This window comes from Vombatus ursinus, unplaced genomic scaffold, assembly GCF_900497805.2.
Source record: "Vombatus ursinus unplaced genomic scaffold, bare-nosed wombat genome assembly UNPS02014832.1, whole genome shotgun sequence".
NCBI classification, from domain to species: Eukaryota; Metazoa; Chordata; class Mammalia; order Diprotodontia; family Vombatidae; genus Vombatus; species Vombatus ursinus.
Window position 1 is genome coordinate 66493084 of NW_020954610.1, and position 144179 is coordinate 66637262.

The following is a 144179-nucleotide window of genomic DNA, read 5'->3' on the forward strand; positions in this document are numbered from 1 at the left end:
ATAGCATTTTCTGATCCATATCCCACTATAGAAAAGAGAATACAGACTTTAGTTTAGGCACTCTATAAGGAAGGCAATAATGTTAAGCCTATTAGGTGAAACTAGAGGTCGGTGAGTGCTCTAGCTATCAGGTATTTTTCTTTCCACAGTAGCAGAGAGTGGAAATCTTTTTCTCTGTTGGACAGTGAGATTGTGGTGAGGCCCACCAATAGAACCTTTTCACTTGAAATTCAGTAGTTCCTATTGTGTTTTGTCTCTAGGAGGAACATCTTCTCTTCCAGCTTGAAGAAGGGATCGAAGCACTGGAAGCTGCAATTGATTACAAGAATGACGATGTCCAGAGTCGTCAGCATTCGTTTAGAGCCTCACTCCAAATCCTGACGCAGAGTGAGGCACATGTTAGGGAAAAACTGATCTGCCTGACTCCTGCTGAAGTCAGAGCTGTTCTTTACAAATACTTCAACAAGGTTTGTATTTTAAGTGGCTGAACATTAACTGCAATTAATTTTTAATTGCATAGTTTATCCAAAGAAACATCAACTAATTATTCAGTTTGAAATTTTTTTTCAAAAAGGTTAAAGTCTAGATTTTATCAAAAGCCTAATAGTCCTTACCTTGGCTGCAGATTTAAGCATTGCTTCACAGTAAAATCATTATTTTTCCCCTCTTAGTCCTGATAAAGCTGTTAGTACTTTGGGGTTAAGTGACTTGCCCAGGGTCACACAGCTAGTAAGTGCAAAGTATTTGGTCTGAGGTCGGATTTGAACTCAGGTCCTCCTGACTTCAGGGCTGATGCTCTATCCACTGCACCACCTAGATGCCCCTTAAGTGCTTTATCAATCTAAACATCCTAAATTTGTAAGATCTTATACCCTTGGTATTTTTAGACAAACTGATATTAAGGTGATATTGGGGGCTTTTTGGAAATACGTATCAAAGGATGCATGCTATAACCTTTGGCCAATATTGTATATTTATTGGCTCTTTCTAGTAAAATAAAATCCCACAGATTTGGACTTTAAGTCTGAATTAATAACAAATAGGGCACTTCACCAGATTCTGGTTCTTTCTTCCCCCTAGTAAGAAGACATTAGGATGAAATTTCAGAGTTGTATGTATTACAGGAACAGTAATAATATATTTCAACTTTATTTGAATATATATAATAATCTTATTGCTATTTTATATTATTGTATAATGTGAACATTTTAGCAAATCCAAAAAAGAGTTTTCCACCTCCCTCCCACTTAACACAAACTTGTGAGGTTTTATAATATTTTTTAAATCTCCCATTTTATTTATTCTTTTCTTATAAGGGTGAATGAATTAATATTAAGTTTAGAATAAAGCCAATTAATATGCAAAAATATTTCTCTTAACAAATGTAATGATGAAAGTTTAGAACATTTAGTGTTTTAAATGTTATTATAGAAAAGGACTTTATTAAAAAAAAGATTCTAATAATGGATAACAGCCTAGAAAAGCCTAGTAGCAAATGAGTATCAATTGATCTTGTATTTTGCTATAAATCCTTAGTAAAAGGTACATTAGAGAGTTAACAACTTCCTATCCAACCATAGGTATTAATACTTCTTAAACAACTACCCATAAATCCAAAAGGAGTTTATGAAAGGAAGAAACACTTTTTTTATTGGGAAAAAATGTTATTCTTTAATTACTAGAGAATAAGGGAGGCTTTCACTAAAGTTATTCTATGATGCCTCATGAAAGCATGATAGTGGCACCATAGTGTTGCCCAATGACAATTTGGATGACAGGTTTGCTGTATTTAGGATGAGATAAGTTCAGCAAGCCAACAAGTTGGCTACCAGATGATTAATATTTTTGGCCACAGCAATAGCCAATGGTGGGGAATGTACCCATGATGATGAGTTATGAATATTTGAAATACTGAAGAGAAGTGGGGAGAGCCTTTAATTTTTGTTAGGGGTCAGAATTTCAATTTATGGAATTGCTTCTAGTTGGCTACTGCTCCCCAATTTCTAACTTTGCATTTTCCCCAGTTAGACAAAACTGCAAAGGTATGTAATTTTTAGAAAATAAGCCTCTAGAGGAAACCCCATGTATGTATGGTGTATGTTATAACTTAGTATAGTGCATGGTGCTATATATATTATGACCTTATGTTGTATACAACACTTATTTGTATCTCCAATGTTTTACACATACTAGGTGCCTGATAAAGGTTTGTTGAATGCATAAATATAACTTTTGCAAAGACTGACTTTTAAAAGGAAAAGGGAGGGAACTCATGATTGTATATAATTTAAATCAGTACACATGGGATATATAAGGCAAGATTCAGAGAAGACTACCAAAATTGGAAAAGAACCTCTGAAGCCATCTAAGCCTGATCAAGATCCCTTCTACAACATAATTAAGAAATGGTCATTCAGGCTTTGTTTTAAGACTTCGAATGAGGGGAAACCAACCAGCTCCCAAAGCAGTCCATTCCAATTCTGAATGGCTGATTGTGAGGAAATTTTCCTTTTAAAACTAAAGTTTACTTTTCTTTAACTTCTACCTACTGTCCCCTGGTTATGCCCTCTAACCAGGCAGAACAAATCTAATCCTTTTTCCACAGGATAATCTTTCACATACCTGAAGATAGCTATCACAAGTTCCCTGAATCTGCTTTTTTTCCATGCTAGACATCTCTATTTCCTTCAACTTTTCCTCATTTGGCCCTTCACTGTTGGAGAGCATCACTCCATCTTATTCAGTGTCCTTCATAAAATATAATACTCAGAACTGCACAAAGAATCCCAAATGTGGTCTTAACCAGGGGGAGAGTACAGTAAGACTATCCCTTCTCTAGTTACAGCCATTATGCTTCATTTAATGTAGCCCATTTGCTTTTTTGGCTGCCATGTTATAATTTTAATTCATACTGAGCTTATGGTGTAATAAAACAATCAGATCCTTCTCGGATACTCTGTTGTTCTGCCACACCTCCATGATATAATTGTGAAGTTACTATTTTTTTCTTCTGGCAATTGGGGTTAAGTGACTTGCCTAGGGTCACACAGCTAGTAAGTGTCAAGTGTTTTGACATTTGAACTCATGTCCTCCTGACTTCAGGGCCAGTGCTCTATCTGTGCCACCTAGCTGCCCCAAGTTACTTTTTTAAATCCAAGTATAAAGACTTTATATTTATTCCTATTAGGTTTCATCAGCCCCAACATTCTTGGCTGTAGAGATTTTTATGGATCTTGACTCTCATCAAATATATAATTATCCCCACTTATTTTTGTGTCGTTTGCACATTTGATGGGCATGATTAATGCCTTTATTTAAGTCATTTGTAAAAAAAAATGTTAAATAGCACAGTTCTTAGATGTTTTTACTATAAACCTTAGAATAGCTATTTTGTGTTATGCTTAAAGCAGTTACATTATATGTCTATGCACAGACAGAATCTACTAGAGAATTGAAATTAAATGGCATTCAACTTAAACACCTATTTTCTAGGCTTAAGCTGGGAGATAGTAGTGTTAGGTGGTTTTAAAAGACTTAGCTTCTTAATTTTCTTTTAAGAGCAATAGTGCTAAAAACAAAAAAGTACAAAATACAAATGAAACCATCATGCTAGAGAAATTCTTTGCAAGGGAGGAGACAATTCTTGATATAATATTTAAATGACCATTTCTTGTTTTCCTTCTCTGATTATTTATTCCCCTACCCCCGGAACTCATTGGTTAGAGGTAGGCATTGCCCAAGGATTTGTCCTTGATAATTTTCTGTTTACAGCCTAAACCTCTTCCTTGGCAATCCCAAATATTCACATGGCTTCAGTAAATACTTTTATGTGGATAACTCCCAAATCTATCATCTCTTTCCTTGGCCTCTCCTCAGAGTCCCATCTTTCTGTCTGCTGGATATCTTGTTTTCTCCTACTCCTGAAACCTCCCTCTTCTCCTAACTTCCCTATCTTTGTTGAAAGTACCACCATTCTCTTAATAGCCTATATTTAAAATTTTGGATTTTTCATTTTCATCTTCCCTCACCCCAGCTTATTTAAAATCCTATTTATTCTATCATCCTATTTATTCTATCACAATCTACTTTTTCATTCCTACTACTCTGATTAAAGGCCCTTGCACCTTCTAGGCTTTCTCTACTGCAGTCCATGCTTCATACCACCATGTGTATGCATGAGCATCCTGATGCACAGAACTGAGCACATCACTTTCCATACTCACAAACTGTAAGTGACTCCCAGTTATCTACAAGTAGATTACAAATTCTTTAAGCCTGGCATTCAAGGTCCTCCAGAGTCTGGTTCCAACCTACCTTTACACCTGTCTTTAACAACATTCCTTTTATACAACTTGCTTTCTAGCCAAATTGGACTGCTTAACATCCACCCTCTTCTCATCATATCATCTTTAGTTTCCACATTAGTTTCCACACCTTTTGCTTATGTCAAATCTCAAACCTTGAATGAATTCCTCTCCTTTCTCTTCCTTCAAGGCCTAATACAGACATGATACTGCATCCTTAAAACCTTCCATTCCAATTCCTCCCCACCCCAAATCTAAAAGTAATCTCTCTTTAATTTCTCCATACTACTTTATATAGATCTCTCTCTTTGTACTTACCATCTAATTTGTATTATAGTTAGTTACAAGTGCTATTTTTCTATTAAGTTATAAGCTCCTTTAATGATGGGGACCGTGTTTGATTCTGAATCTGTATCACCAGTGCCCAGCACAGTGCATGACAGTTATTCAATAAGCATTTTATTAAGCACCTGCTATGTGCTAGGCACTGTTCTAAGCACTGCACAAAGTAGACACTTAATATTTCTTGAATTGAATGAAATTCAATACCAATTCAAATTTCTAACAAATGCTGCTAAATGCCAAATTCTTTTATACTCATGTTAGGTAAATCTTACAAGAACCCAAATACCTTGGTTTCTCCATTGATGCTACATTAACTCCAGAAAGTCATTTTTATGCTGACTAAGGAAAACTGGTTAATCAGGTAACCTGAAACATAAGAAGTTAAAATATTATATATTTGGTAGGTGGTTAATTTGCGAGAAGCTGAGCGTAAACTAAAGTTAGAAAATGAAGAAATTAAAATGAAGGTTCAGGAACAAGACAACATGATTCGTGAACTGGAGTCTGCATTCGAGCACCTCACGCTGCAGAGTGACAGACAGCTAACTCTTCAACGCAAGGAGCACGAGCAAAAGATGCAGTTACTCTTGCAGTATTTCAAAGGTAATTTCTCTGTTTGGTGAAATGTATGAATGCTGGGGTATGTATAGGCAATATGCTTCATGTGGGGGAGCTGTAAGAGTACAAGAGACAAAGTAATGCACAAGCATTAAATGTACAGTTTTAAAATTATTATCCTTTTATAGTAGTCATTACTTTTTTGCTTGGCCCAGACAGAGGGTATTCATTTTCAGCAGAAGGCAAATAATTTCCTACCTATGACAGGAGACATCAGAGTTATTAGAACCTTTAGCTAGATTGCTCTTAAAATTCTTCAGCATATATGCAGTTGATTAGAAATGCTATAATCCATTTATAGTCAGTATACATTGGTGTCCCATCAGTCAGCTGTGATGGAATTTTTCTTCAGCAGGTGGTCATTGTATTACCTGATCACAGGGCCAGCACAGTAAAGAAAAGAGTTGCACTAGTGACAAATCCTCTGCCAGAAACCTCTTGGTTCCCCTTGACTGTTTAGTCCTGATTCCCCCGAGTCTGAAGCTGTGAATGAGTTACTAGGAGGGTCCCAAAAGAAGTAATGTGCATACAAAGTCAGTCAAGAAGGATATGATGATTTGGAATGTTAAGTAACTGAAGCAATCTGTTGCTTCCGAGATTTTTGTCAGGGTCATTTAATTTACTACATTCAAACATACCCATATTGGGATCTCATTAAGTTAATTAATTTGTGTCTTATATTAAATGTTTAGAAAGTGGTATTTTAAATGTTTTAAATTATTACTGCTTTTAAGCACTATCTATGCAAGCTAAATATGATTTTTACATTATTTATGTAGTTATATTGTGTACTGGCCGCACGCGGACCTTCTGCCAGCCGTGCGCCAGTACCCACTCCTTCTATAAGGAGTACACTACCAGAGTCTTACCCACTATTGTGAGGGACTGTCTGATGTTGGCAGCTACCAGGTTGGGCGCTGTGGCAAGGGTAGGGTAGGATCTGGGTATTTTGGAAGTCGAGGCAGGGGCTGTGGTAGGCAGAGTCGTGTGTACTGGGATGGGCTGGATCGGAGAAGCCCTGAGACAATTGGGCAGTGCTATGAGATAAGCTGGGTGCAAGGAAGTAGCCGAGCTTGAGCTCCTGAGGCAAGGGGCGGTGCCACGTGGGAGTGGGATGGCAGAGGACTGAGTTCCCTCTGCTTAGTCCCCTCCCTATATGCAACGTCATCCCCAGATGCCTCTTGTGACCTTCCTGACTTCCTGGGTCCCTTTGTGCAGCACTGACCCAGACCCCTCCTCCCAGTGTCTGAGCCTGACTTCCTAGGTCACGTACTCTTGTCTATGCGTCAATCCCAGATGCCTCCTTCCTGTATCCAATCCTAGCCTCCTACGTCACTCCCTCCCCCTTGGTGTGCTAAACTCAGACAGCCCCTTCCGGTATCTGACCCTACAATCATTGGCTAGTAGCGAGCTGGGGAGGAGGGGCTAGGTAGGTACTTAGGAACAAGCGTGGTCAGATCACACGTGCGCTCTCTCCTGGCTCCTGCCCTGTTGCTCTGGCCTTGCTGCTTGGGCTTACTATGATGGCTTGCTGTGTTGGCCTCTGAATAAAGCTCTGGTGTTGGCGCCTCCCGATGGCTCGTCTCTGTGTGGTGATCCGGCTGAGTACCGAAGACCTGGGTGTGGGTAAGACTCTGGTAGTATACTCCTTATAGAAGGAGTGGGTACTGGCGCACGGCTGGCAGAAGGTCGGAGTGCGGCCAGTACAATATTGTAGTTATATATTTTCAAGAATTTTACTTGAAAAATTTAAAAATTATTAAAGCTCTGCCAATACACATCCATTTCAATCATGCATGTAGGAGAGATACATTAACAAAAAATTGGGTGTGGTTTACGTCATTGAACTAAAGGGATACAAAAAGGAGTCTTATTAGAGACCGTTTAGAAACTAGTTTCTTTCCGATAATGAACTTAAATTTTTTATATAAAAAAGGTAGCATGGTATAAAAAGCGAGCTGGCCTCGAATTAGGAAGACCTGGTTCAAGTCCTACCTCTGCCTGTTACTAACTGTAATTGGTCCCAGGGCCTAAGCAAACTCTCTAAGACTATATAAATTACAGAGAAGGTCCCAATCTACTTTGGTAGAGAAATTCCTTGCCAGGTACTCCCTATACAGATAAAGAAGCTAATTATAGCACAGTGGGTAGAATGCTGGACCTAGAATCAGGAAGGCCTGATTTCAAATCCAGCCTTAGATACTTACTAGCTGTGTAACCCTGGGCAAGTTACTTAATCTCTGTCTGCCTCAGTTTCCACATCTGTAGAATGGGGTTAACAATAGCAGGTTCTTAGGGCTTTTCTGAGGATAAAATGAGATAACATTTGTAAAGCACTTTGCAAGCCTTAAAGCATTAAATAAATGCTATTAATATTATTTTATTATAAAGTCTGATTTAAAAAATACAAAATTAGTATATCTCCTCTAAAATCCTGTTTTAACATCTCATATCCCAGCATGGAGATGACTTTGGATTTTCCAAGGCTATACCAGTTGAATACAATCTCTGGTTGATCCTAAGAAGTTGGAAACGTCTTCAACAGTATTTCCTGTTAAGCCTAACAAGACAGACTATATATCTAGTCATGTAAGGACCAGTCTTGCTGAGTGCTGAGAGGCTTATCACTAGAAGGCTAGACACAGAGTGATTTGGGGGTTGGAGCATATAGAAATCCACTCAAGTGAAGAAAGGTCATGATCTAATTTGGTTGAAGAAAAACCTACCTTTACAGACAATAGCCCCTGAAAGTATTGTGATATAAGAAAATAAATATAATTAATATGTTTTCAAACTATCAGTAACTTTAATAATTGATATATTTTAAACTATCAATAACTTTAAAACAAATAAATTAACCAACTGAACAGTTTTGTAGATATTGAGAGTTATAAACAACGTCAGCCAGTACTGCTTTTCTGAAGGTCACCATACTAGTCTTTAGTGAGTCAAGAACATTACTCAGGAGATAGAACATTATAAACTATAATAATCAGTAGAGACCATAATTTTGAGATCAGAATTCAAACTGCACCAGAAGCAAATTCATTCAGTTTACAGAGACGTATCAGCTATGGAATTACATACTCTGAGAGACTTGTACATCTCAAATACTAGGTATTCCAAAAGTCTTAGTGAAGTTTTAAGTTTTAATAGCTCAAAACTATTAAGTCTAAGTGTGTAGTCTGGCTGCTACATGTGATTTAACTTGATATTCAAATTTTTGTTTTATAGAGCAAAATGGAGAAGGTATTGTGGAAATTTCAAAGGCCTATGAGGATAAAGTTCAGCTGCTAGAAAAAGATCTTTATTTCTATAAGAAAACTAGCAGAGAACTAAAGAAGAAGCTTAAGGAGTTAGTAGAAGAAGTACCTCGACAGCAACCAACTAGACGTAAGATTTTTATTATTATTATTATTAGTGTTTTCCAGTATGTTAACATTGCTGTTGTAATTCTAAGTCCTAGAAACCTGACCTACCATTTGGCCAGGCCTATATTCCTATATGTAATGAGAACAATGGGAAAATCAACAAGATAACATATGTTTCACAGAATAAAGATGTGTGTATATGTGTGTGTGTATGAAATGATGCATTTATAAAAATTGTTATGTACTTTCTTCAGATCAATGTCGCTTTTTCATTGTGATACCTTGGACATTAAATAATACATTAAAATAATTTATTATTGAATTAAGCATCTCCTTTTTATGTGACGGTCATCCAGAAGTACCATATTAAATTAGGGTAATAATGTCAAAGAACTTTGAAAAATTGCCATAAAAATACAAAATCATATGATACAATGCACCCAGTTTTAAATATAATACATAAAAATCTTGTTTTACAAAACAGATAAAGTGATCTTCACATTTTTAAAGAATTAGCCCTAGCATTCCTTTAAATTGAATTCTTAACTTTTAACTTTATTTTGTTAATAAAAACAACTTGTTTCTCAATAACACATCTATTTAAAATTTAATAAAAGAACATTTAGTTGATAATAGCTATATAAACCTTCAAAGTGAGGGTTATACCAGTAGACCTAATCATGTTCTTAAGCTTACCTGATGATTATATGTGGAGTTTTAAAGTAGTGATACACACATACGCACATATATTATGCACATATAATTACTTCACCTATATATTGATAAGAGGAATTTTTATACCACTGAATCTTTGAAACTCAAGAATATCTTAAAAAATAAAAAAAGTTAAGTCTTATGTCATACTGGTGGAGACAATAACACATCCTGTCAAAATAGACATTACAATATGCATTTCTAATATAGTTGACCTACTTGGCAGAAAAACTAAGGAAAATAAGAAGGAAAAACACGTATAATCTATAAAGCACATATAAAAACTGACAAATATCTAAATAAAGCCATTTTATCACAACAGTAAAGTCATGGTTAAGAGCACTAATAGTTTTAAGTGGCCATAGAAGTTGACAAAGTTGAAGAAAAATACCAATAAAACATCTTTTAGAAAAAAGAAGTGTGATATGCTGGAAAGACCACTGGACCAGGAGTCAGAAGACCCAAGTTCTAATTCTGGCTCTGTCATACTTTATGTGACCTGGTAGCAAATCCTATAGCTTCTCTGGACCTCAGTTTGGGTATCATAATAACTATCTCATCTGCCTCACAGGGTTGTTGAAAAGAAGGATCAAAATAGACAGTGAAAAGCATTTTGAAAAATGTTAAATGCTGTATGCATGCAAAGTATCATTATTGTAGAAACAGGGATCAGTAATTTCTTGGGAATAATTTTGAAGGTAGTATTTTTATATTGGGCAGTTTTTATCTTAATGGATTATTATAATGTAATGAAGTTATACCATGATGAGTTATAAAATTTAACAATTAAAATATATTTAATTCTGAATTACTACACTAGTTGTTGAGATTATTGGTTTTAATTTAACACCTGAATCTGTTTCAGCTCTTTCTACCAGTCCTAGTCATTTATCTTCCCTCTATGTATTTGTATGCTATTCAGACAGCAGAACAGTTGTTTTACTGACTAGAATTTGTTGGTCTATATTTTCATGGTTCTGATATACTGCATCTTGTAATACCTTTTACAATGCATTAGTAATTTCATACTTAAAAGTGTACTAATTTATTATAGTTAGGCACAAATTATTTGATATATTATGATTTTAGTAACACTAATGAGCATATTTGGGGGGGAAGTGTTCTGTGATTTATGGGCATATATCACCTACCTGGCAAAGTGAGTTACTATTAAATTCCCACCTGTTAGCCAGTTCTCTTTTCACCCTTCATCACTTATCATAAGTGAACTTAGTTGGAAAGTGTTGGTTCTGGCCTGTAATTAAAAAATAATTAATAGATCAACAAGATGTAAAGACAGCAAATAGATGAAAGATAAAACTTCTGTTTGTATATCTAGAACTATTTCTTTTCATCATCAGTGAAAGAGTCCACATGTGGTAGGGGGGAGGATGTTCTAACTTGTCAGTCCTCAAGGAAGGAAGTTAAAATGTCATTTAATAAGATGAAATTGGAAAATGTGGCTGGACCAGACAAAGCATACACCAAGAAAATATATGTTGCAGACAGCACAAAGCATTGAGAGATTACTTTATAAGATCCCAGGGAAAGATATATAAAGAATGTTCTAATTGCATTAAGCCCCAGAACACTCTAGGACTTCCTTGATGAGAGAATATAATTACACAAGACATTAACCTTAATAATTCATGCAGAAAGATTGAATGGATGAAAAGATAACTTATTGTTCAAAGTATTATATGCAGCTAGATGGTCTTTTCACCAAGTTTGAGATCAGGACTCTAATCTCTTTGACAGCACTATAAATATATAAAAAGTTGAGTACAGAGCTGAATAAGAGCTGGATTTCATTTGGAAAAATTATTCAGTGTTTTCAACAATTTTAAGCTACTTCCATTTTTTAATGCTGATGTTCTGTGATGCTATATGATAGATATGTGGTGGGTAAAAACAGGCTGACACATGCCTAACAATGACATACATCTATGAAATGCTATAAGAATATCATTAAGTACCGTACAGTCAGACAAAAAGTTGGACTTGGCATGTAGTGAGAATGAGGGACAGTGGGTAGACATCCTAAGTGATACACTTGTACCCATAAAATGTAAAGAGACCTCAAGTTTCCTAAAACATTTGGACAATAATTGGCAAGGAGAAGGCATCGGGTAGACTGCAGTCTGTACCAGTGGAGGAAATATCTATCATAATGAAATCATGAAGCCATTGCAGTATTGTAGTTATTAAGTGAGATGACAAAATCTCCTTCTCTTGTGAGTTTTATGTAAGAATGTGTGTCTGTTTGCAAGTAAAGAGTGCTTCAGGTAAGTAGGAAGTTCTTTAGGGGCAGATCCATCGAGAGAAGGGATCTAACAAGACTGCCAAAGCTACCAGAAATGCTTACCTTGGCCCTTGTAGTCCCAGGAGGTAAACCTTCCCTCTCTAGTAACAATAAGGATTCTCTATAGCTGTTTGTGTGTGTGTAGGTGTGTGTGTTGGGGTGGCCTCCTACCATGAACAAAGCAAATTTGAGGCTCCAGAGTTAAACTTTCATGAGTTCCTTGTATATTATTTCTCCTTGCAAAGAACCCTAATGATTTTTTATTTTGAGAGTAACTATCTCTCATTGCTCTTTATCTTATAGATAAGTCTGACGATAACATAAATCTTCCTCATGTAAACTTAGGTAGATACTCAAAACTATCCCGTTTTATTTTATACCACCTTCTCAGCTTTTTTCTTCTGTGTTATTTTTCTAGATTTTTTGGTCTATTATAGTTATTATGATTTATATATTTTATAGTCAGTATAATTGCTGTTTTGGTTCTTTTTTCACTCTATCACTTCGTATAAATTTTGCAATATTTCTCTGTATTCATATTTGTCATTTCTAGTGACATTTACTTGCTATGTTACCATGAGCAAGTCACTTGACATCTCTATGGCCAGACACCGAAGTTCCATTATTTTCATATAGGACAGACCAGTAGTTCTCATAGTATGGTAGTTCACAAGACTTTCAGAAGGTCCACAGGCCAAAACTGTTTTGAATGATAATACTAATGTGGTAAATCTCAGTAGATATAGCCTACATAAACAAAAACTCTTTGGGGACCTCAACAATTTTTAAGAGTGTAAAGGGGTCCTGAGACCAAAAAATTTGAGAACCATTGCCATAGACTGTGAGCCAGTCCTCAATTGTTAGACACGTTTTTGTTTTTGTTTTTTGGGAAGGAAAGTTGCTATTGTGAATAATGGGTCCATGGACTGTTTTTTGTATACATAGGTCTCTCACTAAAACTTTATGATAAAGTTCTAGTTGTGGAATCTTTTAAGTGAAGGGCACAGTTTTATATCTCTCATTACAGAAATGCTCTATTGCGTTCACAAAAGATGACACCTTTATGCAGTTCTGCCAGTAGTTTAATAGTGTAATAGCCCTACCAGCATTTAAATTGACCATCTAACCATTTTGCCAATATAATGAGTGTAAGGTGGCATCTGAATTGTTTTCAGTTTCTTTTCTACGATTATCACTTACAGGGACTTTTAAGCATTTTTTGTCTGAGAACTTTTAGATGATTAGGTAACTTAGGGAAGCAGGCACCTCAGTCACTCAGACACTGAGAATGTAATGAAGGTTTCTTTCAGCTGAACATATATACCTTTGACCCCATTTCAGAGAATGGAGTTGCAGAAGAATCCTCATTACTTCCCCTCACCAAAGAACATTAGTATTATGGGGAGCTTAGGAGAATCCTCATGTAGTTCTGGTAACCCTACATTTCCACTTATATAATGCAAGCCTCAGAAATGGGATATAGAGAAAAACTTGAGATTCCTCAGAAGAGGAGGGATAAGGTATACTACATACATTCCTGTTAACTGCCCTAAAGTGGGGATTTCACTGAAACTCTGAGGTCGAGAAGTTTGGTACTGTATCAGGTATACTCTTGACACTCCTAAGTTCAAGAGAGTTCTAGGTCCGCTAGAAGTCATTTCCTGCCCCCACCATGTACCCTTGCTATTAGAAGTCCCAATTATTTTTTTAAAAGAGATAAAACCATTCTGTCTTCAAATTTTCTCCACACATAATTTGAGAAAAATCTTTGTAAAAGAGTGACACACATACCTAGTACATTGGAAAAAGCACTGGCTCCTCAGTAGATCTGGGTTCAAATTCCACTTCTAATGCTTACTATCTGCATTATACTGGACAAGTCTGATCAGCTTCGTTTGACCTCAGTTTCCTCATCTGTAAAATAAGGGGGCCAAGAGATTTGAATAGCCTCTGAGGTCCTATCCAGCTATAAATCTATTTCTTATAAGTATAGGACAAACTCCAACAGTAATTATTTCTTCCTTTATGTGGCTACCTATAAAAAAATCCGTATTCAGTAACTTATTCTACATTTTTGAACCATTAGAGCCTGTTTTGTAAAAAGTAACCAAGTTACCTATAAGTAGAATTACTGAAGCATAATTCACTCTTACACTTCCATTTTATGATTTTAAAAAAAAAGGCAAGGGCAGCTAGGTGGCACAGTGAATAGAGCACCAGCCCTGACGTCAGGAGGACCTGAGTTCAAATCCGGCCTCAGACCAAACACTTGACACTTACTAGCAGTGTGACCCTGGGCAAGTCACTTAACCCCAATTGCCTTAAAAGAAAAAAAGCAAAACACCTAACAGTTCACAGAACTACTGAGTTAGAAGATGCTTTGTAGGCTATCTAGTCTTAACTCATGTCTAACCAAGAATCCTTTCTACAATATCCCAAACAACTGGTCACCTAGTCTCTACCTGAGGACAAATTAACTACCTAAAACAACCCATTCCACTTGTGAACAACTGTTAGGATTTTTTCTTTACTTCAAGCCAAAATCTGCCTCACTGTGACCAGATCATTTTCGGAACCCTGTTTTGTAGAAACAGAGTGATCCAGAGTTTCTTAGCACCATATGAATGCCATGAGTATATCTGTTACAGCTCAAAACTTCTCCAGTTCAGAGTTCCAGGGAATTCCCCATGTTGGTGAAACTAACAATGAATAATTAACTTTTGTATTTCTTCTTGTTCAGGATGTTAACGTAATAATGTCTTGAAACTTTTAATAGTTAGGGTACTATAAAATAAATATACTTTTATAACAACCCTTCTGATTTGGAAATATAACTTAACTCTTTTCTTCCTGGGTTGTTTCCCGTTAGATAATGATGCTGGAGATGGAGTCCCGTCTCAAGAGGAAGCAAGTGTCTTTCCAGAAGAATCCAAGTGGGCATCCAGGACTGAAAATATCAAACCCCTTGGAAAAGTAAAAGAAACAGAAAGCCCAGCAAGTAGCTTAAGAACACAACCAAATCCACATAAGTTTTGGGAAGATGTTTCTGAAGTGTCTCAGACATCAGGCTCTTTGGCACCAACTGGGCATTTGTTAAGCAATGAAGATAAAACAGAAACCAATGAAAATCAGTTAACAAAATCTCACACTCAACTGTTATCTCAACCTCAGACAAATGTGACACAGCTACCAGGGGTGACCCCTGTAAAATTATGTCGTCGAGAGTTACGTCAGATTTCTGCTTCAGAATTGTCATTACGACGGTCCAATCTTGGAGTTGGGGTTGGGTCAATGGTTGCTGATTCCCTTGAAGTTTCCAGGAAATCCACTGACTTAAAGACTTAGACATTTTTATTTAGCATAAGTAATACTTTCTATTTTTAATAGATGTCTAAATGTCTTCCCTTTTTCTATAATATTTTAAAAACAATTAGGGAGGGGGAAAACACATAGATTCTTTTACATATCTCTATATCTTTTTGTCCTCTGTTTGGAGGCTCAGAATTCACATTTTCATAGTAATTTCACAAAGCACAGGTTTTTGTTTTTTACTGTTTTAACATGTAAACATAAAAGTCTTTTCGTCTAAGGATATTGATTTCTTTTTCAGAAACTAACCCACTAAAAGCTAGCCAAAGTGTAATATAGTTTAAAAGGTGTTCAGAAGGTATTTCAATTAAATTATTATTGTCTGTTAGGCATAAAGCAAATATATATAATCTAGAAGAAATTCAATTTGGCCTTGCCATTTGCAAAAGACCTAAAGCAACCTTAGACAATGGAGGCACTCCAAACTTAATCCAGACTTTAATTATTTTAGGGTACTCGGGGTGGATTTCAATTTGTGGCATCCTAGTCTTCATGTTTTAACCATGTCTTGTTTTCTTTTCCTTAAATTGTTTTATTCTCATTATGTTTATACTAAGTGTGTTCCATGCCTTGTTTCTTCCTGTATATTTCTTACTTATGTCAGTAGGGCTAGGAGAGAAAGATACACAGAGAGCAGTACAAGATGTAAAAATATATTCCGTGTAGCCATAAAATAATAGCAATATAATACTATGTAACAGTTGAAGGAAAAGGGAACTCGGTAGTAGAATATGGTTAAATTGCTTACAGCAGTGCTACAGTTGTTAGCTAGCAAAAGACCATTAACAAATCTCAGTCCATCCTCCATAATCCTAGAATTAAGATCTTTTTTTTTTCCTGAATCCATCCCTTATTTGTAAATAGGCAGGTTAGATTGAATTTGGGCACAGATGTACATCTGGACTGTAATATGTGAAAGAGTGGAATTTTTACTTCACATTGTTAGAAGATTTAAAAAATTTTATTCAAGGAATTGTATATAATGTACGCTTCAAGTTTAGAATTAAGACCCAAACACAGATTTGCCCATCACACAGACTTGGTACTTTCTCAGGGCATTTTATGTTTCTCCATATTAAGTCATAGGTCACACCCCAGTAAAGTAAATGTCAAAGGGATGGTGCTTAAATTACTTAATTATAGTGAATTTTCAGTGTACTGAATATTATGGTATACATACAAAATGTTGACATACTGAGCTTTATTTTTAACTGATATTTTTGTTACAATGGTATTAATTGTAGTGGGATTTGACCTGTACTTTCATTTAGGGATGGTGAACAAAACTTACTTTCAGCATGTCCTCTCCTCTTTGCAGTATCAAGTTCTTATTTTATTGCTTTTAAAAAGATTTCAACTTTTCAACATTGATAGTTTCACTGGTTGTTGGTTTTCTATGAATTACATTCACATAATTTAAAGACACGCATATTTGTGACACACTGAATTAGTAAAACAAAATAAGAGCAAATATAAGTGAGTCAATACATGGAATTTTGCATTATTATTACAACAATCTTATTTGGAAAGTACCCAGCAATTTATAAATACTACCTTGCTTACAAACAACACCTCCAGCCAGGGACTCACCTGTTTCACATTTACCCAAATGTAGTAATTACTTTCCTTTCTCACCATCCTGGCCTCTGAGAGATCTGCCACTTTTCTAGCTATTGCTGCTACTAATTAATTTCTCTATCTTCTCTTTTCCTTTCACTGTCTCTAACCTAGTCCTGTTGCCCCTACCCAGCCAGAGCCCACTAACCAGAATTGAAACTCTTTCCTACCCTACTGTTGGCCTAGACTAACTCCATGCAGCATTAAGAGTCCGGGGGGGGGGGGGGGGGGGGGGGGGGGGGGAAGTGTTTGTTCCAGCTCTTACGCCAATAGGTATAGAAGAGGTGAAAAGGGATCCTTGCTCAATATTAGATGTAAAAGGAACTGTAAGATGGAATAAGTTTTCCTGTCAACACAACATTCCAAAAGTACTCTTAGCACAGTACCACATACCTAGTTCAGCTAAGCAATAGGTTTAGGAATCTAAACACTCTATAACATAGTTTTTATGAGAAAGTGTGGTTGGTCAAAGTTTCCTATAAATAGTACCCAAATAATGAATTTTTGGAACAAAACTTATTTGTAAATTGGATTGATTTCAGATATCTAAGTTTTTAGTTAATCATTCTCTTCAACCTTTGTTTAGGACAAAAGACTGATGTTTTTAACAAGGGGTCAACATTTAATAATGCCATTGATCAAGACCTTTGCAGTTCAATTAGGAATGAGAATTATTTGCAAGATTAAATAATTCCTTAACTGTGTATTTAAGCAAATTATGGCTGGGTTGGCTGTTCATAATAAGTATATATGTAAGCTGAGAGCCTCCTGTACCTTTTCAACCCTTTCACTCAGAGTTTATAAAGGTAGATTAACGCTACTTTCAAAGTGAAAGATTTTCACAGCAGTGGTGGTTTAATATTCTATATACTTACTACTGTAAGACACTATCAGTACTTTAGAGTATCCATTATTACTAATTCTGTTGTACTGATAACTAATAACACCAAGTTGGCTTACTGCAAAGCAATAGTGATTAGAGTTCATAATAGAAATATTAAGAACACCCTAAAAAGAATAATTTCTCCCTGTTACTATATGCTAAACTTACTATACCCTTGATAGAACTAATTACATATGGAGACATTCTCCTTGAAGAGATGTCACCGAAAAGGCAAATGTAAAATAAATTGCCTTTATTCCTTATATTTAGGAGACTAATAAAACAATCTCTTGTACACAGAGCCATATAAATGTTGTTATTAGCATATTTTTAAAATTAACACTGGACATTTTGATGTATTTCTGACTCCAATATACAATACAAAGAATAAGGTGCCTCCAAACAAGCCAGGTAAAATTTTCTTTAAAGCTATTCAGATGAAACTCGACTTTAAAAAATGTTTCCCTTAGGGTCGAGTCTGTGTGTAGCTGTGCTACCATTTCTCATATGTGTAAATTCAATTCAATTTAACAAGCATTTTAACTCTCTACTAAATGCTAGGCAGGATCCCAAGGAAATAAAAATGCAAAAGAAAGACCCTGACTATGGGGTACAGAGATAAGTAAATACAAAAAGTATACAAAGGAAATTAATTCTGATGGGGTGAGTGGAGTTCAAAGGACTGCAACCTAACAACAGGAAAGGTCAAGATCTTGTAGGAAATGGCACCAGAGCAAAGCTTAAAAGAAGCTTGTGATTCCAAGAGGTGAAAGTGAGGAGAGTGGTCTAGGCCTGGGGAAAGGAGATGGCATGTCAGGTATGGCCAGTTTATATGGAATACAGAGCATGTGAAGGGGAGTAAAAATTCTGTATGTGTTTGTGCTTTTAAGGTCCAAAAGTTCCTTCTAAGCTTTTGGCTCCAAATAATGAGATAAGTAGAGATGAGAAGGTGGCAGCCAAGAGGTTTGCTGCTGCAGAGTGCTAGATTCTTCCCTGGTCCCTGGGATCATTAGATTATGAAGAAGAAAACACCAGCAAATGACTAAAATGTAGCAGAAGGCAATTCTATTCTGAAATAGCTCTACAGAGTTCTCATATTGTAATTTTTCTCATCCCTATTCTCCAATCTAGTAATCTCAGGGTTCAAGAAAAAAATCATACCACCCAATAAAATGGCATCTTTGCACCCACTGCCCATTATTCCTGTCTTGATCTACATGAGCCAGTAAACTGATTGATGTAAGAGGGCTCTTATGTTAGAAAAAGGTAAGGACTTCAACTAAGTTGTAGAAAAGGAATGAGTGAGCTCTTCTGGGAGACACTGAAGTTATCATCAATAGTGAACCTAGATCATGAGGCAGAAGCCCACACAATATATGTATGTGTGAAATGATTTATAAACAGAAGATTTTTATCAGGTCCCACTCAGTAAAAACAAAATAAACTATCTCACAACAAAGGATCATGTGTATACTAACATGTTAGTGTGTACAGAGGTCTGGTTTTAGAATCAAGAGGAACTGAACTCAAGTCCTTCTTCTGATGAATAGTAGCTATGTGACCAAAGGCAAGTGACTTGAAAATCTCTAAAACTATAAATTAGAAATGAACTGTCCTTCTTCCTTCATAGAGGGAGTTTTCACATTAGTTCTACTCCTCCCATCCTCTGCACAAAGCAAAATAGATAGTATATAGATAGCTACATCTGTATATATCTTAGTCTCAGGATACCCTTGGCTTTAACCTCCCTTGCTTTAGACAACTAAGGATGTTCCACCTGGGAAACACCAAAGGCAGAGTCATTTTCACCCCCTATTAGATCTTTGGGGCTGGTTTAATCTGTAAACATTCCTATGTGTACTCCCTACAAATACTTCCCTGTTCTATGTTCCCTCCAGTTCTTCCAGTCTCTGTGATCAGAGCCATTGTTTGCCTTTTCTTTAGCTATACCTCTTCTTCCCACTCTTTCATCCTGATCCAGCTCTAATCCCTATACTCCTGTCCTATCCCTTTCTACCACTATGCAACCTGCTTCCCCTCTCCCTGTATATTAACAAACATCCCTTCCTTCTAACTCTGATCCTCCCCATCATCCTTTACTCCCAAGGAATAAGTGCACTTTTTGATCTGTCCCCTATTCCCCACTAACACCCCTTCCAGACCTCCTCTGACCATTTAGCAAACTTTTCCTCATTTGAAGTCCATGCCACCTGACTATATCTGATGACATCACCCTTTTCTGGCTCCTTGCTGCTGTGTCCCCTCTGATTCTCCTTCCTCAATGAATTCCACTGTCTGATCATAGTCTTCTCCAGTCCACAAAACCTGCTGGCTGGCTTCCTCAGTATCCACGCTGATCACCAAACAACATGGCCGAACTCTGCCACGTCCATGAGCTTGAATGCGGAAATTCATGTTCCATCATTTTTCCACATCTCTTAACTGCTGTTCTTCACCACCACCTCTAGTTCGTCTACAAAACCCTTCCTGTACTGAATCCATTTCGTTCTGGCCTCGCTTTCCTCCCTTCGTTGTTTTGTCCTATTTAACCAAGTTCAATAAGGCGCTGTCTTAACCCTTGAATTTCTTGTCTCTGTACCTTACTAATCCTCTATGCTGTGTATTATTCACCAACTCTGTCCCTATTTACAAGTGACTAAATATTGGTGGGGCAAGTAATAAAACTGTACAGACTGGAACTACTAAAAACTCATGTTTTAACCTCAGCTGAATCCTCACTGCTGCTCAGAAAACCTTGTATCAATCTCTACTAGATGCATTATCACACTCCCACAGTGGCAACTGAATCTCAAGTTGGAAGGAACCTCAGAGACTTTTCTAGTATGACACAGACCTGAATAAGAATTTTCTCTACAACATTGCTAACAAGGACACTAAATTTACCCCTCTTCCCAGCCTTTCCTTTTCCATTTGGTGGTACCAAAAATGCCCAGTCACTTAGGTACAAAATGTGGGTGTTATCTATGGTTCTTCACTTTCACCCCTTATTGTCAAGTCTTGTGGATTCTCTACCCATGATTCCATTTGCATCTATCTACTTCTCTTCACTCCAATTCAGGGTCTCATCATATTTTGCCTGGATGAGTGTAATACCCTTTTTTCTTTTTTTTGGTGAGGCAATCAGGGTTAAGTGACTTGCTCTGCCCAGGATCACACAGCTAAGTAAGTATCAAGTGTCTGAGGCCACATTTGAACTCTAGTCCTCCTGAGCCATGAGCCAGAGCTCTATCCACTGCGCCACCTAGCTGCCCCTTGTAATACCCTTCTAATTGTTCTCTGACTTTGTCCTCTCTAATCCTTCAGCCAGCTGACAAAAAAAACTTGCTAAAGCATAGGTCTGACCATCTTTATTCTGATCACAATCCTTCAGTAGTTCCCTAGTGCTTCGAATAAAAAATAAACTCTTCAGTCCAAAGCTTAAAATTCTCCCCAATCTGCCTTCAACTTATTTTTCCAGCCTGCCTTTCTTTTTTTCCTTTTTACCTTGCCCTCTTTTTATGCACTCTGTGTTCCAGTCACACAGGACAACTGGTTTGTTCTCCAAATTTGACATCTCGTCACCTTCAGCCTGTGGTTTATCCGGGCTGTCTCTTGTGCATGGACCATGTTCCCTCCTCATCTCTCTCTGCCTCTCAGAGTCCTTCAAGGCTTTAGTTCGGGTACCACCTCTGAAATTTCCCCTCATTCGCTCCATGTGAAAATGATCCCTTCCTCCTCTCAGCACTGTTTACATCTTTCTTTTGTCTGTATCACATCTGACCTCATACTAGCACGTGTTGTATCTCGCCCCAGCTTGATATAAGAAAGGAATGGGGTATTATAAACAATCTTTATTTATTTATATATTTTTTTTTGGTGAGGCAATCGGGGTTAAGTGACTTGCCCAGGGTCACACAACTAGTAAGTGTCAAGTGTCTAAGGCCATTTGAACTCAGGTCCTCCTGACTCCAAGGTCAGAACTCTATCCACTGCACGACCTAGCCACCCCCTTAAACAATCTTTCTATCCCTACTAACACTTTAGCTTGCAAACAGTGGGAGCTTAATGTCTGTTGAATTATGTCCTGTTTTGTTATCTTAAGTTAATTCCTTAAGAACTTATGATTTATCTTGAATGAAGTTTTAAGTAATTTTCTATAAAACACAGTTAACCTGAGTTTAAAAATTCTATATATTACTATATACACAATTCTTTCAATTCATATTAATTTTTTTCTCTTATATTCAGTACTAACAAACTCAATCACATTTGAAGCAATATTAAAGTACAGAATTTCCTTGATAGCCTTAATAACATGCAGGCATTCTCTCTGAACAAATACTGAGAATTTCATTTATTATATTTATATCTGACATAGTAGGTGCCTAAATCCTTGATTGATTGAGAAGCAAATGTAAGAGAAATGACAACGACAATATTATCAATTTGTAGAAAAAAATCTGAATGGTTTATTCGTGAAATATATATTCATGATCTTTGAGGACCAAATACTGAAATAGTAGGGTATTTTTTTTTAATTGCTGTCCTGTCTTGATCCCAATGTGGAAGGTTGTATGGAGGCAGGCAGAGTAATGTTGGATTATACAAAAAGAATCTATAGTGAAATAAAAGCATATCTAGAATTCCTACTTTCTATCATACTTTTGCTATTACTGACCTTTATATGAAAGATCCACATACATACATGTAGGAATTTCCATGATTAAAACAAATGTAACTATTTAAAATGCTGGCAATTTATTATGCCCAAATAATGATTAAATTAAGCTTGGGCATTATATTTTACTTTGTATCTCTGGTATAGTAAAGTCCAATATGACTGACAGAGTATAATGGATGGAGGGAAGGCCTTGAAATCAGGAAGACCTGAATTCAAATCCTACCTCTGACCAATATTAGCATGTGATCATAGGCAAGCCCTACTAATCTCTCAGTGCCCTAAGCAATTCTCTTTATAAATGACAGTTGTAGATCTGCATTAGTGGAGGAAGTTTCTATACCAAGAGTTTCATACGTTAATGAAATCACAAGACTACATTTTTTAAAAGTCAAATATAGTAAAAACCTTGTTTAGAACATTAATGTTGAGATTTATAAGACTAATCTGTTCCATATGCAGTTTCCTTGTTATAATCAAGATACTACCAAATAAGCGTAAAGGACGTAGAGCATAACCAAATCTTTAGAATAGCGAGGCAATTTATTATGGGATTTCATTGTATATATAACTCTTAGACATGTTAAAATTTTGATATTTGGTATTTGATGGTTGTATAAATTAATTAAATGGTACATGAGATATTTTTCAAGGGCCTTTTTCTCATAAAGAATTACTATTCATCACTTTAAAATTGGTTAGTTACATAAAACAAGATGTGATTTTTTATGTCCAAACTGGTAATGTTTTGTTAGTAATGAGTTTTGTGTACTTAATTTTTTTTTTTCTCCTAGAACTATTTGTATATGTAAATATTAAAACACTGTGTAGGAACAGACCTTTCAGTTAAAGATGTTATTCAAATGCTATAGCTATAAAATTTGGAAAAAGGATTATTTGTTTATACCCAACAGAGACAGTTTTCTAAACTAATTCCTATAGAACCTAAACTATTTGGTTTCTCAGGCAAAATAATTCAAACATATTCCTATATTTAGCTATCCCAAATCCTATGTAGATAGACATAGATGTGTATATAAGTATATATACATTATATACTCACATTCTGATTGGAAGGAATATATATGTATGGGTATGTGTGTGTGTATATATACATATATACACATACTCTCTCTCTCTCTATATATATATGTTTGTGTACTGTATATGGTACTATTCAGTACTACTATGTATATACATACACTGATACATATGTCTTTGTGTATGTGTATGTGTATATGTTTACAATATATATAAGTACCACTCAGGGCAGCTAGGTAGTGAAGTAGATAGAGTGCCAGGCCTGAAAGTCAGGAAGACTCATCTTTCTGAGTTCATATCTGGCCTCAAATACATATTAACTGTATGACCCTGGGTAAGTCAGTTAACCCTGTTTGCCTTAGTTCCTCATTTGTAAAATGAATTGGAGAAGGAAAAGACAAACCACTCCAGTATCTCTGCCCAGAAAACCCCAAATAGGGTCATCTACATATATACATACATGTACACAAATATAGTATATATACACATACATACACACATATATTCTTTCCAATTAGAATCAGACTTTATTTTATTTGGAGATATGACAATATGACATCAAATTTTAAGATAATTCTATTCAGCATGATTAGAATGATTTATTATGGGAAATTGAAGGCTTTAAGAAAAGACCACAGTCATTTAACTAAGAAATAATGATTTTGGATGGATTCAAAATGAAGAAAAGTTAGGATACAGTGATTTAATGAAATGAGAACAGGAATGATATAACCACAAATGACTAAATAACCATTTAAGATAAAACTGACAGGTCTGATCTACAAAACAGATCCAAAACTATCCGAACCATTTTGTTAAGTCAGCTTTTCTTTGTCTAAAACATTCCTGAATTTTCTTTTTACTAAAAAGAATTAGATTGAGGATAGTTACTCACAAAGCAAATTATATGTTTGTGTCACTGGTTTGATGTTATTGATTTGTAATGCTAATATTCCATATAAGAGCAAACAGATAAAACATAATTAGCATTGTTTTTAATATTCCTAGTTTAACTGATAGGTAGTTTAAAAAATGAAAACTAGAGTATTCCTGTTAATTCTTAATGCAAATTTTTCCCTCACGGGAAATGTGGCAAGAAAAGATTTTTTTTTACATTGAGGAGTCAAATGTGGCTTTGATTTTTTTATCTAATGGGAGTTAGATGAAGTTGATATTAACAATCAGGGTTTTGGACAATGAGTATTATGAATGAGGCACATACATATGTATCTATATACATATATATATACACTTACATATATATCACATATATTTTAGCTAAAAAGCCATGGATTAGGATATATTTTCTGAATCAAGCAGCAAAATTAGAGCTAAAAATGATATTATGGGCTTCCTACATTTAAAATTAATCATGTTTCTAATCAAAATATTGTATTTGTTATCAAATAAAGGAACATTTTGGTAATAACTGTTCATCGCTAGTTAAAGAGAATAATACTACTACAAATATGTTTTCCATGACGCTGACTGTCAGCATGGGATGAAATTTGGAATAACATTTTGGGGTAGCCGAGCATGATATATTTTTTATAGAAAATCCATTTTATTTGGTTTGTTCAGCAACAATGGAAAGAACTGTTTTCCTGTTTCCTGGGAAGTTGCTGATGAATTCTGGGAGGAACATAAAAACAACAAAAAAACTTACTCTAAAGATCTTATGAAGGAATTTTTTTTTTTTTTGCACTTCTTTACATGGATTAGGAGAGAAGGGATCATCTGGTCTTCCTTCATCATGATTCTGACCGCTAGCCTCTGGCTATGGCATGGCCTCTTTATTCAACCAAGTGAAGGTAATTAAAGTTGTTGGTTACAGATGAACAATATCTAGGATAATCATTGTTTAGGCTGAGAATAAAAGTAGCTCTATAGGGCAATCAGGAAAAGCGTTTTAAATTTGTATCATTTAATTTTCTATTACCATTAATTTTTAGAGACAGCTTGGGTATCTTAGCATTTATCATTGTGCCTCACACATATCAGGCACAATATTAGTTTACTGAATTGAATCTTACCTGTACTTCTTCTATTTATTCAACAGGACTTTAAATTTAGGTGATTCGGTTACCTAAGAGCTGTTGAAGAACTGCCTAAAATTGAAGATTTGTATGCTAAAAACTGAGTAAAATAATAAGTAATTTTTTTCAGGTTTGTGCTAGCAAAAGTCAATTATTATTAGAGACATAGGTTTCCTGAGGTACATACCACATAAAAACAAAGTATTAAAATTAATTTTGATGTTATTCTAATGGCTTCTTCTTTATAAACATACAGTATGAAGAATGTTTCCATTAATAGATGCAAACAGTTACCAATAGTAAGAAATACCTTGCCTTAAGTTCATCATTGCCACAGAAAAAATATCAGTATCCATAACAGCCAAGAAACAGCAAGTCAAGATGTTAAGGGTAATGGAACACACTTTCAGAAGTATTCTAATGTATTGTGAGCAAATAGGTCATTGTGGGAGAATACCACCATCATGATTCAAAAGGGAGCTACCAAGTAGTTCTTGTTCAGTCATTCAGTCCTGTCAGAGTCTTTGTGATCCACGGACCATATTGTCTGTGGGGCTTTCTTGGCAAAGATACTGAAGTGGTTTGCCATTTCCTTCTCCACTGGATTAAGGCAAACAGAGGTTAGCCGACTTGCCAAGGATCATACAGCTAGTAAGTGTCTGAGGCACATTTGAACTCAGGTCTTCCTGACTATAGGCCCAGCATTCTATCCACTGAGCCATCTAGCTGCCCCTACTAGTAGCCCTAAATATGCTGTTTCCAAATTTATTACAAACCTAATTGGCATCCCCCCAAGACCATCTAAAACAGGCTAAAGTACATGGCACAACTGGAATGGGGGGAAATTGCAGCAGGGAGACCAACTAGCAGGTTACTAAAATAGTCCAGGCGTGAGGTCATGAGAGTCTGCCCCAGAGTGGTGGCCGTGTGAGTAGTGAAAAGAGAAGGTACAAACAAAATTTAGCTACAGATTGGATATAAGGAGTGAGAGGGGAGAATCTGAGGAGAAAGATAATGACTTTTCTTTTGGACATGTTAAACTGAGATGTCCTTTCAAGTTCAAAATGTCCAAGAGGCAGTTGGTGAGGTGAGACAAGATCAGGAAACAGATTAGAGCTGGGTATACGAAGCTCTGAAAATCATCTTCATAAAAATAACAGCTGAATCCATGGGAGCTAATGAGATCACTTAAAGAGAGAATATAGAGGCAGGAGAAGAGGGAAGAGGAGAAGAAAGAGAAGAGAAGAGAAGAAGAAGGAAGGAGGGGGAGGAAAGAGGAGAAAAGAGAGGATTCTAGGATAAAGGAAGGCAGAATAAGAAGGAATAGTCAGACAGGCAGGGAGAACCAGAAGGTAGCAATATCATAAAAAAAAACAGGAGAGGGGCAGCTAGGTGGTGCAGTGGATAGAGCACAGGCCCTGAAGTCAGGAGGACCTGAGTTCAAATCCAGCCTCAGACCAAACACTTGACACGTACTAACTGTGTGACCTTGGGCAAGTCACTTAACCCCAATTGCCTCACTTTAAAGAAAAAACAAAAACAAAACAGGAGAGATTAGCCAGGAGCAAAGGGATCGATAGCATTGACAGATGTCATGAAGGACAAGGAGTGAGAAAAGGCCTTTAGATATAGATCGTTGGTAGTTTTGGAGAGATAAATTTCAATCAAATGATGAGGTTGGAAGTAGACTGAAGAAGATTTAGACTCAAGTGAGCAGAATACATAGAAGCACCAATTGCAAAGGGTTTTCTCAAGGAGTTGAGCCAAAAAGGAGACTGACAGCCACAGGTATGGTATAATCAAGTGGATTTTCCTTTTATTAAGAATAAGGGAGGTGCAGTGGATACAGCACCGGCCCTGAAGTCAGGAGGACCTGAGTTCAAATCCAGTCTCAGACTAAACACTTGATACTTACTAGCTGTGTGACCCCGGGCAAGTCACTTAACCCCAATTGCCTTTAAAAAAAAAAAAAAGCATAAGGGAGATCCGCTTTGTAGGAAGCTGGGATATAACCAGTAGGTCAGAGAGGGGGAATGATAGAAAGGGGTCAATCTGCTGAAGATGTGAAGAGATGAGATCAAGGGAATATGTTGAACTGTGATAATGGGGACATTCTCTCAACTGATGATCATCAGTTGAGAACTTGTCTATCAAATGAGATCATATTTGTAAAGAGTTTAGCACAGTGCCTGGAACATAGCAGGCACTTAAGAAATGCTTATTTCCAGGGCAGTGAGGTGGATACTTACTAGCTGTGTGACCCTGGGCAAGTCAGTTAACCCCAATCGCTTCACTCCCCCCCCCCAAAAAAAGAAAAATGCTTATTTCTCTCCCTCTCCACTTCTATATCATGACAAGGCATGGGAGTAAGACTTCAGTGTAAAATTATTACTAATACATTTAATATAATTAATAGTAAAACATGTTGGCTGTATAAAGATGGAGCCTTTCCATGTAACACAAGATTGCTAGAAATCTTAATAACATTGTAGTGTAGTTCACCTCAAAACTGATGTGCTGTAAATATACTCAAACAATGTGGGGTCTTGCCTATACCAAAACTGAAACAGATTTTATAGGCCTGTGAAGTATGCCTAGTCACTACTTGTGCACATACAAAGACCTATAAAAACTCAACAGCTAACATATAGCACTCTAAGATTTGGAAAGCTCTTTACCCTTATTATCTCATTTGTTTCTCATAACAACCTATTATTATCCCCATTTTTACAGATCAGGAAACTGAGACTTGGAGAGGTTAAATGACTGTGCCTAGGGTCACTAAACTAATAAATGTTTGAAGCAGGATTTGGCCTCAGTTATCCTGACTCCGAAGTCCAATGTTCTATCCACTGTACCATTTAACTAGCAAACTCTTTCCACTAAGCTTCAAGTTCCAAGAGGACACGGATAGGATAATTCCTACACTTTTCCTTTTTTCTGGAGCTTAGCACAGTGCTCAGAGACACAGACTAGGTGTTTACTCTTTTTAAAAAACTGATTAGTTGGGGGCAGCTAGGTGGCGCAGTGGATAGAGCACAGGCCCTGAAATCAGGAGGACCCGAGTTGAAATCTAGCCTCAGACTAAACACTTGACACTTACTAGCTGTGTGACCTTGGGCAAGTCACTTAGCCCCAATTGCCTAAAAAACAAACAAAACTGATTAGTGAAATGGATGAATATTTACAAAAATATACATTGCCTAGATTAACAGAAGAGGAAATAAAATTTTTAAATAACCCCATCTCAGAAAAAGAAATTGAACAAATCATCAATGAACTCCCTAGGAAAAAATCTCTAGGGTCAGATGGATTTACAAGTGAATTCTATCAAACATTTAAAGAACAATTAATTCCAATACTATATAGACTATTTGGGAAAACAGGCAAAGAAGGAGTCTTACCAAATTCTTTTTCTGATACAAATATGGTGCTGATACGTAAACCTAGAATCAAAACAGAGGAAGAAAATTATAAACCAATTTCTCTAATAAATATAGATGCAAAATTTTTAAATAAAATATTAGCAAAAAGATTACAGCAACTTATCATGAGAATAATACACTATGACCAAGTAGGATTTATACCAGGAATGCAGGGCTAGTTCAATATTAGGAAAACTATCAGTATAATTGATCATATCAACAAAACTAACAGAAACCACATGATCATCTCAATAGATGCAGAAAAAGCTTTCGACAAAATACAACACCCATTCCTATTAAAAACACTAGAGAGCACAGGAATAAATGGAGTCTTCCTTGATAAGTAGCATCTACCTAAAACCTTCAGCAAGCATAATATGTAAAGGGGACAAGCTAGTAGTATTTCCAATAAGATCAGGGGTGAAACAAGGATGTCCATTATCACCACTGTTGTTCAATATGGTACTAGAAACATTAGCTTTAGCAATAAGAGAAGAAAAAGAAATTGAAGGTATTAGAATAGGCAAAGAAGAAACAAAGCTATCACTCTTTGATATGATGATATACTTAAAGAATCCTAGAGAATCAAGTAAAAAACTGCTTGAAATAATAAACAGCTATAAAATAAACCCACATAAATCACTGACATTTCTATGTATTACCAACAAAGCCTAACAGCAAGAGATAGAAAGAGAAATTCCATTTAAAACTACTATAGACATTATAAAATATTTAGGAGTCTACCTATCGAAACAAATCCAGGAACTATATGAACACAATTACAAAACACTTTTCACACAAATAAAGTCAAATCTAAATAATTGGAAAAACACTAGTTGCTCATGGGTAGGCCAAGGTAATATAATAAAAAATGACAATTCTACCTAAGCTAATTTACTTATTCAGTGCCATACCAATGAAACCACCAAAAATTATTTTATAGAGCTAGAAAAAAATAACAAGATTCATTTGGAATAACAAAAGGTCTAGAATATCAAGGGAACTAATGAAAAGAAATGCTAGGGAAGGTGGTCTAGCCATACCAGATCTTAAATTGCATTATAAAGCAGCAATCATCAAAACTACTTGGTACTGGCTAAGAAAGAGAGTGGTGGATCAGTGGAATAGGTTAGGTACACAAGACACAGTAGTCAATGGCTATAGTAATCTACTGTTTGATAAACCCACAGACCCCAGCTTCTGGGATAAGAACTCATTATTTGACAAAAACTGCTGGGAAAACTGGAAAAGAGTATGGCAGAAACTAGGCATAGACCAAAATCTTACACTATATACAAAATAAAATCAAAAGTGGATACACGATTTAGATATAAAGGCTGATACTATAAGTAAACTGGGAGAGCAAGGAATAGTTTACTTTAAGATTTATGGAGAATAGAAAAATTTATAACCAAAAAAGAGTTAGAAAACATTATGAAATGCAAAATGGATAATTTTGATTACATTAAATTGAATAGTTTTTGCACAAAGCCAATGCAACCAAGATTAGGAGGGAAGCAGAAAACTGAAAAGAATTTTTACAACCAGTGTCTCTGATAAGGGCCTCATTTCTAAAATATATAGAGAACTAAGTCAAATTTATAAGAATATAAGTCATTCCCCAATTGATAAATGGTCAAAGGATATGAACAGGCAGTTTTCAAATGATGAAATTAAAACTATCTCTAGTCATATGAAAAAATGCTCTAAATCATTACTAATTAGAGAAACGCAAATAAAAACAACTCTGAGGTACCACATCACGCCTATCAGATTGGCTAACATGACAAAACAGGAAAATGATAATTGTTAGAGAAGATGTGGGAAAATTGGAACATTAATGTGTTATTGGTAGAGCTGTGAACTGATCCAACCATTTTGGAGAGCAATTTGGAACTATGCCCAAAGGGCTATAAAAATGTGCATACCCTTTGACCCAGCAATAGCACTTCTAAGGCTATAGCCCAAAGAGATCATACAAATGGGAAAAGGACCCATATGTACAAAAATATTTATAATAGCTTTTTCTATGGTGGCAAAGAATTGGAAATTGAGAGGATGCCCATCAATTGCGGAATGGCTGAACAAGTTGTGGTATATGAATGTAATGGAATACTATTGTGCTATAAGAAATGATGAAAAGGTGGACTTCAGAAAAACCTGGCAAGACTTGTATGGACTGATGCTGAGTGAAGTGAACAGAACCAGGAAAATGCTGTGCACAGTAGTAGCCATGTTGTGAGATGACTAACTTTGATAGACAGCTCTTTTCAGCAATGCAAGGGTCTAAGACATCTCCAAAAGTCTCATGATGGAAAATGCTATCCACATCCAGAGGAAGAACTATGGAGTTTGAAAGCAGATCGAAACATACTATTTGCTATTTTTTTTTCTTCTGTTTTGTTTTGTTTCTTCTTTCTGGTGGTTCCCCTTATGGGTTCTAAATCTTCTTTACAACATGACTAATGTGAAAGTATGTTTAATAGGAACGTACATGTAGAGCTTATATCAGATTTCACGCTGTCTTGGGGAGGGAGGCGGGGGGGGGAGACAATTTAAAACTCAAAAGCTTTTAGAAGTGATTGTTGAAAACTAAAAATAAATAAATTTTTAAAAAGTTGAACTGAATTTTTAAATGGGCTTTTTGTTTAGGACAGCACATATACACATAAAAGTTACATAACACATACTCTCACAGCACTGAAATCATGTCTCATCAATCTTTGCCTATTGGGCAGAGTAGTGATTAATGTTCTTCTTACCTGGGCTACCACAGATGGAGGTGTGTTTTAAAACTGGTGCTTTGAATCATCCACTTGCTTCTCAGGCTGTTTCCCCTAAGAATGGACCCTGTAATAGGAACTTCTTTAATTGACATAAAGTCAGACTCCTCCCTTCTTGTAGAAGATATTCCAATAGCTTCCTAATTGGTGTCTCTGCCTTCTTCACTTTCCACTTCATTCTCCACTTAGTTGCTTAATTGATCTTAAAGCATACTTCACTCCTCCACTCGAAAAGTTCCATGGGTTTCCTCTTTAGGATAAAATATAAAATCCTCCATTTGGCATTTAAAGCCCTTCATAAGCTAGCTCCAGCCTACCTATGCAGGATTATTGCACATTCCTCTCCCCACAGTGTGTTCCAGGTGCTGTGGCTCACTTTCAGCTCTCATATATGACATTCTACCTCCTGCCTCTGAACCTTTGCAGTTTGTTTTCTCTGCCTGTCATACATTTCTTATTCACCTCCGTATTTTAGAATCTCTATCTAGCTTCTTTCTAGATTCAGCTCAAGTGCCAACTCCTACACAAGATCTCTGCTGATTACTCCAGTTGCTAGTGGTCTCTTCTCCCCCCTCCCCCACTCCATTACTCTGTATTTATCTGTACTTATGTGCGTGTGTTCCCCATAACAGAACGTAAACTCATTCCACATGCCTGTTAACATCTACTTATGTACTCCTTTTAACTAATATTCTTTTAAAAATTTTCCTGTTTTATATGTTTAATTTTATAAACATTTTTAGAAGAAACAAGATGTAAATCCTAAATAAACAGAAGAAATAAAACATTGAAACAGCTGCCCAGAAGGCTTATAACCAAATGAGTCATTTGAAGACTAAGTCTTCTAGAACATATTGAACAGCAATTATCTATGTATACATACATATTCTCCATTAAAGTCATATAATGCGAAAACAAATAGTCTCTCAAAAGGTTATGCCACCAGAATACATGACAGATTTTACACCAAGTTCGATAAACATTAGTGGACTAGGAGTCATTTGTCCAGGGATCAACCTAAGTTCAGATGGGTTCATCATCAAATGATCAAAATTTTTGACCACAACAATTCATAAAAACAACCCTTTAAATATTACTTAAGTATATTATGAAATTCAAGAAATAATCATTGGAGGCAGGATAACACTGATGCCTATATATTTTCAAGCTTTAAGTTTTCCTAGAAGAATGTGTAATAAAGATTTTTGGTTTGATGATCTAAGGAGGGAAAAAACTTATAATGTAGAAAATACCTAAACTTGGTTTCAAACTAAAATATGCTTCATTTGCATTCATTCTGACTGAAGTTTAACAAGTTATCTAAAACTGCTAAGTCCTTAACTGAAGACAAAAGTTTGATTGTTGTCAATCTGCTAAATTTTAAAATGTTAGAATTATTCATTATTCAAAAGGAACTTCAAATTCCACAGCTCAATTTTAGAGTTGTTTGGTCCAAAGCATTTTCCTAACACCACTGCTGGAAATATTTCAGCTTTTTGCCTTTATATCCCCTGTGCCTAGCACAGTAAATGGCACACAGTAGGCCCTTAAATGCTTGCTGAATGAAGTTCTCTGTCAAGGCACTTAAGCTGTGTCTATATACAAAGTGGTGTGAATAAATTGAACATAACAACTGATATTTTAGTTATGTGCTACAAAAATCAGTAGCTTCAGGGAAGTTTTCACTTTTTTGTTGGTCTTTCACGGGGTAGTTGTTAGAAAAGCATATTGTAAACTGTAAAACAGTATATAAATACGAGCTATTATTAGTTATCATTTTTAGACTCAATTCCCAGATCTCTCAAATACTACCTTTCTCATTTAACTTAAAAATATATAGAAAAAGTCTTCCATGCCTCAATTTTTCTGTTCACAAAATGAGGTTTATTTAGTGTTTATTACAAAGTCAGAGAATTATTCTACACAAATCAACTAAAGATTTATTTGCAAGAATGAAGATATAGTAAAGCCACATTAAAGAACATTCTTGACAATTTAACTGCCAGTGTCTTGGTACAGGGACTTTTTCACAGGGGAACTCCTTATACCCATTATCCCAAGTGCAGTCTCTATCCCCATGCCTATAATGCAAATGGGAGTTGGGCTGGTTTGTCCTGTTTAGCAAACTCTTCAGAAGTAGTATAAATTATTATTGTAAAAAAATATTTCTGGAGAATTATTTAAAACATTCAAGGGATACAAACTTTTCAACCACCTTCCATCACCTAAATGTCCTTTACATACAAACAGCATAAATACTAATTATTCAGTCCTTGTTCCTATTTATTAATTAGCAGGGAGTCTTACGTGACACTTCATTAGCCCATATGAGATTACACTATGCATTTTTAAAAATGTTTTTCTAAGTCACTTAAAAGTAATAAAACTTCATTTAAAAAATATTAAGCCAGGCATGGAGGAAAAAGCTTGCAAGGCTGGCTGATGGAGATTCCTTGAGCTCCAAGAAGGATAAAGTGGATGAGGAGTGGGGCTGGGGGTTCTGCACTAAATTTGGGGGTATGATGGGGACCCTTGGAAAGAGGGAGCACACCAGTCTAGGTCCAACAAGAAGGTGAAGGCTTTCCACTGATCTCCAGTGGCAACAGCAGCAACATCCATCCTGGGTGAGACAGGAAGACCCTGACTCCATCCCTCTCCCCAATTAAATTCATAATTCAAAAACGGATTCTTTATAGTCCAGATAAATAATATGTGTATAAAAATACTGTGTGTGCCTACTAAGAAGAGGCAAGAATTTGGAACGGTAGGTAAGCATTATAAATATTAATATTTTAGCAGTGGTCAGTGATGAATCCAGAACAAAAAAGAATAGAAAATTTGAAGCTGCATTGTACTTTTAAAATTTACTAAAGTTTCTTCATTTGTAAAATTAAGGGTGTAGAATATTGAACATACTGTCAGACATATCTGAAGTATTAGTTGGCTTTGATGAACTGCTTTTCTAATATTTCTTTTAAAAATCCTTTTTTTTTTTTTAAAGTGATAGATCCCTGGAATATACTTGGAAATTACTGTAGTGTAAAATTTTTTTTTTTTTAAAATAAAATGAGGGGTTTGGATTAGACTTCTAAAAAACTTTTTGACATGGGTAGGGCACTCATCAAATTTTCTGGAATTAAAAATATTTAAAAAACACTAAAGACTTAAGGGATGAGAATTTAAATAATAAGAATAAGGCTTTGGGGATAAAATTCATTATTTGGTAAAAAAAAAATTGTTGGGAAAACTGGAAAGCAGTATGGCGGAAACTGGGCACAGACTAATATTTCAAATCATTTACCAAGATAAGGTCAAAATGGATATATGACCTAAATATAAAGAGAGACATTACAAGAAAATTAGAAGAACATGGAACATTATTACTTATCAGACTTATGGATAGGTGAATAAACGATATAGAGAGCAAAGTTAGGTATAAAATGGATAATTTCAATTACATTAAATTAAAAAGGTTTTATACAAATAAAACATATGTAGCCAATATCAGAATGAAAGCAGAAAATTGGGAAAAAATTTTATAGACATTTCATTAAAGATCTCTTATTTAAAATATATAAAGAACTTTGTCAAATCTGTAAGAGTATAAGCCATTCCCTAATTGATAAATGGTCAAAGGAGGTGAACAGGTGAACAAATCAAAACAATTTATAGTCATATGGGAAAAAAATGCTCTAAATCATTATTGATTAGAGAAATACAAATTGAAACAACCTTGAGGTATCATTTTATACCTAGAAGACTGACTAAAATGATTGAAGGGGAAAGCAGCAAATGTTGGAGGGGAATGTGGAAAAATTGGGACACTAATTCATTGTTGGTGGAATTGTAAACTGATCCAACCATTTTGGAGAGCAATCTGGAATTATGCCCGAAGATTATAAAACTATGTATACACTTTGACCCAGCAATAACATTACTAGATGTTTCCAAAGATGATTAGGGAAAAAAAAAGAACCTATACGTTCTAAAATGTTTATAGCAGCTCTCTTTGTGGTGACAAAGAACCAGAAATTGCAGGGATGCCCATAGATTGGGGAATGGCTGAACAAGTTGTGGTATATGATTGTGACGGAATACTACTGTGCTAAAAGAAATGATGAGCTCAATGATCTTAGAAAAACATGGAAAGACTTGCACAAAATAATGAAGAGTGAAAGGAGCAGAACCAAGAGAATATTGTATTATACAATATTGTTTTAAGAACAACTTTGACCCAGCAAAACTGAGTATAATCCTTCAGGGTAAAAAATGGTCATTCAATGAAAGAGGGGACTTTAAAGCATTCCTGAGGAAAAGACCAGAGCGGAATATAAAATCTGACTTTTAAATACAAGACTCAAGTGAAACATGGAAGAGGTAAACAGGAAAGAGAAATCATAAGAGACTTATTAAGGTTGAACTGTTTAAATTCCTGCATGGAAAGATATTTGTAACTCATGAGTCTTTTGTTAGTATTAGAGCAGTGGGAGGGAAAAAATTATATGTATGTATAGATAGATAAATAGATAGAGGGCACAGGGTGAGTTGAAGATGAAGGGGTGATATCTGGAAAATAAAATTAAGGGGTGAGAGAGGATTATACTGGGAGAAGGAGAAAGGGAGAAGTAGAATGGGGTAAATTATCTCACATGAAACAGACAAGAAAAGGCTTTTACAGTGGAGGGGAAATGGGGGAAGGTGAGAGGGAATGAGTGAATCTTATTCTCACAGGATTTGGCTTAAGCAGGGAATAACATACACAATGGGGTATGGAAATCTATCTTACCCTACGGGAAAATAAGTGGGGAAAGGGACAAGAGAACAGGGGGTTGATAGAAGGGAGGGCAGATTGGGGGAGGGGATAATCAGAAGCAAACACTTTTGAAGAGGGACAGGGTCAAAAGAGAGAATAGAATAAATGGGGGGTAGGATAGGATGAAAGGAAATAAACTTAGTTTTTCACAACATGACTACTATGGAAGTGTTTTACATGACTACACATCTATAACCTGTATTGAGATGCTTGCCTTTTCAATGAGGGTGAGTGGGAAGGGAGGAAGGGAGAAAATTTGTAACCCAAAGTTTTAAAAACACGTTAAAAATAAAATATAAAAAATAAAAATAAAAATAAATGCTATCCACATTCAAAGAAAGAACTATGGAGTTTGAATGCAGATCAAAGCATACTATTTGCTATTTTTTTCTTCTGTTGTGTTTTGTTTCGTCTTTCTGGTAGTTCCTACTATTAGTTCTAATTCTTACAACATCACTAATGTGAAAATGTTTAATAGGAATGTATATGTATATCCCATATTAGATTGTGTACCATCTTGGGGAGGGAGGTGGGGAGGTAGGGAGGGAGGGGGAGAAAAATTTAAAACTCAAAAGCTTATGGAAGTAACTGTTGATAAATTAAAATAAATTAAAAAATTTTTTTAATTAAAAAAAGAACAACTTTGACTGTTTAAGTTATTTTGACTATTATAAATACCCAAATTAAATATAACACACATATGAAGAAGAATGCTATCTGCATCCAGAGAAAGAACTGATAAACAGAAGTATCTATAGAATAAGTTTACACATATATACCTATTTGTGTTTAACGGTAGCCATCTTTTGGGGGGAGGAGAAAAAAAGGAAAAAAAAGGAAATTTACACAGTAATTTTGTGTGGGTACATTTGAAAGGAATAGCAAGTTGTGCATAGTGAGTTTGCTGTTTTGTGTGCAAAAAACCCCCAAAAAACAGTAATAAAAGAATAATTACTCCTTACAACATTGGTCTGTTTCTTAAAACTTGAATGTTTAATACAGATTGTTATTAGCTTATGGCTTCCTAAAAACCATGGAAGTAAAACTTTAATCCTTCATCTCTGTCTTTTTATTAGTTCCCAAAATTTATGTTTAATAATAGTAAGATAGCTAACATTTATATAGCACCTATTATGTGCCAGGCACTGTGCTAAGTGCTTTACAAATATTATCTCCTTTGATCCTCAGAATAACACTGGGAGGTAGACAGGTGCTATCAGTGATCCAGATGAGGAAACTATTTACAAAAATAGGTAAGAATCAGATTATTATAATTTATATTTCTATGCCACTTTCTAGCCTTCTGGCAGTCTTACTTGTTTTCCATTTTATAACTAACATTTTTGATCAATCCACATTTACTGCTATTTGATCTCCAGCTTAGGTTTTTAATCATTTATATTTGATATGGCAGACTTAAAATTGTTAGTACTTTTACTGTCTAGGTGGTGGCAGTGGAATAAGGAGAATATGAAGTTTATAAATGAGTCTCAAACCAAAGGATGAGGAAGTCTGCCTTTTTTTTCCCATCACATAACAGTATATGGAGAGATGGTAGCTAGCTGCCTGTACTGATCAGGCTCAAAAGAAGCTCCAGAAATTTCTGCCTTAGATATTTGAAACAACAAAAGCCCCAGTTAAAATCCTTTTATTATTTGGGAAGGATAACACAATAAGCCATTATTCTCATTAGCACCTAAATTCAAATTTACTGATCAGATTATTTCTGATCCCTTAAAATCATATGGAAAGGACAGTGGCCAGGAAAATTTTGACAGGAAGTATGGTTACTCAAGAAAAATCAGTAACATGGGAAACCAGGCCTTGAAGGAATGGGAAGAATTTCAATCTGAAAATCTGCAGAAGTTGGGGGGCAGCTAGGTGGCGCAGTGGATAGAGCACCAGCCCTAAAGTCAGGAGGACCTGAGTTCAAATCTGGTCTCAGACCAAACATTTGACACTAGCTGTGTGCAAAAAAAAAATTTGCAGAAATTGGTTGGCATGTGAGAGATGGGAAAAAAAAGGGCAGGATAAAAGTAATAACAATGACAACTAGTTTCTATACAGTATATTAAAGTTTGTAAAGCATTTTTACATATATTATTTCATTTGATCCTCACAATAATCCTGCAAGCAAGCCCAATTTAATTGAAGGGAAGCAGTGTGAAATGAGGCTGGAAAGATTGGAAGTGCCAGACTACGGAAGGCCTTGAATGCCAGCCTAAGGAATTAGCATTTTTAGCCTGCCCATAATGGAGAGCCACTGTTTGGGCAGAGGAATGTGGTCAGATATATAATGGCAATATTACTTTGGCAGAGTTGTAGAAAATGGGTTTAATGATTATATTTATGCAGATAACTCCAGGATCTTTATATCTGACGTTATTTCTTTCCTGATCACTAGTCCTGTATTACCAATTGTGTACTGGCCATTTCCAACTGCATGTCCTGCAGGCAGCACAAATGCAATGTGTCCAAACCTGAATGTCCAATACCAAATCCATTATATTTTCCCCTAAACCCACCTCTTTTCCAAACTTCCCTATTTGTGTAGAGAGCACAACTATCATTCCAGTCACCCAGGTTTGCAACTTCAAAAGTCCCTACTTGTCTAATCATTTCCTTTACCCCATGTATTCAATCAGTAGCTAAGTGTCTCTCATCTGTCTACTCTCTCCAGACACCACAAGTGCCCCTTAACTCTCTTCTGGACTACTCAACAGCACCCTTATTGGTCTCATGCATCCAGTCACTCCTCTCTCCAATCCATCCTCCACACAGTTGCTAAAGAGAGTTAACCTAAAAAGCACCTCTGTCCATATCACTCCCTACTCAATATACAATGGTTCCTCATTACCTCTAAGTTCAGACATAAACTCCTCTGGTATTTAAAGGCCTTCACAACCTGGCTCCAACCTACCTTTCCAGCCTCATTCTACATTTCTCTCTTTCTCCTAGTTCGTGGTCCAGTTCACCTGGCTTTCTTGCTCTTTCTCACACACAAAACTCCATGGCCCATATTTGTGACTTTGCACTGGCTGTCCTCCTTGCCCAGAACGTAGTCCCTTATTTCTCTCAAAATTCGGCTGAGGTGCCACTTTCTCCATGAAGCCTTTTCTGATTTCCTCAACTGCTGCTAGTGACCTTCCCTCCACACATGACGTTGATTTTATTTTGAATATACTTTAAAATGTATGCTGTCTTCCATGACAGCATATAAGTTCCTTGAGGGCAGGAAGTTTCATTTTTGTCTTTGTATGCCTGCTGACTAGCACATGGTATGGGCTTAATAAATGCTTGTTGATTGATAGTGCTTCTCCCCTCAAATGACCTTGCATTTATTTATTATTATATATGTGTATATGTGTATATGTGTGTATGCCATTTCCCCCAGTAAAATATAAACTTCTTGAGGACAGGAAATGTTTTAATTTCTGTCTTGATACCTCCAGTGCCTAGCACAGTACCTGTCATGTAGTAGGTGCTTATTAAATGTTTGTTGATAAATTTATTGAGGCAGGGAAGTCAATTACGTTAGAGTTGGTATGAAAGCCTGATCTGGGATGAGGAGAAGTACAAAGGAGGATACTAAGTGTAGACCTCCTTTGGACTACCTCCCTAATTTAGCACTCAACGATTTGTAGATTGGGAGCCCTGAGGGGTGGGGGTAGGAGTAAATATCTCCAGGGTTCCAAGGCACCCTCTGGGTCTCCACTCCTAAAACTAGCTCAAAAGCCCCCATTAGCGAGCTTACCTTTAACAGTCATTTAGTTCAAAGCCAAGGCATTTACTAAAATGGCATCGTAAGAATAATAGTTACAAAACATTGACCCTCCCCATAAATGAGGTGCACTCTCCCAGGAATACACAGTCAGTGAAAGTAGTAGGCACAACTTAAGAGTACAGTAGTAGTAAGGCACACATTAGGGAACACAAGTGGGCCAAAGAAGCTTCTCTCTGAAACATAGGGTCCTTCTTGTGGTATCTTCCTCTCCCTGTACCCCCAAAGCATCTTCACTGGGCAGGTCACTCAGGTCCACTGGTTGTGGTCTTCTCTGCAGCTTAACTCTGGGCTAGTGGGGCTGGCAGATAGCCTTTTAAAAGCTACCTAGGCATAGCCAATGTTCAGCCTACCAATGCTATTCACACTTTGTAAAAAAATAACAGGAAAGGTTTGTTTTGTTTTTTGCAATTAGGTTAACACATTAACACATCCTCTTTATCTGCTCCTAACTTTCTGGCCTCACATCAAGCACCAACTCCTTCATCCCTCACTACAGAAGCAAATGTGGTGGAGTTATGAGGTAAGACTTGGCAATTGGTAGACAAGATGGATGAAGGAATGAAGAATTAAAGTTTATCCTAAGAGAATGGTAATAGTATCATTAGAAATTGGAACTAAAAAGAAGCAGATGATAAATTCAATTTTAGACATGTTGAATTTGTGGGTTAAGGAACACCACACCAGGTACTTCTAACCTCCCAGGGTTGTTTCTCAATCATGCATGATCTCAAAAATCAAACAGGCTTAGTAAAGAGTAAATTGGAAATACTGGTTTTTATGGGGAAGGTAAGAGAATAAGGGAACAAGCATTTATATAGCTCCTACTGTGTGCAGGGCACTTGTGCTAAGCTGATCCTTTTTTTTTTTTAAACAAATATCTCGGTTGATCCTTACAATAACCCTGCAAGGCAGATGCTGTTATTATTCCCATTTTACAGTTGAGGAAACAGAGGCTGACAGAGGTTAAGTGACTTGCCGTGGATCACACAGCTAGTGTCTGAGGCCGAATCTTGAACCCAGCGATCTACTCACTTCACCACCAAGAGGCCAAATCTGAAAGTTCATTTTAAGGAGCCTCAAGCTGCCTGAGTAACAATCAATTTACAGCTTGGTAATACCAATGAAAAACTTTTGTTTTTTTCCAGAGCTAGCATGACACCAGGGACAATTGGTAACGACTGGCCACATTTAAATCGCGACTTGCTTAATAATCCAACGCTAACTAGATCTTTCCAAGATGCCAGACCCTCGGCTCCCAGACCCCTGGGCAGAGTTTCTAGGGGTCACAAGCCCCCGCTACACCGGACCCCTAGACTCACTGCCTAAGCCGCAGGCAGGCTATTTCACAAGTCACCAGGCAAACACTGGTTGGCTCCCGAGTCAAGACAAATGCAAGCCTAGCTCTGCTCAAAGACACCAGTCCCAAACGCTCACTGGCCCCGGGGGGACTTAATCTTTTGTGCTTCGACCTCTCCGGCCCCACCACCCCGAAGTCGGTGGCGACACACTCTCTGTGAGCTATTTCGACCCTGCCCGGCCCCCGTAGCTCCCCTTCTCCAGCAGGTGGTTCTGGTTTTCTCCCCCAACTCCAGCCGCTCACGTCACTTGAGAACCTCTGCCCACGCGCCACCGCTGCAACCAACCGAGAAAATAAACAAACCCCGAAACGGACCGCTGGGGCGTGCGAGGCCCCTCCCCTCTGCTCCGCCCTTACTCCCCCCTCCCGCCGGCCCCCAGGTCCATCCAGCACCGACCCAGGGCAGGGGCTGCTTTGCCGCCGGTGAACCAGCCGTTCTCTCCCTGCCAGCCACGTGAAATCTCGCTCACCTCGACCCGCACAGGGCTTTTTTGTGCCCCCTCCCCCGTTTTGTCGACCCCCCCCACCCTACCCCCCGGCTCCACAGCTCGGCCTCCTCACGGCGCCCGGGACCCGTTACACACCACCCCTTCACCCCTCCGCGGCCCTGCGAAAACGCCGCGGCGCGCGCAGAGCGAGCTGGGGTGAGTGAGTGCGCGTGCCGCGCAGGGCCGAGAGGCGCCCCCCGCCCCCGCCCCCCAGCCAGCGGCGAGCTCCCCTCCCCCTCCCTCCCGGCTTCGGACCGTCTCGCGCCGCCGCCGGGCTCCGCGCGCTCTCCCGTCTCCCGTCTCCCCCGCGCCCGCGCCCCCGCCCCCTTCCCCTCCCAGTTGACTGAGGAGCCAGAAACCCAACGCCCAGCGCGGCCGGCCTCGAGGAGCCGCCGCCGCGGCCACCTAGCCGAGGAAGAGGAGGAGGACGGAGTCGGGGGAAGCCACGGAGGGGAACGCGGTGAGTTCGAGGAGCGACCCGGCCGAGTCTGGGCGAGCTGGCCGGGAGGAACCCGCCTCCCCTCAGGCCCCGCAGCCTTGCCGTCGGCCTGGGGTGAAGGGCGCCTGGGGCAGCACTCGGGGGCGGGGGCGAGGCCCGAGCTCGCCCGAAGGGATGTGGAGGCGGCCGGCCGACCCAGGCCGCCGGGGAAGCGGCGACCCCCAGCCGGCGCCTGGCCCCTTGCAGCCTTAGCCTTCTCTCATCCCCAAACTGGGGCTCGTGGAGGAGAGGGATGAATTAGGGCTTCCCTGACCTGGGGTCATTGGGGGAAGAAGGGGAAGAGAGAAGGGAGTTCTTCGGAGGTATACCCCCATTCTCCAACGCCAGACCCCCTGCCACGAGTGGGGTTGTTGCGCCCTCCCAGGGTTGTTGCTCAGTGCGTCCCCCTCGGATTGTTGCCCAGTGATCCCCCCTTTGCCGATCGTTGCCCGATGAACTCCCCTTCCCGGGGTGTTGCGTTTCGAGCCCCCTTCCTCCTTGGGCTGGGTGCCGTCCCTGGCTTCACCGGCCTGAAGATGCACGGAGACTTGGGAAGCCGAGCTCCTCACTGCAGGTGCCTCCCCCGCCTTCGTGCCTGGGCTCTCCGCGGCGGCCCTGCGAGCCACCCTACCATCCTGGGAAACTCTCCCCTGGGCAGCCCCCGGGAGGGACCGGTTTTTGATTGGTTTGCATGTTTTTTACTCATTTCTTTTTCCTCAGGTATTGAATTCTCCTTCATGCTGGGCTTAAGTCTAGCCCAGTCAGATTCTTTCCTTGCTTTGCTTTGTGCTAATAAGATTTTGGGCACCTGTTAACACCGTAGGAGTGGAAAAGTTGGCTTTTGTTCACGAATGAGGTATAGTTACTTTTTTTTGATGATGTGCTGTTTTGCCTCCCACAGTTGATTGAGTTTGACTTGGATGAAGACTTTTTTTCCCTGGAAGAAGGAAGTTCTGGAAAATTTTTGCTAGGTTTTTAGGCATCTTTAAGGGAAAAAAATACTTTTAAGTATTTCCTACCCTTTTAGGTGTTACATTCTTCTAACAGCAAATGTCCCTCAGGATCTAAATAATTATTTGACAAGACTTTGGTATAAGAAAATTATATGATATGTAGCATTTGGGCCATTAAAACATTTAATTCTAAATTAATAGGAAATTCCGTTTTCCTCCATGCATCCTCTTTCTCTTGTTAAATCCCTCAATCCTGGGTGTTTTTGATATCTAAGAAAGGTTACTAATACTGTAATAATCCAAAAAATCTTTATTAAGCTTCTCCTGTTTTCAAGGCACTGTGCTAAACCTTAAGGATGCATTTGAAGGCAAAAAAGAAAACAGTTCCTGCCTTCAAAGAGTTTGTTTTAGGCAGGCAGGATGGAAATGTATACAAATATCATACAAAAGAAATTGTGGGGGGATGAGAAATGCTCAGATGATGTCGTCTGAGCATTCCTGAAGGAAACCTCGATTTTGAAAGATGATGATGAGGGAAGTGCATTCCAGGTGTGGGAAAGTTTGATCAAATTTGCTAAGTCAGGGGACTGGTGATTGAATTTGGGAAACAGCTCCTATAGGGTGTATAGCTGGGAAGAGGATGAAATAAGGCTGGAAAAGGGTCATTGGGAGCCAAATTTAGAGCGCTAAAAGTGCCTTCAGGGCTTATTTCATACTGATCCTATGATTTTTTAAAAAATCATTTTCTTGGAGTTTTAGCTAATTTTTTTCTTTAAACAATTTATATCTTATTTTGATAGCATCTTCGTTTCTGAAAATATCCCTTCTTTACCCTGCCCAATGAGACACCTCTTGTTACAAAAAAAAAAGGGGGGGGGTTGGAAAGGCAGTTAAGCAAAATTATCCAATATATTGTTTCTGACAGTATGTATACCCATATCCATACCCATAGTTTCCTGTCTCTGCACAGAAAGGTACATTTTCCCAACTGTTGTTCAGGGCCAGATTTTTCATTATAGTTGTCCAGTGCTTTTTCCTCTCATTTTATTTCTTGTAGAAATGGATTTTAAAAAATGAATTAGTGCCTTCCACAATGTTAAAAATTATTCATTATTTGGTGGGTTTTCTCCAGCAAGTCTTTTCCAGGTATTTTCAACATGCTAGATTTTGTGCTTCACCTTTGAAAGGCTGATGTCGCTTTCGTATTGTGATGGGGCATCAGGATAGAACTTCGTGGGAGATAGAGGAATTTGGCCATAAAAAATAAACCAGAAATACTCATCTCATTTATTGTGAATCACCCATAGTAAATATCTAGCTTTCTTTTGCAACTTTGCACACTTCTAAACTTTCTCCAACATACATCTAGAATTGGATATTTCAATCTATTAATAACTCATTTTTATGGCACTTCAAAATTCACAAACATTGTCACAGCAATCTTGAAAATAAATTATTAATAAAACATATTCCAGATATATTCCAAAAGTTAAATATAAATGGATTTAGAGATTACTAATTCTATGGCTTGCTTGCCTTGGTAATTATAGTTAAAAATAATTGCTGGCATTTAAGATCTGCTAAGGGCAAGAATTTCCTAACGTTTTGACATTGACAGTCTTTAATATAGAGTAGTTAAGTGACATTCAGTAATGTGCTCAGCAGAAATAGAGGACTGGTACTCAGGTGTATGCTGGTCCCACCTCCATATTTAAATTTCTGTGCTATTTATAGTCCTCTCTAGTGTGTTTGTTTAAACATTTTATTGATATTTCTAAAAGTTGTCAGTTATTGTTTTTTTTCTTTTGTGCTCTTTCCATCTGCTTACTTGATCTTTCTTTTATACCAACCTTATCTCACATTTCTCTCCTTAATATACTTTATATTCTAGTGTAACTGTACCTAGTAGCTAGTCACAGAATTCAGCATTCATTCTCCTCACCTCTTTGCATTTAAGCATGCCCTGGATAGAGGAAATAATTCCTAGAATGCTTTAAGAACAAAGCCTTTCTTGATTCCCATGAAGTTGTTAATTTGAGAAAGAAAAGGCATTTTGGGTTTTATTTTCTTTTGTTCTTGGATTTTCCCAATAGAAAATAAGTTACTTATAGGTGTGGACTATTTTTGTCTTTGTATCCCTAGTGTCTATTACAGTTCGGTGTATATAATGAACACTTAACATTTGATAAATTTCAGTTGTACATGTGTTACACTGAACCACTAACATTTTCCTGTGCTTGCCCTTTTCAGATCTTCTCCCAAAGTCCATTTTCTTATAAGGTTAATGTAATCTTGTTGTGCTTCATTCTTTTGCTTTCACAAGAGGAAGATTATAATCTTTATTGCGGGTTGATTTCTTTGATAGACATTCTGTTGTGTTGTTTGTGATTCACTATCCCATAAGTCACAGAACAGTGCTTAGCTTGTAAATAAAATGAACATCCCTCCAAACTGTTGAACTGTATTGATTAATATGTGCTGCTGGGCAGCAGCACACTGGATCTTCAAAGGATGCTGAGCAAAAAGCCACCTGCTCCATACTTCCTTATGCACTTCATGTGCCCCTCTACTCCCAACTTTAAAGAGGCTTCTGCCATAAAGAGATGTAGAGGAGGTGACTATTCACCCCAATGGATAGTGCAGGTGTTCTGTATCCTGTATAAATTGACATTCATCTTCTTGGTTGTCAGTGACCAATGCTTTCCACCTCCTTTATTGTTCTAATTTCCAAATGGCTAATTAAACCATTTGCCACTTTTCCTTAATTTCTTTTCTTTTAGATATTCTGTTAGTTTTATACTCAGGAAAAGCCAGGCCTTTTATAAACCTTGCCAACTAATTAAAGCATACCTTTCCCTTCTACATAAAGTTCTCTAAACTTTTCACAGAGTAATCGATGTCATCTTGGCTCTTCTCAGCAGAATTTGTTGTTACTATTTGTTCAATGACTACTTCTTTGCCTGCCAAATAATTTTTGGGGGAGGCATTTGTGTTTGGAGCCATTCCAGAAGCCTGACATCTTCTGGGAGTCTAGATGGATAACCATAGCTGAAGTTTTACATTTGATACTTCAAACATATTTAGTTGTAGAGTTAGGTATGCCTATTACAATAAGGAAAGCTGTTTTTAATGTGACTTCTGCCATGATTTTATTCCTCATTTGCCTAACACAGTCATTCATGTCCTGGCTTTCTTTCCTCATAAGGCTTCAAGGAGTCATTTAATCTAAGACATGGAAATAAATTGTTTCCAACAGCGACTCTGGGGAAATGCTTTCGACCAAACAACTCTAAAATTTGCAGTCCATTTAAAATAATGAATAATTTTAGAGTTACTAAAATTTAGCACGTTGACTGCAATCAAAATATTGTCTTTCAGTTTATATTTCTTCAAGTACCTATAGCACTTAAAGAATTTTATCACTTTTTAAACAAGTCTTTTGACTTGTTAAACTTGAAGCAGAGTGAATGTATGTGAAACATATTTTAGTTGGAAAGCAAGGTTAAAAATTTTTCCACGTTGCAGATGTTCCCCCCTTCATATTATCAACCAGAAAACATGCTTCTAGGAAAACTTCAAACTTGAAAATAAAATACATGGGTGTAATACCACCCCCAAATTACCAATTCCTTGAATTTCATGTTTCAGTGATAAGATTAAATTGTAATTACCAACATCTTATATTTACTTTAGAACAGTGGCGTCAAACTCAAATAGAAATAGGGGCCACTAAAACATACATAAAAAACCCTGCCAGATATTGACTTAGATGAACATTATCTATGTTCTATTGCATTTTTATTTATTTTAAGTATTTCCTAATTACCTTTTAATCTGGTTCAAGCTTCACTGAAAAGTGTAGCTGGCAGCAGACACTACTTACTTAGACTGATATTTATGTATTTAAATGCTTCACTATTTCACCAGTGTTTGTATTCTTTTTACTGGTGCATATGGCGACCATTCTATACGTTCATAGACTGTTTTTGTGAATTGATGCAGCCAAAAAATTTTATCACCTAGTGGCCAACATTTCTGGCAACAAAACTATTTGAACTTTGTTTGATCCCTGGACAAAAGACATGTAGCTTACTAGTACGTTTCCAATTTGGTATAGGATTTGTCAAAGCTTGCATTCTGATGGTATAACCTTTTAAGAAATTATTTTCACATCATTAGAACTTTAATAGAGAATGTATGTGCGCACATATATAATTTTGTTTAATATCTGTTGGAAGTCTTAATCTCACTTGTTTATGAGTGTTTGGGGCAGCTGTTTGAATATTTTATTTCCTCTATTTAGAATTTATATCTTGTTTCTTCTCAAAAATGTATTGCTTTATAAAATTAAGTATATAAAATAGGACAATTTTTAAAAGAACAAAAACTAGTCAAAAGGAGTATACAAGTAGTTATTATTGCCAGGTACCTGGAATGAGTTATAAAAGTTGAGCAAGAATTTAGCTCTTAATTTCTTGGCAACTCAGGCCAAGAAGGAAAAGATGGGAAATGTATGCACTTCATTCTCATTTTCTGATAAAAGAGAAACACAAATTATCTGGAGGGATTTTTTTTCTAGCATTGACCTAAGGGAGAAATTTATTGTGTGGGTTCTTATGTAAGGGATACTGGATAACATCTTCAACTGATTCTGCAAAAGACACAAACATTGCTGTTTAAATCAGCCATGGTTATAGCCAACATTTTTTTTTTTTAAGCTATAGAATCTTGGCAAAAGTATTTTTGCAGAGACCTAAGGTAAACTGGGTATGTTTTTTCTGATTCTCTATCATAATATAGGGAGAGGGAAAGAACTTAGAAACTCTGGGAAAAAGAATAGTCAACATGTTCATCAGAGGCATTTCTCCTTCCCCACACCTTCCCCTGCCTCTCTTCCTCTCTTCTTTCCCCTACCTCCACTCCCTTTTCTCATCTCTCATTTTCTCCAGATGTATGAACTTAACAGTACTAGACTTCAAGCAGTTCAGAGTTGAATTATCTGAGTTACTATTGATAATATTCTCAGCTCTTGATTAAAGAATTATAAAAGTATACTGTTAATATACAGAAGGCAAATTAGGTATTCTGTTAAAAGTTTCGGAGCCTAACTTCTCTTTACACTGGTAAATATGTCTTTAGACCCAAGCATCTATAGGAACTTATTATCTGGAAGAGAGTTGGATTCTAAGTTAAAGTCACAAATCTGCTGGCAGATCCCTTTATTCATATAGAGTCGGGGAATATGTGGCATATAAGGAGGACCACATATATGGCGGCTGGCTACAAAGATTCCTACATTTAAAAGTCAATAATTTCTTCAGCCAGGACCTTGGAATTTTCTCAAGCTCTCAGATGAGACAGAGTCCTGTTCATAGAAGAGATATTTTTGGCTTAAATAATTTTATGGACAGATGTTACCAGACAACTGCCTCAATCAGAGAAGAAAGTCATTTTTCCAGTTGGACATCTGATTTCAAGTAAAACTCTTATCTTGATGGATGTGCCAAGGTTATTTAACTTAAGTACGCATCACCCACCTTCCTCCAAATAGATAAATAAAGTGATGTATTAAATATAGGTAGTTATTTAGTTTTTATCCAGGTAAGAGTTGAAAAATGCTTGCCAAATTTGGTCTTATTAATTTTGGTATGTTGCAAAAAGAGTCTGTGTAAATAGAGAGCTGTCCCAAAGCCAAGGAAGACCTGAGTTCAAGACCAGCCTCTGACATTAGATGGCTTTGTGACTGGGAAAGTCTCAACCTCTCAGTACTCTGTGCAACTCTTTATGACTGTGCAACAGGTAGCATTTTAAGTTTTACAGATTTATAAGTTTTTTACATAATTTGTTTCACTTGGTCTTAACATCTTTGTGAATTAGGTATTATAGATATTAGCTTCATTTTAGAGATGAGGAAACTGAGGCTTACAGAAATTGTGGCTTGTCTGGTCAAAAAACTAGTGTTTCAGGGGCAAGGTTTAACTTCACGATACTTAAAACTTCAAATCCAGTCTTTTTTGTATTATGTATACTTTCTCATTGTCTTCTTGGTGATGTTAAAATTATATTATTACCATAAAGGAGGATACTTCTCTTTCTGTAGCCAGAAAGTATCTGTTCAGTTAATCCAAAAGCTCTACCCAGGGAATAGAAACTCAAAAGGGACCTTAGAGATCATCTAAATCACCTTGCTAACTGTTTTTGCAATTCTGTCAACATTCCTAGGTAGTAATCTGTCTTCTACTCAAATATTTCCATGGACACGACTACCACTACCTTATCAAATGGAATGATGCATTAAAGCAGTAGTGTCAAACTCAAATAGAAATGGAACCCCTAAACCGTACATAAGGATCCCTGTGAATGTCTTTGAAAACTACATATTAATATTATCTATACTTTATCTTATTTTTATTTATTAAATATTTCCCAATTTCATTTTAATCTGGTCCTAGGATGATGTTATGAACGACATCTGGCCCATAGATTTTACACAGGCTATACACCTCTGTCTTAAAGAACTCTTTCTTTCAATTCTGAATTTTTCTTATTGTTTCTGGACCTTCTTTCTCTCTGGGCCACCAGTCATCAAGTATCATCAAGAAAACCTAGAATTGCCAAAATGCTTTTTTATATTGAGCTCTGTAGGCTCAATAATCTATGCCATGTGGACTTCCTGCTCATATGCATTGTCCAAGCCCATCTTTTATTGTACAGACAGCAACTCACATTCAGGAAGGCACTGTCTTAAAGTATGCATTCCCAAACATTCTGCTTTTGTTTATTAGGATTTACATTCATTTCAGTTTAAAGACCAGTAACTGGGAATTCCAGTACATCGTGAGATAGATTGTTGTAATTACCAGAAATCTATACCTTTATTTTGAGCCCAAATATGCTTCTTGGTAATCTGCCTACAGTTGCTTAGTAAATGTTTATTGACTGGCTGACTTCAGACTCTTTGGGACCAATCAGAACAAATCTGACCTTTATCCAAATTATAGCCTTTCAAATACTTGAAAACAGACATTGTAATGAATGAAAGAAAAAGCACTTATATATGCTAAGCACTGAGGATATAAATATAAAAGAGTCTCTGTTCTCAAGGAGCTCACTTTCTAATGGGGCAGCATCATATATAGAAGGTTTCACCTGCAAGTGAGAGGAAAAGGTCCTTTGGTCCTTACGGTGTAGCAGCAGATGGTAGTGTATCAATTTCAGTGTTGTTTCCACTGATGAAAATCATATCAGTTTCTGATGTTGAACCATTTGCTAATGCCAAGTACTCTAGTAGCAAGAATTTTTCTTTTTTGAGTCTTTAGTAATCTATTGCTGCAGAACCTACAGGAGCAGTTGTCAGCCACTTCTCTATGGGGGCTACTTCCCAGGAAGATGGCTGTAAGGATTGTGCTGGAAGCACAACAAATTATCTAGGGGACACTACTGTTCCCAAGACTTGGATTCAGGGTCCTAGGCTTTTTCTGTCAATGTCTCAGGGGGATGTTGTGGTTGAGTGGTAGTAGTGGCTCAACTTGTCTGGCAGAAATTGCCTCCTTCTTTTCCCAACTTTTGTTAGACTGCTTTGCCTGTCCTGTAGGTGATCTACCATTATGTCTTTACTCTTCCAGAGAAAACATCGGTAATTTTTTCATTTGAGCCTTATTAAGCATGGTCTTTAAGCCTTTTATCATGTATTCCAGTCTACTTGTGTTTTTTCTAAAATATGGCACACTGAACTGAATATAATATTTCAGATCTTGCTTGATCAGTCTAGAGTGTTGTAGTGGTAGTAGTAATCATACTTTTCTTGTTGTATACACTATACCTTTCTCATTCCAAAGAATCTATTAACTTTCTTGACAGGCTGCTGTGTCTCACTGATGTTCAGATAGCTAAAATATCCAAATCTCTGTCACATGAGTAATTTTCTAGCCATGCTTTCTCTCTTCTTTGTGCAATTGATTTTTTTAATTAAAGGGGAGGAATTTAACCCTGTTAAATTTCATCTTTCTAGATTTAACCATTGTTCTGGGCAGCTGATGCCATTTTGTATCTGTTTTAGCTAACTTCATGCCATTTTATTTTATTGCTATCTTGGTAAGTTTGTCACTAATAAAAATGCAGACCAGTAACCAAGAACAGACCCCTGGGGTTATCATTAGAGACTTTCTTCCAGGTTGTATTAGCCCATTAATTTTAACTTTGGGTCTATTCATTCAAAATTCTGAATCCGGGGCAGGTAGGTGGCGCAGTGGATAGAGCTCTGGCCTTGGAGTCAGGAGGACCTGAGTTCAAATTCGACCTCAGACACTTGACACTTAGTGGCTGTATGACCTTGGGCAAGTCACTTAACCCCGATTGCCTCACCAGAAAGAAAAAAGACGAAAAAAAATTCTGAATCCATTCTATTATACTATGAACTTAACTCACATTTTTCACATTTGTCAGCAGTGATTTCATTTTTGTCAAACGCTATGTTAAAATATAGGTGGTATTTCTTGTCTATGCCAGTCCTATGTTCCACTAGTCTAGTGATGCTGTCAAAAATGAAATTTAATCTATTTTTGATGAACCTGTTTGGCTCTTAGGGGATCACTGATTCCTTTTTTTTAAAGTGCTCACAATCTCTAATATATCCTAGTGTTTTGCCAAAAATGTCAAGTTTACTGATGCAGTAGTTTGAATATTGTTGTCTTTGCCTTTTGAACATTGGGACAGCATTTATCTCCAGTCTTGTGGTACCTTTTCAAAGGTCAGCAGTTTAGCAGTCATATGTACCAGTTCAGAACTACATCCAAATGTAGTTTTCTAGGTCTGGTAAATTGAATTAATTGAAAGCAGCTAGCTGTGCTATTTAATTTCCTTATTTTAGGCTTTAGTTCCCTGTTAACCACTTTGGTTTTATCCTTTCCAGTCCAAAGATGTTCTCCATGGTTAAGAAAACAAGCAAGAGAAGAGTTATTTTCCTTCTATTGTCAGGACACATCTAACCAAGACAGTTGTCTTTTTTTGATCTTTCTCTTGCTAAAATTAAAATATTTTTATTTTGGCATAAGGTTGTGTCTGACCACTCATTTTAGCAAAATTAATCAACAAATTTATACAGATTGTCTTTAGAGACAAGTAATTTAGGACAAAATTCTTAGGTCTTAAAGATCCTTAATTGTGTCTCCCTACAGAATACTTCAGAAAGGTGCAAAATGACCTAATTAAGAGATACAGCATTGTATAATGGAAGTCTGACCTTAGAGTAATAAAGACCTGGATTCCAGTCCCACGTATTTTTGGATAGTTTTCCTTTCTCAGAAATTTTTCTTGTTTCAGGACTAAATTTGCCTTTTTATGGAACTTCTGCTCCTTCTAATTCTTCTCTCTAGGGACAAGAGGAACAAATTACTTTTACTTGCATATAAAACTCAGTATATCCCTTACAGAACTCATTATTCTCTGCTGTACCTCTCCATACCACCGCCACCCTCCATGTCTCCCTCTTCCAAACTTCCCTATTTCTGGTAAGGTCACCACCATCCTTGGATTCACATGGATTTTAAACCTGAGTCAACCTCAGCTACTCATTATCCCTTACCCTATGTGTACTTGCCAAGTCTTACTGATTTTATCTCCACATTTTTCAGTTGCTTTTTTCTTCAGTCAACTAGCCATTACCCTAGTTCAGCGCCTCATCCTTTTCACCTATTACGGTAGCCTCAAAATTAGTCTTCTTCTTCCAGTCCCTCTTTCTCCATTTAATTCTCCACACACCTGTCAAAGTGATATTCCTAAAACACAGGATTGTGTGACTCCTCTGCTTGTTAAGTTCTATTGGTTTCCTGTTACTACTAGGATAAAATACAAACTTCTCTGTTGGCATTTAAAGTCTTTCACCTGGCTCCAACCTACCTTTCCAGCCATATCATACCCCTTCACATATACTTCATTACAGGGAAACTGACTTTCTTACTGTTTCTCACATATGATATTCCATTGCCATGCCTTTGTATATCTCTTCGTAAATGGAATGAGTTCCCTTCTTCTGTCTCTTAGAATCCTTTTTTTCTTTCAAAACCCAACTCATATACCACTTCTTACATGACCCTGGCTCGATCCCCCCAGCTGCTAGTGCCTCCTCAACAAATTGCTTGGTATTGATTTTTTTAATGCATTATGTATATTCTTATACTTAAGGTGTGTATATGTCTCATTTCCTTCAACCACTGCTAATACAGCCTGAACTTGAACTTCTGCACCATCCTGATTGCCCTCTTCTGGGTGTCTTTCAATATCTTTTTTACACCATGACCTGGAGCTAGGTGGCAAAATTCATAGAAGGCTAGACTCTTGGAATCAAGAAGACTGCAATTTAAATCCTGACTTAGGCACCTAATAGCGGTGTGACTCCGAGCAATTCACTTAACCTTTTGTATCTCACTGTCCCCATTTGTAAAATGGGGGTGATGGTATCTTCCCTGCCATGGCTGTTTTTGAGGATCAAATAAGATAACATATAAAGCACTTTGTTAACCTTAAAATTCCATGTAAATTCCAGCTATTATTAAGCTGTACTTTTATTAAAAGGATTTGTTCTGTAAAATTTGGATTCAGTCAAAAGGCCGCACTTAAGGATCTAGGCGGCCACATGTGGTCTCAGGGTCACAGATTTCCCACCCCTGCAGTCTAACCCGTTTATCCAAACTCTCCCCCCTCCCCACTACATACAGTATATGTGCTTACACACAAACATATCCTCACAAATGTGTATATGTGTGTGTTTGTCCAGTGACTAATACACAATTCTGTCACCCATCTTCCTAACTACAGTATTGTAAAGATGAATGACTATTAAATTATTTCAAAATTTGCAATTCTTTCCTCTTTCTAGAAATGGATAACATTTTAACATGCACTATAAGTGTTTATAAGAGAAAGCAGATCCATCTTATTTTCTAGGAATTTGGGGAGGAATGTATTTAGAAAAATATATTTGCTTCAACTCAAGACATAATTTAAATACCTACTTAAGTACAACTGTGGTAGTAACCCTTCCATACCCTAATTATTATGGCAGATGTTATGATTTTTGTTTTTAGTTTATGCTACTGTTTCATTAATTCCTTATTTTAGTGATTTCTTAATACATAACTTACGAACAGGTCTGTGTGTGTATTTTAACACTGGGCTAACTAAACTTTTGGTAAGGAAAAACAGGCTTCTTGGAGAGCATGTTACATTGATTCCTTTTATTTATCTTTCATTTTCAGGAATTATTCTCGAATAGATTTTTCTTAAGAGAGTCATCTTTACAATGGCTTCAGCTGTTATCAGTTCTGTTCCCACTACTGCTTCTCGTTTCGCCCTCTTGCAAGTAGATAGTGGCAGTGGTTCTGATTCTGAGCCTGGAAAGGGCAGAGGTCGGAATCCTGGAAAGTCCCAAACTTTGGGGAACAAACCAACCACAAATGAAAAGAAGAAAGAAAAAAGAAGAAAAAAGAAAGAACAGCAGCAGAGTGAAGCGAATGAGGTAGCATGAAAATTAACTGGTTTAAGGGGTTTTTTTTGAATTGTCTGAAGACCTGTGTCCACACACTCTTTTCCTTATTAGGGAGGACTTGACAGTTTTTCCAAAAATTATTAGTATCAGTATTAATTGCATAATAAACATCTTAAAGTAGATTTTTCACTTGGGAAAAATATAGGGAAATAGACTACCATATGGATGGGCAAAAGCATGCCTTAACTTGGGAAGAACTGGGTTCAAGTCCAGCCTTTGGACACACTAGCTTTGCAACCCTGGCAAATTACTTTTCAGCTTCACAAGCAAGTTTCTAAGACTTTAAAATTTGAGAATAGTTGCCAGTCTGTGTTAGTAGAGGAAGTTTTCTTACTGGAGGTTCTGTATATTCCCAGTGATAGGTCTGGACCACCTACGCTTCCTTCTTCCCAAAAATAACGATGGAGGGAGTTAAAAACAAACAAACATTTGACACGTGAAGATCCTTAACTAAGTTTTGTTTCATTTTAGAAAAACTAATCAAGGGGCAGCTAGGTGGCACAGTGGATACAGCACCGCCCCTGAAGTCAGGAGGACCTGAGTTCAAATCCGGTCTCAGCCCAAACACTTGACATTAGCTGTGTGATCTTGGGCAAGTCACTTAACCCCAATTGCCTTTTAAAAAAAATTAATCCAATCATTCTTTTCTTGTATTATTTTTGCTCAACTTATTATTTGAGTCTTTAAGAGTGATCTTTCTACTATAGCCACTTTTTACTATGTCTATTTAAAATGTTTTTCCCTCAGATTATTTAAGAGAGAACACTTTCTAACATTTTCTGGCCCTCATTTAGAACATTTGGATGCCCCTATACTATTGCGTTGCATGGTTGTTACTTTTGAAGTTGAGAATGTGAAGAACAGAGTGTAGGGTTATATATCTGTAGTATTGTGCCAGTCATTTTTAATTTACAGATGAAGAGAATGAGATTCAGAAATGTTAGATGACATATTGAGGGTCAAAATAAGTCACTGGGAAAACCAGGATTAAAACTTAGGTCTTCTGATATTAAAATAGTACTTTATAAAAATTGTTCTACATATCAAATAATATGATGAAAGAGATTCTACTACAACACAACTTCCTCAAACATCATTTAAATTGGAATGTTTTCATGGTATCTCAGACACACTGGCAGGAAGAACAGGATGGAAACAGGTCCACCAGCAAGGAGGATTACTTGTAGAGCTTATGCCTAAGTATGGCTATAGCATGAACCCCAGTCCATTTCAAAGGCTTTATATAGTCTCTTCTAAATCAGACTGAAAAGGAGAATGAAATTGTCAGCTGTAGCATCTGAGCCTAAGGAACTTCTTTCCTTTTCCTATAGCCACACTTACTCTGGATCCAAATTTTTTATAGTTTATGCATAATAACCTCCTTGACTGATACCTCTTTTCTCAGTCCATTCTCCCTGCCAGTCTGTCCTATATACCATGAAAATAATGCAATTAAAATATGTGAGGTAATTGCACTATAGTAGAAGGAACATACATATTTATTGTTTTCTCGGATCTTCATCAGTATCTCTCATTAGTGAGGCAGGTTGTCAGGTATTAATTTAGAGCTAGATGACTTGAGTTTGAGTTTTGGGTTTGAGTCCTGGCTTTGCTCCTGATGAATAGTTTGACCTTGACTTAATTCTTCAGAGCCTCAGTTTCTTCATCTGTCAGTTGGAAAGAATACCTAATACCTTAACTGGGTTTTTAGGATCAAATGAATAATCTGGGTAAAGCACTTGGTAAGTTATGAAATGTTATGTAAATATTATCTTAATAATGGTGTTTGGATTATCTTGAGAACTCTGCTATGGCTCTCATCCCAATTGCCTTAAAAGTCAAATGAAAATTTATGATCCTGGGTTTTTTGAAGCCTTGCATTTTTCCTCTCTTTCGCTCATCTACTTTACCTTGACTTTTAAGTGGAAATACTGTGTAATTTTATATTGACTTCAAGAATTAATTCCTCTATTCATCACATCCAGGATGTCAGTGTTCACTTTACCCAGGGTTGATCAGGTTGTTAAGCAAATTTTTGATTTGTTAACCATTTAAGAGTAACTCTTCTATGCCTTGTAGTTGTATCTTAAAATCACACAGGTTTTTCTGTTCTCCAGTCTTAATAACTTTGTACTTTTAGAATAAAAGGAATTAAAGAATTGATAAAATAGCATTATGGCATGATTATTATTTTAATTGTCATTGTCAACCCACAAATACTAGCAAATTGGGACCTACAATAATGTTTCATTATTATATTCTGCTTTTTCATTTGTAAAAATTAGATTAGATTTGTTTCAGTTCCTTCTAGGTATAAATCCTGTTAATAGTGTAATAGTTTACAGTATACTTTGAATTATGTTGTAAGACCTTGACAACAAATCTGTGAAATTAAATAGTGAAGATATTCTCTTTTTTACAGATGAGGAAGTTGGGAGTGCACACATGTAGATAAGTCATTTGCCAAATGGCACATAGCTCCTTATTAGTTTTGAAACTGGAATTGAAGTATTCTTGATGCCAAATCCAGTACTTTTACCACCTATATCTCACTACCTCTCAAAGTAACATTATTAGTGCCCACAAAGATTTTAGCAAACACAATAGTTATTTATTTGGTTTTAATAACTGATTGACTAATCAGGATAATTTAAATTTCTAGTCACCAATAACCTAGAGTTTAATTAGCTGATAGCAATACACATGCTTTGTTATTGTCCTTTCAGCTTAGAAATATTGCTTTTAAGAAGATTCCCCAGAAATCCTCCCAGGTGGTTTGTAGCTCTCAACATGAGCTTTCGTTGCCAAACCCGGTACAGAAAGACTTACAAGAAGAAAATTGGCAAGAGTGGAGACAAAGAGATGAACAGGTACAATTTTCCAGATTATTATTTTTCTTCATTCTTTGGTGGAATTACTAATGTGAATTTGTGAATTTCAAGTTAACATAGAAATGAAATGTTAACAATAACATATCTTCATCTTTACTACCACTTTGTCAATGAATAATTGTAATTATACATATTCTAATGGAATGAAGTTTTTTACAGCTTTGTATAATTCCTTAAAGTTGTGCTATTTTTTAATACCAAAATTCCATCACAGCTGCCACCATGAAGTATTATCCTCTGTATCTATATTAGATGAGTCTAATCTTTCTTTCATGTTTGAAGGAACCTATAATGAGCTCTTCCTCCTTCCCCTCTCCTAATTTTCTCTTTTCCAAGTTAAATCTCAATTTCTTATACCATTCCTTATGTGACATAGTTATGTACTTCTTGTGTCTTATCTTCCTCATTAGATTGTAAGCCCATTGTGGATAAGTGCCAAAGAAAAGCTTAGAGTGACATGAGAGATTTGAGGGGGGAGGGATGATTAATCCATAGAGGATTAAGAGAAGGCATTTCATGGAGGAAATGTCACTTGAACTTGGCTTTCAGCTTGAAGAAATGGAGGGCAAATGAATTCAAGCATGTGGGAAAATGCATCTAAAGGTGCTGAGAAAAGGAAGGAAGAGATCTGGGAATGGAAAGTAGTGTCATTTTGTTAGAATGTAGTATGTATAAGGGAACTAGTATGAAGAAAGGGTGGAAAGGTAGGAAGAAGGCACATGCTGGAAGGTTTTGAATACCAGACTGAGAAGTTTCTGCTTTAAATAATAATGGGAACCCATGAAAAGTTTTTAAATTTTTGATTAGAATAGTTATATGATAAGATGACGTGAAGTATTAGATTGATTGTAGAAAGGAAAGACTAAAGGAAGGGAGGAAAAGATGAGATTACTAGGGGAGAGAAAAAGAGTAGAAGAGAGCTTTAGTGAGTACCTCTAATTTGGGAAGTAAAAGGAGCTAGGAGAAGACAGCAATGTTCAAAAAGTGTACCAGTTTTTAATTTCTTTTTTAGGAAAGGATCAATATTTTCCATCTTGAGGGGCACTGTCTAGTATATGCAAAACAATTGTCCTCTAATATACTTCTCTCCTCAAATGGATTTCTCTGTAGACTTGTGCATGTTTTTGATATATAGTGCCTACTCCACTCCCTCTCTGTTAGATTTATTTCTACTGAAAGTATGGTCTTTCATTGCCAAATTATAATCATAACTCCTTTCCCACGAAGTCTGTAGTAAAACCGTAAGTTTTCATTAAAAATTCAAGCTCATTTTATTAACCATACTCCGTTTTGGTATATCCAGTCGTGCGTAAGATGCAGTATACCTCCAGAGCGTACCAGCAGTTAGTGACTCAAAGCTCTGAGCATCAAAAATTCTTCCAAATTTGATTTGAGGCTAGTTATATCAGTTTACCTAGGAGTATAGATAGCAAATCCAAGCACATAGTCTCTCACTGCTCTGTCAATCAAGTACTGATTCTACCAAGCAAGTAGCAGTACAACGTACATTGGAAACAAAGCATAGTGCCACAAAATAAACACAGTACACCAACTGCCTAGTCAAACATCTTTTATTTACACATATTAAATCACATTATGAGTCAACTGTTTTAAATAACTACAATCCTTCAGCACTGTAGGCAACATTGAACAGTGTAGGAATTAAATGTGTTTAAAATTATTTAATATCATTAAAATACTATTGCCAAAAAAAAGTTCCCTATAGAAGTAAGTACTTGAAACATTTCAGGATTTATATATTCACCTGAGTGTTGTTCCTCAAATTTGTTTTGTGAAGATAGGTATTGTTCTAATTGTTAGATTGTTGTTTAGGAGATGATATTCTTTTTGATGAGTTCTTCATTCAACTTGGTGAAGTTAAAGCGTATAAGCCTTTGGAGTCATCGAGAGGAGTTTAGTATCTAGTGTGGATATATGCCTACTGGCACTTTGCTTTTAAGACACAGGAACCTTAGGGGCAGCTAGGTGGCACAGTAGATAGAGCACCAGCCCTGGAGTCAGGAGGACCTGAGTTCAAATCCTGCCTCAGACACATAACACTTACTAGCTGTGTGACTTTGGGCAAGTTACTTAATCCCAATTGTATCACCAAAAAAAAAAAAGACACAGGAACCTCAAGATGGTTGGTGGGCTGGGTCTCAAAAGAGTGAACTCTTACCAGAGGAGTTGGGCCCTTTGCCCTGTCTTATTTTCTTGTCTGTCTTTGTTCAGAAGACAGACCAGCACAAAGCAGAGTAGATCTGAATTGGGGCAGGAGGGGTGCTGAAGATAATCTCTGCCTATGTGGAGTTTTCTCCTTACCAGGAGCAATTTGATAGCCACTATTTGTAGAAACACAGACGTAAACATAAGCATACACACTTGCACACAGCCTAAGATAGTAGTTATGGGTGGTCCACTGGCAGTGTTTGTGAATCCCAACTTCTGTGGAGGACAGGGCAATTTCAAATTCCCTAAGCAGCATTATCCTATAATCTAGCTTTTTAAATAGAGAAGGGAGATTGCCAGGGTAGATGGGAAGTTTTGGAGAGTAGTCTCGTAAAAACATGACTTAACAAGTTGAGACACTTGAACCTTCTAGAAACATGGGATTTTGAGCTGCAGTCCACAAACTTATTTTTTATATTTTCAGTAAACAGTTACTAAGTACCTATAATGTGCCATGTACTGTGCTCAATACTTGGGTATACAATTAATAAAAAAGACATCCCTGCCCTCAATGAGCTTGCAATCTAAAGATTTTTATAACTATTTTATATAATTTTATATATAATATATTTATATATCCTATATTTACATATATGTAATTTTAAAATTATATAATTTTATATAATTGATTTCCTTTCCTATATGTTTTGTTTTATTCATTTAAAAGCATTATTCGGTGAAGGGCTTTATATATAGGCTTTATCAGACTCCTAAAGGGATCAATGACACAAAAAAGATTAAGAACTCCTTAAGAGAAGGGGATTTTCTCATGCAGTATGCTTTATGGAGAAGGAAGGGATTCATCCACATACAGTTCTGTTCAGCATTCTATTTGGAGAACAAAGCTAGTAAGTTATTCATAGTGAAGTTTCAATGGGAAGAGATTGCTTGTTCAGCAGCCCCCAAAGTATATTTACCTTCTGGGGAAAGTCAAGATAGGGTGGTACTAATGTTAGTTGTGAACTCTGTAGATGGAAAAAAAGAGACCAAGACGTCAAAGTGTTGTTTCATAGCATCCCAGTGTGAGTTCCCTTCTTGGAGAAGTCAATGAGCTATTTGAGTACTCTATGTTTTATTGTGTGTGTCTGTATGTGGACTCTTGTGTCATTTGTATCATAAACATTTTGTAGGATGAAATAAAAGTTATCCTGTACCCAGTATATATTTGGTACTTTGTTTGTAGGGGAGGTGAAGGCCCAGGCCCCTTTTACCCATATTTGGAAAATTCAGACACATACCATGTTGTGAATATACTAGATTTTTCTAGAGAAACTGAGGTAAGAGCTTTGAGCCAAAAAAAAAAATATTTTTAGATTAGTTTTTTTCAATTAACAAGCTTTTATTTTCTCTCACTTTTACTCTTCCCTCAAAAAGAAAAATACTCTTGTATCAAATGTCCATAGTCAATCAAAACAGATTCCCACATTGGCCATGACCAGACATTTATGTCTCATTTTGCATATTGAATCCATCTGTTAGAAGGAGGGTAACATTTTTCATCTTTTGGTACTGTAGAATCATGCTCATTCATTGTGTCAGAGTTCTTAAGTCTTGCAGAATTGCTTGTCTTTACAATATTGTTGTTTGAATTGTTAATTTTGTTCTGCTCATTTTCCTTTGCATGAGTTCATTCAAGTCTTCCCAGATTTCTCTGAAACAATTCCTTTTCATCATTTCTTATGGTATAGCGTTCTATTGCATTCATCTACTATAATTTGCCCAGCTATTCCCCAGTTGATAAATATTCCTTTACCTGACAGATGCTTTAGTTTGTTTTTATCTTTTAGTGATTCAGAGCATTTTTCATGAGACTACTAATAGCTTGGATTTTTTTCATTTGAGAACTACCTGTTTATATCTTTCAGTCACAGCCAACTCTTTGTGACCCCACTTAGGGTTTTCTTGGCAAAGATACTAGAGTAGTTTACCATTTCCTTCTGCACCTCATTTTACAGAGGAGGAACTGAGACGAATAAGGTTGAGTGACTTGTCCAGGGTCACACAGCTAGTTAGTGTCTGAGACTAGATATAAACTCAGGAAGACCCATCCTCCTGACTACAGACTCAGTACTCTACCCACTGAGCCACCTAGCTCCCTCTTACATCTTTTGACCATTTACTAATTAGGGAATAGCTCTTTTTCTTATAAATTTGTATCAGTTACTTTTATCTTGGAAATGAAATTTTTATTAGAGAAAGATTTTTTGCTTGCTGCAAAGATTTTTTTTTTGCCCTAAGCATTTGGCTACAGTCAACCAAAGAGATATCATGACCTTTTTTTATTGGGGGGGAGGGGTGGGGGGGGGCAGTATCAGTCTCCAACATCAAGCTTAATTTGTGTGAACCAGGGCCTTTAGGGCCAGGGGACAGCCTGGGTCCCAGGCCACATAATGATACTGCTATTGGTTTAATTTTTTTTTCCAATGTCTTCCTTTGGAATTATGTTCTTGAGCTTTACCAACTAGATTAAAACAATTAGACTAATTAATTTTTAGTTATATTATCAGAAAATAGTTATGTACTGTATTCACCGGTTGCATACTTGAATCTGATTGCTTTTTATAAAAATAAAAACTAATCCTCAAAGAATGAAGTTTCACTTCATTAAGGATATACTAAAGAAAGCTGTAGCCTCTCAAATGCTGTTAAGTTTCCTTCTTCTTTCTGCCCCTTCCATTTCCCAAAATGTCTTGAATAAATTATACTTTTGAATGGATCAGTGCTCATTTGGAAATATAAATTTTGGCAGGTATATTTGGGGAAAAAACAGTTATGGTACTTTATACTTACAGTTAAAGCTTCCCAGTTTGTAGTGATTATCACCATTATAAGGAGAACAGAAGCAAAATAAGAGTGGAATATTTTAGATTCTCCTTATTGTTACCCATTTTAGCATTACCCTCTCTACCCCATGCAGCAGTCCTATCCCTTCTTGGTTCCTTTTCTTTTCCCCAACTCAGCTATATAAAACCTCTTTGTTCTTACCATTTATTGCTGGACTCAGCACATTCTGAGCTTTAGCATTCCTGACACTGTTCTTATAGGATCATGCTACTCATTTATATTCATCCTAAATTAGTTGCCTTTCTATACATGTCTCGTTCAGAAATAAGTTTGTCAGGGAGTTTTCTGTGCACCCATTTTTCCTCTTTGTTCTTGTGTGTTCAGAATTTCATTCTTGAGAGTTTTCTTTTTCTATTGAGCCAGCTTGCCCTGTGATAAATTAATTAATTAGCCCATGGGACCCTCTCTCTAGACCCTCCAGAATTGATTGCCCTAAAATAAAGGATGCATATCCCATTATGCCTGGCTTTCTTCTCTCTCCTTTTTTTTTTTTAAAAATCACATTCCATGATATAGTAGTCATTTACTTCCAAGGTTCCTGTCAATGCGAACGTAAGCAACAAGTGCCACGTTATTCAGAATTACCCCTTATTTTGCAGCCTTTTGAAGGATGAAATCATAGTTAAGACAGTTCACAAATATATCACCTGCTATCTTGCTTTTGGCAGAAAATAAGAGTACCAGCCCAAGTCTGTATAGTTAAAGCCTAACTTCTTTCTACAATGTTAGCCTTCCATGCCAGATTTGTGATTTGTTTTCTGAATTCCTCATCTCATTCTTCCTTTCTAGGTGATCTCTAGTGTGGTGCTTCTGTGTGTTTTTCTGGTGATCCTCACTGTTTATTGATTGTTCTCTACCATGTTGCTATGTTCAGGTTCCTAACTTTCCTCACAAGTATACATTATTAATATGCAAGGTTATTCACCCTGTTCTTTTGTCTGTTTTCTCCCTTTCGAGTATAAGTTATACTTTTAATAGCCAAATTCCAGTTTTGAGTCCCATCCTTTGCTGTCTGTGATATCTATAAAGTCAAGTTTTCTTCTGACCATTAGTTCACCCTGTTTATAACCCATACTTTGAGCATTTATATATAGACACATGAAGCCATGGATTTTGTTGTTGTTTCTGTTCTTGGCATTTGTTTCCCATTAATTACTTATCCTGTCTTCTGTTCTTCCTGTATAGTATCTACTACTCTTCATTGTATGAGGCTTCTCAGATCTATGCAGTTTTCTCCTTCCTCTTTCTGTCAATTATAATCTAGACAGGTATGGTTTTTAAGAGATGTCAGGTTCATTCCATCTCTTTACAAGAGTCCAGCATTCTTGTATTTTAATCCATGATCCAAGAATCTAAATTCAGTTCTCATATGCTATCATTTTAGCTGCCTTTTCATTTCCCAAATCTTTTTTTAAATCCCATATTTTTAATCAATATTGGTAGTGAAAATTCCTTTGTTCCAAGGTGCCTAGGACATCAAATCATTAGCAGGGCTTCCTTGGTTCTTTCTGGTGACATCATACGCCCTTCATGAATTACCAGAACTGGGGAATGGTTTTCAGTTCATAGACTCATGGATTTAGAGCTGTAAAGGACCTGGAAGTTTTTTTAATCTCCCTCTCATTTTGCAGATAAAGAAACTGAGACCCAGAGAGGTTGTGACTTGTCCAGGGGTTACAAAGGCAATAAGTGGCAGAGATTAAAATTCGTGTCTTCTGATTCCAACTACCATGCTCTTCCCATTGTACCATGAGGCATCTCAAGACTTCTCCTGAGGTTCTCTGTAATATCCCATATATAAAGTAAAAAGCAGAAAGATAGTAGACCTCTTTGTTTATATTCGGTTGATCGGTAGCTACCTCAGTGTATCCCTTGCAGGTAGTTATCAGTTATGAAACACTTCTTCCTCTGACCATTATTAGACCATTTCTCCCCTATGTATATACACCATTATTCAGGAATACGAGAAGCCTCATATCCACATAGCCAAGGCCACTTCCTCTTTATTTAATTGTGAACTCCTCAAAGCTAATCTGGATTGAAGGCATTCTTTGGATCAGCATCTATTCAGAGCCACAGTTTACAACTTCCACTGATACTGCTTTTATGCCAAACCAGAGGACACATTAATTCAAAGCAAAATCTATTAAGTTATATAGAATAACAAGATAGAACGCTCCACCTCAGCCCCCAAAGGGGCATAGCCTCCCACAGAATCATATGTTGGTGGATGAGGGAAAATATGTAGTCAGGACAATTCATTCCTCTAAGTGTACATCCTTATTAGAGCTCCTCCCTACCTCCAGAGCTGTCATTACTTGCGTCATTTGCTGGTCTGCTTGGCCTAGCTAGGATAAAGCTACTGTCCCAAAAAGGAGTGGTCACATCTAAGCCATAACCTCTGTGTTGTTCTTGCTCTCCTGTGAATTAAACCCGTAGCTATACTGAGGGAACCAGCCAGTCATTCATTCTTCCATCTATCCGGTTTTTTTCTGTCTCAGTGGCCACTCTCCTAGTCTTGCTTTTTATTCTGGTTGAGGTAAGACAATTACTCTAAACCCCCAACATGTTATGAAAATTCTCTTAGAACTTTATATAGCGTGACTGGAATCAGGAGCAAATCAGGAATCGTGGAGCAAAATGAAGCTGGTATCTTTTGTCCTTCCTTCCTGCTTCCACCAAAATCATTGCTTCCCCTACATTTCATCTATAGCTCTAAGTGATCAATGGTCCTTTTTCTTTTCTTTCCCTTACTTCTCTATGGATCATTTTCCTATCCTCCAATCTTCTCGTTTAGTGCGAATTTCCTTCTGCCTCTTTGTATCACTTCATTTTTTGAAAAAAGTGTTTCTCTTTGAAGTACTTCTTCTGTTCTTTTGAGACACATTTAGTTCTCCCTGATAACTTGGAGTGTAGAAATATATTTATCCAGCCACACAATTACACATTAATTATAACAAAAGTACATGCTAAATATCTTAGTCTTAACATATAGGAGGTTCAGGGTGGGAGTAGAGTATAAATTAGGGAAGTAGGGAAAGTTATATGGAAAAAGTGGCGTTTGAGTTAAATACTATAATAGAAATATCGCAAGGTAGTGTTGATTCTAAATGAATGATACAGACTATATATGTGCTTTATAAGTTTAGAAGGAGGAGTACTCACTGTAGATTAGCGTGATCTGGCAAGGTTTCAGAGATTGGGGGATTTGAACTGAAACTTTCAATACTGTTAGGATTTACATAGGCAAAGAAGAGAGAAAAAAAACCACCTTGGGAGTAGGGCTAGAAGAGGCTAAGCAAAGATTTGGAAGCTGAAAAGCGTAAGGTTTGTTTAGGAGATAAATGATAGGACGCAATATAAGATGAATAGTACACAAGAATAGCAGTGCTGTGGGGCACCTAGGTGGTGCAGTGGGTAGAGCACCAGCCCTGAAGTCAGGAGTACCTGGGTTCAAATCCGGCCTCAGAACAAACACTTGACACTCACTAGCTGTGTGACCCTGGGCAAGTCACTTAACCCCAGTTACCTTTAAAAAAAAAAAAAAGAATAGCAGTGCTACTAAATGAGATCAGAGGAGTGGCAGATTAGCAAATCCTCCCACCGGATTCTCCTTTGCATTTTGATATCCATTACTATAGTGGGATGGGAATGTGGTCTGCCTTTCAGTAAGAGAAATGTTCATTTAACAGTGAAGGTAGATAACTTTCTCTGTAACTTAAAGAGTTGCCACAAGTACTGAGAAACTAAGTGAGTTGGTCACTCAACTAATATATTTCACAAATATTTTTTATTAATCTGTTCCTCTGAGTACTCCTCCCATTAAGCAAATTTTAAAAATGCCTCAGTACGTATCTGTTTAATCTTGAAAACAAATCCCTACCTTAGCCATGTCTGAAAATGTGTCTCTTTATGCATTTTAATTTCACATCTCTTTCAAAAGGTGAGTGGCGTGTTTCAACCATTCTTTTGGACTCATGGTTGATCCTTGTGTTGGTCAGAGCTGTAACATCTTTCAAAGTTGCTTTTCTCTATAACATTACCATGTGTATGAGTCATTTGCCTGGTTCTTATTTCACTCTATGTAAGTTCATAAAATTTTTGCCATTTCATTTAAAATTGTCCATTTCATCATTTCTCATGCCCCAGTAATATTCTGTTATATTCATCTACCACAATTTCTTTATCCTAAATCTGACTCTGACTCTAACCTTTAGTTTCCAATTTTTTACTACCTTGAGAAGAGCTGCTATAAATGTTTTTGTACATGTAGATCCTTTTCATCTTTCTTTGATGTCTTTGGGGTATAAGCCTTGTAGTGGAATTCATTCACTCTTACTGGTAGTGATTAGTTCATATTAAGCCTCGTGACAAAATAAAGAATAAGAAAGAAGTCTGTGGCCAGAATTTCTGATGTAACACTTAACTCTTCTGTGCCAATCTTCAGACACTAAAATATGTAATAAGTGATGTAAATAGGTGAATGTTCAGGGCAATTCAGTGCTTCATTCACATACTGGAAGAGTCTTTAAATGGCAACAGGCAGTTGATTACAAATGTGTGTCTATGCATGTATACATTTTCTGGCAAGCAGTATTAATTTGTGTACTTTTGTACAGGAAAGGGCAAGTGCAAAAATTGGAAAAAATATATACTTTTACACATTATAGAAAGAATAATAGCAACCATAAATCATTAAAAGAATTGTGGCGGCCGTAGTTGAGTAGTTGCTGCCACATAAGCATACATCTCTCTTCTGTGCCTGCTTGATAATTTATAGTCAGTAGATTGAATAAAATTATATTTGTAGTCTCTATCAAGGAATCTTTAATGATTAATATATGCCTGGGAAATTGATTGTTGAGGAACTTAATAATAAAGGTGCATTTTGTGATATAATATGTCAAATCCTTTTTTTAAACAACAAGCAGCAGACAGTGGGATTTTGTAGTCTTTGTACATTTTGGTCAGTTTGGGAATTATGAAGTTATCTGCTGTGGAAAATTAATTTGTAAAAGTCTGTATTTCTCATACTTTGAAGGATACCTTTGATATAGATATAGAATTGCCATAAAATTTTTGTAGAGCTGAGAAAATAGGTATCTTTTCCTCTTTTGTATCCCTGAATGCCCTCAAAATGTGTTCCCTTTCTGTACATATTACACCACATATGCTTGGGTTACTCAACTGCTTTTCTCATCTTTGTCATTTTAAGACAGTCAATACTATTAGTGTTTCCAATAGACACATTGAACAGAAGTGCTGAATACTACATGAAATAACAGAAGCATAATAGCCTGCTAAGCAGGACTCACATCTTGTTAAATTAGCTTCCTTAAAACTTTGAGTACAGTAAAGATTCATCTTGGAGTGCAAATTAATGCAGTTGGGTTGCATTTGTGAAGGAGTTGGCATCTTCAAAAGGTTTAAGAAAGTAACTACTTAAATTCCCTTAGAAATCTTACCGGTATAGTCCTTTCTTGTTCTTGAATTGACATGCTAAAATGAACAGATTTTACAAATCATTGAACAGAGGGAGCATCAATGTAAGCATGCAGTTTTAAAATTGTGCTTCAGTATATGCTATGTCTAAAATAACTGGATCAGAATTATTGCTTAACAGATCATGTTATAAAATACAAAGATCCCTAAGGAAACTTCAAATTATATAAGTATCATTCTTCTATTATATATAATTTATGTAGTATAAGCAAAAAGATTTATAAAAATAATGCCTCCCTCAGGAATTTCTCAAATTCCCAATATTTCCCCATATCTACGTGCATGAGTGGAGGCAGTTTTAATTTTTTGCATCGACAGTGTTAAATGCTATGAATTATTATTGATAATGAGGAATGAGAAAGGGATAATTTTGAAGCTGTAATCAAAGCCATTTAGTGCTAGTTTAAAAATAGAAAAGTAGATCAGTGGAGCAGACTAGATAAATAAGAACCAGAAGCAATTAAAAGTAGAAGTCTGCTGTTTGATAAACCCAAGAATATTAAAATTTTGGGTGGAAGGTTTGACAGAAGCTGCTGAGAAAACTAGAAAGCAGTTTAACAGAAATTAGGTTTAGACCATGTATCATAATAAGCTCCATAAGCATGTACAACCTAAATAATGGTTACATCATATTTTTTAACAGAAAACTCAAGGAGGTACCTTTTACACCTATAACTTGAGGTAGAATTTGTAACCAGTTGGGGTGATAAAATATTGTATAAAATACAGAGTAGACAGTTTGAGTTATTTAAAAGGCTTTTTTTTTTTTTGTTAACAAAAGCAGTGTAGGTAGAATAAGAAGAGAAACTATCAACTGAAATGGGGGAGGGGGTTGAATCTTTGCATTAAGTATCAATAATAAGTCTGGTATCCAAAATATTGACACAAATGTAGACAATTAAGAGCCATTCTCTAATAAGAGGTCAAAGGATATGAACTAGATGCAAATTATTTGTGACCTTATGAAAACATCCTCCAAATTACTAATAATAAGAAATAGATATTAAAACAATCCTTCTCACAACTAACAAATTGGCAAAGCTGGAAAGAACCAGGAATAGTGTTGGAAAGGCTATGGGAATATATATTAATATATTGCTGGAGCTAAAATTGGGCTGTTATTTTGGGGAAAAGTTTGGAAGTATTTAAGAAAAGTCAAAAAGGGTTCATACCCTTTCACCCAGTAATTCGCTCACTAGTGAGCATGTACTCCAAGGATATCAAAGACAGAAGGAGAGATCCAATAGGTCACAATATTCATAACACTTTCTGTGGTAGCAAAGTACTGGAAACAGTGGATACCCATTAATTTGCGAATGACTGAACAAAATGATGTAAGAGTAATAGACAATTATACAGTATGAAATGATGAATAAGAAGAATTTTAGAGAAACAAGGGTAGTTCTTTGTGAACTGGTAACAGGGAAATGTAAGCGAAACCCAAAGAACAATATACACAATGACTACAGTAATATAAGTGGGAAAAAAACACTAAAAGGAAGCCAAACTGAGTAATTATACAATCTGATAATGGTTCAGAGAGAATAGTTAATAAAACATCTCTCTCCTTTCCGCAGAGAGGCAAAGACTAAGGAGGACAGACTATTGCATATGTTGTCAGAATATACAGATTACTTTCATTTAACTTTTTCTTTGTTATGAGGGAGAATTTATTTCTGGAGTTAATGGTAGTGAGGCAGTATATACCCAGAAATTTACTAAGATGTGGACATAGAAGTCTTATAAATTACTATATTTAAGAGCATTAGAAAAGGAGGCAGCTATGATGGAGTGGTGAACATGCTGAGCATGGAGTCAGGAGAACTAGATTCATATCCTGACTGACATTTTATAATCTGTATGATCTTGGGAAGGTAAATTCAACCCTCCGAGTCTCAGTTTCTTTGTAAATGGTGGTGATGATAGTTACACTACCTACTTAACAGGGTTGTTATGAAAAAAATTACTTTGAAATCCTTAACTGTAGAAATATGTTTGGGAACAATCTGGCAAGGAAGTTAATCACAGGCGATAGAGCCACAAAGGAGCATTAGAAATCATCTGGTCCAAATTTCTCATTTTAGGGATAAGAAAACTAAGGTCCAGAGGTTGGGACTTGCCCAAGGCTACACAGATATTCAGTAGAAGAGCTGGGATTACTACATACAGTTTTAGTAAAGAGAATGAAGGAAAGAGTGTAAAAAGTCCAATATATATTGAGCTCTAAGGAATTATAGAGGTAGTATGAGAGAATCACTTTCTGTATTAGATATATTCCTTAAAAATTTCTGTGCATGTTTGACACTTACTAGCTGTGTGACCTTAGGGAAGTCACTTGACCTTGACTGCCTCACGAAAAAGCAAAAAAAAAAAATTCCCGTGACTGAGATAAATACGCCTTGGACAACATAAAAACTGCTCTCTTGAATTATTTTAAGCAGTGTTTTGTATCCCCCACTACAGTCTTATTCTTATGCCTTGTAATGGGTGTAAAAGGGACTACTCATTGTCAAAGATATGCTAGTGAATTATAGTTTCTAGAAGATAATGGCCTATAGATATATGTCTCTTGCTTGTAGACCCCTGTACCCAAGTTCAGATGGGATTATCATCAAAGGGGTGATTACTGGGTGTTTTTTTTTCTGCAGTAAATGGCTAAAGACGGTGTTAGGATGTGGTAGAGTTGTGATCTGTGTTTGTAGATGAAGAAAATATCCACAATTATTCAGTTGCAGGTCTTTTGAGATAATATGCTATGTAATAAAGCTTAATAGTATCATAAATTTAGGGCTAGGAGAGGTGTGAGAGGTCATCTCATTCAGGTGAGGAAACAAACTGAGAGAAATGAAATGACCTGCCCAGGTCACAGATTAATTAAGCCAGAGGCAGGTTGTTCTCCTCTCTGTCTGTGTCATATAACCTAATCATCCTTGCTTTGAACAAAGGGTTTATTTCTAGGCTTTCTGGTTTGTTGTTTTAAATGTAATAAAGAGGTCAGGACTGTATAGCAAATTATTGATAGCCAAGGGGGGAAAGCAGATAACAAATTTGGAAGATTTTTTTTCCTTGATCAGTTTTCTTTGATAAAATAAAGGTACTTGTATTTTAGTCACATTGATTAATTAGTATAATCTTCTTGGGACAATTCTCCTCTGCTCTGTTTTTTTCCTCCCCTTACGCTTAACCTATTTGCTTCCTAATCTTGCACACATTTACCCTTTTTTTATACATTTATTATAGTGCCATGCAAATTGTAAGCATTAAATAAATGTTGGATTTACCTGGGCATTTGTTACATCGTACACATGCATATCATATATTATACACGTACGTTGAACATATTGTACAGTTTATAATGTTACTATTGACATTTGACTTAATCATAAGTCTCTCTTTCCTTACCTTCAGTTGACATCTGAAATGTTTGAAGCTGATCTTGAAAAGGCATTGTTGCTAAGCAAACTAGAATATGAAGAACACAAAAAGGTATTTACATTAATTCAGCTGCAGATTTTAGAAATGCATGTCTAATATTAAAGCGTTGGCCATCAGATTCTTAAGTTGAACTTTAAAATTTTGAGTCAGTTCTTTTATAACAAACTATTGTAGATGTTCTCATTCCTCCTAAGATGTTTAGAGAGAATGAAAAAAGGATGAATTGAACATTGTCTGTTTCTTTCAACATTGTTATTTTTAAATGAAGAAAAGAAATCTTTTACTTTTTTTTAAACTTTGTCTGCATTTTTAAATGAAGATGCGAAGTACTACACAATCAGTTTAATATAGGGACTTTAGAAAAGAGGGGAACCTTCTCTGCTGATGACCCCTTTAATTTGCAGTTAACAAAGGGCAAAGGAAACCATTTCTGACATTTTTGCCTTTGGGGCTCAGAATTTATAACTCTCACTGATCTTTAATATTAGACACTGTGTAGAGATGCTTCTTAGAGCTAATTTTTTTAAAGGAAGCTTTTAATGTGTACAGAAGTATTTTTAAAAAGAAGATTATTACTGATCAGCTTTGCTTAAATTAGAAAAAAATGCATTTCTCATTAAGTTGACCTAATTCTTCTAGGTTTTTTTTTTAAGGTTACCTTTATAAGTTTTTCTTTGAATACAGTTGACCTCCTAATAGCTTAGGGGGGCTTCTTATCCATTGCTTTTGCTGCTTGCTCTCCTTCTTACTTGCTTTTTTTTTTTTTTAATCCATTTACCTGCCCGTTCATCCTTGTATCCAGGACTAGGAAAAGAGGAAATTAAGTTCAATATAGATGATTTTTCTCTTTGGCATTTTAGAGAAAAAGGTTAAAGCTAGTAGTAAAAATGAAATTTGTTAAAAAAAAAATTTCTACTTTCATTTTCCTATCCTTTGTCCTACTAAATGTATTTACTGTAATACTTTTTGTAACTTTGATATTCAAATCTATGAAACATTTGCTAAAATAACACGAATAAGCTACTATAGCAATTTAAAATAGACTCAGATTTCCCTGAAAAGCTTCTAACTCCAATTAAGAAATAGAATTGGTAGAATATTGATTTCTTACTTTTAGATGAATAACTAAACATTGAAGTTGAAGCCTTAATTGTGTCATATGTGTGTGTTTATATATATATATATATATATAAAATATGTATTTCGTATACTAGTGAGTAAATGAATCTATAAAATATGGTCTTCCTAAGTCATTTTCATGATAGAACTGTAGGTCCAGTACTCAAATTCAGTGTTTGTAGTATGTGTAATAAGCTTTGCAGTAAAGGTCTCATTTATTGATGGCAGTGGATTTTGATAGGTAAGATGACAGTAAGGAAGGCAGTTTTTTAAGCAACAACTAGTTCAAAAGACTCAGCCATTAATTTTATAGAACTTACTATAAAAATGCATCTATATTTTATTGATTTGGGTGTTCCTGTATATGTACTGTTCCTATATACAGTTCCGGTATATCACAATCCATGTATGCTTATCCATTCTGTATGTCTTCTCCATATCCTTCCGTAAGTTCTCCGCAAAGGGTCTGCCCAATATGATGGAGGCTTTTCTTAATTTTTTGGTTTTATTTTTAAATTTAAACTACTTTTTTATTATAAACTTAATAAGTATTCACAAATGTGAACATTTCCACATACAATGAGAAACAAAAAGGATTGCATGTGAAACAGAAGTTTTGTTAACACAGTTTGAGATTTTTAAAAAGTGTTTATTAAATTTAATGCAACAAATCCATCCTTTTGGTGTTCTCCTCTGAACTTCTTTTACTTTTCTTGTGTATGTTTTTCATGTTTTATTGATGTTCTTCACTATATGTATTTTTTTGCATCTCTGTCACTACCCACTAATTCATCCATCTTCCCCAAAAGGAGCTTTTACCTGTAGCAAATAAGTGTATTCAAGCTAAGTGATGTTTGATAATGTATGTCTTGGGGTAGGTAGGTAGTGTAGTGGATGGATCACCAGCCCTAGAGTCAAGAGGACTTAAGTTCAAATCCGACTTCAGACAATTGTGACCCTCGGCAAGTCACTTAACCCAGATTGCTTCAAAAAAAAAAAAAGAAAGAAAGAAAGAAAAAAGATAATGTATGTCTCATTCTGTGCTCCCTGGCCATCACCTTTCTTCCAGAAAATGAGTGGTATGCTTCATCATCATTAGCCTTCTGAAGTCATGATTGGTCATTATATTGGTCAAAGGCCAGTATTCTTTTGAAATTGTTTTTCTTTACATTATTATAGTCATTGTGTAAATTGTTCTTTTGCCTTCCTCACTTTATCTTGATATTGAAGAAATCAATGAATGATTCATGCTGTCTACCTGTTTCTCCTTTAAGACACTGTATCAAGAAAAATACTTTTCTTTTATGCCAAATAATGCTTTGTGATTTTGGAGGATACTTTTTTTTTTCAGACAATGTATTTAAAAAAAACAATAACATTGTTGGAGTAGGAAAATTTATCTTGCAGTATTTTTCTTTCTCTTGGGAATGTAGGACTTTAGTGATAACCTAATTACAAATTGATGAATTGAATTTGAAAAGTAAAATTAGTGCATTTGTTTTTGTGCTTAATCCATCTCAGGAATATGAAAATGTTGAAAATGCTTCACCTCAATCAAAAGGTATGAATAAAAAAGAAAAAAGAAAGAATCATCAGGGGAAAGACAAACCACTCACAGTGTCACTGAAAGACTTTCAGTCGGAAGCAAATATAGGTATGCATTGTTTTATGTGAATTAAACATTCAGCGTTCAAAGTCTTGGTATTTTTAATTTCTTCTATGATTATTATATACTCTCCTGGATTACCCCAAAATATGAATTTTGTTTTCATATGAACTATTTACATTTTAGAAAACCAGTTTCCATATAAGCTAAAACCGATTTTGAAGTATTCAAATAATTTTAGTATTTATTTAAAAACAAGATGCTTTAATACATAATAGTATTTTTTTAAGTCTTTGATCTGTTCTCTTAAAAACCTTATTAAATGAAATTGAATAATGTGTTTATAAAATTTAATCTTGAGATATGTTTGTTTTTTTAATATTGAAACATGTTGCACTAGCCCAAAACAACTGTTAAATATTTCATCTTTGCTTATCAACTTCTTCCTGAAGTTGTCTTGGGATAGAACATACTAAGATAGCTAGTTTTAGAATAGAACTTACTAATAAAATCTCGTATGATATACCACCTTAATAGTGCTTAACTTTTGGCTAGTGAGTACAGAGGGTAATTGTATCACCCATTGTGGTTTTTAAGTCAAACCGAAAAAACCACATTATTTTTAATACAGGAAGTGGTAAACCCAGCATGAAAAAGATACTAGCAAATGTATTGTATTTATAAATAGAGAAATTTATTTATCTACTATTAACCTAGTCTTAAAACACAAGCATTTGTTCTGGCCTTGCTTATAATGTCACAGCAATAAACTCAGGGAAAAAATGTAGGATATTTCATAATATACCAGACTTCTAGTAAAAAGCATTATTTGCAGGCAGCACTCTGCTTGGGTGCTGAGGAAGGTACATCCCTCAAGGGGCATATAATCTGAGCATAATAAACCAGCACAGAGCAGTATGCCTCACAATATGCTGTGGTAAGTTCATTTGACAATTATAAAGCAAAGTTTTATGTGAATTTAAAGGTACATGGAAGAGGTCATTACCACCTAGGTGCTTCAACTAATTAACAAGCATTTATAAGGTGTTCACTGTGTGCCAGCACTGTAATAAGTGCTGATAGTGTAAATAAAGTAAAAAGTAGGGTCCCTGCCCTGAGGAACCTCATATTCTAAGGGAGGACACAACATATAAGCCGTTGTGTACATACAAGACATATCCAATGTAAATAGGAGATAATTCCAGAGAGAAGGCACCAGCAGGAGGCAAGGGAGGAAGGAAGACCAGGAAAGGCCTTTTGGAAAAAGTGGGGTTTGAGCTGAGTCTTAAAGGAAGTAAAAAATTCCAGGAAGCAGAGGTGAGGAGAAAGAGCGTTCCAAACATGGGGGACAGCCAGTGAAAAGGTACATAGTTGGGAGGTGAAGTGTCATGGGCAGGGAAGGCCGGTGTCCTTGGATCTTAGAATCTGTGGATTGGGGAGTAAAGAGTTAAAAGATTGGAATTGTACGAAAGGGCCAGGTTATGAAGGGCTTTGAATGCAGAGGATTTTTTATTTGGTCTTCAAAGTAGTATGATGCCAATAGAGTCTATTGAGTAAGTGGTGGGGGTAAGGTAAAGGGTTAATATTATTAGAATTGAGTTTGGGAGCTCATTTTGGCAGCTGAGGATGCCCTAGAATGGGAACTTGAGACGAGGAGACCAATCATCAGGCTGTTTCATTAGTTCAAACTTAAGGTAATGAGAACCTGCACCAGGGTGGTGGCTGTATAAGTGGAGAGAAAATAATGTATAGGAAGAATATTGTAGACACAACAAGACTTGGTGATAGATTAGATATGTCAAGTGAGTATGAGAGGATGATGCCTAGTTCGCCAGCCTGGGTCCCTGTGAAAGGTAATGATGCCCTCCACAGTAAATAAGGAAATTTGAAAGAGGGCACATTTTGTGGAAAAAATATTTGGTTCTGTGTTGGGCATGTTGAGTGATTATGCCTATGGAATATCCATTTCAGGATGTCAGAGAGAGTTGGTAATGTGAGACTTGAGGTCAGGGATGGTTATATATCTCTGAAAATCATCTGCTTAGATGTAATAATTGAGCTTGTGGGAACTGATGAGATCACCAAGGTAAAGAGAATAGGGCACGGGACAGAGCATTGAGAGACACATAGGGAAGATCTATGGGATGATAGCTAGCAGATACACAGTAGTCAGTCAGTAATCATTTATTAAGCAACTGCTATGTGCCAGGTAGGGCAGCTAGGTGACCCAGTGGACAGAGTGTTAGGTCTGGAGTCAGGAAAACTTGAGTTCAGATCCAGCCTCACTTACTAGCTCTGTGACCCTGGACAAGTCACTTAACCCTGTTTGTCTCAGTTTCCTCCTCTGTAAAGTGAGCTGGAGAAGGAAATGACAAACTACTTCCAGTATCTTTGTCAAGAAAACCCCAAATAGGGTCACGAAGAATTGATCATGACCAAAAAACATGTGCCAGGCACTGTGCTAGTAAGAACTGAGGATACAAAAAGAAGCAAAACACAGCCCCTGCTCTCCAAGAGCTCACAATCTAATAGAGAAGATAAAAGCAATAGAATTTCTTCAAATAAGTTACGTGTAGAATAAATAGGAAGGAAGGCATTAGAAATAAACAGGATTGGGAAAGGCTTCCTGTAGAAGATAAGATTTTAATTGGGACTTGAAGAAAGTCAAGGAAGCCAGTAGGCAGAGATGAGGAGTGAGAGCATTGCAAGCATGGGAGACAGAGAAATTTGCCAGGAGCTGAGAGTTGGAATATTTTGTTTATGGAACAGCAAGGGCTACAGTTTCACTGGAAAGGGAAGTTGGGGCAGGGGAAACATAATGAGTTTCATTTTGGACATGCTTAGTTTTAAATGTCTTCTAGACATCCATTTTGAGATGTCTGAAAGGCACGTGATGTGAGATTGGAGATCAGAAGAGTGATTAGGACAGGATAGGTAGGTTTGAAAATAATTAGCCCACAGATGGTAATTAAATTCATAGCAGTCAATGAGATCACCAAATGAAGTAGCATAGAAGGAGAAAAGAAAAGGGCCCAGTACAGAACCCTGAGGGATGCCTCTGGTTAGAAGGCATGCCTTGGATGAGGATCCAACAAAGGAGACAGAAGGAGTGGTCAGATAGGTAGGAGAACCAGGAGAAAGTGCTATCTGAAAAACCTAGAGAGAAGAGAGTATCACAGAGAGTGATCAACATTGTCAAAGGCTAGAGAGGCAAAGAAAAATTGAGGACTGAGAAAAGATCATTGGATTTGGCAACTAAGAAATCATTGGTAACTGGAAAGAATTGGTGGAATGATAATGTCAGAAGCCAGATTGTAAAAGGTTAAGAGAGTGAGAGAAGAGAAAGTAGAGGCACCTATGTAGATGGACTTTTCAGGGAGTTTAACTACAAAGGACAAAAGAGATAGAGGACAGCAGTTAGGAATAGAAGGACTAAGTGAATTTTTTGAGAATGAAAGAGACAAAGGCATGTTTGCAGGCAGTATGGAAGGAGCAAGTAAGACAGGAAGGATTGAAAATATCATTAGAGAGTGGGAATGACAAAGGATGCAGTCTATTGAAGGAGATGGGATGAGATAATTTGTACTAGTAGATGAGCTAGCCTTGGTAAGGAGTAAGGCCAGCTCGTTATATGAGACAGGAGTGAAGGAAGAGGGAGTATAGTAAGCACCTGATTGATATGGGATGAGGAAGAGGAGAGAAGAGATTTGGGGTTTTATTGGTAAAAATTTTTTCTGTGGAATATGGGAGAGGGAACCATGAGAGATTTGAAGATGGATGAAAAAATTTTGAAAAGCCACTATGGAGATTGGGATATTGATTTAATAAGGGAGGTGTAGTAGGATTGCTTAGCTACAGTGAGGGCCTAGTTGAGGTTGTCTATCATAAATTTGCAGACTCAAACGGAACACTTGTGTAATTTTCTGTACCTTCTTTCAGCAGCACCTGTGGGAGTGAAGTCCACAGATGTTGGGAGACACTCGATACTGAGGCTTGGCAATATGTGATCAGTGATACGTTAAGGGATCTAGAGAGTCAAGAAAAGATAACAATGTAGAGTTGCGCTGATTTACCAAGAGGTCAAAAAGGAGGAAGGAGGAGAAAGTAGCTAGTCCAGGCATGATGAGCTGGGAGAATTTTGGGGTGAAGGGATTGAAGGTCATGGTGTAGATAAAGGTCAGAGTTTGGTAAGGGAAGGCAGAAGGGAGAGGTGGAAAGCCAAGAGATTATGGTTAGATAAGAAGACTTCAGAATTATTGAATGTGAGGGGTGGTGCCTTTGTAGATGATAACAAGATTAAGGGTATGACTATCTTTGTGTGACTGAGGTTGGGTCTCCCGGAGGGGTAGGTCATGAGATGTGTGTAGATTGAAGAACTGAGTGGTTTGGGTGTTTGAGGGAAAGTGATCATGTATGTTGAATCAGCCCTGGTATGAGGGCAGGAATTGGGAAGGAGAGAAAAATTATGAATCCAGTACTAAACTCATTGAGGAAGGAACGGGAGTGACCTGGAGGTCGATAGACCACAGCTACTAGGATTTTGAATGGGTAATAGATATGAATATCATGAACTTAAAAAAAGAAGAGATTCCTGGTAACGTAGATAGTGGTAGAACCTAGAAATAGTATTGGGAAACAAGGAGTATTCCACGTTGCCTACCTCAACCAGTGAGCCCAGAGGAATGAGTAAAGGTGGAGCCAGGGAAAGCTGTGTCATCAGGGGGAAACTAGGTTTCAGTCATAGCTAGCAGATGGAAAGAATGGGAGAGGAAGAGAAGTAGGATAAAGTGAAGTTTGTTGCTTATTATATAGGCATTTCATGGGGCACAATGGAAGGGTGGGTAGTGTTTGGTTGTAATTTTGGGATGGGACTTCTGGATCACATTGAGCACTAAGATTGCGGACTAGACTTTTTCTCCAATCCCTGTGACCTCTCTAACTTCTCCAAAACAGAAATGATGCTCCAAGGATAAATTAACTTCAGCTGTTTAGGACACCCAGAATCCAAAAAGTTAAACCCAAAAAACCAGGAACTGACACTCACTTGATTGTGAGCTCACTAAGCATCCCTCCCCTATCTCCCCATGGTATTGGGATTGAAGCTTCACTAACAGACCCAAGGAAACTACACAGGCTTACAACAAAAACATCAAAATCCACCCTTACACTCTGGTTCCCCCTCCTCTTTCCAGTGCCATGGAGACCCAGGCTTCAGGCTATAGAGGTTTGCTCAGGCCTTGACAGCCATCTTGGTCTCAGCCCTTCAGTAACTAAAGCTTTCTGGGAACTGAAACCAGGAAATGCTAGCATTGTAAAGTACTACCAGTGCCTGGGAAATCAGGCTGTGATCTGCTGGTGCCTGACCAGAGAATTGAGAAACAGGAAATGGGACAGGTTAACAGAACAGGACATCACACACATGAGCGACTGTAGCAGTTCACCAAGTCTGAGAGAAAGAGCTCAGCATCCAACTGGGGCCAGTTCTGACCACCTGCAACTCATTTGGGGTACACACCTTGGTGTGTACTGTGAATTGTGTGAATGAACTGTGAATTGCCTAATGTGGGAGGATTCACTTTCTAGCCCGCAAGGAAACCACCACCAGAGGAAGTCAGAAACTGAGTGATGAGGAAAAGAAAAGGGGGGGAAGAGAGGGAGACTGAAAGTACTCAAGATTTTAGGAAGATCTTGACTATATAAACAGATAAATCAACAGGAAAAACAGTAACAACAGAAGAAATTATGGCCTCTAGACCTAGTAAAGAAGTTCAAGCATCTATGAATAAGTACTGCAAAATGAAGAAAAATGAGCAGATACTTGAAGAGACAGAAGACCGTGTGTAACATGAGAACATGGAACAACAACATGCTATTCATGAGTAGTTTAAAAGAGAAATGAGAATTATGAGAGCAGAATATATGTCCTACATAGCAAAAATAATGAGCAGAATAGAAAAACTTGAATTGTATCTTTACCAAAGGAACTTCAGGGTGGGAGGGTTAAGAGGAGTCGGAATAAGGAATTGCTTGGTAGGGGGTGGGGTTCAGACGATGACCTGTAGAGATTCAGAATCACTGGGCTTTATAGGGTATTACTCGGTGTAAGAAGATTCTTCATAGAGTCACAAGTCACTGCTCCTCAGGAGCCTGAAGACTGGACTGAGAGACAGTGGAACATAAGATAGAAGGCACACAAATCATCAGCTGAGAGGCCTCTTTCACTACTGAAGGCTGGAGATGAGGCAGAGAACTGTGCAGCAGAAGATGGGAGCCCATCTTCACTGATAACTCCTCTTTTTCTTCCCTCAAGTGACAACTGTAGGAGGAGAAGGAAGGCCTGAGTTCAAAGGGGCTGGTTGCTGTTCTTGTCACTGGAGGTTCTCTATATCTCGGTTGTGAGATCAGGGTGGCAGCAAGAAGTGGAAGTTGCCTTGTGCTGGCACAGATGGAAGTTATTCCTCTGGCCTTTAGCAGTTTTCACTTGGGACATGTGCAGCAGAAATGGAAGGCAAGAAGTCAGAAGAAGGTCTTGTTCCTTTTCACACCTGAGGCTGTAGATCAGGTGGGCACAGCAGGAAGTGGAAATAAGAACTAGTAAAGGATTTTTTAAGGATGAGGAAAACCTTGGTATGTTAGTAAGCAGAGTGGAAGAACCACTGGATGGAAAATCCTCCACTTTGGAGGACATAAATTGGTAAATCTCCAAGTATTTGAAAGCTGTCAAGTGAAAGAAAGATTAGACTTTTTTGCTCTCTCCTTTTCCTGCTCAGAAAGCAGAACTAAGGGCAATGAGTGGAAGTTGCAAAGAGAGACAAATTCAGGTGTTTTTATAAGGAAAAACTTCCTGATAGCTAATTGTTAGCTGTCCAATAGTAGAAAGCAGAATTAGTTTCCTTGGAACATTTGTTTGCAGGGGGAATGGGAGAGAAGCAGAGTTGAGACTAGACAAAACTTGTACTAGTGGTAATTTAGAAATAATTCCTGTAGTTATGGGATAGAATAGATAACCAGTAAAGTTCTTTCAAAATTGTAGATTGTGTGATTTATTTCTGCACTTGCTTTATTTTTTTATTCTGGGATCTGTACGTTTATTGGTATACCGAATTCCTAAGAAGGAAATTCTATTAATGCAACTTAAAGTATCAGGCACTGTATAATGTCTCAGATTCTGAACAGGACTGCTGCACTGTAGCACCTAGTGAAGATTTAGTGCTATTAGCTATACAGTTATTTTTTTTAATTCTGTAAAGTCATTGGTCTTTATTTTTATTTTATCTGTAAGTTCATTAATTTTAAGATTTGAGCCCAAAATCAATATTTTGAACTTTTTGGAATTTTCTCTCCATGATATTAGTGAATAAAAAGTATTTTTGAAACAGTTTGGTAATGTAACCATTAATAGTTGGCTTTTGGAGGAAGTTGACAAAAACTGTGATTTGATTTTTCTGATGTTTTCATTCCCTAGTAGTATAGTGCAGTGTAGCTTTATATGTGAGTGTGTGTGTGTGGAGACCTCTGATTTCATTGGGTATAGGGAACTCCTGGTGAGGAAATCCATTTCAGCAACTATTCTACAGCGTAGAATTAGAGAGTTATTTAGGGTACTGAATGGTTAATTGACATTCCTATTCCCAGGTTCCTATAACCAGTACATGTCAGAGGTAGGACTTTAGAAGTCTTTGATGACTAGTAGACCAGCTTTCTACTATGCCATGTTGCTTCTCTTGTAGCATTAGCTATCTCTATGCAGCTGGTGGAGAAGTAAATATAGTGCCAGGCCTAGAGTTAGGAAGACCTGAGTTCAAGTGCAGCTTCATACACTTAATAGCTATGTAACCCTCGGGCAAGTTATTTAACCTTTTTTTTGTTTCAGTTTCCTCATCTGTAAAGTGGTGTTAATAATAGTACCTACCTCCCAGAATAGCTGTGAGGATCAACTGAGATAATAATTGTAAAGCTCTTGGCACAGTGCCTTACATATAGTACATACTGTATAAATGGTAGCTATTATTATTATTGGTTTATTTTTTAATTTAAAAATAAAAATTTAAATTGATTTGAAGAGAGGGAAGTTTATTTAGGAAATTAATAATGTTATCTTGAGAAAAGAGAAAAACTGAAATATCTCTTAAAAACCGGTTTGAGATCAAACTTGCATTAATTCAGTTCAGCAAACATTTGTAAAGCAACTACAATGTGTTAGGTGCTGAGGATACAAAGATGAAAAACATGATCTTCGGTGTCTTCCAATAAGCATGACATAGAATAGATTAAGATAAAAGGAAAGAGAAGGAACCTAGATAGAGAATGTGAAAAAAAAAAAACAACTTAATCAGGAAAGTGTTAGAGAAACTGGCACCTGATGTAGGATTTGAAGGAAGGGAATTTCAGTAGACAGATGTGAAAGGAGGAGTTAGAGGAATGAGGAGTATCCTGGTTATATGTGTGAAGGTGGGAGAAGATACTTAGTGAATTCAGTTTGACTGCAACAGAACGTTCATGGAAGAGTTTATAAACTGGATGTAAGGGTAGGAAGGAGAAGGAAGTGTCAACTTTCATTAAAGCCTTGAACCTGAGTGACTATAAGAATGGTAGTGCTATCAACAAAATGAGGAAGGGACAAAAGGAGAGAAAGCCAAGTGTGAGAGAAAGAGGAGTGCAGTTTTGGACATAGTTCAAAGGGGCACAGGAGGTAGAGCGCCACCTCTGAAGTCAGGAGGATCTGCGTTCAAATGTGGCCTCAGACACTTAATAGCTGTATGGACCTGGGCAAGTCACTTAACCCTGTTTGCCTCAGCATTCTTATCTGTAAAATGAGCTGGAGAAGGAAATGGTAAACCTCTCCAGTTATTTCTGCCAAGAAAACCCCAAGTGGGGTCACAGAGTTGAACATGACTGAAACAACCCAACAACAACAGAAGAATTCAAAGGGAGCAAAGTGAACAGAGTTACAATGCAAAATTTTGGTGTGTCCCTAGATGTTTTTGGTGATGTCTCTAGACAGGTAGGAAATTCACTTTTGCGTAACTAAACCTATATGATGTTAATTTCTCTCTAATTTGGAAACCATTTAATCTTTAAAATGTAAATGTCCATTTTGTTTAGGGAATTATTATATTTTTTCTTTTTCTTTTACAGATCACCTTAGTAAAAAAACTGAGGTAAGTCTTAACTAGCTTTTGTCACAGGAAGTATTTTTCTTTTTTCTTTCTTTAAACTTTTAATATTTGATAATTTTGTGATATTACCAAATGAATCATTCATTAAATCATAGTGCTGTCTTGAATAGAACTAGCAACAGCTTTGAAGAGTTAAAAAGAATATGCTACATCTTAGTAAATATGCAAATTCATATTAATACAAAGTACCATCTGACAGCAGTCTTTTCTGTTTAGTCAGAACATACACACTTAAACACAACTCACTGGAAAAGGAAACTCACTAGGAAAGGAAAATGATAAATTTTATGTAGCCTTTTCAAACATACTGTACAGTCTCCATAGAAATGAAATTGTTTGGAAGTAAAATGTATGTCTGAAAGAAAATTTTGGAAGTTATGAAGCCAGTATGATTTTCACCATCTCAGATTAACATAATTTTCTATTCCAGAGAGCTATTTTATTGAGGTATGGCATAGTGCTTTGTTGTTTCCCTATAGCTTCTACAGACTTGGTAGGATTGGAGAGTACTACTCTTAGAAACTGTGCTCATGCTTTTAATTGAGGATAGTTTTATTTAAATAAGTTTGAATACTGAAAAAAATATCAGTGATCTTCTGAATTATTTTCAGGGAGATTATGTTATTACATTTCTACATATCTCTGTATAATATTACCAGTAGTCCTTATCGTTAGTATAGTCCCCATAGTCAGCACAAATAAGGAGTGATTTTATTATTAATGTACTTTGATTTCTGTCTGGAATAAATTTTTTTTTTATATTTCTTTTTTTACCTTGTTTAGATTATTAGGCCAAGGAAGAAAACTATAAATGATGATTATAAAACATTTTATAATTATATGTAATTATTATAAAAACACTTGTGGTTATAAAAGAACACCCAAAATTTAAAGCCTAATAATTTACCTTTTTAGCTAATCATAATTTTTAGAGCTGAGATAAAATCATACATAATTCTTTACAAGCTATTACATATCTTAGTTACCTAGATGTAATTTAAAATAATCACCTCCAGTGTTGATTCTCTTTGGAGATGGAAAATTTTGTGTATATGGAATTGGGTTATTATTTAACTTATTTTTAAGCTATTTTACAATTTGTATCACAATATCTCCCAAAATAAATCTTAATTGATATAGCCTGGAAAATAAGCAACTACCCACCGTGTTAGGCACAGGTGCTTATATTGAAGGTGAATATACCTATCCCTTGGCTATCCTTCCATTGTTTGCTAACTGAAATGTGTTCTAACAAAAAGAAAGTGGGCTGTTTAATAATAAAAATAACTTCTGTTAGATTCCTAATATGGTTGAGGGGTCAACTGAATAGTACAGTGGATAGAATGTTGGCCTTGGAGTCAGGAAGACTTATCTTCCTGAGTTCAAATCTGGCCTCAGACACTGAGTGTCTCAGTGAACCTGGGCAAGTCACTTGACCCTGTTTGCCTTAGTTTCTTCCTCTGTAAAAACAGCTGGAAAAAGAAATGACAAACTAGACCAGTAGCTTTACCAAGAAAACTCCAGATGGGGTCATGGAGAGTCAGATAGAACTGAAATCTGAACAAGAAGAAATATGATTGAAGGAACTTGGTACCTTTGAAAATTCACCCTTAATTCTCTTTTGTGAGACTATAGGAAATTAGTCAAAGGAAAAATTACATTTTTGCATATTTAATCATTTAAAATACACCATCAAGTTAAATTGATATATTTGGAGTTCTTAATTCTCTAGGACCTGAATGTTTAGATATCCATGGTACGTTATGCCCATTTCTTCAGAAATTTATCAAAGCTATTCTACATGTGCAGATGACTGTAACAAAGGGATATCACTGTTTTGTATCCTAAAACTGAACATATTGCTGTACTTTATTACCCCAGTCTGTATTATTGCAGCAGCTTCTTGGCTGAAGTTTCCCTCACTCCACGTGTTCCTCTATCTAGTTCATCCTATAAATTTCTGCCAGTTCTTCTTCAAGCAGTTTGGGTTTTTTTTGTTTTTTGTTTAACCATGTCACTTTCCTGCTTGGAAACCTTCAAAAGCTTCTTTTTGACCAATATACCAGATCTAAACTCCTTTACCTTACTTATAAGGCAGCTCATAATCTCTCCCTGCCATAACTACTCAGTCTATTTCCAAGTATTACTTTGTTTATACCCTTCCTATCAAGCTGGTTAGTCTGATCACTACTCTGCTTCCTCAGTTCTGGTCTGCCTTTTACTTTTGTTGTTTCCCTTCTCTGGCGTGACCTTTTCTTACCTTTCCACTATCTTAAATCCTGTTCCTCTCCTCAAAGTCCAACGTCTTCTGTGCACATTTCCCAGAACTCATTAATGCCCTTCTCCTTTGAATTTCTACAAGGAATGATCTGATAGGATTTTCCTTCTTGAAGAAAGGTGGACATTAAGATGGATAGGACAGTCTGGAGGATTTTCTCTTAAATATAAAGTTATTTAATCCCTTTTTTCAGCTGATATTATTAGGGTTTATTGTTAACATTGTTACAAATTGGGGTCTGCAAGTTCTGCATATGAGGACATGGTATATGTAGAAGAAATATAGAAAAGGACTTAAAAGAGGTGTATAGAAGGTATGGATGGGGTAACTTAAAGAATAAGAATGAAAAAGAAGAGTCCGTGAACGAGAAGGAGGAGGTAAGAAAGATTAGGCATAGTGCTATTTACTTTGACTAAAGACAGGGTTAGCTTTTTAAAAATTACTGTAATTTTAGTTTCATAAATACCTATCAGTTTCCCTTTAGGTAACAGTAAAAACCTTTAGAAAATTTAGAGGATTACTATTGAATTCATCAGACATTTACTAAATACTATATATCTCTGTTTACATACACATTTACATATGTGTATGCATGGTCATATGCACATGTGTGCATATGCACACATATGTACACACATGCAAACGCACATATAGATGTCTGTGTGATTGCACACGTATGCATGCGTATACGTGTGTATACACACGTATGTTTTGGGGTTGGAGGAGGTATAAAGTTTATATAAAACATTGTTCCTGTCTTCTTTGAGCTTACAGTCTTCTAAGTGTGTATAAATTACAGATAACTGGTGCTTAACATAGGTGCTTAAAAAGCAAAAAAAGTGCTGCATAAAAGCTTACAAGACATAATTGCTAGGAGAATGAGGAAAGGTTGCATGGAAGATATGACATGTTTCAGATAGATTTTTCTCTACGAAAAATTTAGGTGGAAGAAAAGGTGGTAGCAACATCAAGGGATCCTATAGAGGCGAGAGAAAGGAGGATATAGCCAATCCTGGGGGAAAAGGAAAAGGCATGAACACAAACTGGAAACCCTGCTGCATGGGTCTACAGCCATACCACTGAGCACTTAATTATATGTGGTTTTTTATTTACTATAGTTTTGTGAGTTCTGTCTCTCCAAGTAGAATGTAAGCTCAAAAACAACAACAAAATGCTGCCAGTCTTTGGTTTAGGTAGTTGTGAAGCAAGCAGTTGCTTCAGGTTGTGAACTGCCACAATAGGTAAAGTGGGCATGAGAGCTTTTGAATTTTTATCAGTAGCCTTTCCCCACAAATGTAGTATTATCCTTGATCTGACATCATTAGAAGAATATTTAGAGTACATAATTTAAATTGCTTCTTCAAAATGATTTTTATTGTTCTATTCATTATAAAATGAATATATACATAGGGAAAATTAGATTGGTGAATTGACCTTGTGTTGTCTTTCATTTTATTTGTCCTCTACTGAGAATATTGTATCAGAGTAAAATTCATTGGTGTTTCTAATTTTAGTTCTTATAGTGGACCTGGAGATGTTGGATGGAACACAACAGTATTTGTAGAAGTGGAATTATGTCTTTAGCCCTTTAAAATGATATTTTAGTACATTTTTGAAAACATTCAAATGTTAAATTATCTTAATAAATTCTATTAAACATTGACTTACTACAGAATTAGAAGGTAGAGTTTTTGAATGTAGCAACTCTTAAAATTACTTAAGTCAGACAACAGGCATTTATTTAGTACCTACAGTGTATTTATATGATGATTAAAAGGTTCTTTGGGAGGAAGAGTACTAGCAACTAGGAGGATCAGAGAAGACTTTTCATGTAGCTGTCACTTGAAGGATGACACTCCAAGAGACAGAGGTGAGGCAAGGGAGTACATTTTAGACATGGGAGCAGCCTAGTAAAAATGCACAGAGATGGGAGAGCGGGTGTCATGTATGAGAAACAGCAAGAGGGCTAGTATAGCTAGTCCTCAGAGTATATGGAAGGTGGTAATGTCAGTAAAGGCTGGAGCAGTAGGGAGGGACCAGAAGGTAAAGGATTTTAAATGTCAAACTAAGGAATGAAGGTGTAGTAGTCTCTGCTAATAGTAATAATCTCTCCAATGAAATAATAGACCTTTTGAAGTTTGAAATATCATATGGCTAAACAATTGCCTTCAGACACTTTACATTCCAAAACAACGAGGGAAGAACGTCAGTGCTTAGTGCTTATTGAGCTTTCTGTTTACTCAGTAATAAATACATAAGCCTATCAAAGACTAAGGAAAACTTTTGGTGGTGACTCAACCTTATTTGAAAACACGGGAATTCAGTGTAATTTAGGGAATAAAAGTGACTTGGCACTTAAGCCTTTTCTCACCTTTCTGTCTCCACAATAGGAAGTTAGGGGAGAAATGAAATTTACCCATATATAGACTGAAATTTCCAGCAGTGTGTAGTTGGGAAAATATTTGGAAGTTTTTCCTTAACTAAACCTGTTTTGTCTATGCATTGAAGACATCAAATTGTTTTAAAACCATATCTAAAAGATTGAAGTATTTAACTTCAGAAAACAGAAGAAGCACCAGGGGATAGCTGTAAGGCCTTTGTGTTTCTCTCTGCTTTTTCCTGAATGGCATTCTGTGCCTCCCTACCTTCTCTCCTCAGGAGGGATGTGCAAGAAAAGGAAGGAGAGAAGTGGGGGACTACTTCTATCCTTGAGCATTATGTGTTTCATTTTCTGCCCTACTTTTGGTGGGTGGGTAGTTCTATTATGTTGACCTTTATGTGTGGAATGATAGTAAATCATAATTCATTTTGGCAGGAATTGAGTTCTTCCCAGACTTTATCACATGATGGAGGATTCTTCAGTAGACTGGAAGATGATGTTCATAAAATTCTTATTAGAGAAAAGAGAAGAGAACAGCACACAGAATATAATGGAACAGATAATTGTACAGCCCATGAACACAGCCAGGCATGTAAAGTAGGAAATTCTCTTAAAAGCACAATGAACATTTTAATAATGAAATTAAAATGTGTATTTTCCAGATATAACCAATTCAGTTATAACTTTACAGAGTAAAAAATTTAGCTGTTTCAGTCCCCTTAAGTTTACCTATGTAATTTTATTTTGAAATATAGTTTACTTTAAGAAAAACATATGTACCCTGAGTTCCAGAACACAGCATACTTAAGAGTCCAGCTTTGTTACCTCCTAGCTTTGTAACCTTTGACAAATCACTCGACTTCCTGATCCTCATTTTCCTCCTCTCTACAATGGAAGTAACTATGTTTTTACTGCCCTATATCATGGTGGTTTTATGAGGATCAAATTATACCTAAAACTCTTTTAACTATAAGTATTAGCTATTTTTGCTTCCGTGAAATCTTTGCAGAAATGACTAGGGCTTGGGCTGAAGGAATTAATGGATGAAGAGAGAGGATATTGAAAAAGTGGGCTTCTCAACTACTGGTCTTTAAAACTTTTGCCACCTCCAGAGTGGAATTTACTGTGAAGGTGGCACTGACTGAGAGGTTGTGAGGGTAGTGCTAGAATTGTGGCTGAGAATGGGGCTAATAATAATTCACAGTTACGAGTTGTTGGGGTATTGCTACTTTGCTCCATTACATTGATTTTCTTTCTACTTAGCACTGAAAAAATTTAAAACCATTTCTAAATAAGCTTTCCTATGAGTTCAGTAGAAGATATCCCTGGCAATGGTCAATAACAGTCAATATAAAAGTTTATTTATACTTATGGTACAATAGCATATCTTTCATATTGACTTTTATTTACTAAGCACTAGCAGTATCTATACAAAAAGAGAAAAAAGTAAAGGCTCCTCACTTCTTATGTGAGCACTCATGTAACCGATTAGTGGATATAGGACAGGCTTTATTTAATCTTACAGAAAATGTAAAAACTACAGGAGATCCATAAGCAATCAAGATAATTCTTTTCCAGTGGGTCTTTATTTACCTAGGGACCTGGGTATCAAGGGGATGATCCAGGTTTACTCTTGCACAGAATGGATCTTTACCTTGGTTTTCCTCAGTTGCTATCTAGGATAGTTCAACCCATACCTGAAAAAATTCTTTGCTGTTTCATAATCAATAAGTTATCCAGGCTTTGCCTGAAGACCTCCAGTGAGGGAAACCCATTACCCTTCATGGGTAATACATTTTACTTTTAGACAGCTCTAATTGTTAGGAAATTTTTCTGATGACATCAAGCCAAGATTCGCCTCTTTGCAACACCTACTCACACTTCTGTTTTTGCCACATAGAACCATTCCAGTTCCTCTTCATCATTACAGTCCAGGAAATATTTGAACACAGCTTTCATATCCCTCCTTAGTCTTCTCTAGGTAGAATGTTCACAATTCTTGTAATTGATCCTCATGACATGGACGCATGTCCCTTTATCCTGCTTACCCTCTTCTGCTCTAACTCATTAATGTCCTTCTTAAACCTTTATCACTCAGAACTGAACACTACTAAAGATAATGACTAAGGCAGAGTATAATAGGACCATTATATCCTTATTCCTGGAAGTGATAACTTTTCTTCTGCCAGTCCAAGATCTGATTCACTGTTTTAGCTCCCACATCATATTGCTGATGTCATAGTGAGTTTGCAGTCTACCATGACCCCAAGAGATATTCTTCAAATAGATCTCCCCCATCTTGTAATTATGAAGTTGATTTTGTAAGACCAAATATAAGACTTCATGTTTATCCCAGTTGAATTTCAATATATTAGATTTATCTTAGTGCTGTATATTTGTGGAAGCTAATTCCTTTATCCACTGTTAGTTATTCTTCCCAGGTTTATTCATCTGTGAAAATTTGATAAACATTCCTTCTATACCTTTATCTAGCTCATTGATAAAAATATCAAACAGCACAGAACCAAGTGCGTATCTCTCCCTGGATGCTCACTCCACAGGAGACCTTCTGTCCAGTTGACAGTGAACCCTTAATAATATTTGTGTCCAGACATTCAACCAATTCCAGATCTATCTAATTGTATTATAATTTAATGAAATTTTTTCCATCTTTTCCACAAAACTAGTTGTAGTACTTAATACTTTGCCAAAATCTAGGTAAACTAAATTTGTAGCATTCCCCTTCTGCTAAGTGTGTCACCTGTCAAAAACAGAAATAAGTCTGGTGTGACTTGTTGATGAAACCATTCTGCCTCTTTTGTACCATTTCTCTACACCATTTCTTTTTCTAGATATTCTCTATCTCTTTACTAATAATGAGTTCTAGGCTTTTCTAAGGAATTGAAATCAGACCATGTGGCCTACAGTTTGAAAACTTTATTCTCTCTCTTTTTTAATTGAATCACCATTTGCCTTCTTCAGTTCTAAGACACTCTTCCATTCTTCATAATCTTTGCTTGGTCTAGGAACTCCTGGATGGCTCCACTGTTACTTTCACCTGCTGCTATCTCTGGGACCATGTGGTTTCTTTTATGCATTCGAGTAGTTATATGATACCATAGAATTCCCTACAGAGAACTGGAGTCTTTGTCCAATTAATTATCTCCTATATGTCCCTCCAGTCTCTTTTTGAAGGCCAAGTCCAAGAGTATAGCCCAGGTGTTAACGATTAGAAATGAAGAAATGCCTGTGAACTTTACCATCATAATAGGATTAAGTGGTATCTTAGAACGAGGCAAGTTCATATCTTCTTTTTGATGATGCCAGAACAAAAGCCTCATTCATCCCTGGTAATCATGTTAACATAGGGTTAACCTTACATATGGCTAATATTTTGAAACAATACCTTTAATTACTCTTGGGAATTGTGGAAGTTAGAAATGTGAAATGTAGATGAACTCCATTTTAAACAAATCTAGTATGTGAATATCCCAGTTTGCAAGACAGATTAATTAGGCATTAATATTTTGGGGTTTATGAAGTTTTCTCTTTATAAAAAGATTTATTTTAGAATTCTTTGAATAAGAAGTTCCCCTGGTATATTTCAGATACAATGTAATTTGCAAAATATTGTTTTTAACAATTTCAGAACTGTTTCAGAACACATTTGGTTAAGGTGAGGTACAGTTGGAAATTCAAGAGTACTTTAAGTGGTATTAGAGCCATATTGGGTTAATAGAGTAGAAGTCATATACTGAGATCCTAGTCTAGGGCTTCATGTAGTTAGTTATTGAGGTGACCTGAGCTTTTGAATGCTATGCCAGAAGAGCACAAGTTCTGGCAGGTACTGCAGAGCTGGAGAGGTTGCTCGTGTGTGACTGTGTATTGTCTGGAAATCAGCCTAAATTGACTTTTTTTGTCAACTTTTTAAAAAATGGGTTTTTTTGGCCATAGCCCCTAATGCCATCTACTAAAGTGTAGAAGAATTGTGTTCTGCATTGGTAGAGGAAGGGCTCTTACTGACATAATCATGGATTCTTAAAGTACTGAAGTAGTGTAAAGATGGGGGTCAGAAGTGTGTGGCATCTGTCCTTATCTTTTGAGGTCAAAACCATGTGTAGAATGATACTGTACTTTCCAGTAAAATTGTGTTGTGGTTTGTCCTTCGTTCTCGAAGAGGACCATGACATCAGGGAAATGATGACATGACTTGCAATTGGCTTTGATTTGAGTGAGGGAGGGCTATGCAAAGTCACCAGCCTCACTTTTTCCTCCAGAGCCACCTGGATCTAGTGGCCAGGTGTCTATCAGGATGACTGGAAATGGCCCAGGATGCAGTGGGCCTCCTGACTCAGAGTGAATGTGAATAGTAACTCTTTCTCTTTTGGCCAGCAACCCTGAGGCTGAGGGTCTTCTCCCAATCTGATTTTTTTTTTTTTTTATTAAAGGGGCCATCTCTTGACTCAGTTCTTAAAGAGGCCTATTCCCTGAATGGGTGTTGCCTTACTCAAAGTAAGAACCTGAAAGGACCTTAGCTTAAAAGGACCAAGGTCTCCTCCTGCATCCTGGGCCATCTCCAGTCCTGATGAGTATCTGGCCACTGGACACAGATGGCTTTGGAGGAGAAAGTGAGGCTGGTGACTTTTCACAGCCCTCTCTCAAATCAGTCAATTGCAAGTCATGCCATCAACTTCCTGATGTCATGGTCCTCTTCGAGAATGAAGAACAAACCACAATCTGTGAGTAGTTCAAACTACCTGAATGGGGACCCAGATGGCCAGTTCCAGTTGGGCAACTTGGCTCATCCTCACCTCAGGGTGTTCTGCCCAAAGGAACATAAAATTTTGATGGTCAAAAGCTAACTATTAACTTGGAGTTTACTGGCTAGATTTCTTTCTCAAAGACCAAGCCTTAAGCCCAATTCACTCTGGATCTCTTGGATTGGACCACAGTAGGTCCCTGCCCAATCACCACTTTCCAGTAAAATATTTCAATACCAAAAGAGGCAAAAAATAAAAATGCCAGATCCTTTTAAAATAACCATAACAAAATAGTTTAAACACAAGAAGAGTACAGTCTTAAGACTAGGTATGTAAAAATTTTAGAATAATAATATCTGCATCAGACAAATCATAGTTACAGGGATTAGAGCTGAAAGGAACCTTAGAAGTAATCAAGGGTGAATCCCTTCATTTTATAGATAAGGAAAATGAGGCCTAGGGAATTTAAGGGATTCATCCAAAATCATACTCAGGTAGATCGTAACAGTTTGTTTTATAAAGGTAAAAAAAAATTTTATGATGATAAGCTCTGCCATTTTGGAATTTAAGGGTAGCATTGTGATGTAAAAAAGAACAGTTGTTTTGGAATTGGGAGAATTAGACCATATGTTTAGTTGTGCCTCCAACTACCTGAGTGACCTTTGCAAATAATTTTATATCCTTATGCCTCAGTTTTCTCATAGGTGAAATAAGGTTTTGGGTCTAAAAATGATTATAAAGTGTGTCTTCTAACTCTGAATTTGAGTAGCAGTAATTAGGATTCTGATTAAGAATATTAGATACATGTTCATAGTAGAGACATTACTTCCTTGCATTTTTCTGTGGAGTTTTTAACCTTTGCAGATATTAACAAATCTGTTTAATGTATATTAGGCTTCTCCAAATACTTCGTTTTGTGGCCAGGTGTAAGGAAAAGCACTGGTATCTAAATTCAGCATTGAGTATTTTTATATATTAATGGTATCATGCTCTAAAACATCTTACTGTGTTTTTACTCCATAGATAAAGAATGCCTTTTGTAGGAAACATGAGAAAATTGAACCCTTTAGGATTTTTAGAAGTTTGGTGAGTGAAGAGCATTTACTCAGCACATCACTTTGGGATGTCTGCAGACAAGTAGTAATACTTTGCAGAGTCGTTTCCTTACTTTTTCAGAGTATGGCAGACAGTACATGAGTGAAAGGTTTTCTGACTTTAGTTTGGACAGGATGGAGAGTAGACAGCATATTTCTTGTTGCATATTCAAAAAATATCATTAAATTGGAAGTGAAGCTGAAGACAGAAGAAATGGAAAGAGAAAAGTTTAAAGAACCCAGGTAAGCATGATTTTAAAGAGTTTTCTGTAGACTTGTTTAAGGAAAACAAGTCTATAGAAAGTTTGGGTCTAAGACCCAGCTGAACCAAACCACATCATCCCAAGAGTGTTCATATATTAAACTGGAATGAAGACAACATTAAATGGAAAATGGAGCAGATGTCACTATTTTCTGTAACAATTTATTTTCATCATCAGTGGCAGTGGAACCAGCATATTTGGATTCTTAACACCTTGTTCTCTGACATACCGCACAAGGAAGTTAAAATGGCACTTGAAGTCAGAAGATTAAATCAGGAAGATGATCTGTGAACACCAAAGAAATTGTGTTGGAGGTGACAATCTTGAAGCACTGAGGAATCATTTTATAAGATATCTCAGGGTGGGAAGGATATCAAAGGAATGGAAAAATCATGGACAATAGTATCCATAACTTGAATTTGAGGAACAGAAAGGGCTGGTTATACTTTGGATATTTTTCAGTGCTTTCAACACTTCCAAGCACTTCCCTGGCACAGAGACCCATCTGTTTGACACCGATGTTCTTCTAGTGATGCTATGTGATTGTGAATCTTAGAAGACCAGTCTCTGAAAAATCAGAAGTTTCAGGAAACATGGAGAGTCATGTTGAGCAGATGTAGACTATAATATATTTCCAGTAATTCTGTAAGTCTTAGAAGTGGCATAATAAGGTCATTGAGGAGATGTATGATAAGGACAAGAATTAACAAGACTGAGGAAGTATTTGAGTGCTACAGTGGTCTGAAATATGAGAGACCTAGGAGAAGGCCTCCTGCAAACTAGCAGATCATCTGTGGAGGATGGATTATGAATGAGAATCACCTGTAATTCTGTGGAAGATGTTTAGATGCATTTTTATCTGGATTGATGGAGGGAATACCACGTAGATGTGATCATTGATTTGTTGTGCTGAAATGAAGTAAAGACATTAATTTCTAACTAAACATGATACATTAAAGAATAAGTACTATGAGAAGGGTAAGAGTAATTTTTCGGAGTTCATGAAAATGTGTTCTATTTTTATATATTCTTAAGTCACTTTCTGTAGAGATGAAATCTAAATCCAGACACAGTTTTGTTTTGGTACTATTCTTTTAAGCTCTAATGAATATGCTCTTAAGGTTGAAAAGCAAAGATAATTTTTAAAGAGAATTTTGTCAGAATTATGCATGTATTAAAAACTAAAAAGGGCTTTCTTTTAAAGGAAAAAGCAACAGTGTATTCTTAATGTGATTATTAATGATGTGTAAATATGTCAGAGATATGATTTTATGTGATACACTTGAAGTTTTAGATTGATCACGAAATTAAAATTTAGCTTATAAATGGTTATTGACATATTAACAGAGAAAGAGGGAAACCTTTGGAAATGGGAATATAGGAATTTGAATTTACTTTTGAAAAAGAAACTCAAATCAAGGCTTTCCTTTTTAGCTAAACTTCCAAAAAGGACTTTTTGAAATAAAGCATGATGGGAAATTTTTACTTCTAAAGCAATGGATTTTGTATTTGTTTTGTTTTTTAGGAGATATACTTAAAAGATGGAAGAACTGAAAGACTAAAGTTGGAACTTGAAAGGAAAGATGCTGAAATTCAGAAGTTGAAAAATAGCATCACTCAGTGGGAGGTCTGTGTTTAGTTACTATTGCAAGGTGAAATGTATTATCTATTTTTGTTATCCTAAATTTTTCCTAGTTGTAAGTAACAGTTGTTGGATTGGTAGTGATGTCCTTCTTAGCTCCAACATTATGTGTGTTTTAAAAACTGTAATCAGTGATATAATATCTGAATAGTAATCATACTTTACTACAAACCTGTTATCTCCTGGATCTAATATAAAATCTTCTTTAGCATTTAAAGTCCTGTACAAGTGGCCCTTCTTACTTTTTCAGTCTAATTATGCTTTACGTTTTTCTACCAACTCTCTGGTTCAGCTGTACTGGCCAACTGGCTATTCTTCAACATAACACTCCATCTCTTGACTTTGTGGTTTTCACTGACTGACCCTCAGGGGTGAAATTTCCTTTCTCCACACCTATGATAACCTAGCTTTCCTGTCTTCCTTCAAGATGACTTCAAACCTTTCCTTCTGCAGGAGCCCTTCCCCAGTTCTCTCTACCACTATTAGTACCTTCCTTCTGAGATTACCTGCTATATACTCTCAATAAATCTTACATATATGTAGTTATTTATATGTTGTCTCCTCCATTAGAATGAACTCCTTAAGGGTAAGTACTGTACTTTTACCTTTCCTTTTAACCCCAGTGCCTAGCATATATAAGTGCTTAATAAATTCTTATTGACTAACTTATTGACTGTGTTCCACCCCACACATCAATTTTTTCCTACCTCTAAGGCAAGGGTTCTTAACCTTTATTCTTTCATGGATCCCTGTGGCAATGTAGTGAAACCTATGGACTCTTTCTCTGAATAAAGTTTTTTTTGTTTTTTGTTTTTTGACAAGGTAATTGAAGTTAAGTGACTTGCCCAGGGTCACACAGCTAGTAAGTGTCATGTGTCTGGTCTGAGATTGGATTTGAACTTAGGTCTTCCTGACTCTAGGGCTGGTGCTCTATCTACCTGCGCCACTGCCTGCCCTTCTGAGTAAAATTTTTAAATTGCATAAAACAAAATATATAGAATTTTAAAGGAAACCAATTATATTGAAATAAAGATGTATTTTTTTCCCCATTGGAGTCCATGGACCCCATGAAATCTATCCGTAGACCCTTTGGGGAACTTTGGACTATGCAATTCCACTATGCACTGTGGAATTCCAAATGATGACTTAATTCTTTGTTTAAACTAAAATGTCCTACAGTTATAGCATTTCAATATGTCCATCCCCATCTTCAAATCTGTTTTAAGATTAATTTCTTTGGTGAAATTTTTCATGATCTTACATCATCTTTCTCATTTAGCCCTTGTGTTTGCTTGACCATATGTAAATTGTGTACTTTATACAATATTACAACTGTAATGTCTTGTATGTGCCTCTTGATCTCTTATATTTTTGTATTTGTGTTGCCTACCTCCTTAGTAATCAAAGCTTGAAGTTCAGATTTTGAGCTGGAAGGGACATTTAAGCCCGTTTCATCCAGATAGTCTGGTGAAGCCAGTGAACTTCTCAGAGCAGTGTTTTAGGTGCATAAAATAAAATATATAGGATTACAAAGGAAACCATTTTTGTGGAAATATAGTTATTGAAATATTAAAAAGACAAATCGATAGACCCTAGGTTAAGAATTGCTGATCTAAGGGGCAGCTAGGTGGTGCAGTGGATAGAGCACCAGCTCTGAAGTCAGGAGGACCTGAGTTCAAATGCAGCCTCAGACCAAACACTTGACTCTTATAGCTGTGTGACCCTGGGCAAGTCACTTAACCCTAATTGCCTTAAGAAAAAAAAAAAAAGAATTGCTGATCTGCTCCAACTCTGTACAATTCTTCTAAGGCATAATTCACAGAATTCTGCACCACAGAATCAGGAAGACTTGTGTTCAAATCCTGTTTCTGACACTATCTTTGTGACCAAATAATTCAGATGTTCTGAGCCTCAATTTCCTCATCTATAAAATGGTGATAATCGTACCAGTGTTGTGTACCTCACAGGGTTTGTTGGTTGTAAATCTCAAATGAGATAATGTATATAGAACGCATTTTCAAATTTGAAGATGGTTTGTAAATGCTAGCGTTTATTATAATTATTTATATCTACCATGGTGCCAAGTTTTTTTGCCATGCTTTTACATCTGTTATTCAGTAGATATTATTAACTAATTAACTGATCATAGAGAGAACTTGAATTTTCATTTTATATGTTAAATAACCTGTGTGTTTTTCCATATGTGTTAAGGGGAAAAAATAAATTTCTTATACAATAGTCTTTAGATGTTTAAAAAAATAGTTTCCTAAATTTATTAGTAATCTCTAGCTTTACCAGTAGAACCTGTAATAAGACTTCAACTTAAGTTTCTCCTCTAAGACAATATGTGAGAGTCCCTAGACATTTGAAAAGGGGGTCTCAGGCCTGTTTCTGTAAATTGTTATTGCATGTCAGTCACACAGGTTTCAACTTATGAACTAATTCAGGCGCTGAAATAAGTAGATAATTAGTGTGGTCTGTGTATCTGAAATAATATTGAAAATGAATTACTTTCTTGTCTGTCTTTCTTTTTGAGAATGAAGAATGAAAATCTCTTTAAGGAAAATTTTCTATTATGTTAACTTCTCTCCTTTGCCCTTATCCCTTCATTCTTCATATTGAATCATTTGTAATATTTAACATTTTTATATAGATATTATATAATAATTTTAAATCAGGGCTTCATGACTAAAGTGGAAATATGTTTAATATGATTGTACTTGTAAAGCCTGTATCAGATTGCATGCTGTCTTGGGGAGGGGAAAGAGGGAGAAAAAAATTTGGAACTCAAAAATCTTATAAAAGTGAATGTTGAAGGGGCAGCTAGGTGGCGTAGTGGATAGAGCTTCGGCCTTGGAGTCAAGAGAACCTGAATTCAAATCCAGCCTCAGACACTTGACACTTACTAGCAGTGTGACCCTGGGCAAGTCACGTAACCCTGATTGCCTCACCAAAAAGGGAAAAAAAAAACTGAATTTTGAAAACTATCTTTACATGTAATTGGAAAAAAATAAAATATTACTAAGTAAGGAAAAAAACTAAATATTGAAAACTATCTCTATATGTAATTGGAAAAAATAAAATACTATTAAGTGAGAAAAAAATAAACTAATCAAATCATAGATCCAGTGCCTATTCAAATGCAAAAAATAAATAAATAAATCAGAGCCTTAGTTGAGGACAATATACAATGTCCTGTACAAATAATTTTCATACACTTAATTTCTTCAACTGATTTATGTCCATGAGGAAGCCTAGAATTTTTAGTTCACTAGTTGCTGTAATTTGATTCACGTATTGTACTATTTACCTTTAAAACTAAACAGTCTTGTTCTCTTTGACAATTAGGCAAAATATAAAGAAGTAAAAGCAAGAAATGCTCAGTTATTGAAAATGTTACAAGAAGGTGAAAGTAAGTAATTTGTATCTTTATATGTTTTCTAGATTTAGAACAATCATATTTGGGATATTTCATATTTTTAAAATATAATTTATAAATTTAACAGTATTGACCCACAGAGAGATTCCAAAACATCATACTTAATCATTCCTGATCATTCAGCTTTTACTAGTCATGCTTGAAAGACTTCACTACCTTACAAGATAATATACACTAAATAGGATCTTTGAATTTCACTTTCTTAGAAATTATTGAACTATTACCTATAGAGAGATTCTTAAGCAGATATACTTTCTGAAGACACTGCTTCTTTTAGTTCTGAGGGAAGAGAAGCAATTGAAGGGGGTGGGCAGCCAGAGTTAAGTGACTTCTGAGTCACACAGCTAGTAAGTGTCTGAGGCTGGATTTGAACCCAGGTCTTCCTGACTCCAGGGCTGGTGCTCTATCCAGCTTCACCACCTATGTGTTCAAGAGAAGCAGTTTTTTGACCAGTGATGAACATTAATGTTTCTACACCAACAGTAAGCTCCCGTGTTTGTGGAGGATAGGCAACCATGAACCTTTAACAACAATGTGATTTGAGAGTGGATTGTTTATTCTTGTGTATGTATGAAAGAGTTTTCCTTCTGAAAATAATTTATCAATAAATTCTTGTTTTCTATCTGTCCTTGAATTTTTTGACCGTGCTGATTGGCCACGGTGCATGTGGGTAAGCTCATGAATAGTATTTTTGAACCCAGGATTAGTCTTTTGGGCAGCTTCGTCTTGACAGACATTCAGAAAACTTAAGATTTAAGAGACAGATATATCCTGACTCCTGTGCTGTGTGCTTGACAGTTTTAAGAACTCTTCTGTTTTTTTTTTCCTTTTTGTCAGTGAAAGATAAAGCAGAAATACTTCTTCAAGTTGATGAATCACAAAGTATCAAAAATGAGCTAACCCTACAGGTAAGGAAATTTGTGATATCTATTTAAAGTATAGCCGTAGTACAAATAAGGCTTTGCTGTAGGGTGCTGATATGAGTCAGGGAAGGGGTTTTGGGGGAAGAGTTTTCCTCCATGTAGTAAACACCATGTTTACCGTGCAGTCTTCTGACCCACACTTTTGAGGTTCAACTTCCCTGGATCCATTCCCACAGAGTCTTATCACCATGGTGTCCCTTTTGCAGGATCCACATTTTGCTTTAAATCTCATGGGGTTTTAGTCCCTCCATGCCTGTACAGCTACTGCCAACTTCATTTTGAATTAACGATCCTCTTTCCAGCCAGGGACAAGGGCTTCAGTGCCTCTCTCTCTCTCGGCACATCACACATCCATACCTGCAGTCAAACTTCCTTCCGTGCCACCATTGGCTACTCTGCCCTTGAAAACTATTTTTTACTCTAGAGAAAATATTCTGAACTATAGCTCTGTTAAAATATAAAATGTACATGACTAATGTGAAAATGTGTTTAACCTTCACGTGTATTGATATCACATTTCTTTCCTTCTCAAGGAAGAGGTGGGAAGGAGGGAGAGAATTTGGAGCTCAAAATTTTTAAAACTGACTGTTTACATGCAATTGGGAAATGGTTAATGAAATAATGAAATAAATAAAAATGTTAACATAAAACAGAATATACTGCACCTTAGTTTCTTTAATAGAGTGAGGGGTTGAACTGGATGGCTCTGAGGTCCCTTTCCAACCTTAAATCTGAATCTGTCCTTGGAATTACGAAGTCCTTTCACTGTCTGCTAAAAAATGAGTTGTTACGAGGTGTTTTTCTTCTGTTGAGCTCGCTATGACGTGTGTGTGTGTGTGTGTGTGTATTTGTTTAAAAATCATTCTTAGGGGCAGCTAGGTGGAGCAGTGAATAGAGCTCCAGCCTTGGAGTCAGGAGTTCAAATCCAGCCTCAGACACATGACACTTACTAGCTGTGTGACTCTGGGCAAGTCACTTAACCCCAATTGCCTCATCACAAAAGAAAAGAAAAGAAAAGAAACAAAAATCATTCCTGTCAGTCACTATTAACATTCCTTACAATAGTCATTTTTTAAAAAGGGGGACTTTTTTTCTCATCGATTGTTTGGGTTGCAGGTGACTTCACTTCATGCTGCATTAGAGCAAGAAAGATCAAAAGTGAAGGCATTACAAGCAGAATTAACAAAATATCAGGTAAGCCTGTTATGATTCTGTGGATGATTTCATGAGGATCCCAGATTGAGAGGTGGAAAGAACCTTAGAGACCATCAGTCCCAACCTCCTCATTTTACAGATGAGGAAACTGAGACATAGAGGTTAGATTGCATAGCTTAAATTTTAAGTAAGGTATCTGTGAGAAACAAATTTTGTGTGAAGGTTAAATTTTATTCATTTTACCAAATATATTACAGAATTGAATACTATCCAGATAAAAATTTAAAAATTTGCTAAGGCTATAGCTATGAATACAAGTAGAAATAACTAAGGGAACTCAGTAAGAGTCTAAGAAACATTAAAAGATTTTGCTTTCAACTCAGGAGAAAGCAGTAATGGCATTCAGAATTTTATGAAATATTTTATTTTTAAAGATGTCTGCAATATATCCCCTCAACCAAAGTCCTACTACTGTGCTAATTGTGATATAGAGGTCACCTTGGGTATTCAGAGGCCATGCCAGTGGTACAAGCTCTGTCATATATTTACCAAACTAGAAACCCATAACAGACTGTGCATCTTTATCTGAGAACCAGTCTCTAGCTGAGCTCAGAGTCTCATGGCGGTTCGTCATGGGATGAAGAATTTTTATCCAGTAGATAAATTTATAGAGGGGTATAAGCATAAGTGAAAGGAGTTCCTATACTAGTAAAATTATAGATGCTTGGAGTGTTGAAGTATATTAAGTGTAGAAGTACATTAAGTATGAAGAAATGAGGAAAGCTAAGAGTGATTTATTTTTAGCTTCCACAGATTGTTAATCTACCCACAATTCGTTACACAGCAATCATTTCCTTATCTAAAGAGTTTGTAGATAAAAGTGTATAAAGTTGGAAGAATAAAATTTTATTTTAGCCCATATTTGAGAGCTTCATAGGTGTGTGATGTGTGTATATGTGGTTTTTATTTTAAAATGTAAAAAGTATTTAAAAATCTGTTAGTAACAAAATCTTTTGGAGGAAAAAAGTGCACACTCTTTCAAATATAGTTACTGGTCAAGAAGTTAGGGGGTGGGCTGCTTCTCAACTGAGATCAGTAGCAGTGGCTTTTTGTTGGGTAGAGGAGCCTTTGTAGCCTGCAACAGCCCCACCCACTACCATTATGTAAACCCTCCCTGTAAAACTCGAGGTTGGAGCAGGCCCACCTTTTTTTACATTAGAGCTAGGTTCCTGTCCATGGCCTGGAAAGCCCAGGACCAGTGAAAATTGTGCTGCCAAGGTGCTCCCCAGGCTACAGCCCTAGCTTTGAAGTTTGCCAGCCCAGGGAGAAGGGACTGCCTTCGCCTGGGAGGCCTTGGGACAGGCACTTGATCCAGGCCTCTGCCTATAGAAAAACTGTTGCCAGTTGAGAAGCAAGGTAAGAGTTTTATGCTATATGAGCATGCACCTAGTTTGCATAAAATATACCTCACTGAGCTTTCCTTCTTATGGGGGAAGTCAATTCCATTTTTTCCCTGATTACATTACATAGATTAGTGATTCCAAATGTTTCCTTCCACAATTCACAAAGGTCTTGAGCATCTCTCATGGCTCACATCAACTTTTCTCATACCTTTCCTTTAAAAAAAGAAAAAAGCATAGTAGGATTTTCATCCATTTAAAAATTATTTGAGGGCAAAGTTTATTAGTGAATACTTCCTAAATATTCCTGAATGGTTGTTGACAAGAAGGGAACACAGAAGCAGAGCAGCAGAAAAAGAAGCAGCAATCAGACCCCAGGTGAGTGTGTAGAAAGAGTAGAAGATGCTGCCACTCCGAACAAATAGCAAGTCTGAGACTGATGTGACCCAGTAATACTTAATAATACATAGCCAACATTTTAAGAAGCATATTGCACTAAATGATTTTAAAATTAACCTTTTAACTGGAAACTAGTCTTGTTTAAAAGCCTTGAAAAGTAATTATTTCATGGCATTTTTAGACCTTAACTATTTTTCTTTTGCCTAAATCCAATTCAGTAAGGTTTTTGCTCTATGTGTAAGGGATTAAGTGTGGCTGTATTGTTTCGATTTTTTTAATCTTGATGTTGTAGAAAAGAGAAAATTTGCCCTTTAAAAATAATATAGTAGTTACGAAAGCATAGAACTTACTAAGTCATCATGGTTCAAGTTGATAAAACTGTCCCAAAAGCCACTTAAACCTGTGAAAATGTTCAACTAAAATTTTTCATAGAAAAGGTATACAAGCTCAAGTTTAAATTGAACTCAGAGAAGCTACCTTTTCCTCATACTAGAAATTTACTTAATCATGATTATTCTTAAAATGAAAATACCCAAAGAAGAAAATTCTTAAATAATTTGCTTTATTTTTCTTTACAGGGTGGCAGAAAAGGGAAAAGAAACTCCGAGTCTGACCAGTGTAGGTGATCACATTAGCCATTGAGAGATCAGCATACACACACACACACACACACACACACGCACACGCACATGCACACGCACACACACATGCACGCACACACACATGCACGCACAAACTTTTCAGGGTTTTGAAAAAATGTATATATTTAATGCTGTACAACTGCTGAACTATGCAGTTTTTGTTGGGGAAAAAAACTAAAAAGACTAATTGGTTAACCATCTAAAAATATTTCATTTTTCTGTTGGTTTAAAGTGAAAAGTAGGAAAGTAGAATTCCAGAAAAACTCAGTGATTATTTCTGTTTACTGTCCATGCTCATCACTTTAGTTTTTCATCAGTCAATAAAATTTACTCTTCCATTTGTATGTTTGATTTGTTTTTTTAAGGTCCCAGAAATGTGTGGAAGTATTAGCTTAGAGTTTATCGAGATAAACTACATTAGACCAAAGCTATGATTGCTGCTGTTTATCTGCTTGATGTTTTTATAGTTGTTTAAAATTAATTTAATACAGTAGAATGCCATTATAGTGACTCAATGTGAGACAGATTTACCCATGCCCTTGCAGGAATTATGCCCCTCAAAAGGTAACTGCTAAGTACAAGATGGGTTATGGAGATAGAGGGATACAGATAAGGCCTGGATCTGTGATTTCATTGGTCTGGAGAACTCCCAGATGAGGAAACTGCCACTATCATTGCAGCTTATCATGTTCTCAGCAACTTTGAGTCCTAAGAATCATCTGAAACCTTGAGGGGTTAAATGACTCCCCACAGTAATACAGCCAAGTGTATATTAAAGTCAGGACTTGAACTCAGATCTTCCCGGCTTTGAGGTCCACTTTATCCATCATGCCACACTGCCTGAATTCATGTTATATCTACACACGTACATACATATGTATGTAGGTGTGTATGTGTATGTATATATATACATATATATACACACATATACATATATGTATGAGAGAAAGCTGAACAAGAAATGTTAGTCTTCTTTGTCAAATTCAGTAGTTCTACTTTAATATGGCACATGAACCTATTTTGCAAAATACAATTATAAAATAAATACAAATGGCATATAAGACTACAGTCCTGGCGCTGAATAGGCCCTCAGCAGCCACCTCGTCTAATCCCCTTGTCTCACAGATTCCACAATTTAAAGCAAGAAACATTGAGTGACTTCCCTTAGGTTACATAAGTAGTAAGTGGTGAAATTGGGATAAAGGTAAAGTTAAATGGAAAGGTAATAAAAGGAGAGACAGAGTCATTATATACAGTGTGCCCCTGATGTGATCATCTTTACTCAGGAGCCATTTGCTCTTAGTAACTAATTGGCAGTGTGCTTGGGTTGCAATTCGATCCTACAATTCTTTTCTTCACATTCTCAAATTTTACAGGATAGTAGGTAGGGAAATATTAGACATGTACACAGATGGTGTAAAAATAAGTTGTACAATGCTGTGACAGTTCACAGGATGAAAGGATCAGTTTTTGGTTGATCCTTTGAATTAGGGCAAGTTGTGTGGGAAACACGGAGCTTGAGCTGGACCTTGAAGGGAGAATCATATGTAAACTGCAAGAGACTTGAGGCCTCAGGAGCAGAAAAAACAAGAGCTTAAAGGTGAGGACATGCACCGTGGAAAACTGGTTTGACTAAAGTACTGGAAATAGGAAGCAAGGAGTACTGAAATGAGGTTTAAAGAACAGATTGGGTTTAGGTCATGAAAGATTTTGACTCTCAATTTAATGAATTTGAACTTTGTGAGGCAGTAGAAGACAATATCATGAGACCTATGCATTGGAACGGTTAATGACTATTACACAGTCGTCAAGGAAAAAGGGAAATGACCAGAACAGTGTGGGAGGGAATGGAGAATGGAGAGAAGATGAATGGGAGAAAGATGGAGATAGAATTGATAGCACTTAACCATTGATTGGATATTAGGTGTCAAAGATGAGTAGAGATACTAAAGTGTGGGTTTCTGGAAAAATCAGAGTACTGTTAACAATAGGTAAGTCAGAAGAATTACCGCATTCTAGGAAAAGAAGAAGAATTTGGTTTGGGACATGCTGAATTGAATGTACTGGTAGGACACCAGCAGGCAAATAGATATTTGGAAACACATACGAAACTTGAATAAGAGCACTGAGGAATAGAGGGAGGGCCAAGAACATTCCTCCTTTCAAAATGGGTGAGGGGGAAGCAGGGAGACACTCAAAGAAGGAAAGCCACTTAATGTGGTTGGATAATGTTAAAACCATGCTAGAAGTTCAAGTCGCTACTGATTCTAAGTGCCCTTTTCTACAAAGGGATTTTGCTACCCCCAAGTTGTTGTGCTCTTCCCCCACTTCCTAAAAAAGTTTTCTTGTATTTACTTAGTATGTGTTTTGTGTTTACTTCCCCAGGTACATGTTTCCTCCAGTGAAATGTAAATAACTTTTGAGGGCTTTGTATGGCTAGTATTTAGCATAGTGCCATGCTTAATGGACTTAGTTGAATTGAATTGAACCTTAGGAAAGTCTTCATTGAAGGATGAGAGGAGGAACAGTAGAAGCTAAGAGAGGAGAGATGATCCAAAAAGAGAACATAAGGCTTCAGAAGGTCCAGGAGAATGAGAACTAAGAAAAAGCTATTACAGTTAGGGAGCTAAAGGTCACTGATAACATCTGAGAGCAGTTTCAATCAGGTATGAGGGATGAAGCCAGAATGCCAAGCATCGAGTGAAAAGTGGATGTGGCACCTTACAGACCATGAGAGAGTAACAGGATCAAGAGAATGTTTTGTGTAGGGGGCTAGAAAAGATTAAATGTTTAAAGAGGTGTAGAGATTGTAGACACAGAAAAAAAAATGAGCAGTTGAGCAGAGTCCGAGCCAGGGTAGAAGTAGAGGGGGATGAGGAGCAAGTCAAGAAGTTAGCGGGATAAGTAGGAGGACCACTTAGGAGAGAACTTGTGTTGGATACCTTATACCTTATTTCCTACGTTTCCAGGGTGAGAGTGAGGAGGCCTCAGAGTAGAGAGTTTGAGAAGAGAAGAGTGGGCAAGTTTTGAATAGCAGCTATGAAGAATTAGGTAATGGAAGAAGAATAAAATAATTGCTGAAGGTCTCTGAGGCCAAGGTGAAGTTATGTATCATGACTAACATAGAGCGCAAGTCAGAAATGAACTGGTTTGACCAAAACAAAGTGCTTTAGTCTATCTCTGCTCTCAGCTTTAATATTATCATTGAAAGTATTCTACAAGTGTAAGTGTTCTCAAAAGAAATTTGTTATCTCTGGCCCAGCAGTTCTGGATTCTCAGTATACACAGACCAAGGCTGATATTGGGTGCTTCCTCCTTAAAACTCTGGCTAATTATGCTTCCTCCCAGAGTTTTCTCTGGGAAATTTCCAGTTAAGTTTCTACATCTCACACAAGCACTGAAGGTAACAAATGGAGGAGTCTGTTGTTCAGGTACTCTTCCCACTTCAAGGAATTGCAGGTGTCCAAGCCAAGTAATTAATCCATAATCATTGACATCCTTCAGTATGATAGTTTGGGTAATCAATAGAATGTCATTAATGAATTGAAGTAATGTAAGAATTTTAATGTGAGCTCATAGACTGATTATAGAAGTAATAGTGGAAACAGCAAGTATGATCAGCATTTAACCTTGGGATTTCTTTTATGGCCTCTCATATACAGCAACTTCTACCTTTTTGAACTTGACATTACTTGCTAAAACTGTAGTGAATGTGTTTCATTGTTTCATTTCATTATAGTGAGTATGTTTCATTTTGTTCTCACCTAGCTGAAGCAACTAGTCTAATCTAATAATACTATGTACAAGGTACATAGGTACTACTAGATACTGTGTTCTACTGGGGGGGTATAGCATTTGCACAGATAAATAAAAATAATGAAAAGAGGAAGAACTAACAACTAGGAAGGTCAGGATAACCTTCCTTTGGGACAGGATTCTTAACCTTTTTCATCATGGCAAAGTATGAAGCCTATAGATTCCTTCCTAGAATGAAGTTTTCTAATGTACTGAATAATAATATGCCTAAGATTGCAAAAGAAACCAATTAAGTTGAAATATGATTATCAAAAACATTTTTTGAAGTTCATGAATTCCAGATTAGGAATCCTATTGTAGGAATGGGTACCTGAGTTGAACCTTAATAGAAGGTAAGGATTATAGGATTCAGAAGTTAGGTATTAGTATGTTGCAGACATGCAGTACAGCCAGCTCAGAGTCATGGAGGCAGGGAATAGAATTTCAGGTTTGGGGTAATAGTTTGACTGGAATATAGGGCCATATATGAAGAGGAGTAATATAGAAGCTACAGCCATATTGAAAGACTGAAATTTGTATTTTAGCCTAGAAGTAGTAAGGAGCTTTTCAGGGAAAAGAACGATGACTTGTATTTTAAAATTATTTTGACGTATTTGGAGGATTGTTTGGAGAAGAGAGAAATTGGAAGCACGGGTGAATTAAAATAGTATTGCATTGGGCAGGTAGGTGTCGCAGTGGATAGAGTTCTGGCCTTGGAGTTAGGAGGACCTGAGTTCAAATCCGGCCTCACACACTTGACACTTAGTAGCTGTGTGACCCTGGGCAAGGCATTTAACCCCCATTGCCCCCACACACACACATACACAAGGCAAAAAAAAAAAAAATCCTATTGCATTAGTTCAGGAGATGGGTAATAAGTGCCTGAATGGGGACAGTGACTATGGGAGAGTACAAGACAGATTAGAAGGAATTTATAAACCTCTATGTAAATATCAGCTAGACTTGGTAACTGATTGGGTATGGGGTGATGGGGTTAGGGAGAAGGAAGTGTAGAGGCTCAATCTTAGGTTGCTAACCTGAGTGACTGAAAGTATGTTAGTGGGGGCAGCTAGGTGGTGCAGTGGAGTTAGCACCATCCTTGGAGTCAGGAAGATCTGAATTCAAATCCGGCCACAGATACTTGACACTTGCTAGCTGTGTGACCCTGGGCAAGTCACTTAACCCCATTGCCTAGCCAAAAAAAAAAAAAGTATTTTAGTGGTTAGTAGTCCTGGTAGAAACAGAATTATGAAAGAGCGTTGGGTTTGGGTGGGATGATAATTCCATATTGGACACACAGAGTTTGAGATGCCCATAGCACATTTAGGTGCATAGTATATCAGAAAAGTTCCTTATTTGAAAGTCAGGTAACCATCATGTAGAACCAGTTTTTACTAATAAATGTCATCTAAGTATGTGTGAAACAATTAAATTATGATTTATCATTGTCATAAGACAAAACTTGCCACATTATATAGGTGGGTGTTAAAATAAAACTTCATCTCTGTTGCTATTACAAGGTAATCTATTCTTTAATTATGTACAATTTAAACTGAAGTTAATCCCAGATTCCATGATGTACTTCTTATATTCAGTCTGACCAGCACAGTTTTTCTTACCCACTGCAGGGAAAGTGGAAAATAAAAGAAGAATGTACATGGTTAATTTGTTAGTTAAAAGCCCTATTTAAAGTAGTATCTTTCTAATATTAATATATCATTATTCCCAAAGTTTCTACTAGATTATGTCCTATAAGATTATTTTCTCCTGCTTTCACTTACTTACTTCAATACACTTTCAGATTGAATAACTCTGAAATTTCCTTATCCATCTTGTCATGACCTTTTGTCATTCCATTATGTCATCTAATCTCAGTGGGGCCGTCACTACAATAGGGCAGTTCTCCATAATTGATTCTGTAACACGTTCACCACAGTAACATTACCAAACTTCTATTTTCCTGAAGCCTTACAGAACACGCCATTGCCTTCATCCAGTTGAGGATCTTTCTTTATACTTTGCTAAAAAAAAAATTAATTCCCATTCTCCTAATTTCACACCCCCCAATATCATCCTCAGGTACCCTCTTCAGTATAGTTTCTGATGACGTAATACTTCTCTACATACACCTTGATGGCATCCCTTCCCAGGTTCCCCAGCAGATTGCCCCAATTCTCTAATGTTAAGATTCTATCTACTGCCCATTTAATTGCTACCTACAAACAGCCCAAGTCTCTTCTATCCTTGAAACAGTCTAGATCCTGCTAACAGTCTCCCTAGTTACCGGCTAAACTCTGTGGAAAAGATGTCTATACTAGGTGCCTGGACTTCTATCCTCAGTCTCTTCCAAACTAGCTGCAGTCGTGCTTATGCCCTGTCATTCCGTTGAAATTGCTCCGCCTCCTCACTTCTGCCTGGTAACTCTCTTCTGATAGGTTTTGTGACACTACTCTCAGATCTCTGGATTCCTTCAAGACTTAGCTCAAACACTACTTGCTAAGGGATGCCTTTTTTGGTCCCTTGCATCACTACTATCAACTGCTAATGGGTTCCCCTTTATAGTTTACCTTCCATGAGGGACTGGTTTTGCCTTTCATTTCTATCATCAGTGCTTAACCCAGTGCTTGGCATATAGTAAATCCTTAATAAATGCTTGCTGATTAATTGATCCAGAATGGAAGCTCAGGAATGAGATTAGGGCTGGATAGATAGACCTGGGAATCTTCTGTGTAGAGATGGTGCAGTCAGACAAGTAAGAGAAAAACTAGGAAAGAACAGTCTCACAAGAATTTGCGATAGTGATATCCAGAAGAAGATGCAGTGTTGTTGACAGTGTTGAATACAAGAGAGGTCCAGAAGAATTGAGACCAAGAAAAGCACATCAGATTTGGCTGTTAAGGGAAATGGTTGGAATCTATGGGGAGTACAATTTTAGTTGAGTTAGGAGGTTCAGAAGCCAGATTATAAATCTTACCCAGGTATCTACGTCCCATATCCCTTCAATTGCCAAGTCTTGACAGTTCTGCCTCCACAGAAATTCTTGAATCTGTAACATTGCCTCCATACAATCCGTCTTCCACACAATTGCCAAAATAATCTTCTGAAGCGTACATCTGATCAGGTCAAAGCCCTACTCAAAAAATTATCAGCAACACTATTGTTTTCTACAATTACATTTCAATTTCTTCACATTGGAACCTTTCATGTGTTGACTGCAGACTTCCTTTTCAGCCTTAATTCATATTATTCTCCGTCATGCAGTCTGTTCAGTCATTTCAGTTATGTCCAACCCTTGGTGACCCCATTTCGGAGTTTTCTTGGCAGAGCTAATGGAGTGGTTTGCCCTTACTTTCTCCAGCTTATTTGACAGATGAGGAAACAGGCAAACAGGGTTAGGTGACTTGCCCAGAGTTACAGAGCTAGTATTTGATGAGGCCGGATTTGAACTTCGGGCTTCCTGACACAAGGCCCAGCACTATATCTACTGTGCCACCTAGCTGCCCAGTAGCTATTTATTCAGTCTACCTTCTAGTCAAAGTGATCTACTTACTGTTTGCCTAAAGCACCACTTTGGTGCTTTTGTCCAGGCTGCCCCCAGGACTGGACCTTTCCTCAAGGTTGAGCTCAGATACCTGTCATATAAGAAAGCTTTTCAGATTGTCCTCAGATTTCTTTGTTTTTATTTATGTATATATACAGTTGCCCCGCCATATGGAGTAAACTCCCAAAAGTCAGAGACTGTTTTGTTTTTGTCTTTGAGTTCTTGGCATACCTTGCACATAGTAGAAACTTAATTCTTCACATTTGTCATTCTGTATGGCACTCTAACATTGCATACCATTCTCATGCCACAATTAAGTAATTTCTCAATTGGCCCATGGCTTTTTCCCCCAGTTTTTTCCTATTATGAGAATGCTGCTATGAATATTTTTGTATAGATATTTTTTTTTATTGTCAGTAACCTTTTATTTGTATAAACCTTAAATAGTAGGATTACTGGGTCAAAAGGTATGAATATCTTTGTAATTTTCAATGTAAAGTTCAAATTGCTTTCTGAAATGACTAGACAAATACATAGCTCAACCAGCAGCAAGTTTGCTTGCTGGTTTTCCCATAGACAGCCCTGTTACCTTTTTGAAGGGTTCAAGGTGAAGCCTTAGTTTCATTTACATTTCTCTGATTATTAGCAATTTTGAACTTTTTTTGTGGCTAGTGATAGTTTGTTTCTTCATTCAAAAGCTGCCTTTTTATAACTTTTGACCAGAACTTGCTAGTTAGAAAATGACTCTAATGCTTATGAATTTCCGTCATTTTCCCATAGACTTCTTTGATGTCTTATTGCCAGACTTTTTACCAGCAACATTTTTTTTTTTTTGGCTAGGCAGTGGGGTTAAGTGACTTGCCCAGGGTCACACAGCTAGTGAGTGTTATGTGTCTGAGGCCGGATTTGAACTCAGGTCCTCCTGACTCCAGGGCTGGTACTCTATCCACTACAACACCTCGCTGCCCCGACCAGCAACATTTTTGCAAAGATTTTTTTCCCCACCTTTCACTTTATTCTGTATTCACTGATGACTTTACTTATGCAAAAGCTTTTTTTGTATCAGAAAGCCTTTTTTATTTGGTCATTACCTATGTTCATTTGCTTTTAATTTTTTTCTTTCTACAGTAACAAACTTTTTATAATGTTGCTTTTTACATTTAGATCACTGATTCATATCAAATTCTTTTTTGGTGTATTCTATTGAATATAAAGTTAAGAATTGAAATAGTAATTGTTTGGCCATCATTATGGTGCGTTTTATCTGTGATAAACCATCTAATGGTTTCTACTAATGGATGGTATCCTTATTATAACATCAAAGTAATTGGCACATCAGAGTAGTTCTTGAAGAATGCTAATCAATTTGTGACGTTCATTTAATAATTTTAGCCTCGTGAACTTAAAGTTCAGAAGGTTGCTTATTCATTATTAGATGTCACTACAAGGTGAGCGGTGTTGCCTTGATTATATAATCCTTGAACAGAATGATCACTTTCCACAGCATAATTGAGAGTGATAATAAGATGATAGTTTTGAAAGTCCTTTTGGGATCTCCTTCAACCCCCTCATTTTACAACTGAGAAAACTAAGGCCTAGAAAAGTTTACTGAGTTGCCTGAGTGGTAGAGGTCATAAATGTCAGAGGCAGGATTTGAACCCAGGTCCTTGATTCCAAATCTGGTGCTTTTTCCACTGTTTTTACATAGCATGCTATCCTGTTGTTATCTCCCCTGCCTTTAAAAATAAAAATGTTATTCTTTATTAGAACATGCAATGTGGAAAACATACAATTATAGAGCATGATTTAAAACAGGTAAACAACATGGGCACAATCTAGTGCCTTTTTTAATCTTTAGTCATTATCAATCATGTCATAATATTAGGCTTTATCTTGAGCTTTGGTAGAATAGTACTACTTTGTAATTTAACTTCAGTCTCTCTCAAAATCAAAAGGCTCCTGTGTGTGCATGTCCCAGAACTTGAGGATAAACAGGTGGCAGAAGTCTCTGTAAGTAGTTTTGTTTATCTGCATTCACAAGTTCATTCAACAAATTTTGTTATTTATGAAAATGACCATCCGTCATGGCCACCGGAGGTCAGATGTACTGGTAGGTTGATAAATTTAATAAAGACATAACTTTATAATTCCTTTGGCCTCACTGTTTCTAAGTTTCATGCTTTCTCTATTCAGAGACAGGGGGAAAAACATAGTAATACAGTGTTCCCTCTTATCAGTACCATGAGCTCCTTTGACTGCCTTCTACCTAAAAGATTTTCTCCCCTTAGTTACCCTTCTTATATTTTTATCCTTTTAAGGTAACTTCCTATCAAATATTTGCCATTTGTATACAATGGTGATCTTATCATACAACTGTAAAATAAACATTTCAGATCTAAACCACCTCCTTTGAAAAAGAATCGTCTTCCTTTTCAGAGATCAGAACATTTTGAAAAATAAATTTAATCAGAATTTTTAATGTAAATTTTACTTCAATTGCCTTTGACAATTAGAGGTATTCTGATAAATAGTATGAGAAAAGAGGAAAAGGTGAACCAAAATAAACGCAAAAGAGGAAATTGTTAATGACAGTAGATAGAAGTATTTGTAAAAATTAAGTTATTTACCTGTTGTTAACCCCCTCTAAAAAGTTGTTCATGTTAATTTTAATATTTTCCCATATACTTTTTCCCTTTTTTCTGATCCCTTTTGACCATCTTTATATTTATACAACATGGATTTGTTGCTTATGGCTACATAGTTGTGGTTAGTGGGTATAGTGTTCCTTTGGTTCTCCTTTCACTTTACATCTTTCCGTATGTCTTCCCATGTGTCTCTGAAGTCTTCATTTTTGTTATTTCCCAAAGGCCTATATTATCCCTTTTCATTCACATACTATAATTTGTTCCACTACCTGAGGTATTTTCCTAGAGTTTTTTGCTGCTAAACATTTTGTACAGAGGTCTTTTTTTTTTTCTTGCCAGTAATTCCCTTAAGGTATGGTTCCAGGGATAGTACTATTGGGTGAAAGGATATGCACATTTTTGTAACTCTTTGTTAGTATATAAGTGTCTGTTGATTTCCAGGAAAGATTGGACCAGTTCACAGTTACACCGGCAGTTTAATTATGTGCCTGCTTTACCATAGCCATTCCAGCTCTGAATTTCATCGTATGTTATTATCTTTGACAATTTGACCTTGATATAAGGTAGAATCTGAGTTGTTTTTATTTGCATTTTTCTAAATCAAAACTTTAGTTAAATTAAGTATAGTCTAACATTAGTGGTTCCTATAAATTAACTATTAATTAATATTGCTGTTATTACTGTTGTTATTCTTGATGGAGATATGAAAAGGGAGGTCAGGTTTTTGCAAATGATATTCTACCACTAAATACATCTTAAAACAGTACAGTTGATTGAAAGATGTTGAGAATACCAGATCTCACTGTGTGTATTATTTCCTTACTATGAAAAACATTTGATTTGTTAGAGCAAAATATAGCCTTTGTGGCTCACCCTCCAATAAGATACTTCCCATGCATATGTCAAAATCATATAAAATTACTTTAACAATGTAACGAGAGAACTGTTTTGACAACTGACTGATTACTAATATTAAATGAATACTAAAACGGTGAAATACATACTTGCAACAAATGTTCATCATTGTCATGAAGGATGTTCAGCAAAGATTCCAAACAGAATATTCTTTAAGGATAATAATAATAAAGCTCTTGATGGGCAATGAATGAATTCAGTCAGTGATAGATAGACAAAGCAGAATGGATGAGATGTACAGACTTGTTTATGGAAATGGATTTATTATGGCAATTTAGGACTAAGACATTAGACATTTTTGAAGGTTTAACCATATACTAATTGATTAGTGCAGATTATGTAAGGAATAAAGAACAGCTGTGCAAAGAGTCTACAAAGGCTTAAACATCTACCAAATTTCTAGCAAGACATGATCTAGTATCTAGAATTATGTATCAGAAACTACCTTTCATGGATTAACAAATGACAAATTCCCATACTAAAAATGGATACCTGAAAATACCTTTGAGAAATCAACCAATGAACTATTGAAACCAGAGCATTATCACCAGGAGTTGCTGGTAAATCTTTAATAACCAGCTTTCTGGGGGGGGTGGAGAATGCAAATAACACAATGTTAAGTTTAATCTTCATTTATTAACATTTGCTCCATCACTTAAGTCTAAACAATCAACAGAACAACAGATCAAGCCCTGATCTGAAGTGTTTGCCAATTCCTGAGGTATGAATTAATGTTTACACTGAAAATTTAACAATCTGGTCTCAGGAGCTAGTCTTAGCTGGCTCCAGCATACCCCTTATTTATCAGAGAACAAACTTACCTGCAATCACCTGGATATAGCATTGATGTAATAGATGTTGCCTTATCACATATTAATTTCCAACTTACATGAAAAGAAAAGCTTTTGAAATAAAGAGACCTAACAAAGAAAATCAAAAGCACATAGGAACACTATGAGGTACACATTCCCTTTCTGCTGTCTGATACCAGAATTAAGCCTCATTTCAGTGAACCTACACAAGATGAGCTTACATCCTAAAACTTTTATCCAGCTATAAAAGCAGTTATTTTATCTCACTGTGCAGTTGTTTGTATAATAGTAAACATAAAAAATGCTGGATAGTGACTTGTCCCATTATCATCTCAATTTTAACTCTACCACAAAAATGAATACTTTAATGAACTTATAGGTAGCTTTAAGGTTTTAAATCAATTTTACATACATTATTTCATCATTTGATCCTTACAAAAACCCTATGAGGTTATATTACTATAAGTATCACCTTTTGACAAAACAGGGTAAGTGAGTTGCCCATACAGCTTAATAAGTGCCTTGCAGATGACACTGCTGATTAGCTCAAACTCTGGAGCATTGTATAGCCTCTCTAATTGATATCCATGATTACTCAAAAGAATTTGATCTAAATATCCACACGTAGGAAAAGACAAGTGGAAGAAGAAAGCCTATCATTCATCTATAGGTGGAATGATAACCCATAAAGCTAGCCCATCAACACATACCTCTTAGACACTATAAATAGACAATGAGCTGGCCCTAGAATTAAACTGAGGCAAGAGAGTGAACTAGACATTTTGGAAATTGCAAGATTTTTTAGTGACACCAAGCTCTTCGCAGAAACACAGATTATTACAATATGGCTGTAAGTAATTGAACATTATATGAATTGAAGGTGAAAATCACCCAAAGGGCAATGGAAAGGCACATGATGGGTATGAGCAGGCTGCAATAACATTACAAATAAGGAATTTTGGGGGGAGTAATAGTGTAAAGGATGTTATCAGAGAAATGAATAGGAAAAAAAATGAGGTGGTCACAAAGGAAGAGCAAAGAATAAGCAATGGACATACAATAAACCACACTGGTAGGTCGCACAATACCAAGAGAACATGAAGAATTGCTCTCAGGATGCTGGGTGCACCCTCTGTGGTGGATTTATGGGAGTACATGGACAAAATTTGCATATGAGGAGCAGGCACAAAACTTGTTTCAATTACTAATAAATGAATGCTAAAACAATGAGTTAATGGTTTCCACAAGTGTTCACCACTGTCATAAAGGATTTTCAGCAGAGACTCCAAATAGAATAAATATTCCTTATGGATGATAAAAATAAGGCGCTTGATGGGCAACATACACATGAATTCAGCTGATATAGACAAAGAATGAATCTTTGGAGAAAAGAGACGTATCAATGAGATCACAAATCCATTGGACCTTTATGGTTTATGGGAATGGGAGGAAAACAGCAAAGATAAAATATAGAAATTTAGCACAAGAATTTTAACTTTTATAGAATAAATTTGTAATGTTTATGAATTCTCTCTTTGAAATTGCTCGGCATGGGATATAATTACAGTAACATTTACATAACGTCATAGTCTTATCCTGTTATTTTAAAGACGAATTTGTTAGTCTAGGATGAGGAGGAGCCATTGTACCAAAATATTTGTTGTAAAGAATTCACTGTAATTGATTAACAAAGTAATTAGCATGGTCCATCCAGTGAAGTGTGGAAATAACTTCATTACATCAAACTTTATTTTTCCTTTATTGTAAAGGGATAAGATTTTTACTGCTTATTTTTTATTTTAGTACTTTAGGGATACAAGTGCTAGCAGTTGTATTGTGCCATATTGTTTTTTTGGTGGCAGCTTTCCAATTGTAACCTTTTTTCCCTTTCCAACAACACTTGTACATCCATTATTGGGATTATCTTCAAGTTCCTACTGTTAAATGAAATGTTTTCCCCATTGCATGTTTGTTGATTAAAAGACTTGCTTTCCTTGAATGTTTTCTATCTCTTCCCGATAATCCATACTTTTCTATTCAAAATTGACTGCCATCTTCTAAAATAACAGACATTAATTTATTACTATCAGGTGGAAGTGAGAAAAATGTCTCCTTCATAGTTTTTAACCATCTTATTAATACACATTTCTATGAAGCTAAGTTATTTTATCCCTAAGCTACATTGATGGATTTAGAGGTGGTTTGTGGGTCCTAACAATGTCTAGCTTTGTTCTCCTTGCTAGGGGGTACTAACAGTGTTTGAAAATTAGTGTCATTACAATAGCACCTGGATCACATCATGCTATTTGATCCAGGTCAACTTTTCCCTATTGCTATAAATTGCCATGGCTACTACAAATTCAGCAAGTAAGGTTGCTCTAGTTAATGCACGCTTCCTATCAGATAATTTTTGTTACATTAATAGAACACTATGCTTTTAGGTAATAAGAATACCCGTTTTTATCAAGTCAGTCCTGGACCACATGGCTTTTTCTCAAGTTACAAAAGGTCCTTTACTAAAAGCAGGAAATTGGCTGTTATTACAGGAAATGGTTTCTTTGCAGTAATCACCTAGTTCTTCCTAAAAATGACTTTTGTAACATCTTCTTCATATGCTTCTTAATCTTTTTCACCATCATATTTTTGAGTGTCATTCTCTAGAATTAGTTCTTTTTATTCAAGGTGGCCCATGGTGGGAGGGAGGGGTCAACTTAAATAGAGATGCTTTGAAAAGAGCAGTCTGTCTCTAGCTCTTGAGTTGACACCATTTATGTTGCAGTCAATGATTACTTCAATGACTAATATTCACTTTGGCCAGAAGAGAGCCAGATGAAAGTAATGCCCTACTAGTATAGCTGGCAGCTTTCATCAAGTCAACAAATGTTAAGGTGCCTACTATGTGCCCATTACCATGCTCAAAGGCAAAAATAGTGTGAGCTCAAGGAGCTCACAGTCTAATGGGGGAGAGACAACATGAAAACAATTATATACAAACAAAATATTATGCAGAATAAATTAGAGGTAGTCTCAGGAGGAAGGCACTAACACCAAGGGAAATCAGGAAAGGTTTCTTTGCAGAGAGTGAGCCCATCTGGAACCTGAAAGAAGCCAGGAAACCAGGAGGTATAGATAAGGAGAAAGTGAATTCCAGGCACAGAGGATACCTAGTCCAGAGGTGGAGTGTTTTGGTAAGAAAGAGCAAGGGTACCTGTGACACTGGATCACAGAGTACATGGAGGGTTCCAAGGTATGTAAGACTAGAAAGGTAGGAAGGAGGTAGATCATGAAGACTTTAAATAGAGGATTTTATTTTTGATCCTAGAGATAATAGCCTCTAGAGTTTACTGAACGGGCGAGAAAGGTACAATGTGTGACATGGTCAGACCTGTGTTTTAGAAAGATCACTTGGATAGTGGAGTGGAAAGTGAACTGGAGAGGGAGAGACTTAAGGCAGGAAGACCAACCAGAAGGCTATTACCTTCTAAAGGTAAACAATTTTCCCTCTAGTGATCCAGCAAATTCTTTATTACTTGATGAGCAGTTCTTTTTCACTTGTTTCCTTTGATATTTTTTAAAAGCAAGAAACCAATACAAAATGTAAATATGAAAAACTTCAAAGGTTTAATGATTTTTATGGAATTTTAGAGATTGAAGGGAAAGATCTACGCCAACTCCAAAATTTTATAGACAAAGTAAACTATGGTCAAGAGAGATTAGATGACTTAACCAAATTCAATTGGTGGCAGAGCCGGATTAAGAACTTGGCTCTCCTGAATTTCAGTTCAGTGCTCATCATATCACCTTGCCTTTGATAATGATGATCACATCAGAGGCATTCTATTTCCACTGAGGGCTGAATGAGAGGAAATACAGGAAGATAATTTACTTGGCCTTGAGAGTGATTGACAACATTAGAAGAGATGATCCAATGCACAGCACAGCTTGTCACTAGAGATTTTAAATGTTTTGGCCATGAGTCTTCAACCTCTTTATCTCTAAATATCACTTGTAGAATCAAGACCACACCAAGGTATCAGACAAGCCTAAAATGTTTTCAGGGAAAAAGGAAAAAGTGGAAGAAGAAATAATGAAGGGTGCACATGATTGGGAGTGTTAAAGTGCCATCACTAATTGTATCAGCCACCACATTCATTTTTACCAGTGCCATAGGCTGCTGATTTGGGGGCAAAAAACATTTCATGGTCCCTTAAATGAATCTGGGGAGGCTACATTTTTGATGGTGAGTTTTTTTAAGTCTTAATTTGATTCAATAAATAGGACTACTTAGAAGTACTTTGTTGTTTACTAGAGATTCTTTTGATAAGGTAACTATACATTAAGGATTGTATAATCTATGAATGCCGTTGTCTTTATGAAAATTCAGGCTTCTTAATTCTTAACCTGAATTTTTAAAGTAGACTAACAATTTTTGTTTTCATTGCTTAATATTCAGTCATTTCTGTTAGTATTGACTTTCATTCCCTCTGTCCTATTTGGGGGCAGATTAGAATCAGTGTAGGGAACTCAATGGTATGGAAATTTCTTCCACCAATATAGATCAGCAATTACCTATAACTTACAGTCTAAGGAAATTGCCCGGCCTACTGAGAAGTGACTTACCCAAGGTCACACAGTGAGTATGTATCAGGTACAAGACTTGAATCCTAGGTCTTTACAACTGCAAATCCAACTTCCTATCCACTTACATCATGCTGCTATTTTTTGACCTAAGTATTGAAGAAAAATGCAGTAAGTTTTTGTTGCCATTTGAGGTTTTGATTACATATTATTCTGGCCAAAAATCTCGTGTTAAATATATTAATCTTATTAATGTCTATTTCTCATCATGGTTGGGATGCCCATTCCAAAAAAAGGGTTCCTACTCTGGATATAGGCAGGCCAGGTTCAGTCCTGAGGGAGCCTGACCCAAAATCAAGGGTAGTAGACCTTTTTCTTTCTTTCTGTAGCTCATTATGTCCCCACACCAGAGTTATGGGGAAAAAATCCTAAATCTTCTAGAAAGTTATACATTACAAAATAGTAGATCTAAGATACAGAGTTGCTGTTTCCTCTATCACAAAAGAAATGCTTAAAACACAAAAAACTCATGAGCATGTATTAATAGTAAAAACTTAAAACTTTGGGGAATATTAAATGGTATTTCACTTTCATGTTTGACCTATCTGTACAACTCACAGATCCCAGAGCCCAGTACTGCACAACTTGCCCTTCAGCTGGGCTGCTTCAGAAGCCTCCTGCAATGGTACTCTTTCTCCTCTGAAAAGCACAGCAGTGGCAGCAATCACTTGCCTCTAGCAGTCAGCTCCAAACTCCAGAACTGCCAAAATCTTGTGCTCACTAGGCAGCCACCAGGAGTGGAAATGCCCATCTTTCGTTTGCTGTTTGACTACCTATGCTTGGAAAAAGGAGCACAAGCAGCCATGGATTTGAGGTCTAGCCTCAGGTACACCCAGGGAAGCACATGTTCCCACTGTCCTGCGTGGCTCCATAGCTCCTGGGGCAGGGGGAGGGGAGAGAAATCCCTTCCCCATCATTTGTGGGAAGTCCATGAGAGAGCTGGCACTGCTTGTGCTAACAGAAAGCTTTCCCCAAAAAAAGACTGGTAGCTGGCTCTGGTTGATCCTTATGGCTCACAGAGCTCTTCTTGATTCAATTGCTTTTTGACCCAGCCACCACCTCCCCCCCAAATCACAGGAACTAAGGGATCAATCAGAACCCCTGACAATATCCTACTTTGGGGGAGTAATGATATCAGAAAAGTGTTCACAGGATCTCTAAAAAGCAGTTAGCAAAAATGGCATCTGCATGAAACAAGTTACCTAATCATTTTAATTCAGTTGAAGTCTAAAAAATAAAGATGCTATGGCATTATTACCCCATTAGTGTCAGAGGTAGAATTTGAACTCAGGTCTTCCAAATCCTAGGATCCACACTATCCCCTACACTAACTACTGCATCCGGGACCGTTGCCAGTTGTCCTGACTTTTGTGCTGCCAGTGGGCTTTGATGACTCCGGAAGAGAGAGTGAGACTGAAAACTCTGCAACTCTGCCTCACAAATCCAATTCATACATGAGTCAAGATATCACCTCTTGATGTCATAGATCTTCTTCAGAGCAAAGGATGAGCAGCAACAATAGCATTAGTATAATGTCATAATTTGGGTTTTGACTCCCTCCCTCCCTTATTTTCAAGGCCTTAAATCATATAGCATAAGGTGTTAGGAGCCCAAAGGACATACTAAGCTATGTGTGAATCTTTGAGACAAGGGATTGTATTAGAATAAGGAAAGCATAGTAGGTACCCAATAGTTACATAATTTTGTAGGAAAATAAGTGAATTCTTACCCACATTTGAAAAGTACACATTTTAGTAGGTGTGAACCAATAAAGTCAATGTTCTAAGGGGAAAAAAAAAACACCTCTGATTTAATCTATTTCAACAAGTGTATGGAAAATCTCTTTTCTTATAACTAATTTGTTAAATAATAAAGCCATTAATGGCTTCCCCGTGTAATAAATAAAGTGAAACTCTACTGGCCCAAAGAAACCAGAAAACTCCCCCTTTTAAGCCTTCTTTCCCTTAATAACCTTTTTCTCCACCTGGTCCTCTGAAAGAAAAAAAAAACCCACCCTTTTTATAATGAAAAAAAAATCTGACATCAAAATTCTGAGCTAAAGAGTTATGTGATTTGACAGGACTCGAAATTTGGCATTTTAAGGGATTCCTATACAATAGGAGAGAGGGAGGAGATGGAGAAAGGAATGAATTTGAAGTTTTCTTCATCCCCAGGGCAACTGCATCAAAAGTGTTCTGAAAGGTCTTTCAAAAATCAAAACAAAACAAAACAAAAACCAGGCAACACATTCCTAGGAGGAAAGCAAATGTAAACTTTTTCTTTTTTAAGGTTTTTTAAAGCTTAGAATCTTTAAGTCCATGTGAAACAGGGCAGTTAAGAATCTTCATGCTGCAAATTTTTTTTATAAGTGAATATAGTGTTCCCGTGAATCTACCTGCTCTGCTATTACCATTGTCAATTTTTCCCTTGTTCTATTACATTCCTCTTGAGAGTATAATGGAGATATTAGAACATTAGAGCTAGAAAACACCTTACAAATCACCTTGTCTAACCCCCTCATTTTACAGCTGAGGCAACTGACACTCATTGTTCATGGGACTACAGAATGATTTTCTACCTAACTGATGTTAGCCTCTGCTAGCTTTTCTCTTTCGTTTTATGTTACAGGTAGAAGAACATCAGAGAATCACTCAAGTGTTAGGACATTTTTGCTTTTAAGTTAAGTCAACAAGTATTAAGTGCTTACTATGTGCAGAAGCAGCTAGATGGCTCAGTGGATAGAGCACTGGGTTAGAGCACAGTGGATGGAGTCCAACACGACTGAATAACATGTGTTGGACTGGTAATACAAGCAGAAAGAAAGATAGTCCCTGCCCTCCAGGAGCTTAAATTATAATGAGGAAAGATTACACATAAAAGTACCCTGTGCATTGAGTGAAGTGGGTGAGTGGGGACATGATGGTGAAAATCAAGGGAGTCAAGAGTGGAGCATGGGGACGAATGAAGACAGGGTTGGCCTGGATGTTTTCCTTAAAATGGAGGTTGTGGGGGAAAGCAACCAATCAGAGGAAGGGGGCACAGGGTCTGAGTATTCTTAGTCTGAGAAATCTAGGGGTAGAGTGAATTTCCAGGATGAGGAGGCTTCTGTGGCATGACAGAAAAAGTCCTGAAAATCAGGAGTAGAGCCTGAAGTGCAATTATTTTTCTTTTTTTTTTAAATTATTTTTCTTAATAAAAAAATTTATTTTGAGTATTGTATGTCATGGGAAGGATGAAATACACTCCATATGGCATTGAAGGACTGAACTAAAACTCTTTAGTGAAAAGGAGTCAGATTTTGGCTTTCTATAAGAGTCAAATCAATCAAAGCTGTCCAGCAACGGGAAAAGACTGCCTCTGGAACACCATTAGAGTTGTTCAAAAAGAAGTTGTATCTACTACTTGTTGAAGTGGATATTATAGAGGGAATTCTTACATCAAGTAAGGATGGGCAGAATAACCGTTATGGTCCTTTTCATCTCTTGGGATTTTATGACCTTCCTGGCCTTTTTACCCTTGTTTTGTAGATTCTTCACTTAGAGAAGTCATTTCACCTTTCTGTGCCTTAGTTTCCTCATCTGTCAAATGACAGAGTTGGACTACATGATCTCTATGGATCCCTTCTGGCCCTAATATTCTATAGTTTCTGGTACAATGGAATGAGAGGGCAATTATTTAGCAGGGTTCTCCTATTCCCTTCCCACTCTCCAGGGATAAGTTTTCCCTAAAAGAACCCCCAGAGACCTTATTGACTCCTGCCTCCTTTGATGCAGCCTCCTTGTCACTTAAGGGCATAAAAAGTCCCACAAACATGAAGTCAGACTACTCAGGCATCACCACACCTTACCCTACTAATCATTAGTTCCTTTCCATATGGAGATGAGTAGGACTGTGACTTTAGAAGCTAGGTGCCACTATATCTGTGTGGCATACCCTTATTAAGGCTAAGTAAACCTCCTTTTGCTACTGATTAGTGGCTTAATGACTACCTCATTTTTGCCCAAAATCGTATGTTTTCTAACAGGGTGCCTCCAGCAAACCCACCCTGCCAAATGGAAACAGTACAACTATGGAGTCAGATAATCTGATTTCAAATTTGGATTCTGCCACTAACTACCTCGGTGAACTTGGACAAATTAATTGATTTATCTGAGTCTCAGTGTCCTCATCTGTAAAATGAGGGAATTGGACTGGATCAGGAGTTTTTAACCTGGGATCCATGGAAGTGATTTATAGATAAATATATCCGCACAGGGACTCCATGAACTTGCATGAAAAAGAAAAACCTTTATTTCTGAATTTAAAAAAAATATTCTGAGAAAGAGTCAAGAATCTTCACCAGACTGCTGACGGAGTCCATGACATTAAAAAAAAAAATTAGAACCCCTGTTCTAGAGGATCTCTGAAGATCATTCTAGCTCTGAATCTGTGTCACTTTGATAATGACTACTGATATTAAAAGGTAGATACTGCAATATTTGGGGAGGGGGGTGGGGATTAAGGAAATCAATTAATCTGATCCAGGGCAACCATACACAGAATTACAGATCACATGAGATAAAATGTAAAGCACTTCCCAAACCTGAAAGCACTTACATAAATGCTAACTATTATTATTAAATTGGTCTGGAAGATATTGAATAATTTGAGTAGCTCTGTGCTTTCTGTGAACCAAAAATAAGGAAGCTATAGTATGACCCATATTTGTTCCCAGGAAATCAGACAGACAAGGATATTTGTTATGATTAGGAGAAATGAATCAAAAAGGACTGTTACTCATATGGTGTTGAGGGAGAGTTGTGTTCATTTTTCAATTGTGTCCGACTCTTGGTGATCCCGTTTGGGGTTTTCTTGGCAAAGATGATGGAGTGGTTTATTATTTCCTTCTCCAAATCATTTTACAGATGAGAAAACTGAGGCAAACAGAGGGAAGTGACTTGTCCAGCGTCACACAGCTAATAAGTGCCTGAGGCCAGATTTGAACTCAAGAAGATGGCTCTTCCTGACTACAGGCCCTGGCACTTTATCCACTGAACCACCTCCCTGCCCAAGGAAGAGTTACTAAAATCTTTCTGTATTATTTATTCTCTATCATCAATAACTGGTTTAGTGACTTATTGAATCAGATCCCCAAAATGAGTCTTAACCAGTTCTGGCAAATATGATTTATATGTTATGTACATCAGAGGGAATAGTACCACTAAAATAACCTGGAAGGAAAGATTTTTGTATCTTTAAAAAAAAGCCAAATCTTTATATCAATATCTCTCTGAGAAAATTACCATACTTTTGAACTCATAAAGCCTTGTAGGTGTGTTTATTGTCCTAGAAGACATTAAATCCATTTTGTATTCTCAAGCTATCTGATCTCTCATTTGAACTTTTCTGATGAATTAAAAAATTGAATTTAAAAAAAAGGTCCCTTGAACTCAGTAATAGAATTTTAAAGATTTTTTTTTTAAGTGTGTGGGGGGAGAGCTCTTAGAGCATAAATATATTAGTATTAGGAATGCCAAAAATGTAAGAATTTGAAGTACTGAGTAATGGATTATGAAGATTGCAGTATCAAAAAGAAATTTTTGGACATAAACTTGTTTTTTTTCATGTCTCTATTCTGATGAACTCAGGGTTCTCTAACAAATTTTCCTATGAAGATTTTCAAGCATTTTAAAGATGATAAATAAGCTAACAGTTCAAACAGGATAACTGAAGTGGAGAGGAAACCCAGGAAAGTGACGAGGAGAAGCATGTGTAGAAAAATCAGTTGCTCTAGAATGAGAATTGGGTTCAAATTACCTTGGACATGCCATTTAATCTCCATCAGCCTCAGTTTCCTCAGCTTTAAAATGGATCAGTTGGAGAAAGGTTCCCCTCTGGCTCTAGACTTATGATCCTATATGTAAATAGGAGAAACAGAGAGGCTACAGAAGTATTGGCATGCTTTATTGAGAGACTATACAATTAGGCTGTAGCTTAATAATGACAGTAATTTTTAATTTTTTTGGCAATTGGGGTTAAGTGACTTGCCCAGGGTCACACAACTAGTAAGTGTCAAGTGTTTAGTCTGAGGCTGGATTTGAAGTCCTTCTGACTTCAGGGCTGGTGCTCTATCCACTGCGCCACCTAGCTGCCCCTATGACAATAATTTTTAAATAGTCTCATATGTGGAAGAGTCATTATCATTGATACAGCTTCCATACACTCTCACTTAAGTACAACAAAATTTCATTTGTTCTGCATTCATAGTATCTTGGATGTTGAGCTAGAAGGAACCTCCAAGGAGTCCAATTGCCTGACTTTACAGATAAGAAAAAATGAGATGCAGATAGGAAAAGTGACTTGCCTAAGGTCACTTAGGTAGTAGCTATCAGAGGTGAGATTTGAACCCAGAGTCCTCTTGGTTAAGAGCCCATGTTCTTTCTGCTGTACTTCTTTTCACTTCCTTCACATTGTCTCCATTTACCATGTATAAAAATATAGAGACAGAATCAGTTTCTGCTCTTTTCTTTCATGTTAAATTAAGAATATTTGAGGGACAGCAGCCTTTCCCTTTCTTTACATATATATAGATCTGATGATCATAGTCACTCTCCTATTCAAAATCCTTCAAGGACTTTCCTTCGCTAGCAAATAATAATTCAAACTCCTCTGTGGGGCATTTAAAACCCTCCACAATTTGATGCCATCCTACCTTTTCAGTTATCACATTCTACTTCTCTTCAAATACACTTTACTCCAGACTTGGCTGCCAGAAGTAGGAAGGAAAGCTACACAAATGTTCTGTTCAACCTCCAACTACACTTTTTTTTTGTTGAGCAGAGAGAACAGTTTACTAAACCACCTAGAATTAGCCATCCTAAGAACTAGATTTTTTTTTTGCCGTTAATTATACAGTAGCAACATTTATTTCAAAACTTGTATGTAAAAGATGTTTCTTCAGGCCAGATGATTTGATATAGAAATCAAGCCCATCATAATTCCCCCCCACACCCAATAGTCCTTTCTACATCAAGTGCAATCAGAAATTTGTACAACGTGAATATCTGCTTCTAAAACAAAGTTACAAATTAAGTGAAAACAAAATACATAAAATCAGCTGAATTATTGTCCTGATCACCTGGAGCTTTTCTCTTTAGCCTCTTTCTAATGCAGTTTGCGGTTACTAGGAACCCCAAGATGTCAGGGTACAGGGTGGTGTCTGCCTAGAATGAATTCACACACTCAAACCTTCCAGACAAATGACAACATTTATTGTAACGCCAATAGAGGCTGGTAGGGTTCCTAGTGAACCTGCAATTTAATGAGGGTAAGACTGATGCTTACATACAAAAAAAGGACAGTGAAAGGATTTAGGTGGGATTAAGGAGTGGTAAATAGTCTGGGATTGGCCAGATGCAATGGTGAAAGGACTTCAAGTAGGCTAATTGGGTGATCTAGACAGGATTAAGGAGTGGTGGGTATATGCAAGTGGTCTGGAGTGGGACCAGAGCAGCGACAGTGAAAAAGAAAGCTAATCAGGTGATCTTGGTGGGCTGGGGCTGGGCCTTGTGTGGAGGCCCTCGTAATCTGAGCTGCTGAAATGTATGGGAAAATTCAGGGACTGAATTGCTTTTAAAGACATGGTCTTTTCGTTTTAGGAGTACAGGTCCCATCACCCCATCATTTCCACCCTTTTTCTTTTTGCCTGGCCATGAATTTCTCAGTATTTTGCTTGTAATGTGCAGTCTTGCAATGTTGTAAGGATTTGCTACTGATGGTTTGAGGTACTTTGGAATACTATAAGTGCAAATGAAAGAATAACGCAGCATTACGTCTTCATTAAACTTACCTTATTGTGGTGGGGAGGTAAGCCTAGGTTATTTCAAGCTGTGGCAGATTCAGCAGGCTGGAGTACAGAACTAATGAAGGCCTATGTAGCTTTTGCCCTAGAACCAACCTAGCTCTATCAGAGAAAGTAAATTTTAAAAAATTTTTTGGTTTGTTTTTTAAACCAAATAATTGATGAAGACCTGCTGCTAAGGTATGATGCTAGCAGGAATACACCAAAGACACTCTGATCCCCTTCCCTGATCCCCTCAGTAATTAATTTTTCCCTTGGATTTCATATGGTATTTTTTTGTGTGCAACATCTTTCTCCCCAACCTCCTCCCCCACCTTATTTGCCCAATTTACATAGCCACTGGCAGGGTGGGTCCCAAAAAGAGGTGGTTGCTATTTGAGTTCTAGGGGTAGCCCTATGGGTATCTATACTCCTAAACACTTCATGAATCCCACCTGTTGAGGTTTAGGGGTTTAGGGGTGCTGGGACCCCAAAATCATGACATGTGGGTCCTCCCCGAAAGAATTTGGCCCAAGCCTTGTTTCAGCCAAAGAAAAGGTTTATTAGAACATCTGTCATATTGGGCAGACTCTTAAGGAATCTGAATGCTAGTGAGCTGTTAGCTAGATAGTAAGAATCTGAGCAGTGACTAGATTTTAAGAATCTGAGCATCTTAATGAAGACAATATGGATCTTATATACAGAAAGACTATAGGAGGGATCTAGGAGTGGCCAAGTAGTCTATGAGGTAATAGAACTCCGGCGACCTGGACCACCTGGCCAAGGGAGAATGGAGCCTAGACAGGATTAAGGGTGGGGAAGTGGCCTGGGACCATAGGAAGGTCAAACAATGGAGGGCTAGGCTAGATTAAGGGTAACAGAGAATTGGGAAGTTGGATGTAGGCAATAACAAAAGGCCAGTTGATGGGATTATAGCCACAGGCAAACACAAGAGATTTGGCCATGTGGGAAAGTCCAGGGTTTTCCCTTTTTGGGGTCTAGATCCCAACCCCATCACACCAATGGGTTTTCCCTTGACAATTAACCAGTAGACTCAATTAATTCTTTAGCAAAGACCTTGACTCAAATAGTATTAGCAAAAATTATAGTTACAACACTTTCCCTAGCATTAGGGGCTGTCCCACAAATACACCTAAGAACTCTGCAGCACTCCAGCTGAAAAGACTACAGGACATTCCAGCTGAAGACAGTGAAGTACCAGCCAGCCAATCCAGTGGCTGAAGGTAAAAGAAGCTGCTCATTCTTCAATGAGTCCGGGAGGCAAGTGGGCTCATCTTAGAGTCAAATTTAGAGCATGTCCTAGTGTGGCTGATCAGATCAATATGAACTGGGAAGACTACCACAAGTCAGGCATAAACAGTCCATGTGAACATTTGGAGTGGAAATGTCTCTAAATTTGCATATCTCATGTTTCTTTTAAGCTACTGTGATTCTGCTTCATTCGTAGAGTACAACACCTTCTTTGATGTGGGCATACCATGCTGGGAAGTCCTTTGCCAGCTTCTCCCATGTCATGCAGTCAATTCCAAAATACTTCAGAGAGGCCTTGAGAGTGTCCTTGTATCACTTCTGACCACCACTTGAGCATTTTCTATACAAAGACAAAACAAAACAGTTCTTGCCCACAAGAAGCTTATATTCTAATGGGTGAGATGTTCACTAACCATCTCTTTAATAATCCAGTTTAGAATTTTCCCAGGAATTGAAGTTAAGTTCCCAGACCTATAGTTTGCAGATTCTATTAATTTACCTTTCTTGAAAACTGGGCCCACACTTACCTTTCCCTAGTTTAACATTCCTCTTCCTTTCTTAGTAATCTTGCAATATCGCCAACAATGACTCAGCAGTCACACCCATTAGTTTTTTTCATTTCCCAGATCATCTGAGCTTGGCTTGAATTCACCAAGGGAAGTAAGTGCTCTTATATTGCTACTTATCTTGGGAGTAACTCTCCATCGGTAATTTTTGTTTTATCCTCTCCAGACCAAAGACCATTGTCTTTGCCAGAGAAAACAGAAATAAAATTAGAGTTAAACTCTAGTGGTCACCATTCAAGTGGTCAGTTAGTCAGTCAGTCAACAAGCATGTAAGTATTTACTATATTCCAGGCACTATGCAAAGCACTAAAGATATGAAGAAAAGCAAAAGCCAGTCTATTCTTTCAAGCAGTGTACATTTTAACAAGAGAGACAACACATAAAGAGCTAGGTACATATAAGCTCTATACAAAGTAGATGGAAACAGTGGTCCTACCCCTTCTTTTATTCTCTTCCCCAGTATAGAACACCCCCCCAAAAAAAACCCACCAAACTCATAGCTTTCCTCATTAACCTCAGTTAATCTGCATCTTTGGGTTCCTCTTCTGTCAGAGGAGACTAGGCCACACCCTCAGATACTAGTCTTGCTTCCAACTTTAAAAAAAAAATCTAAGTTGGCTGATGAGTTCTTGGTGTGCTCATATTGGTCTCTATAGACAGTTCTCTTTTTCTTCTTCATCAGAATTATTTCTCTTACAACTTCAGAATTTCATTATTGAGAGTTACCCATTTCTGCTTGGCTGTCTGACCCTGTAGAATTGTAGCCTATGGAATTTTACCTGTTCTTTCTTTAATCCCTTTGAAATCTTTTCTTCCCAAATTTCTTAGGAGCAGTGTCAGCCTATCCCTGTTGTTGTTCTCCTTTGTCACAAACTCTAAGATGGAGTGTTTACTTCCACTGTGAAGCCAACCTTGACCACCCCTCTCTCTACCTCCCAGCTAGACATGTTCCATCCATCTATGAATCTCACATGCCACTCTGTTTGACCTGGGGTATGTAGTGATGTATTGATGGCAGTGATGTATCAATGTAGTGATGGCATTGCTAGGTGGTATGTTGGCTGGTCAGACAGGTTGGTCACTGCCTTTTACTTGCCCTCACCTTCATGTGGACAGCACCCCTCTTTCCCAGCCATTCCCTCTATCTTCCCTTTTGAGCTGAACTTTCTCTGTAGTCACTTCCTCAGTTTTCTTTGTCAGGAGGAATAGTTTTTCTTTCAAATATGGCCCAAGAAGACACTGAAAAATAAACGTGGCCAACATGAGGTCTTGTAGTAGCTAGGCGGTACAGTGGATAGAATGCTGAGCCTGAAGTCAGGAAGACCTGAGTTCAAATCCAGATTCACCCACTTCCTAGCTGTGTGATCCTGGGCAAATCACTTAATTTCTGTGTACCTCAATTTCCTCAACTGTAAATTGCTGTTAATAAGAGCATCTACTTCTCAAGGTTGTGATAATATTTGTAAAATGCTTAGCACAATGCCTGGTATATAGTAAGTGCTTAACAAATGATTATGACTTCCCTCCCCTCTCATACTAGTTCCAGCTAGTCACAATCCTTCCCCCAACCATAACCTAGTGGCCTCTTCCCTCAATGTGTATGGCCCAGTATCCTACCTCATTGGTTAACAATCTTCTTAATATCCCACTGACACTGTCCATGGTCCTTGATCCAAACAGTCGTTCATGGTATTCAGAGAATCCCTCGAAATTAGCTGGCTATCATTCCCTAATGGATAAATGGTCAAAGGATGTAAATAGGCAATTTTCAAAGGAAGAAAAGTCCAAGCTATCAAGAACTATATGAAAAAGTGCTCCATCACTATTTTATTATTCAGTTGTTGCAGTTATATCTGACTTTTCATGACCCTATTTGGGATTTTCTTGGCAAAGATACTAGAGTGGTTTGCCATTTCCTTCTCATTTTACAGATGAGGAAACTGAGATAAGCATGGTTGTGACTTGCCCAGACTCACACAGCTAGTAAGTGTGTGAGGCTAGATTTGAACTCAGGCCTTCCTGATTCCAGTCCCAGCACTCTATCCTGTGCCGCATAGTTGCCCTCATTAATTTTAGAGAAATGAAAGCAACCTTAAGTTCCACCTCTCACCCATCAGACTGCCAAAGATGACAAAGGAGAAAAATTATAAATGGTGCAGAGGCTGTGGGAAAATAGGCACAGTAGTACAATGTAAATGGAACTGTGAATTAGTCTAACCATTCTGGAAAGCAATTTGGAAATATGCCCCCCATAGTTACTAAATTGTACATACTCTGCAACCCAGCTATACCACTACTAGACCTATGCCCCAAAGAGATATACAAAAATATTTATGACAGTTCTTTTCATAGTAATGAAAAATTAGAAACTAAAAGAGTGTCCTGTTATTGGGGAATAGCTAAATAAAGTGTGGTACGTGATGTAATGGAATATTATTGTATCATAAGAAAAGATGAAATGAATAGTTTCAGTAATGACTGGGAAGACTATGAATTAGTGCAGAGTTGAAACTAAACAGAACTAGGAGAACAATTCATACAATGACAACAACAGCCTTTGACATTGTTGATAACCCTCTTCTGGATACTCTCTTCTTTCTAGGTTTTCATTTCACTGCTCTCTCTCTATGCATATTATTGTGGGTAGGGCCAAGTGAAAACCCTGAGAATTACCCAAACCATCCCATATAGTTAACACCAAACAATATCCGGTTCCCAGGTAGGGGGGAGGTGTAAGAGATATTTCTTTTCTAGTGACAGAGATGAAGGAAGTTAGAGTATTTCATTATAGCATCTCCCCTTACAACAATTGTGTGCTTCCTATAAGAAAGGCACATGGCATCCGGCAGTTTACAGTGGACTCCAGGGAGCTGACCAAAGTCATCATACCTATCACTACAGCTGTTCCTGACCTTGTCAGTGTTGTAAACCAAATAGCCCAGGCCTGGGATGAGTGCTATGGGATTACTGACTTCACCAATGCTTCTTTCTCTAGTCCTGTTGATGGGGTTGGGATCTGGACCCCAGAAAGGAAAAACCCTGGACTTTCCTACATGGCCAAATCTCTGAGGCTATAATCCCATCAACTGGTCTTTCATTGTGGCTACACCCAATCTCCCCTCCATTGTCTTACCTCCCTTTGGTCCCTGGTCATTTCCCACCCTTAATCCTAGCGAGGCTCCATTCTCCCTGGGCCATGAGGTCCAGGTCCCAGGAGTTCTGTTCACCCCTGTTTACTGGCCACTCCCAGGTCCCTCCCACAGTCTTTCTGTATATAAGGTCTACCTTGTCTCCATTAAGATGCTTAGATTCTTATAGTCTAGCCACTGCTCAGATTCTTATAATCTAACCAATAAACCAACAACTCTTACTAATGTTCAGACTCCTTAAGAGTCTGCCCAATATGGTGGCTGTTCTAATAAACCTTGTCTTTGGCTGAAAGAAGGCTTGGGTCAAATTCTTTCGGGCAGGACCTGTGTGTTGTGATTTTGGGGTCCCAGCACCCCTGAACCTCTAAACCACATCACTGTGGCTAAGTCTAGTCAGTTTGCTAAGACTAGAGCAGCTTGCTTTTCGCTTGGGAAGGAGTCCAGTGTAGCTTCACTATCCTGCCCTAGAGCTACCTGAACTCTCCCTCATTCAGTTCAATGCAGTCATTTTTCAGTTGTGTCCACGCTTTATGATTCTATTTGGGGTTTTCTCAGAAAAGATACTACAGTGGTTTGCCACTTCCTTTTCTAGTTCATTTATGAGGAATTGAGAGAAACAGGGTTAAATGACTTGCTCAGGGAAACAGCTAGTAAGTGTTTGAAGCCAAATTTGAACTTGGGTCTTCCTGACTCCAGGTGTGGCACTCTATTCACTGTGTCACCTACCTGCCCTGACTTCCCCTTATGCTGTCACATTATGGTAAGAGCCGTGAAAGAAATTTTCCTTCATAAGGGCATGGATGTAGACCACTGCATCATTGACGTGGTTGACCAGGCTAGATGAATCCACAGTGACAGAAGTCCAATATTAAATGGTTGGCCATATGAGAGTCAAAAAGTAGAAAATCAACCCTAAAAAATAAATCTAAGGTCCAGTCACTCAGGAAAGTTTTGGGAAATACATGGGTGGTGAAAACCCAGAGGAGTCCAAGCACAATCCAGAATAAGCTCCTAATCTTTCTTTCCCCAAGGCCTACACTACCTAGATGCCTCTAGATAAGACATTCCATCTCCATTGTTAGGAATATTTGAGCAAAGGGAGGTGAGATGACTACTTACTGAGGTTATTGCTAAAGGGATTATTCTGTTTCCCCAAAAGGGGTTGGTTCAGATTCCTCCCAATTCTGATTTTTTGTGGCTATCATTCTTTTATTATACCAGTCTAGTAATCCTATTTTTTTAAAGAAAGAAATGAGATTAGTTTTTCAGTAACGTTAAGAGAAGCTCCTTTCAAGAATAAATACTCCTACTATCTCTTTCATAGAAAGGAATTTCTGTAATAGAAGCTTAATCTTTTTTGAGGGGGGCTCGCTAGGCAATGGGATTAAGTGACTTGACCAGGGTCACACAGCTAGTAAAGTGTCAAGTGTCTGAGGTCGGATTTGAACTCAGGTCTTCCTGACTCCAGGGCTGGTGCTCTAACCACTGCGCCACCTAGCTGCCCCAATAGAAGCTTAATCTTAAAAAGAAGATGCAGAAAACCAGAGGTGAAGAGATTATTTGCTTTCAGTACACCCCAAACAACAGAAACGTAGAAGTGAATACATGCAACAGGCAAAGACAGTAACAGGAACAGAGTGACAACAGAGGGAACAATAAGAGACTTTTTTCTAAATGTACATAAGGAGATAGAGGTGAAGGCTGAAATCTGGTAGAGGTAACAATTGATAATCATTTAAGATCAATTGAGCCCCAATAAGGGCCAAAAACTGAATTAATTTTTTCTCTCTAAGTGAGCTAAGAATGTAGCAGGTCCACAAATGTTACACAATGCACATGTTTTCAGACTTTTGTAATATATCAATCAATTATACTAGCTTTTTTTCCTCTCCAAAAAATACCATTTGTCATATGGGATGGCTCTCTGGGACAGGGAGGGAGAATTATACATGAGATACTATGGTAATGTAAGAAATAGAAAATATCTACCCAATGAAAAGGAGCATGATCTTTCAGGGGAGCAGATGGATATTCAGTGAAATAGGGATCTTCCAAACTTTCCTGATAAAAAGACCAGAGCTCAACAGAAAATTTTATCTTCAAATACAAGACTCAAGAGAGACATAAAAAGGTAAACAGGATAGAAAAAAACAACATGTTATTAATAAGGGCAAATTGTTTACATCCCTACAAGGGAAGATGACACTTGGAACCCTTGAGAACTGTATTGTTATTATACCATGTTAAAGGGGTATACATAAAGGGGGTGGGTATAATTTGACTTTGATGTAATGATAAAAAAATCTAATCAAACGTGTTAAATGGATCCAAATAAGTGGATTAATCTGATCTAACTAAGAAAATGTACTGAGAGAAAAGGAAAGGAGGAGACAGACTAGGGTAAATTACATTGCAGGAAAAAGCACAAAAACCTATTACAGCAGAGGGAAAGAAGGAGGGGAGATGAGCATTGTTTGAACCTTACCCTCATCCCATTTGGCTCAAGAAGGGAATAACATAATCACTTAGGTACTAATATTGATAGACTTAACCCTTCTCAGCAATAGAAGGATCTAAGACATCTCCAAAGGCCTCATGATAGAAAATACTATCCAGTCCAAAGAAAGAACTATGGAGTTTGAATGCAGATAGAAGCATACTATTTGCTATTTTTCTTTCTTGTTGTGTTTTGTTTCCTCTTTCTGGTGGTTCCTCCTATTGGTTCTTATTCTTCCTTACAACATCACTAATGTAAAAATATGTTTAAAAAGAATGTATATGTATAGCCTATATCAGATTGTGTGCAGTCTTGGGGAGGGAGATAAGGAGGGAGGGAGAGAAAAATTTAAAACTCAAAAGCTTATGGAAGTGATTGTTGATAAATCAAAATAAATTAATTTTAAAAAAAGAAAAGAATAAAAGAAATAGAAAATATCAATAAAAACATTTAAAATTTTAAAAAGAAGTAAAAGAACCCCAAAAAATTTAAAAGAAGATGCAATTATTTTTCACAAATATAACTTCTCTCCCCATGACAAAGCATATGATGTTAATACCTTGTATGCACATTGCATTATTTTTTGATATGCTTAAAGTGTTTTAAAGGCAGCATAAAAGTTATGAGACTTTAAAATGTAGTACTAAGGTACTTTGTGGACTGTTTGACTGTAGTTCTGCACGAAGGCTGGAGAATGGAGGAAATAGACTCTTAAGGTAATTTTTAGTCCTGTGACTACTTGATTTCTGGAACGTCATCTGTTCTCCTGGGGAAGAAGGGAAAGTGAAAGTACTATAGTAGTAGTAGTGGTGGTGGTGGTGGTGGTGGTGGTGGCGGTAGTTGTAGTAGTCATAGTCATAGTTGTAATAGCATTTACATATAAATTTAAGGTTTGCAAAATGCCTTATCACATTTGATTCTCACAACAATCCTGGAAGGCAGGTGTTATTATCAGCCTCATGTTACAGATGAGGAAGCTGAAGAAGATACAGTTTGCCCAGGATCACATAGCTAGTAAGTGTTTGAGGCAGGATTTGAACAGGCTTCTTTTTTTTCCCCCACTTTTTTTTTTTTTTGCACGAGGCAATTGGGGTTAAGTGACTTGCCCAGGGTCACACAGCTAGTAAGTGTTAAGTGTCTGAGGCCAGATTTGAACTCAGGTCCTTCTGACTCCAGGGCCTGTGCTCTATCCACTGTGCCACTTAGCTGCCCCTAAACATGCTTCTTGACTCCAGGCTTATTTACATACACTACACACACACATACCACACACCCCTGTCAGTTTATACACATATGCATAATAATATTGTTATTTATAAAACTACTCAACAAGAAAACATCTGGTATTTTTCAAGGAGATCTGAAACAAAGACAGCTTATAACAGTTTAGAAATGAAATGTCAGTTGGATAATTGATATTTTTCAAGTAGTCACAGGACTGATGCCAATTGTATGAACTGTAATTTGACGGCTCTCTAGAATTATATCTTCCTAGCTCCAAATCCAGCATTCTACCCACTGGGCCACCTAGCAGGGAAAAAGGCACTATGGGAAATAGGTGAACAAGGACAATATTGATTTAGGTTTAATAGATCCCATCATTGGCAATTATATAACACTTAAATTAGTAATTTTATTTATTTATTTAGGGAGGTAATTGAGGTTAAGTGACTTGCCCAGGATCACAAAGCTAGTAAGTATTTGAGGCTGCATTTGAACTCAAGTCCTCCTGATTCCAGGGCCAGTGCTCTATCTACCCCACCACTTAGCTGCCCCCCAACAGCAAATTTATAACAAATTTGCAGTCCTACAATCTACCAGAATTAAGAGACCTTACACAGGAAAAAGGATGCTCCATCCCAGTTTTCCAGGACTCAGCTCTGTCCTAAGATTGAAATATGTGATAACCAGCTAATTCATTAGGATTTAGTGAACTGTTCTCTCAGACACCCAATACAGAATGTCTATTTTATCATTCTCAAGAACTATCCCATCTGTATTAAAGCTTCTGTGCCTAGAGAGTGGTATCATGTGATAGTCATACTAATACCTTTATTTTAACCACTCAAATGGATTTGTAATCTCATTTATTTGTATGTTCACTCCACCAGATATAGACTGCAACCCATCCTTGCCTATCTATCCTGTGTGACCCATGGTTTAGTGTAGTTGATAGGTCATCAGACTTGGAGACAGGAAGGTCTGGGATCACATTCCTAGCTATGTGACCATGGGCAAGGCCCTTAACTTCTCTGTACCTGGGTTTCCTCATGTATTTAATGAGGGGATTATACTCAATAGCCTCTAAAATCCCTTATAGTTCTGGATCTATGATCCTATAATCTTGTCTAGGTCCTCCCATAAGTTTGCCATATGAGATCCATTCAACATACTGAAAGTCCTTTTCAATTTCCCTTGACATCATTTTTTTATTAATTTATTTTGATTTATCAACAATCACTTCCATAAGCTTTTAAGTTTCAAATTTTTCTCCCCCTCCCTCCCCACCTTTTTCCCCCAGATGGCGTGCAGTCTGATATAGGCTATACATATACATTCCTATTAAACATATTTTCACATTAATGATGTTGTAAGGAAGAATTAGAACCAATAAGAGGAACCACCAGAAAGAGGAAACAAAACAAAACAGAAGAAAAAAAAATAGCAAATAGTATGCTTCTACCTGCATTCAAATTTTATAGTTCTTTCTTTGGATGTGGATAGCATTTTCCATCATGAGACCTTTGGAGATGTCTTAGATCCTTGCATTGCTGAGAAGGGCAAACTAAGTCTATCAACATTAGTCATCACACAAGGTGGTTGTTACTGTGTACAAAGTTCTCCTGGTTCTGCTCTCTTCACTCAGCATCAGACCATACAAGTCTTTCCAGGTTTTTCTGAAGTCTACCTTTTCATCATTTCTTATAGCACAATAGTATTCCATTACATTCATATACCACAACTTGTTCAGCCATTCCCCAATTGATGGTCATCCTCTCAATTTCCAATTCTTTGCCACCATAAAAAGAGCTGCTACAAATATTTTTGTACATGTGGATTCTTTTCCCATTTGTATGATCTCTTTGAGATACAGCCCTAGAAATGCTATCGCTGGGTCAAAGGGTATGCACATTTTTATAGCCCTTTGGGCATAGTTCCAAATTGCTCTCCAAAATGGTTGGATCATTTGACAACTCCAGCCACAATGCATTAGTGTTCCAATTTTCCCACATCTTCTCCAACATTTATCATTTTCCTGTTTTGTCATGTTGGCCAATCTGATAGGTATGATGTGGTACCTCAGAATTGTTTTGATTTGCATTTCTCTAATCAATAGTGATTTAGAGCATTTTTTCATATGACTAAAGATGGCTTTAATTTCTTCATCTGAAAACTGCCTGTTAATATCCTTTGAACATTTATCAATTGGGGAATGACTTGTATTCTTATAAATTTGACTTAATTCTCTCTATATATATTTAGAAATGAAACCCTTATCAGAGAGACTGGTTGTAAAAATTCTCTCCCAATTTTCTACTTTCCTTCTAATCTTGGTTGCATTGACTTTGTTTGTGCAAAAACTTTTCAATTTAATGTAATCAAAATTATCTATTTTGCATTTTATAATGTTCTCTATCTCCTGTTTGGTCATGAATTCTTCTGTTCTCCATAAATCTGATAGATAAACTGTTCCTTGCTCTCCCAGTTTGCTTATACTATCAGCCTTTATATCTAAATCATGAACCCATTTTGACTTTATTTTGGTATATAGTGTGAGATTTTAGTCTATGTCTAATTTCTGCCATACTGTTTTCCAGTTTTCCCAGAAGTTTTTTGACATCATTTTTTTTAAAAGAGGCAATCAGGGTTAAGTGACTTGCCCAGGGCCACACAGCTAGTAAGTGTCTGAGGTGGGATTTGAACTCAGGTCCTCTTGACTCCAGGGCCAGTGTTCTATCCACTGCACCACCTAATTATCCCTCAATTTCCCTTGACATCATAAGGATACCAGGTCTATCCTTTGGCTACCATTTCTCATCCTCACCACATGACTACCTCACAACAGTCTTGACAACTGAGAAATATTACCCAGAAATTCCTAGTTTTCTTCTTTGTATCAAGGCTTCCTACACTGAACTGGAGACCAGATGATGTACAATTATTTTCCTATGTATGTTTCTACTAGATTTTTTCCAGATTTACATTAATTGCAAATTGAAGTGTAGATTATAAATAAAATTTTCAGTGTCTTCTAAAACCTTCTGAGGGCACTTTTACTTCCTGAAGTATGCATGGTCAATCAAAACTGATATTCTCTTGCAGTGAAAATTGCTGGGAATTTTTAATTGTTTTATCTAAGGAGTTAACCACAGTTTCTCGTAAGAGTTCAATTCAGCAAAATATCTCTGCTATGAAGAAGAAATTTCAGAGAAGAAAAACAGTCACCCAAAGAGGGAGATAGCTTCAAAGAGCATGACCCATTGCACCAGAAAAGCTGTGGACTCAAGAAAGGACTTCCAGTGCATGAAGTACAAGGAGTTGGAGTTACCTTTGCCATATATGAATCTTACACATATGCCCCACGGTACTCTACTTTGTACCAATTGTTCTTACTCAGTAAATACCTTTGATACAGCTTAAAAAAAAATTTCAGAGAGATATTCTCTGTGTGTATTCATTGTTGAACCCCCATACTTGGAACTGTTTTAAGCTTATTTCATTTTTTTGGGGAGTGGGGTGGGGTAGAAGAGGCAATCAGGACTTGCCCAGATTCACCCAGCTAGTAAGTGTCTAAGGACAAGTCCTCCTGACTCCAAGGACAGTGCTTCATCTACTGTGCCACCTAGCTGCCCCTTTAGCTCATTTCTGAATAAATGCTTGTTGAATTGACTTGATTTGATGCTTAAGCATAATAGGCTGTTCATTTGATGAGATTGGGATCTGGACCCCAGAAGGGAAAAATCCTGGACTCTCCGACCTGGCCAAATCTCTGGCACTCCCCTGGGAAATGAAGGGGTTTACCTTTGCCCCTTTTCCATTTTGCCCCTTTTCAAAAGGAATTTGGCTCCTTTGTTTACAATTCCCAGAAAAACCTTAAAACTTTTAGATTCTCTCTCTGAAATCTTATTCAAATGTGCTTTCCTTCCTGGCCCTGAAAAGAACCTGGCTTCTGTTTGTCTTTCTTTATTTCCATTTGAAAGCAAACTTCCTCCCTTTCAGCTCCCTTCATTATCTATTCTTATTGTCTATTACCTTCCAAAGGGACCCAACCAACCCCCCTTCCTCTGGCCACCCTTAATCCTAGCTAGGCGCCACGAGGTCCAGGACCCAGGAGTTCTGTTCACCCCAGCTTACTAGCCACTCCCATCCAGATCTCCTTAGACCCCTCCTCCTGTCACTCCAAACTGCTTGGCCACTCCTAAATCCCTCCCACAGTCTTTCTGTACTTCAGACTCACCTTTGCCCCATTCTGATGCTGGGAATTTCTCATGCCTAGAGGCTGAGCTGTTCCCAAGCCTGCTTGTCCTCACATGGCCTATCCACCCCAGCCCCCATTCAGAGGCTGAGACTGCCTTAAACTTGCTAGTCCTTACTAGGGTCACCTGGCCTCCTTAGCTCCCAGCCCCCATTTAGATCACTGATGTTTGGGTTCCTTGGGAGTCTGGCCTATATACTTTAATAAACTTTTTCTCTGGCTGGAAGAAGATCTGGGTTGAATTCTTTCAGGCAGATCTGTGCCGCGACCTGGGGCTTTTCCCCAGCACCCCAAAACCTCCCGCAGTCTTGGGGTGCCTCTGTGCATCTAGGAGTACCCCAAAACCCCTACCCCTCTTCACGTTGACCCCTTACCAGATGAGTTGACCTGAGGATAGGTGGAGAAAACAACCACCTACCATGGTCTGATTTCCAGGACACTGGGAGAAGCCTCTTTGAACCCTCCAACATAGCCTCTGTTCACTGATACCTGAAATGCCTTTCACAGGGAACAAAGTCTTTCATTCCACAATTAGAAATAAAGCTTTTAATGCAAATATTGTCAGGACAGGTAACATTGAATTAACTCACACATTGAATTAAACTCACACTAAAGTGTTAGTCACTGAAATAAGATACTCCTTCCATAGACAAAGTTTCAATAAGGGGAGGGAGGAGGAGAATAGAAAGACATTTGGTGTCTGGAATGTGTATGTGTGAGAAGAAGGGGACACCATGGAGACAGAAAGCTATACAGAAAAGTAAAGCTAGGAAACTTTTAAGGCAAATGTAGATTGTTGAATAAATGAATAAAAAAGCTTCTGTTCAGCACTTAGGACATGCAAGGTATTGGGGATGCAAATACAAAACTAAAACTATCACTTCCCTCAAGGAGGAAACAGAGAGAGGAGGGAAGGGTACTGTATTTGACTCTGGGAAGACACAAGGATGGTTGGTAGGCAGTCAACTGACCTGCTCTTTCCAGAAGCACAATTTTGTTGAGGAGTTGCCCATTGGTTAAAAACAAGATAAACAGTTCCCAGAGGGCACCTAATTTCCATCTACATTTTTCATGCATTTTGCTGATGTAGGTACATCCATATTATCCACTCTCAGCTCCTTCTGTCTATTCTAGACATTTCACTAGTCTACAGAAGGTTTTTTCTGCTTGAGAGGCAGTCAGGAGCAGAAAGAAAAGAAAAAGAAAAAGACCTTTAAGGTGAATCCAGCTCTGGAATCTTTTCTTCGAATCTCAGAAAGAAATGAAAGGGAAGGCTTTCCTTTCCCCTTCTGACCCTGAATGACTCAGAGAAGGGAGAGGGCTTATCTTTTCAGTGACTCTTGGCCCCTCCAGATAACTGCTCTAATTTATTCAAAGTACCTTAGGAAGATAAGACTTCTTGAAGCTTATTAATAATGTTGTAGTTAGAAAGAGAGTCTCTAGATACAAAACTGCACCTTCAGAAAAATCAGATCATATTTATGATATAGGGAGAACAGAATTTTCCAAAGAAAATGACATTTTATGTTTGGTTGTGGCTGATGATACCAATAAACAGGTGATCAGTGATGAGGATGAGATCTAGACCCCAAAAAGGAAAAACCCTGGACTTGCCTACATAGCCAAATCTCTGGAGTTCTGCTGAGGCTATAATCTCATCAGCTGGCCTTTCATTGTGGCTAAACCCAGTCTCCCAATTCTGTTACCCTTAACCTAGCCTAGCCCTCCATTGTCTTACCTCCCTATGGCCTTGGTCCACTTCCCACCCTTAATCCTAGCTAGGCTCCATTCTCCTTTGGTCATGTGATCCAGGTCCCTGGCATTCCATTAGCTCCCTCCGAAAACTACTTGGCCACTCCTAGATCCCTCCTAGATTTTTCTGTATATAAGGTCCATCTTGTCTCCATTAAGGTGCTCAGATTCTTACAATCTAGCCACTAGCTCACTAATGTTCAGATTCCTTAAGAGTCTGCCCAATATGGTGGATCCTTAATAAACTTTGTCTTTGACTGAAAGAAGGCTTGGGTTGAATTCTTTTGGACAAGACCCATGTGTTGTGATTTTGGGGTCCTGGCACCCCTAAACCCCTAAACCTCAACAGTCAACATTGAATTCATCTTTGTGTTACAGGATCCATGACCCTTATAGAATTACCACCAACTTGTTATAAGGCTACAAGTCTTTACCCTGGATCATTTCTGAAGTTCAACGTGGTTCCAGAGACCACAGGGACAACTTCTGAAGAATCAGATCTGGTGAAGTCTCAGATCAGATAATTTATCGCAACTGAGGTTCCCACTCAAGGCCTGGGCAGTCTTCTTGACTGATAACCACTTAGAGGGCAAGTTGGTTTGAAAATAGTACAGATGGCAAGTTTTTTCAACCCAGAAGGAGCAAAATTCCTATTTGGTTGACTAGAACCCAAGAGGAAAGATTTTAATTTCAATTTATCTGATCCTATATGCAAACCAAGTAGAATGTAAGTAATGATGAAAACCAAATATATGTATAAGTTTTTAGTTTTGCTTAATATATTGGTATCTTTACATACATGAATCTTATTAAGAGATCTAATATCTACTAAGCAGTTTAAGTATGAAAAGCTAAGATCTAAATTCAAATTAATTTGCATTAGAGTTCGGTTCTATTCATAGTTAGGGCTCTCATGATTTGACTCATCAGAACTCAATCTTTTAAAGAAATATATTGACATCTTTTGTTTTTATATATGGAAATTAATTTTCTCATTGTTTTTGGCCTTTCCATTCAAACTGTCATAGTGATAGTGTATATTGTTTTCCTGAGCTCTCCTTACTTCACTTAACATCAATTCATATGTCTTCCCAGACTTGTCTCTGTTCTTCATAATTATTATGTTTTATGGACAGAGTAATATTCCATTCACAAGTTATATATAAGTAATATATCTATGTATGTATGTATGTATGTACTACAATTTGTTTATCCATTC

General features: G+C 37.0%; 2 protein-coding genes across 8 annotated transcripts in view; both read left to right on the top strand.

Moving 5' to 3' along the window:
- Window positions 1-16836, top strand: part of LOC114026050 (kinesin-like protein KIF27) — a 107548-nt gene extending 90712 nt beyond the window's left edge. For all 4 annotated transcript variants that reach the window (XM_027839659.1, XM_027839660.1, XM_027839662.1 and 1 more), the window contains 4 exons: window positions 261-467; window positions 5054-5252; window positions 8502-8660; window positions 14524-16836. In XM_027839659.1, the coding sequence (XP_027695460.1) occupies window positions 261-467; window positions 5054-5252; window positions 8502-8660; window positions 14524-14999 (1041 nt within the window). In that variant the 3' untranslated portion in view covers window positions 15000-16836. The remainder of the gene's footprint in view (window positions 1-260; window positions 468-5053; window positions 5253-8501; window positions 8661-14523) is intronic.
- Window positions 16837-42300: 25464 nt separating this feature from the next.
- LOC114025896 (G kinase-anchoring protein 1) lies at window positions 42301-104421 on the top strand. 4 transcript variants are annotated; one of them, XM_027839407.1, is made up of 12 exons: window positions 42301-42388; window positions 43127-43262; window positions 54615-54874; window positions 57631-57774; window positions 71779-71856; window positions 74446-74578; window positions 83669-83691; window positions 96010-96111; window positions 99475-99538; window positions 100403-100473; window positions 101605-101682; window positions 104021-104421. In XM_027839407.1, exons 3-12 carry the CDS (start codon window positions 54659-54661, stop codon window positions 104066-104068), a joined length of 957 nt encoding a protein of 318 aa, XP_027695208.1. In that variant the 5' UTR covers window positions 42301-42388; window positions 43127-43262; window positions 54615-54658; the 3' UTR covers window positions 104069-104421. The 4 variants fall into 4 exon arrangements, with proteins under 4 accessions (XP_027695208.1, XP_027695210.1, XP_027695209.1 ...); XM_027839409.1 differs by lacking the exon at window positions 71779-71856; XM_027839408.1 differs by lacking the exon at window positions 43127-43262 and having other exon boundaries at window positions 42308-42388.
- The last annotated feature ends 39758 nt before the right edge of the window (window positions 104422-144179 follow it).

Coding starts and splice junctions, on each gene's coding strand:
- LOC114025896 (XM_027839410.1), top strand. CDS start 54,659: ATGGCTTCAGCTGTTATCAGTTCTGTTCCCACTACTGCTTCTCGTTTC. Junction 88,965..96,009: donor AACACAGCCAGGCATGTAAA/GTAGGAAATTCT, acceptor TTTGTTTTTTAG/GAGATATACTTAAAAGATGG. Junction 99,539..100,402: donor AATGTTACAAGAAGGTGAAA/GTAAGTAATTTG, acceptor CCTTTTTGTCAG/TGAAAGATAAAGCAGAAATA.